Source organism: Thamnophis sirtalis, unplaced genomic scaffold (assembly GCF_051295495.1).
Source record: "Thamnophis sirtalis isolate CommonGarterSnake01/CBP01778 unplaced genomic scaffold, rThaSir2_p1.2 scaffold_1, whole genome shotgun sequence".
In the NCBI taxonomy this organism is placed as follows: Eukaryota; Metazoa; Chordata; class Lepidosauria; order Squamata; family Natricidae; genus Thamnophis; species Thamnophis sirtalis.
Genome location: NW_028261381.1, coordinates 114,764,012 through 114,908,190, shown reverse-complemented (window position 1 = coordinate 114,908,190; position 144,179 = coordinate 114,764,012). Strand labels below are relative to the sequence as shown.

Here is a 144,179-nt window from a genome sequence, read left to right as displayed (position 1 = left end):
TCAATTTTTACAAATTCCCAACTGCCTTCCATTAATACCCTTTAGGAAGAAAATTAATATATACAGTAGGATAATGCATTCCCTTAGTACCAGGAGACACATTAACAAGGGATCTAGATAAATTGAAATTAACCTTAGATTACAAAAGGAGGTAGTACTGTGTTTGTCAAACCATTATTTAATTTACAAACACACATACTAAAAGTCATTATATTGCTACATAAATGGCAGTGTCTGTCACCTATGAAGGATGGGCTGTTTAATTCAGCTTTTAGCAGGCTATTTATTATCATTAATGAGTTATTCATTTAGTAGTATTGTACTGGGCTTCAAGGGGATAATTTTAAATAGCCATTATCTCTCAGACATTTCAGTTTTTCTGTCAAGTATGTCTTGTACAAAAAAAGACCTGCATACCTTAAGCAATGATCTATTAACTTCCTAAAATGTGGTATCAAAAATTGGAGCAATGGTAACAGCAAACATACATGCTATCAGTTCGATGCCACAAACCCTACACCTTGGTTATCCAAAAAACTGATATTGATTACAAAGGTCATGGAATATACTAAACCAAAAGCCATATCTTGTAAAAATCTACATTAGTTGTTTGCTATTTTGTGTTGAAAGTAAGTTTGTATTGTTACGCATTATTGTTGGGAATGCTTATTTAACATGAACTGTGAATTCAAAAGTTTGGGATACTTTATTTAGTTTTGTGCTATAAACTGCTCAGTTTGCTCTATAATCCTTCATTGCATGTGCTCAATAGATCTGAAAATATTTATCTCAAAATTGTTACTTTAGTCAAGATAAGCTTTTTATACAATAGAAGCTTAATGAGCATCTCCATATTCAGTATGAATTATTACTGAAGAATATAGCGACTTAAGTTACAAGAAATCAATATCCAACAAAATCAATTAAATAATTTTCCCCCAACTGTTTCACAGTGCTAGAAAACTTGCAAGCTAAGCACTACAACTGAGTGTGCCCCGCTGTAGCGGAGCTTCAAAATAATCATCTGAATCAGTAGGGTTTTCTCAATGAGTTAAATTGTATGTGTGTGATGTATTCTAGATCAACATGCCTTCTCTTGAAAACTCTATCATCCATAAAACGTTCTTCTCTATATGGTATTATCCCTTGTTTCAATATTTTTTCATTTTAAAGTATGGCTTTTTTTTACATTTTTGCCATTTAATAATTATAGCCTCATCTCTTAATATTTAGCAGAGCTTCAATCAGACAAGTAATAGCTCTTCAATGATACTCTATTGTAGTATAGCCTTTATTGTCATTGTACATCATGTATACAACGAAACTGGTTGTATACTCACTCTCCCAATTCTTCATCATTCATTCATTCATTCATTCATTCATTCATTCATTCATTCATTCATTCATTCATACCATTAAAATGTATCACAATCCTTCTGCTTCCAGATTAATCTACTGGCATACTTTTGCAAACTTCAGAATTCCCCACCCCCATAAAGTATCCCAATAATTTCCTTTGATTTCACAGTAGCCAACTTTATTTACATGACTGTCTTACAGTTACAAATTAAAGTAAATGTTTGAAATGTATTTCATCTCTAGGCTTAGAGGTTTCTTAATCATTAATTAAAGTTACATTCTGCTCCTACCCTAACAGACAAATTATCAAACACTACTTTGAACAGAGTTTGAGACATTGATGTCTAATGAAGACCATATTGCAAGTATGAATATACATAATTGTTAGAAGAACTGTTTTCCCTGGACATATACATAAATGAAGACATTAGTCTTAAAACCTCTGCATAGCTCAATTGACATTTTGATTACAGCAGGGTTACACCCTGGCTTGTTGCTAGCATAAAGACAAAATGAGTTTATGAAGACCTAGATGAGGGTTTGGTTTTCACAAATTAAAAGTTGCCTGGTCAGCTAGGCCAGAAATAATTCTCCTTAATAGCCACCTCTTTAATAATTTTTCAGATGCAAAAGCACCTTGACTGCAGTAACTTGAATCTTCCTATCCCACTGGAAGGACACTGCAAGAGAAAGATCTAATGACAATGAGCACCTTTATATCTATTTTCCCTCTAAGTCAGGCTTCTCCAGCATTACGTCCTGTATACTGACTGGAAATCCTGGCAGTTATATATGTCTATGTATCTGGAAAGCACATGGCTAGGAAAGGTGGAACTAAGTCAGTTGCACGGAGATGTTCAATGATCTTGTTCTTCCTTACCCTCTTAATATGACAGATCCCTTTTGATATGGTGTAGCTCATTGTACAATACTGCTGCTTTGTAAATAATAGCTTTAAATGCTAAAAGGAACATGTATATATTTTAAGGGGAAAGAGACTTGAAGGAAATGTGTTATTTACTCTAATGGAATGGCCCACATTTTGACCCAGCTTTTAGATTTATATCCTGCTTTTTTCTCCAGAAGCCGAAGACGGCATTCATAGCATTCCTTCCTCCAGGACTTTTCCTCTTGCAGAATAAAAGTTTGTTTTTTTAAAAAAAATCAGTGATGAATAACAGCAGAGGAGGGAAGGCAGTTAATTATCAGGGCTCCACTTCTCTGCCCACAGCGAGCGCATGAAGAGGCGGCTCGGAGCAGCCTGAAAGCGCACCGGCATCCAGCCGCGCCGCGTAGGGAGGCCCTTTCCCCTGCAGGCCAATCCGCCCCTCCTGCTGGGCAGCCACCGCTGGGCGCCTTTGAGGAGCGGCCGTAGCTCGCGCGCCTTCCCAGCACTCGCGCTCTAATCCCTCCTCTGCCTGCCGCTCCTTCCCAGCGCTCCGGTTTATAATCTGCGTGGCGGCAGCAGAAGCCTGGAGGGCACCGCTGAAGTAATGCCGCCTCCTGGAGATTGCGAGGGAGGGGGTGGAATTGGCTGGCTCATTCGGCCTTGAGAAGGAGAAACTGCCTACCACACACACGAAAGCTGGACGCGACGGCGACAACAGGAGAAACAGCTAGACCTCAATTTCGGCCGGAGGCCAGTAAGCAACGGGTGTTGGCGTAACCTGGGAACGGCCTACAGCGGACTTCAAAGTGTCATACGGGCGGACGGCTCAACCTTGTTGGGGCGGGAGGATTCGAGGATGTGGGCAACACTCCGCCCCTAATAAACGAACGGAGGTTGTGTTTAGAGGTCACTTGCCTCGCCCTACGAATTGCAAACGTCCTCGACGGCTTCTGCAAGAATCTAGCTAGCCCCGGTTGTCATTGCATAAGACTCTGACCACGAGTATTGTGTGACGTCCAGGGTACCCACAGTGAGCAGCGATGCGTTTGATCCCAGCGTTCAACAGATTGGCTGGATCAATCGATTTAAAAACACTTTCTAGTCGACTCTGAATTTGCCCCCATTAATCAAGAAGCAGTTTTAAATGTTTATTGATTCATAAAAGGACCTTGAAAGGTAAGGTTTTTAAAAGGGAAAAAAAACGAATATTTTTTTTTCTCCCCTTACTTTGAAAGTAACATTCACAACATTTTATCATCAATAACATATGTAGGCATTCCTCATTTGCAATTTAGACCATGCTGGCACTCCAATTTTCCCATTAAACTCACAGCGCTTACACGCAATGTTATGAAATTAAGGAGGAATGTGGGTCTAGCAAGTGAGTTCTGAAAATATTCACTCCACTACCATTTAGGACAATACAATAAGGGGCAACAAAAATCAGGATTTAAGACATCATTACTCCATGAAAGAATAATATTGATCTGTACAGTGAAAAATAGACTACAAAACCCTAGTGAGGACAGACTCTTTAATATGGCTTCAGAAATGGTTTTATCCGTTTGCTATTTCGAGAAATGTTTGGGTGAAATTTAAATTTCGATCTAAAGACAGGGCCAGTTTGGTGTAATAGATATGCTACCAGAATGGAAACTGAGAGGCTGAGTTCCAAGCTGCCTTACACACAAAGCCAGCAGGGTGACCTTAGGCTACGCATTTTCTCTCAGCCCTAGGAAGGAGGCAATGACAAATCATTTCTGAATAACCTTGCCAAGAAAACTGCAGGAACTAGTCCAGACAGTTGCCAGGAGTCAAGACTAACTTGAAGGACACACACACACACACACACACACACACTTCTATTTAAACAGCTTGGAATAATATAATTAATACTGTAGAGCAGGGGTGTCAAACTCAAGGCCCGTGGGCCAGATCCAGCCTGCAGGGTGCCTAGATCTGGTCCACAGGGCTGCCCTGGAAACAGTGAAGGACTGGTTCGCAGCGTCTCTGCCAGCGAAAATGGAGCTTGGGAGGGCTGCATGCGGCCCTCGCGATCTCTGTTTTCGCAGGCAGAGGGTTGCAGGAGGCCATCGCAGCCAGAAACGGAACTCGGGAGCCTGTTTTTTCTGGCTGAGCACTCAGGCCACCACAGGCACCACCACCACCCCGACACAAGTGACATCAAGCTTGCCACGCCCGCCCACCCTGTTCAAAGCGTTAGTTACGACTTGTAAAGCCCTCCATGGCATACGTCCAGAGTACTTGAAGAACTGTCTTGTCCCACTAAGACAGGGGTGTCAAACTCAATTTCATTGAGGCCGTCTCAGTGTTGTGTTTGACTTCAGAAGGCAGGGTGGGGGTGGCTAGCTATATGTCACGTGTGTCCTGGGTGCCTGTGGTGGCCTGAGAGCTCTGCCAGCGAAAATGGGCTGTTTCCAGGGTGGCCCTTCGGGTCAAATCTAAGCACCCTGCAGGCCAGATCCAGCCCCCGGGCCTTGACACCCCTGCACTAAGACAAGCCCACTCTACTTATGGAGGCAGAGTAGGTCTCCTGAGGATCCCTAGTATTGTAAAGCACTATGAGGTAGTATATAAGCCTAAATGCTATTGCTAATCTTATCCCGTTGGTCAAGGAACTCCAACTGATTGATCCAGGAGAAGAGCGTCTCTGCTATAACACTGCTCTTTGGAACATCCTCCCCCTCTCCCAAGGTGAGTTCTGCCCCCACTCTATCCTCCTGCAAAAGCCTGAAGACCTGGCTTTGTCAGTTTGCCTGGGGAGTTGATAGGGGAATACATCACTGTGGTTGCTGGACTAGCTAGCTGACTCCACATCCTGCCTCCACACTTCCTGTTCCTCCTCCGGTCATCTTTTTAATTTCATATTATGATATTTCCATGTTTATTTGTATTGTTTCATTCATTTACTATTATTATCTTTATCATTTCCCCCAGTTTATTGCTGTAAGCTCCCAGAGTAGCCCCATAGTGAAATGGGCAGCCAATAAATTTAATAAATAAAGAAGTACTGAAGTAGAGGAATGCTCACCCTTTCAAATTGCATAGGATTTTCCAGGCTGCCCACCAAGCAGCTGCTCAGGAAGGCTGGGACAATTGCTGGGCTTTGCGCACATGATTAGCACCTTCAAAACTCTGCATATCTGGAAGCTTTGGGGCATCGGAATTTTTCAAAGAAAGCTAAATCTACAGTTAAAATAAGCCAGGTGAACAGTGGACATGTGGGGTTGATAACATGGCACAAGAACATTCTCCTGTTTTGAAGATACTCATAACAGAAAGCAGGAGTGATGGATCCAAATCTTTACTGCCCAACCTCCAGTCCTGCATCCCGGTCTTCATTTATGGACAACTTTCCCAAAGCTGGAAAACTTGTGCAGGAAATGGAAGCACCGGAAAGCCAGAGTGTTTGCACATGCACAATTACGACACCACCATTCTATGGCAAGATAAAAGAGAGGCAATAGATGAATCAGGAAAAGATAACAAATTATAGTGTGGTATAATTTTCTGTCAGCTCAAAAGCAGGATAGCATTTTAACTCAGCAGTAGGGATGGGTCCATAATCACCATTTATCACTCCCTGTGCTCTGTGATTGGCACTTTTAATCCTCAAATAACAATTGGGCAGACCTGTTCTACAATCTTATTAATTTCTGTAATACCAATCTCAGTTTTCTTAATTATAACTATGAAAACAACTCTCTTCCTTATTCCTGTCAACCACTTAGAGATTTGGGACATCTGTAGAGAACCTCAAGCTTCTGGCATTCCGGTTATGATCAGAATCAAAATTTTAATTCTTAGGGAAGAAATATTTAAAAGGCTTTTTAAATCTTTAATATAGAAGTAATTTAGAACCTCTCTTTGGAGAATATGAAGCAATGCAATGAACAAATGAGTCAAACAATATTTATTTTGTATTTCGCAAGTCTCAGAAGGGTAATAATTGCATGACAATCAGTTTCAGTGATTTTTTATAACAACACATTATTTATCCATTTTTCTCATTAGTGTTTTCTTGCTTGTTGCAAAATTTATGTCCATTAATTGATATCTTTGCCTGGTGTGTGTCAGAATAAAGGGAGAATACTACTTTAATATCCCTACAGCCCATAATTGAGACAAGGCAGCTGAGGATCAGATGAAGACAGTGTCATGGACAGTCAGCCAGAAAAAGATATTGTCAGGTCATATTGTGCCTCACTTTGTGGCAACTAGGGGAAGGCTCTTAAGACCCTATTTATTTGCCTAGAATTTCCTAAAACAACTCTCTGAAGTACACTTCCTCACACTGGTAATACAATTTCCAACAGATTTTGCAACATTTTAATCAGGGCTTCTCCATTTGCCCATTGCTACCTTTAAGGCAGTGGTAGGATTCAAATTTTTTACTACTGGTTCTGTGGGTGTGGCCTGGTGGGTGGGGCATGGCTTGGTGGGCAGGGCATGGCTTGGTGGGTGGGGCAGGGGAAGGATACTGTAAAATCTCCATTCCCTCTCCACTCCAGGAGAAAGTTACTGCAGAATTCCCACTTCCTCCTAATCAGCTAGGACTTGGGAGGCAGAGAATAGACGAGGCAAGGCCAGTCAGAGGTGGTATTTACCGGTCTATGAACTACTCAAAATTTCCACTACTGGTTCTCCAGAATTGTTCAGAACCGGCTGAATACCACCTCTGCTTTAAGGCCTAATTACATTATCTCTCCCGAGTGCACATACTCAATATCACATTTAACTCAATTCAAAATAGTATTGTACCGCTCTCAAAATACAGTTCCCAAGAAATATATTCTTTCCAGCATGATATGTTGCAAGTATAAAGACAAAAAGTTGCATCAACACTGATTATTCAAGCAGAAACATGCTTTGGCTCTATAACTGGAACAACGTGGTTTCAGTGTCCAAGCTCTCAGATTGCTATGCCAGGCCACATCTTCCTTTTTTTAACTTTTCCTGAAAGTAGCCCATTTGGGAAAGCAAAACAATATTAGAATTTTCATCAAATGTGCATCGTAAAGGTTTCTCGCTTTTCTCATGTGCATAATTTGAGTCAGCATGAAATCTGATCCTAACATGATTCTCTTCCATCCATTCTCTACTCAAAATGTGCTCTGTTAGGCAAACTACAAATCCCCCTTACACAACAGAAATGGTATTCTTCACTACCATGCCTTTCCTGGGCTAATTAAGCTTATCCAGCCTAGAGTTTTACAGGAGATGTAAAGGTCCCTAGGAAACTGGCTGTCAATCATTGACAGCTTTGGCTGTAAAATTGTGCCTATCAGGGTTGTGGTGGTCAAGCTAATGAAAACAGTCAGGTCCAAAATACTACCTACTGTGTTTTCTCAAAAATAAGACAGAGTCTTGTTTTCTTTTGACTCCTGAAATAAGTGCTTGGCCTTATTTTCAGTGAGGTCTTATTATTTTTGAGGTGCAGTGAGTGTGATCACCTCATGGCTGCTGCTGTGTAACAATATTTTGGAAGGGAGGGCTTATTTTCAGGGGAGGGCTTATTTTAGCACATGCACTCAAAAGCCCGATTGGGCTTATTATCTGGGGAGGTCTTATTTTCAGAGAAACGGGGTACTTATGCATGGGCTGCAAGAACAGACCAGAACATTGATCAAGCTGCAATGCTGTACTCCATGGGCAGTGGTGGGTTTCCATTTTTTTTACTACCAGTTTGCTTGTGCACGTGCATGCACTCGCGCACATGTGCAGAAGCGTCTGGGCCGGTGGACAGAGTCTCCTGCTGCTGCCACTATTGGTTCACCTGATCTGGGTCGAACCAGGAGCAACCCACCTCTGTCCATGGGGACATAACTAGTGAGATGCCTAAAATGTCTAATATATAGCTTGGTTGGAAAACTGAAATGCAATTCATCATTGCAAACCACAAAAAGTTTGTGTGGTAATATATTTAATAAATAAACAAATACCCTCTTTTATTTCTTGCCATGATTTGTTTCCCTGGCAGGGCATCTAATATATGGTATCATGAGTGTCTGGGCTATTTCACTAATTTATTTATTTTTTTCCTGTAGTATATGCATCTTGCAAGTTGCTTACATCTATTTCTGTTGCTTCATCTTTAATGAAGAAATTATGGCTCTGTTTTTTTTCTGATGCAAAGATATTTTAATGAGTTAGTTTTCTTTTTCATCAAAAAAGTGTTGTGCTGTTTTTTCTGTGTTCTTCGGTGCAGAGCAATGAAAGGCCCACATTTAAAATAAAGTACCATTCCCATTTCCAGTTATACACTCACCCTTCCAGCTATAATCATCTCAGAATATTATAGTGAGTTTGTTGAGAAGCTCTCCTAATATGCACTTCAATAAGTGTCTCATCAAACCAATTTTGCTTTGTGAGTAACCACCTGCATGATTTTTCAAAAACAGCTGATACAAACTTCTGAGGCAGTAATGGGAGGAGGGGAAAAGTGGTAAAAAGAATTGAGGTGAAAGGGAGCCAGAATAGAGTAAGAACAATGGGAAATAAGAATGAGATTAAACTACCCATTTAGGAAACAATAGAATTAGAATCATAGAGTCAGAAGGTACCTTGGATATCTTCTAGTTCAGGGGTCACCAACTTTTCAGACCTCAGAGACCACCCAATTCATAATTTTCAATCCCACAGACTACTAATATGATCTGCAGCTGGGTGGGCATGGCAAGGTGGTCATGTGACTGGGTGGGCGTGGCCAATTCGGTGTCACTCACGTCAAGGGGCTCCTTGCCAGCCTCTACTTGCCACTCCTCGCTTACTTGTCCAGGCTCCTTAGGGCCCCAACAGGAAGCAGTTGTTGGAGCTAAGCAGCCACCACAACAAAGAGTTGGCAAAACAGCTAGCTCAGTTCAAATTGGATCTGACCAAGAAGGCTCAGCAGAAGCACCTCACTGTGGATTACGAGCTTAGGCTTTCCAAGCAGAGGGAAGACCTGCAGGAGTGCAAGGCCAGGTCCCAGTGCCTGGAGGCTCAGCGAGCTGAGATGGTCAGCCAGTTCCAGACAATGACGCAGTTCCACTGGAACAAGGCCCTCCGGCTCTTCACCACCAGTGTTACTTCCCTCCAGCCTTTGCCCAAAGCCCCGCACCAGGAGGCTGAAGCAGACCCCAAGTCAGAATTTCTGCCCCCCTCTGACCCACAGAAAAAGACTCAGAATGGGGAGAGACTCTGCAGCAACACAACGTTCATTGCACATATCCAACTCAGGGGATGTAGTTTGAGGACCCCTGATTTAGTGCAATATAAAAAATGCAAATAATTTTTCTGCAGACCACCAACATTTTCTCACTGACCACCAGTTGATGACTGCTGTTCTACTTCAATTTCCTGCTCAAGGCAGGAGCCTGACACCATCCCTGTCAAATGGTTGTCCAGTCTGTTTTTGAAAACCTCCAGTGATGGAGCACCCACAAAGTATTCATCTTTCTGCCAATATATCATTAATGGCTTGATATCACGTACAATCAGGGTTCAGATCAGCAGTTTGTTGACTCCACTTTGAATAGATGAGAGAATGGGAAGGACTTTCAAAGGTGAGCTTACTACATGTTGACTGGGACAATCTGATCACTATGCTAATGTTGATTTGATTTTTTTATTGGATTTTTCTCTATACTGTTTTATGTTTTTATCATCGTAAACTGCCTGAATTTTTAGATTCTGGCAATATGTATATAAATATGAGAAATAAATAAATCACAAGTGAGAAAATAATAATAGGGTCTGCAATCAGTTCTCAACACATTTTCCTTAGTTTTTCTCAGTCTTTAAATTACTAGCAATTTGAACATTGCTATAGGCAAAGCTTCTGCTGTAAACAAACTTCAAAATTTATGAATGATCAGTAACACCAAAGTAAGTCTTCACCTACTCTTTTACCTTTTTTCTCCAGCTAAAGTCCTTGTATGTTGATACCCAAAAAAGTGGAAAGCGGGGGGGGGGGGGGCATAACTAAGGCAGAATATCAGCAAATAGCCCAAGCATGTAAAGATGAAGTGAGAAAAGCTAAGGCTCACAATGAAGAAAGGCTTCTTCCAACAAGAAAAAAGTTAAGGAAACAATTGGTCCATTGCTGGGAGAAAGTGGCAAGAAGGTGATAAGCAACAGGGAGAAAGCAGAACTATTTAACTCATTTTTTGCATCTGTCTTTACACAAAGGGATAAAACAGTCCAACCTATCAAAAACAGCACCACAAAAATCAGATTAGGAGCACAAGTTGAAATAGGGAAGAAAATGGTAAGTGAGCATTTTCTACCCTAGACAAGTTCAAATCACCAGGACTGGATGGATTACACCCCAGGGTTCTGAAGGAACTGGCAGATGAGATCTCAGAACCACTGAACTATATCTTTCAGAGATCCTGGAGCACCGGGGAACTGCCAGAGGACTGGAAAAAAGCTGATGTGGTTCCCATCTTCAAAAAAGGGAAAAAAACAGATCCAGGAAACTACAGACCTATCAGCCTGACCTCAATACCAGGAAAGATTCTGGAAAAGATAATCGAGCAATGAATTAGCAAACACCTAGAAGCAAACAGTAACAGCCAAAAGCCAACATGGGTTTGTCAAAAACAGATCATGCCAGACTAATCTTATTGCATTCTTTGATAATGTGCAAAATCCAGAGGAATGCCGTTGATATAGTTTACTTGGACTTCAGTAAGACATTTGATAAGGTAGACCATAACCTACTACTAGATAAAGTAGAAGAATGTGGGTTAGACAGCATCACCAGCAGATGGATTCATAACTGGCTGACCAACCACACTCAATGTGTACTCCTCAATGGAATAAATAGGGATAGAATCAAGATCACGTGAATTGTTAATACCACTTTATAATGCCTTGGTAAGGCCACACTTGGAATACTGCATTCCGTTTTGGTCACCACGATGTAGAAAAGATGTGGAGACTCTAGAAAGAGTGCAGGGAAGAGCAACAAAGATGATTAGGGGACTGGAGATTAAAACATATGAAGAATGGTTGCAGGAACTGGGTATGTCTAGTTTAATAGAAAGGACTAGGGGAGACATGATAGCAGTGTTCCAATATCTCAGGGTTGCCACAAAGAAGAGGAAGTCAAACTATTTTCCAAGGCACCTGAGGATAGAACAAGAAGCAATGGGTGGAAACTAATCAAAGAGAGAAGCAACTTAGAACTGAGGAGAAATTTCCTGACAGTTAGAACAATTAATCAGTAGAACCGCTCGCCTCCAGAAGTTGTGAATTTCCCAACACTGGAAGTCTTTAAGAAGATGTTGGAAAGCCATTTGCTTGAAATGGTATAGGGTTTCCTGCCTAGGCAGGGGGTTGAACTAGAAGACCTCCAAGGTCCCTTCCAACTCTGCTATTGTATTGTATTGTATTGTAAGGAAAATGCACGTCTTCTGGGAGGGGCCTGGGGAATCCTTGTAAGGCTACTGTGGAAATATTCTTAGCATTTTTGGATAAAGTCACTCAGGCACACTTGAAATTAGACCCCGGATGAGCAGGTCTTAAGAAGGAGGTCTTCTTGTCTAATCCCTCTGTCCATAGCAGGAGAAATGGTTGTCCAATCTTTTCTTGAAAATCTCCAGCGATCCTCACTACTGTGCTCTGCAACCTATGTTTTGGTTGCATGCCTTATTATTGGAGAAAAATAATACCCCCTACCTTGAAAGATTGAGTGGTATGCTCCCCTTTTAAGCGGCCATCCTTGGGTTTGACAGTGTTGGATAATGTTCATCCAGACTCCAACCTTCCTTTCCTTTTTAGGAAAGATTGTTGAGAAGATAGTAAACCCTCAGTTCCAGAGGGATGAAGCAAATTATCTGGACTTTTTCAAGTTAAAATTAAAGTTAAAGTTCAAGCTGGGTTACAATACTGAAACAGTACTGGTCGCTCCTGCAGATCACATCTGCAGAACCCCCTCAGATGGGGGTGATGCCTCTGTCCTGGCTTCCTGGTTTTCTTGGCAGTTTTGGATATGAACTATGGCATCTTCTTGAGGGGCAGCAGAAATTGAGAAGGGGGGGGGTGGCACTATTTGAAGTAGTTCTGTTCTTTCCTCTGTGGCCTGATCCAGTTAGTGTAGTGGAGGGTGAGAAATTTACCCATAGATGCCGGCAGTATTGGATGCCTCGTGTTTTGTGTATATCACCACTCCTATTAATATCTACATGAAACCAGGGACGAAATTCAGCAGGTTCTGACAGGTTCTGGAGAACTGGTAGCGGAAACTTTGAGTAGTTCAGAGAACCAGCAAATACTACCTCTGGCTGGCCCCAGAGTGGGGTGGGAACAGAGATTTTGTAATATCCCCCAGGAGTGGGGAGCGAATGGGGATTTTGCAGTATCCTTTCCCTGCCACGCCCACCAAGCCACACCCACAGAACCTGTAGTAAAAACATTTGAATTTCACTACTGCATGAAACCACTGGACAAAGTCATTTGACAATATGGAATGCAGTATAATAGTACACGGTTATAGATGTTCGTTTCTGTCTGGTCAGATTATTTCGTTCATATGCTGACCCGGTGTCTGGAAGCTATGAGAATATGGATGAGGAAGACTTAACCCAAGGAAAATGGAATGACTCTAAGTTTTTCTCTCCACCACACATGGATCTGTTTTGGTTTTTCATGCACACAAATGGAATACTGCAAATGCTGTCTATAAAAATGCATTGCACACTTCTTTTTTCCTTCATCAGACTTTACCTGGGCAGCATAACTAAATAATCATTTTACATACTGTAGCTTCCCAGCATCAACCCAAAGTCTCACAGAATCTCATTTCACATAGCAAATTGCTAATTTGGGTAGATATCAATAATACATCTAAACATTACAAGTTAGACAAACTTATATTTTGAACATTATACTATAGCCATGTCTCACAAAAATTACTGATTCTATACAAATAGTATTTAATTCTGCTGTAATATTGCTTTTCTGCTATAGACTGGGAGTAGAGTTCCAAGTAACCACTTCTACTGTAGTGTTCTACTGTATATTATTGCCTGCTCCCATGATCTTTATTCTTTCAGAAAAATTCCCCTGAAACTGTTTTTTTTCCGCCAGCTTCTGCCCCTCTAATTGCTTCTATTTCAGCCAGCATGCATCATTATGGAACTGTATTATATTAGCACGAAATCAGCCAGTTCTTCTACCTATATAGATGAGCGGGGATTTTAGTAATTTATTTCCTCTTATTATTTTTTTTAAAACTGTAATGAAATGTATTTTAATTAAAAATAGGAAAAAAATACATTTTGGGGATAAATAATAAGTGTCCCTGCTGAGAAGAAAGCAATTACAGGCAAAAGCTGCAACAAGAAAGTTTCCAATTAAAGGCATAGGAGCTCTGAAAAACTGTCATATACAGTATTCTACCAGTTGTACTATACAGGCAGTAACTAGATCTCAAGTTTTTTTTTCTTTTTAAAGCAGTAATATCTCTAAATAAGGCAACACCCATACAGATTGGATTTACATGTGACAGTAATGCATGACACGAAGGGGTGATATACACTTACCTTCCCTACCGGTTCGCAAATGTGAGTGTGCGCTTTTAACCAAAAAAAAAATGCCCCAAATGGGAATGCCATAGAGCCAGGCGTGGATGGGTGGAGCCACCCGCGATTTCTGCTACCAGTTCTAGAATACCACCTTTGATGATATGTTAAATAATTGTAACAGCTAGTTTTACCTCATTCTAATCTACCAACTATGGCTGAAAACAGATATTGTAAAATGATTCACACATATCAATTTAAGATTAAAATATACGGTAAATAGAAGTAACAAGACAAGAGAATCACACAGACAAGACAAACAGCAGTCTGACTAGTGCATACGTCAATCAGTTGATGCTTGCAGTTATACTTTTTTTTTTAAATCAGCAAGAAAAATTACTCCTCCCATCTTTGCAAAATTGTAAGGTCTGTATTTTTTAGATTTTAAATGAAAAGAATTATCATACTTCTTACAGCTTAAGAAAGTGTCAGAACAGAAACTGACATACAATACCTATTGTTGGTCTGGGAAATGTTATTTTGTTCTAAATGTATTTTGTTCGAAGCTATGGTAAAAAATATAGCACTAAAATTTAAAATATAAAAACACATTGGGAATACTGCCACACTTGGAATACTGCATTCAGTTTTGGTCGCCACGATGTAGAAAAAATGTGGAGACTCTAGAAAGAGTGCAGAGAAGAGCAACAAAGATGATTAGGGGACTAGAAGAGAAAACATTTGAAGAACGGTTGCAGGAACTGGGTATGTCTAGTTTAATAGAAAGAAGGACTAGAGGAGACATGATAGCAGTGTTCCAATATCTCAGGATTGCCACAAAGAAGAGGTTGTCAAACTATTCTCCAAGGCACCTGCGGGTAGCAAGAAGCAATGGGTGGAAACTAATCAAGGAGAGAAGCAACTGAGGAGAAATTTCCTGACAGTTAGAACAATTAATCAGTGGAACAACTTGCCTCCAGAAGTTCTAAGTGCCCCAACGCTGGAAGTTTTAAAGAAGAGATTGGATAACCATTTGTCTGAAGTGATGTAGGATTTCCTGACTGCAAATATTCCATTCCATTCCATTCCATTCTATTCTAAATAGCTTACCCACTTACAAAATGGCTTACTAAAACACATTTTCAGTTGCCTGGTAAACTCTCTAGTTCTCTCTCTCTTAGAATTATAACTCTACTAGTCTTTATATTTTTCCAGGACCCACATATATACCTCCAAGCATACTATAGGGTAGGGAACCTGGGCCAGTCTAAGGAAGATTGTTGTGCAGATCAATTAGCAACCCGAACCTTGTTGAAGACCCCAGGGAATAATTATATTTCTTATTAAGTATATTTATTTTACCTTATCTAGTCCACTTGTCTATTGTTTTATATTCTATAAATTAGCATGAAGACTTTCTAGTTAGAAGTTGAAAAAAATTAGAAGCTCTTATTGGAGCCTTGCTCCAATAGCCACTAATTAAATATTTTCAAAATATTTGGTACCTGTATTTATCATCATTCCCTCGCTATTAAATATGTTTATGGCTGTGAGTTATTTATAAAAAATAACAAAGGTCAGGTAAAAAAAATAAACATTTCTACAAATTGCAAAAGTGAAACCAGTATTGTAATTATGTCCTTTGTAATTTGAAGCATCCCTTGTTTTAAGTATGCAGTATTGTAACACCACAGCAAATAAAGACATCAGTTGCTATCTATAGCTACTATCACTGAACTCAGATCATCCTGGGCCAGATAAAAATAAATAGGAGATGGCTCATGCTGACTTGGGGAAAAGGATGACTTTTTGGTATACGGGTGCTGAAAGGATTGGCCATCTGTGTGGATTTCAGAAAAGAGTTATAGGAGGAAATAATTTCAGTTCCCTGGCTTACTGGACTGCTTTCAACCAATTTCGTTGTATTTAAGTACAATGACAATAAAGATTATACTTATACATTTGCAAAAGAAAAGGCTTTGTTGATTGGCTCAATCTTAAGTTCTTCATCTTTGACATTTTTTATTGCATCTTTAGTCTGTATTTAAAATACAGATTTGTAGATTCTGCATCGGACTCTGTTTTGCCTTTTCTCCTAATTCAGTCTGATTCTGCTCTTGATAGTTAAGACTCTTTTATCAAAAGCTAAGATTGCTTTGGGTCACTGAATTCAAACAACATGCTAAGCCAAAAGGTGCTTTAAGCTTGATGGCTTAACATGTTATATCAATCTGTGTGTATGATCTGTAAAATGTTTAATATGTTGAGTGAGATCAGCAAATTGCTTTATTCAGTACATAATAGTTAATATGTCATGCAAATGTAATCTACACTAAATGCACCAATCTTGGTTCCAGTCTTGAGCAATCTTGGAATCTATTCATGTATAATTTTCTATGAAGTCCATATCACGGTGACCTGGTTTATATATCGCATAAAACCATAATTTGCTTAGATACAGTTCATCAAATAAATTCCAATAGCTAGATTTATATTATGCACTAAACCAAAAGCAAATGAACTGCATTAAGGTTTAGTGCAATTTGTGAATCCAGCCTGTGACTTAAAACTGTCTTTGAAAATGTGACTTATAATAACCAATTTAAATAAATAACCCTCTGATCTTCTAGTTTTAATCCCTCTAGTTTGTTCATGTTTATTTAAACATAATATTGTCAAGCTAGGAAACTTCCGCTGAATCTAAACAACATGTGGACTAGCGTTGTCAGATTGTGCTTTGAACACGATAAAGCACCTTATCAACATTTAACAAATCAATGAATTACAGTTTGCTCCATATACTCAAGGGACTCAAAAGCTCTCTGCAATTTGTATTATTTTCCACTAGGCATAAATCTAGCAGATGGATGTTGAAATTCCTGCTTATTAGAGATGCAGACTATGTATAGTGATATGGCATATTGCTCTGCAAAATGTATTGCTGACTTTGAAAATCTTTTCCCAGCAGAAGGCTTGACCCAACATGGGGATAATTATTTTCAGCTAAAATAACTGAAGAACATAGTTCTTCGCTACACCCACCCATTCTCACACAGTAGCAACAATGTTTAAATTGTGCTATTGTGTGTCTGTGTGTGTGTGTGTGTGTGTGTATGTATGTATGTATGTATGTATGTATGTATGTATATATATATGTGTGTGTGTGTGTCTATATATATATGTATGTGTGTGTATATGTGAAGTAAGTAAATAGATCTATACTAGTCTCCCTTTATTTATTTATCAGCACAAATAAAAAAAACACAAATATAACAAAGGCAACAGTAAAAATATTGGGTTTCTGTCGTGATGGACTCTTGTGACGAGCCGATTGACAGATGATGGAAGCAGTTAGCTTCCTCCCATAATTGGGGCTTACCAGGGGTTGTGACACTAAATATATACCTTCTTCCCTGGCTTCAGCTGATAAGGAGGAGACCTGTGGCATAATGGCTAAGATGTTTGCCTAAGATGCAATACAGCACAGGTTTGAATCCCAGTAAGGGTATGGCTAGCTGATGAGAGCTAAATAGCTTGAAATAGATCTATACTAGTCCCCCTTTATTTATTTATCAGCACAAATAAAAAAACATATAGATAGATAGATAGATAGATAGATAGATAGATAGATAGATAGATAGATAGATAGATAGATAGATAGATAGATAGATATAGATATATATATAGTGTATATATATATCGGCTTGTCACAAGAGACCATCCAGACAGAAAGCCCAATATTTTTACTGTTGCCTTTGTTACATTTGTGTTGTATATATATGTTGCATTTGTGCTGATAAATAAATAAAGGGAGACTAGTATAGATCTATTTCAAGCTATTTAGCTCTCATCAGCTAGCCATACCCTTACTGGGATTCGAACCTGGGCTGTATTACATATTAGGCAGTTATATTAGCCACTAGGTCAAAGGCTCTCCTCCTTTATCAGCTATACATACATACATACATACATACATACATACATACATACATACATACATACATACACACACACACACACACACACACACACACACACCTCTGTTTGCAATTGATGAGTGGCAACTTAAATTAAGTAAAGGGCTTTTCAGACCAAGTACTTTTATTTAATATAAGCACTACCGAGGGTATTTCAGGAAAGCATTGTTAAAACATTGGTATTTTCTTATTGGAAACCATGCACAAAATCCCTTATGTTAGGAAAGTTCTCACAAGCTATTTCATTTGGATGGGAGCCTAAAATCAGATCTCTATCATATTTATTTATTTGTGTAGGCTTTTTTGCCTCTTCAATACTGTGACTCTAAGTGGATCACAAGCAGAAAAATACAATGCAGCCAGAGGTGGTATTCAAACAGGTTCTGACCAGTTCTGGAGAACCAGTAGCTGAAACTTTTAGTAGTTCGGAGAATCGGTAAATACCACCTCCGACTGGTCCCACCCCCACCTATTCTTTGCCTCCCGAGTCCCAGCTGATCAGGAGGAAATGGGGATTTTGCAGTAACTTTCCCCTGGAGTGGGGAGGGAATGGAGATTTTACAGTATCCTGCCCTGCCATGCCCACCAAGCCATGCCCACCAAGCCATGCCATGCCCACCAAGCCACACCCACAGAACCAGTAGGGGGGGGGAATTGAATCCCTCCACTGAATGCAGAATATAGGGGCTATAAAACTAGTAGTTTTTCTAAAGGTTATCTTCATATTCAACCTGATGCTCATTTCAAATATTACCCATGCCAAAGCAATATACAAATAACAAGGGAAAGGAAGAAAACGAGAAAGGGAACATGTTACCAATCTTTCTTTCTTATCAGTGCTATCTACTAACGGTGAGCAAGGGAAAATGCAAGGCTTTAAAGAACTTATATCAGGTATTTTACATATATTGTCTAATTTCTTTAAAAAACAAGAGACTCTTTATTCATAATTCATTACTTGTAATTAATCATTTTCCTTACTTACCACACACTTAGGAAGCTGACACAAAGCTGTAGTCCTTGCTAACAAAAAAAGTTGTGCCTACAGTAGTTTATGAGAACACAATAAGTATTTTGTTAGATAAGGATCCAGGTAGTTCAGCTCTCTATCTCCAGCAGCAGCTTACCAAATGCTCTGGGGGAAACCAGAACATAAAAGGTAATAAATTTGTTTTTGTCACATGAGGAATAAGCAGCAATAATTATAGTTCTATTATTTGCCTCCTACTTTTGTTATGTCAGACCAAGGCACTGTCAGAAGAAAAACCTGGAATAATATGCTATAGAATTCATCATCTCATGACTTTATTATAATAATTGAGAAAGGGGAACATCTGTCTCTGTTTGTATTTTTAGGGAGGAACTGCAGACATTCTTGGCAGGTACACTACAATAATAAGTTATTTTTTCCATTGTAATGTACGTCACTTTTAACATTGTAAGGGTGAACAGCTATGATGACAAATAAAAATAAGTAACCATAAATTCAGTCTGTAGATACAATGAATGATCACATATCAGCAAATAGCCCGAGCATATAAAGATGAAGTGAGGAAAGCTAAGGCTCACAATGAAGAAAGGCTTGCCACAAAAGTAAAAAAACAACAAACAAAAAAAAGCTTCTTCCAACATGTTAAAAACAAGAAAAAGGTTAAGAAAACAATTGGTCCATTGCTGGAAGAAAGTGGCAAGAAGGTGACAAGCAACAGGGAGAAAGCAGAACTATTTAACTCATTTTTTGCATCTGTCTTTACACAAAGGGATAAAACAGTCCAACCTATCAAAATCAGCACCACAAAAATCAGATTAGGAACACAAGTTGAAATAGGAAAGAAAATGGTAAATGAGCACCTGTCTACCCTAGACGAGTTCAAATCACCAGGACCAGATGGATTACACCCCAAGGTTCTGAAGGAACTGGCAGACGAGATCTCAGAGCCACTGAACTATATCTTTTTTTAAAAAAATATTTTTTTTAATTTTTTGTTCTCTATATACAATTATAGGTATACATTCACATAGTTATTATTCTTTTTTACATTCATTGTTCTTATACATTTGTCAATCCATTTATAGAATTATAATATTCCATTTGGTTGGCTTTGTTTACCATCCCTCGCCTGTTTTGACACCACCTTCTTCTCCCTTTCTTTTCTCCCTCCCTCCCTTCTCTACTTCCTTCCTTCTTCCTTTCCCTTCACATAGTTATTATTCTTTTTTTACATTCATGGTTCTTATACATTTGTCATTCCATTTATAGAATTATAATATTCCATTTGGGTTGCTTTGTTTACCATCCTTCACCTGTTTTGATACCACCTTCTTCTCCCTTTTTTTTCTCCTTCCCTCCCTTCTCTACTTCCTTCCTTCTTCCTTTCCCTTCCTTCTTCCCTTACCTCTCCCCTCCTCTCTTCCTCTTCTCCTTCCTACCCTCTCTCCTTCTCTCTTTCTTTCCTTCTTCCATCTTCCTCTCCTCCTCTCTATCTTCCTTCCCTTCTCTTCCTCTCATCTCTCCTCTCTTCCTTTCTCTCCCTCCCTTCTCTATTTTCTTCTTTCCTTGTCTCCTTACCCTTCCTTCTTCCCTTACCTCTCCCCTACTTCTCTCTACCCCTTCCCCTTCCTACCCTCTCTCCTTCTCTCCTTCTCCCTTCCATCTTCCTCTCCTCACCTCTCTCTTCCTTCCCTCCTTTTCCTCTCATTTCCTCTCCTCCTCTCTTCCTTTCTTTTTCTATTGTTGCAGGTGTCTCCTCCAGTTCTTAATTTATATTTTCTTGGGGTGGTATTTCCGCAAACCCAAAAATCGTTGAATATCATTTCTTGTTCCTTTTCTTTCTCTTTTTTTTTAAAAAAAGAATATTTTTGTTCTTTGGACAAAGACAGACAACACATAACACATAGAACCTTTCAATCACATACAGCATGTCGTTTGGTTGCAGAGTTTTTGTGCATCATTTCCATAGTCCTCACTTTCAATTTTATATAAAATCACAAATTATCAATTTAGTATATATGTATACATACATTATTCTTATATTATAAAAATTCTCCAACGTTTTTCATTTCCATGTTTTTTTATATAACCACTGGTAAAATAAATCCCATACCTTATAAAATTGTTCATCTTCTTGTTCTCTAATTTCAAATGTCAATTTACTCATTTCAGCATCTTCCATTATTTTCTGAATAATTTCCTCCTGTGTTGGTATTTTCTTATTTTTCCAATTTTTTGCAAATACAATTTTAGCTGCCGTTAACCCGTTTACAATCAAATATTTCAAGTCTCTATTGTATATTTCCGGTAATATTCCCAATAAAAAAAATCTCAGGTTTAAAGTCTATATGTTTCTGAGTCATTTTTTCCAACCAAGTGTGGATTTTAGTCCAATATCTTTTAGCTTCTATGCATGTCCACCACACATGGTAATATGAACCCGGTATCTGATGACATTTCCAACATTTTTTTGATTTGTCCTTGAACATTCTTGCTATTCTCACCGGGGGTAAGTGCCACCTGTAAAACATCTTAAACAAATTTTCTTTATATGCTGTTGACATTGTCATTATATAATTTTATGGCCATAATTTTTGCCATTTCTCTAAATCAATTTCATGACCAAAATTTTCCCCCAAGCAATCATAGATTAACTTGTTCCTCTTCTAGTTTAACCTCTAATAAGTATCCATATAATTTTTTAATCACCTTTTCATCAGTACCTGTCAGAATTTTACCCAAGTCAGTCATTTTATCATAAAAACCTTCTATTTTAAAATCTTTATCATATCTAGAATGTATTGAAAACCAGTTCATTCTTAAACCTTGTTCTTCTAATTCTTGCATAGATTTAAGTTCACCCTTAGCATTCAATATTTCACCATATCTAACTGTTTGTTCCTTTTTGTATATTATTGAATATGAAAATGCTTCAATAGTTGATAATCAGACTGGAATTTTTAAATAATGATGCCTTTTAATCTTCTCCCAGTTTAATAACAATGTAATGCCTTCTGAAATACCCCTGGGTTTTAGTTCCCTTATACCAGTGGTTCCCAAAGTGGACGGTACTGCCCCCTGGGGGGGATGACTTAGGGGGGCACTAACTAAGAGGCAAGGGGGGTTGCAGGGGGGTGTTAAGAGGCAAGGGGGGGCGGTAGGAGGAAGCTAAGAGGGCGAGGAAAAAAATATTGTGTATTGTGTTGGCTGCAGAGGGCGTCGCCCCTAGGTTGGTAGCTTCCCCTTAACTAATTCTCAGATGGAAAGGAGAAACTTGCCGAGCAGAAGATGGACTGTTTAAAGCCCATTGGCGTGGGCACAAGGACGAAATTACCCAAACAAACCTGGAAATACCTCCGGGTTTTCCTTTAAGCAACATCACCACCAATCACTGCCTTCTTCCCAGGAGAGGGGCACGTGCCACTTCAATCGCCCGCTCCCCAACACCACTGGCGTCTTAACCAACTGGCTTGGCTTGTGAAAAGGTTTTTTCTTTTAAAAGGTCGATAGGTGGGGAGATCGTGCACATTGTTAGGGGAAGAAAAAACCCACCAATCGAATTCTAGTTGAGCTTGCAAGAGAGCTCTTTGCCACTGGTTTAAAAAACGGTCACATATTTCCTGCCATTGTTTTCCTTTGCATGGAGACGCTGCTGGGTAAAAGTAACTGGAGGGAGGGGGTGATGAGAGTAAGTGCGGTTGCTCCCATTTGGTGGTGTGGATTTTGGTTAGGAAGGTTAGGATTACCAGCAGGAGGGAGCTCACATTGCAATCTTCTGTTTCTAGCCTTGGAAATACAGGTGTTGTTAAACTCATGAGAGCTTTCTTTGATATAGGTATAGCATGCTATATGTATATACTACTATAATATAGGTCAGGAGTCCCCAAACTTGGCAACTTCAAGACTTGTGGACTTCAACTCCCACAATTCTCCAGCCAGCATAACTGGGAGTTGAAGTCCATAGCTGTCTGGAAAATTCTGGGGTTTGAAGTCCACAAGTCTTAAAGTTGCCAGGTTTGAAGACCTCTGGTATAGGTTCTCCTGTTTGAGCAGGGGGCTGGACCAGAAGACCTCCAAGGTCCCTTTCAGCACATTTATTCTAAAGCGTATCAAAGCTCCACTCAATGCTGGTTGCAGGTGGATTTTCTTTTAGGATATGTGTTTCGTTTTTGAAATATCCCCATTCCCATCCTCTCTCCTTGTGGAATTACTGGTTTTGAATAGTTGTGTCAGGTGCTGCTTCATTTAATAATCAGGAAAGAAACCACTCAACTCCATTCTTGAAATTAAGTGTACTTTTACTAATTACAAATGATAAGTAGCAAAGCAAAGCTGAGTCTGGGTAAATTGGCGCGAAAGCAATGGATATCATGTATAATTCAATCCCCTCCCCTTGGCACCCTATTCCATAGTCCAATAATAATTCAACCAACTGTCAGGTGGGAGATATCTTCAAAAAACATCATCAGGCTGGAATGCTGGACAGTTAGCCTTGGCAGGAAACTCCACATGCATAGAGAGATGGTCAGGACAGCTTCTAGAACACTCCTCCAGCACATAATGATTCCCCTCCCAAATACCATGCCCCCCTCCCCGATTCAATGGCAGCCGAAGCAGCAGCGAAGCAGAGGCTGACACGTTGGTTCAGCGATCAGAAGTTTAGCCATTGAAACCACATAAGCATTTAAAGGCAGAATGTCTGTGTCGTGCAAAATAATTGGCAATCTGAAGGAGATAAGATTATATTGTATGCCTTTGTATGTGTGGATATGCGCACACAGAAATATTGCAGCAGGGTTAACAATGACCAGAGCACTATTTGGTTAGCATAGCCAATAAGAAATTTGGCCAATAATATTAAGGCAAGTATGAGCAATTATCTGTCCATGATTGCTTAAAAAAATGACACCAGATTTTCTTGCCATTTTTGGATGGGGACTGGATGAAAACAGTAATACAAATCCTAAAATTGAAATTATTTTTTTAATAAAAAGGAAAAATAGATTGTACTTCAGTTTGGCTTAGATGTGTGATGTGAGTCAACCATTTTTGATATTTAGATCACCAACTCTTAAAGACTATGCAGATGGTTTGGAAGGGGTTAGTAGCAAAGCTAGTGTTGATATTGTGGAAATTAATGAAACTGAAAATTACAATGATGTTATTGCAGAGATGTGACTATCCATCTAAAGTTGTTTCTCTGACATTCTAAGACTTAGATGTCTGAGTGATATCAGGATCTTTTTTTGATGGAAATTCCAGATTGAGTGATAAATCCATTTTCAGACACTGAGGAAGATGGGGTAGTGGAGGAACAACTCATAGAGCTGTAAAATGATGTTGAACTGAAGCCAAAGTTTAAGAAATGATACCAAGAGTTTTGGTTACAGTAAGAAATTTCTGATCACTATCCTGCACTATGGACAGTGGTTAAGAAGCTCCTTGTTGCATTTCCAACATTATATTTGGTGGAACATGGCTTCAGTGTGGTCATCCAACTTCTCTCCAAGCAAAGAAATCGAGTCCAGATTACTGAACATGGTGATTTAAGACTCCTCCTAAGTGACTTAAAACCAGACATTGGGAAACTAGTATCACTTCATCACATTAAGAATTTACTGAACAGTGAAGTAGTTACTAAATTTTACTGAGTTTACTAAGTTACTAGTTACTAAGGTTCTTGATAAATGACTATCAGACTTTGAAAGCCTGATATCACTGGACCATGTTCAACAATTTTGTTGAATTAACATTAACTAAAAAGGTTTTTAAATTGGATTTTGAATAAATGTGCAATTAATTGTTACAGTTTTGAATTTTACTGTTACTATCTTCCTTCTGTCGTGCAAACTGCCCAGTCACATGCCCACCAAGCCACGCCCACAGAACTGGTAGTAAAAAAATTGAATTCCATCACTGGGTGGGGGGCACTGAGAATCAGTTTATAGCACTAAGGGGGCAATGGACTGAAAAGGTTTGGGAATCACTGCCTTATACCATAAGAAAGCGTGCCAACCCAACAACAAATCATGACCTTCTAAAGTCAATAATCTAGAGTTTCTTAATGTTATCCATTCCTTAACCCACATCAAGCTTGTTGTCTGGTAATATAATTCCCAGTTAGGTAGGCCAAATCCTCCTCTTATTCTAGCATCTTGTACCAGTTTAAGTTTTATTCTCACTTTCTTTCCCTGCCAAATGTTCTTCAATACTATTTTGTTAAGGCCTTCAAAGAAATCTTTCGCTAATCTAATTGGAATTGTCTGGAACAAATATAAAATCCTGGGTAGTATATTCATCTTGATTGTTGATATTCTCCCTATTAGCGATAGTTGTAAGTTTTCCCATTTGTCCAGGTCTGTTGTAATTTGTTGTTTAAGTTTATAATAATTGTTCTCTTTAAGTGTACTACATATTGCTGTCAAATATATCCCCAAATATGTAACCTTGTTCATGACCTGAATCTTCAAAGCTTCCGCCAATACTTCCTTTTGTCTTGCTAGCATGTTCTTTGTCAAAATCTTCATTTTGTCTTTATTTATTTTCAAACCTGCTACTTTTCCATATTCCTCTATTTTTTCTATCAATTTAGGTGCGGTTTCCAATGGATCCTCTAAAATGAAAACTAGGTCATCTGCGAATGCTTGCAATTTATATTCTTCTTTTTAAATTTCCATTCCTTTTATGTCTTTATCTTTTCTAATGTTTCTATTTAAGACTTCTAACATTAACACAAACAACAGGGGTGATAGTGGGCAACCGTGTCTTGTCCCTTTCCCAATATCAATGGAATCTGTCAATTCTCCATTTATCATTATCTTTGCTGTTTGTTTGTGGTATATGGTTTGCATGGTTTGAATAAATTTCTTGCCAAAGCCCATCTGTTCCAACTGTAGCAACATAAATCGCCAATTCACATTATCAAAGGCCTTCTGAACGTCTAAGAATATGAACACCATTTGTTTTTCAGGATGTGCCTCATAATATTCCAGAGTGTCCAGGATTATTCTCATATTATCTTTAATTTGTCTCTTTGGCAGAAATCCATTTTGATCAGGATGAATAAAGTTATTTAAATATCCTTTGAGTCTTTCTGTCAGTATTGAGGCAAATATTTTATAATCTGAATTTAGCAGGAAAATTGGTCTATAATTCTTAATTTGCTGTGGATCGGTGTCCTCCTTTGGCACCAGTGTTATATAAGCTTCTGACTAAGATTTGGGTATCTTCATGTTTAACATGAATTTGTTCATAACTTCTAACAATGGGAGATACGATTCCTGTAAAGTCTTATAAAATTCCACTGGTAGTCCATCTGGACCTGGAGCTTTTCCATTGTTTTGTTTTGTTTTGTTTTGTTTTTAAAATTATTTTTATTTTTTATTACACAGACAACAATGGGAAAGGGAGAGGATGGGAAAAAAAGAAAAAGGAAAGGAAAAAGGGGGGGGAGGGAAACCCATCTTCACATATAATATGTCGTTTAATCACAGGTGCATCCCTACTAAGTTTATACATCCCGTATCTCTCTATTGTATATTTGATAAGCACCACAATAAGCTAGGGTTTAAGAAACAAAAAACAACAAAATAAAACAAGGGAGAGAGAGAAGAAAAAAAAAAGGAAAAAAGGGGTAGGGGGAGGAGGGGGAGGCCAAAAAGGGCAAAAAAAGAAGTCCAAAAAGGAATGGAAAGGAAAAGAGGAAAACAAAAAACAAAAAAAACAAAAAAAAAAAAACAAAAAAAACAAAAAAAAAAACAAAAAAAACCCCATCATCACATGCAACATGTCGTTTGTATTGTATTGTATTGTATTGTATTGTAAATATATCTAGTTTTGATAACCTGGAAAGTCACAGAGGGAAAGATTTTTGAGGTTTTTCTCTAGATAGAATTTCCATTAGAATATTTTTGAATGGGAAAAGTCTTATCTAATAAGTGCTGATTATGATGGACACAGAAATAATTGTTGGGGAGGTTATGTATTTATTCTACAGATTTGAGTTTATTTTTTTTTTAATGGGAGGCTTTCTACATAGCTTTTATTCCAGTCTTCTAATTGCACATTAATATTAATTGCCGATCTTTGAGCATGAAAGGGAAAATATGAAAAGTCACTAATAAAGGTCAGCTTATCTCAAATCATGGCATTTTGCTGCCATCAATCAAGCATATGCACATAAACTATACAGAGCAATTCCAAAATTTTATCTTACTGAATCTCATTAATCTTGATAATGCCAAGAATGTTTTTCCTGAGAGATTAAAAAATAAGTAAAACCTCAGAGACTGAAAGGCAAAATATTACCTAGGTATCCTCTTTTAAGTCCTGTAAAGGCTCTACTACAGAAAGAATCTATCAGTTTCAGAAACTACTAAAGACAAAAAAATCTTCAAGAATGGATTTGCAATGAACTTCTCTTGAGCCTCATACAGCCCTTTAAAATGTTTGGATGAAATACATTATCAGTAAATTACAATGACGTGCAGTCAGGGGAAGCAGAGCCTCACCACTGTCATCATGAAAGGGGAAAAAAATGTAAAAGGAAAAAGGCTGAGGTAGTTGCTGCCAGAGTCAGAGTGGATGACTCTGCTTAGTGCTTAAGTGTTTAAAAAAGCCTCTAAAAAAGTGCCCTTTACAGGAGGAGGCGGGAGAACCACGTGCCTCATTTAGTCTGACTTTATGATCACTGGAGCAGAGTTAAGCAAGGGTTAAAAGCCGAAAAAATCCTTATGTAGATGAGGCACGTGGTTCTCTTGCCTCCTCCTGCAGAGGGTGTTTTTTAAGAGGCTTTTAAAAACAGTTAAGCAGAGTCATCCATTGAGAACTCTGGCAGCAGCTACCCCAGCCTGACCTCAGCAGTTCTTGCCTTTTTCCTTTAACATTTTTACATTTTCATGATGGCAGGCAAGAGCAGAGTTGAAATCCTCTGTGAAACAGCTGGAAAAGGTATGTGGGTCGGAGGAAGGGGGAGGAATTCAAAATTAATGTAATTTGTAAGTAATTGTAAGTAATTAGTGTGTGTGTGTGTGCATGTGTGTGTGTGTTTGTTTCTTCACTCAAACAAACTCTCAATTTGAGACAGAGTTTGTTTGAGAGTGAAGAGAGGGAAGGGGGAGAGGCAGGGAGGGCAGATCTCCAGCTTTCTTTCTCTGTGTCCACGGCAGCCCACCAGCAGAAGCGGGTCTTTTCCCCGCCTCTGATGGCAGGCTGGCGCTTTCTTTCTTTTGCCCAGAAGCAAGCAGCTCAGGTGGGCTGCCACCTCTGGGCAAAAGAAAGAAAGGGGCAGCCTGTCACTGGCTTTCTTTTGCTCGCCACTATGTTCAACATAGAGGCGGGCAAAGAAAGCCAGTGGCGGGCTGCCGCTTTCTTTCGCCCCCCTGTCAGAATTCAGGCAGGCGAAAGAAAGAAAATGCTTTAGACAGTGGGATGTCGGGGGAGAAGACTGCCTCACCAGCCATAAATCTCACCACACGTCACTGTTAAATTAAGTTTTAATCAACAAAGGCTGATTTTAGTTCTTGTTTTATACTACAATATGTAATATTAGCAATACCTTATTTCTAACTTTGCTGCCTATTACATTTCCTCCAATAACTTTTTTATTTTTTATCTTTGGTAAGTTAGGTGATATTCAGAGTTAATTTGTATACTTTTTAAAGGGAAAATCAACAAAAAGGGTTTTTTGGGGAAATTACTGTTTAAAATGAAAAACCAAACAGAATGCTAAATTATGCTTGAATCAAGCTTTTTTTATTTTGAGCCTGGGACCACTGCAAATGAATTCACATCACTGGGATCTATGTAAGTCTGAACATGTTTATATTTCTTAATTATTCTCTCCTATCAGATAACAAGTCAGTTCTTTCTAGGCATTTCTAACATTTTGTGTGGAAAGTCATTTCAAAAATTTACCACCTGCATAAAAACCCTGGTCAGTAACCAAACACAATAAAACATAGTTAGCAAAGCCAACAAAAATACTAGCTAGAAACAGGGAAATATATAGAAGGATGAGTGATATAAGGAAGATATGTTAACTTGGTTAAAGAAATATTATTATCATCAACAACAACAACAACAATAACAACAATAATAATAATAATAATTTTAATATAATTGATATTAATTCAAGGAATATTCTTGTAAACACTTTGATTTATTATTTCCTAAAATGATTTGTACCCAGACAACACACTGTTCAATTGAAAATGGACTTTTTGTATGTTATAAAACAAAGTAAAAATCAAGTATGGGGAAAAAAACATAGTTAACAAAAGATTAAAAATTACCAAAAAAAATATTTAGCAGTCTATTTTCAATGACACTTGTCTAGACATTGTATCTGTATAACATATTTTGTTTATCTGGTAATTTATAGCCCAATCCATGAAAGGATAGGTGAGTCATTCTGTTTTCTATTAACTTCAATAGAATAAAATGTGATTAACACAAATAGGAAATATGTATGTGCCAGAAGCATTTCGCATCATGAGTTATCCTCGGCAAGATAACAATATACTGAAAGGTTGATAAGATTAAAGAGCAACCAAAGAAGTTCATTAAAAATGTTGAAAATAAACTTAATTGCTGGAGTATATACAAAAATAAGAGCTAAACTACCAAGCAGAAAAGTTTTTTTTTAAACAAACAAACACAGACAAACATAAAACATAAAACCATCTTCCAGTTACATACAGTGTGTCAATTGGTTACAAAACTTTTGTGCTTCCAAACCATAGTCTTCACTTACAATTTATATAGAATCTTATATTATCAATCTGATATATATGGATACAATTATTATCATTGTTAAACATTTATTTGATTATAACTATTATTACTTCCTTTTATGTGAGATATTCTAAATTTAGAATAAATTTATATTATGGCATTTCATTACATCATCCTAAAACCATCCAGTAGTAGTACATCTTTATATTATATTCTGTATAAAATTGTTTATCTTTGGTTACAAAACTTTTGTGCATCCTCTCCATAGTCCTCACTTATAATTTATATAAAATCTCATATTATCAATCTAGTATATATGTATGCATTATTATCATTGTTAATCATTTATTTGACTATAACTATTATTACTTCATTTTATGCGAAATATTCTAAATTTAAATAAATTTAAATTAATTTTTATTATAGCATTTCATTACATCATCCTGTATCCATCCAATAGTAGTACAATCTTTTATCTCTTGCCATTTGTAGTATTTGTATTCTAATTGCTTTCTTGGTAGGTCTTATATTGACTTCTCTTGGCAACTTGTTTTTCACTGCACATTTTGTAAAGACTCGAAACCCCTCATCTGTTCCTTCCATCATTTTCCCTTTGATTATCACCAATGCTTCTGCCAGAATTTCTATCATTACTTCTACCAAATTTTCTCCCTTTTCTTCTTCTATATTCTGGAATCAGAGGTAAAATTCTGATCTGTCAATCTCACAATCCAATATTCTACTCTTGTCTTGTTCAACCACGCTCAATCTGCAATTATCTCCAATTTTCTTATCCCTTTGTTCATCTTTTTCTTCAATTTTTTAAAATCTGTCCTCATATTTCATCATCATTTGGTGGATATTCTCAATTTTTTCATCTGTTTTTCCTGTTCTTTGTTCAATATTCACTGTTCTCTTTTCAATGATCTCTGTTCTTACTTGTATTTTTTGAATTTCTTGCATAATCATCTGCAATGTCACTTCCTTTTCTTTTTCCCCAATCAGAAAAGTTTTGTAGTAACTTTCTTAGATTCTTGAAGAAAATATTGATGTAAGCCTCAAGTTATATCTCATTTAAACATCTGCTTCATAAGAATCCATTCTGTTAGAATGAGATTCCAGCTCATAAATTCCAGATTGTTTTATTTTTATTCATTCATTCATTCATTTATTTTTACTAATGTATATCTCACTACTAAAGCATTATTAATGTAAATGCAACAAAACAAGTAAAATAAAATTAGTAGCAAAGATCATCCAGTGCTTAAGAAAGACAATATTTTATGAACTAACTTGATAATATCAACATTTTAGCATGATTAAAAAGCCAATGGCAATGAGGAACAGGTGGCACATTTGCACTGAAATGTGGAAAGTGTTAATCTTTTTCCTATCAATTATTGCTTATGAGTTAACTCAACAACTCCATTCAAGTATTATTCCTCCTATTATAATTTAAATGTGGAGAGAGCAAAATGGTTTTTAGAAGGCACAAGGAATATGAACAATGTGGAATAAGAAAAAGTTTGACAGATTAAGAATTATTTTCATCCTCTCCCTGCTTCATCCAAAATATCACTTCAATATATGCCTTTTCCTGGTTCAAAGAAATACCTGTGTGATATTGCAACATATTCACTCCAGGCTTTAAATACAAATTCAATGTATTGTATACATTATGCAAAGCACAGCATACAATCCCTGTATTTTAGGCCATAAAACATATCTTTCTATTAAAAAAAAGAAAGGGCAGAGATGACAGTGCCATTCATCTTAGAAATCAATATCCATGTTTTAATCTTCACCTTTTTCTCATTTCTTCTACTTTGTTTTTCAAAATATCTTGCCCTATTAAGCATTTGGGAAAATTTAAAAGGTTGAACTTTTATCCTATGTTTATTGATCTTTATAAAGATAATACCAACAAAGGTTTTTGGAATTCTTTCAAGCAGCCTGTAAATGACAATTTTTTTTTCTAAAAAAACCCAACCCCCAAATCATTTCACTAGCAGCCTTGAGCAAGAAAACTATGAAGATTTTATAAAGGTGCTCTAATGAACTGCCAGGAACACATGATAAGAGGTATCTATGTGTCTGATTTACACCTTAACTATAGACCTATAGTTGGGCTGGTCACATAGCAGGAACTGATGCAGGTGGATCAAGGCAGAACGGCTCTCAGTTGATAAAAAGCATCCACGAAAAAGACCAAAAACAAGATGGATCAATGACATCAGCAGTATTGCAGGCCCAATTGGCAAAAGAAAGCTCAGGACCATATTGGTTGGAAACATATGGAAGAGGCCTTCACCCTGCAGTGGATAGACAATGGCTAAAATGATGATAATGAGGATATAATATAACACAGGATTACAAATGAACACAAATAATCCATATATTAAGTTGGTTCTATGTTGAATGCGGAGGTAAATGCAGATAATAGTATATTAAATGGAATGACTTACAACTAAAAATTGTGCTCTAGGGCAGAGATCACCAATCTTTTGGACTTCAAGAGAAATTCATAATTTTAAATCCAGTGGACCACTAATATGAATATGGGATGGGATGGGTTCCTTCAGGCACTTAGCTTGGCTGCCTGTTAGCAGAGAGAAGCACCCAGGGTCAACCCTTGGTTTGCTGTCCATTGCAGCTAGGAATCTCAAATACGGCCCAGAATGGATGTTTGTCTTGTAGCCAGTCCGGGCGCTAGATCGGCCCCCTGCAAACTCTGTCTTTTGAGGAGCCCAGCCGAAGTTTCGTGCACCACTCACTGAAGTGCCTGGACTCCAGGGAGGGAGGGAAGGGCTGGAGCTATTAAACAGGCAGCCAAGATGAAGTGCCCCATCCTGTCAACGAGCAGGAGTAACTGCTTTAGCAAGCCATATCTGGCCCAGGGGCTGTAGTTTGAGGATCCCTGATTTAGTTAGTGCAATATAAGAAATGCAAAAATGCAAAGATTTTTCTGTGGACCACCAAAATTTTCTCACGAACCACCAGTGGTCCATGGACCACTAGTTGGTGACCAATACTCTAGGGTGTATCATCTAGCCATAGCAACATTGGCAAGGGAATTTCTTCAACTTACAAAGAGCTCCACAGCAGCTTTAGAAAAAGCGGAACATCTGCTATTTACAACAGATAGTAAGTAAAAGTTAAACAATGTTTCCTCAATTTGTTCAATCAAGATACAGACCAGATAATTTACATTAGTTAGAGAGACATTGTCTGAATCAAAATAAAAACCTGGCACACCTCATCGTGATCCTGCATTGTCCATTTTCATTTAAAACACATACAGTGAAACTGAGAAACAAAGTCACTGTCCAAAAATCAAAATTATCACACAATGTTTGAAGACTACTTAAATACATAATATAAAGTTGCAAATTCTGATTGAGTGGTTCAGCCAGCAATCATGAGAAACTTTGCCATGGCTCTCTAGTACAAGGCCAGTGTGGGAATGCTCTATTCATACAAAAAAAAATTGATCTATTATTGAGTAGCTGGTGAATTATTACAAGTTGTTTGAAGCTCATCAAGAGAAATGCATTTTATATTCTCACTGCAGCAGCTACTCTAGACATATGAACAACAGCAGCCATCCAAAATAGGTGGGGAATACTGAAAGATGCTACATCCCACCATCCACCACCCCTTATAACTGCATCATAAGGAAGAAATGTTTGAAATTCAGCAAAAGGTTTCTTTGACAACAAAAGCATCAGAGAGATCACAGGCTGAGGAAGGGCAAAATCTACAAGTAGAGCTGTTGTTTGTTAATAAGAGCCAGGCAGCCAAATTAACACCAGTCCCTGTTGTTACTCTCAACTAGATCACAGTCCTTTTCCCAGAAGACGTGGTTCATTTTGTGGGAGTCCTCCTGGCCTCTTGGTTCCTGATAAAGCAGGAGGCAACAGGCAACTGTGACTGGGAGAAACGTTTGACTAGCTTGGGAGTGTGCCAGTTATAATTCTATTTGGGCCAATATGTCCTGGCAATAATAACTCACACCACGTGGTTGGATTACTAGAACATATTTTAAGTGACACTGCTTTTGAAGGCAACCCAGCAGCTACAGGTGGTGCAAATTTAGCAGCTAGATTACTGGAAACAGTTCCAGCCAGCACAATATAACTCTAAATCTCACAGCTTTTAGGTGCAACTCAGCTTTTATTCTCTTTAAAGCACTGTATGATGCAGGACTGGAAACGTTTTGCCAGAAAATAATCTGTCCAGTCAAGACAATTAATAAGGGCCTGTTGAGGGTCTCTTCTCTTGTGAGTTTCATGGAGTGTGGATTGGATGACAGCCTTCTCCGTGGTGGCTCCCGCCCTTTAAAATACTTTCTCTCTGGATATATATAGTACAGTATATGTAGTATTTTATATAGTAATTTGTTTATATGTATTTTCTTCCATTTCACAAACATCTTGTTTAAGTGTATTTTCAGCCCTTAGTTGCTTCTTAGTGCCTTGGCATCTGTTATTTTATTCACTCGGCTTTTGTATCTTATGTTTTGAATAACAATAGTTACTTACCCAGAATCTGTCAGAATTGGGGTAGGATATAAAAAGATGATGGGGGGAAGATAAGTATATTTATAAAAGGGACAGGGTTTTGCCCTGTGAATCAATATCCAAAATTCAGTACAAGAGAAATTAGCCAGCAAAAATATCAACTTGTTTTAATTCATATCCTCATTTAGCCAGCCAGCCATCTGTTTCACACATTTGAAGTGATGTTTTTATAGCATCTTTTTTTTTTAACAGCTATGCCATAAACCCCAGTTTACAAAATACATTGTCAGTGGGCATGTTTCAAGTGATGGTCTGCTTAACCACACTTAATTAATCAACTACAGTAGGCTGAATTCATGCATGAGAAACCTTAAGTTATAGTTTGCAAAGCGCATTCATTGAGTTTACAGATCATGGGACACAGTGGTGGGATTCAAATTTTTTTACTACCAGTTCTATGGGCGTGGCTTTGTTGGCGTGGCATTGCTCTGTGGGCATGGCTTTATGGGCATAGCAGGGGAAGAATACTGGAAAATCCCCATTTCCCACCCAATCCCACTAACCTGCTTTCCAGTTCCGTTCTCCTGTTCAGGGCAACAAAAGAAGATCGTCAGGGAGGCAGCGGGGGCAGTGGCCAGCTTATTTGCCAGTACTCTGAACTACTCAAAATTTCCAGCACTGCGTCTCCAGAACCTGTCATAACTGGCTGAATACCACATATGATGCTACATATATCATACTTCGCTCATGACTAGGTTCAGACAATAGGGTAAGCTGGAATTCTCAAACATTGCAATACGTAACCCCCTAAAATAGTTAACTGCTATATCACAGAGGTTCTCAAACTTGGCAGTGTTACAACTGTACTGAGGCTTCTGCAGAAGCATACCTTGAGGAAGGTTTACAAATCACAGCCCCGGGTTGCTCATGTCCCTAGGGGTGCCCCAACCCATGTACAAAGCTTAAGGCTGACCAGGGTCCACCATTTCAATAGTTTTATACATAGAAGATTATAAGCATGCAGGAGCAGTTTTCCCTCTATAACTGATACTTATGTTAGACAGCCATATGAATCTTGGGTCTTCTTCTTTCATGTTTAGATCAAACTTTTAACTGCCAAAATTACTCTCCAGTAACAAAAAAAGGATACTGGTAGTTTTTCCAACTATTTTTTTTAAGCATACGCTTTTGTGAGCTACACCTTATGCTTATGACATTTAATATAATTTATTAATCAGAAAAGGTGCTGCAAGATTTCCATGTAATAGTATCTCTAAAGTAGCTTATTAAGAGAAGCAAAATATACAGCAGAGCCAGCTTTCAAGTTCCAGGGGAGTATAAGGCACAAAGTCTCCTTTTTCTTAACTGCATGGCTATAAACCAAGACAAACTGCACAGGCTTAAAAGACACAAACCAAAATTGCAGTACAATTAGTCCTCGACTTATGACCAAATTTCTATTACTAAGCAACATAGTTATTGAATTCTGCTGCATTTTAAGATGTTTCTTGTCACAATGGTTAAGTGAACCACTGCAGTTAAATTAGTAACTTGGTTTTAAGTGAATGTGGCTTCCAGACTGACTTTGGCTTGTCAGAAGGTTGGGAAAGGTCACATAACCCTAAGACACTGCAACCATCCTAAATGCATGCCGGTTGCATCTAAATGTGCATCACGTGATCACAGGGAAGCTGCAACAGTCGTTAAGTCACATTTTGCAGTGCCCTTGTATCTTCAGATGACCACTAAACGGCTGTTGAGTTGATGATCATCTGTATGCATTTAAAGGATGGACTTTTAGTGTGTTATAAATGCACAAAAATTAAGCCCTGCTTTTGAGTTATGTTTTCTCTTAAGGCAGCTTCCTCCAATCTTCTAAGGATGTCACTTGGATTCCAAGCCAACTTCAAATTTATCGTTTATAGTTAAAGTTTATTGCTAAAGTTCAACACATCAGAAGGTGCCACGCTGGATTTGCTGCCTTCCTTTTTCGTATATAATGTGCCTCTGGGACACCACTAATAGTGAGGGGTCCTTGGTGCTCTCTGAGCTTGTTTATTTTCTCTTTCATTTGGTACAGAGGTGGGTTCCTGCCAGTTCTAACCTCTTCTATAGACGAGGCTCCACAAATCTACCGTGCTGTTTAGAACCGGTTCCAGCTCCCTCCCCCCGCCCGTCCGCACCATACTTGCTCCGCCCACCGCTCACTGATTGACTGGCTCACCAATCGCCTCGCCCACCTCTAAGAGTCCTATCTAAACCTTAAAGTCTTAAAGCTGTCAAGTTTGAACACCCCTGGGGTTTTTTTTCCCCCCTAAAGGGTTAGGAGTGCAAGGGTCTTGTAACTTGACAGCTTTAAGACTTGTGTGCTTCAAAGGCCAGAGTTTCTGAGCCAACATTTTGGTTGCTAAGCAAGAGCGGTGTTAAGTGAGTTTCACCACATTTTATGTTGGCCACGCCCACTGTCACATGGCTGGGAAGCCACTCCCACCTGGTCATATGGCCAGCAAGCCACTTCCACAAAGCAGGCCACACCTACAGAAGAGGTTCTAAAATTTTTTAACCCACCACTGATTTAGTAACATCATCAGTGCTACTAGCATTTCAACTGTGAGCTACAAATATTCTCCTTTATCGATACCACTACCAGTCCTCTTATGATATATGGCTTTGGGCAAGCAATTTGCCATCCATTTCTTTTCCCTCCGTTTGCGCATGTGAATTGATCCTAAGAATGGTGGGGCAAACGTGAGAGTGAGGCCAGATACAGGTCAGCAGTGGCGGATTAAGGCTCACTGGTGTCCTAAGCACTAACAAATCTTGGTGCCCCCCCCCCCCTCCTTTGTACATGCTGTACAAATCTTCATTGGGTTGTTTTTTCTTTCTCAACTTTGTGGTGTCCTCTTTGGACCTGGTGCCCTAAGCACGTGCTTAGCCTGCTTAATGGTTAATACAGCACTGTCGGTCAGGATCCCTGCGGGCTGGGCGATTGCTCAAGCTCCAGGGGCAGTTTGGCTCTTAAGCCGAGACGGAAGGCCGTCGTCCGCGTTTGTCTCTTCCCCATTCGACCCACAAAAGGAGTCCTGAAGGGAGGGCGGTGGGGGAAGCAATAGGAAATGTTGCACACTAAAACCCCAGTACAGACCCCCACCCCCAAAGGAGCGGGTGGTCGCCCGAAGGTTGCCGAACCGAGCCCGCTGCAGCGAAGCGGGGCCGAGGAAGTCACGAAGCGGGCGTCACGCGTTGTTTCTCGGCCGAGCTGGCGGGCGTCTTGTTTACTAAGCCGCCCTCCAGCGTCAGGCATTCCGAGGGAGGTTTGCGCGGGCGGGTCGCTCCGAGGTTGGCAAAGCCCAGTTTAGGGTGACGTCTGACAGCTCGGTCGGACCGCCACAGTGCCGTCCCTCGGGAAGGGCGGGAAGGCCCCGCGGTTCTGGCCCGCCTCCTCCGGATGCGCTTACTCTAACGTTACTATTCAGAGCCTCCCGCCGTTTCCCGAGCGATTGTGGGTTTCGATTGTTCTCGAAAACGGAACGGGAACTTGCTCCAAAAGCCGCGCTCGGGCTTCGACTTATGAGCTTGCTCCCGTTGCCTAAGCCGGTTTGTGGGGGTCTGCAATCGTTTTGGCCTCAGGATGCGCTACTGTGGCTGGCGGGGAAAAAAAGGGCTGGGTCCGGTTCGTTGATGTCTGGGTGGGTTGTTCAGGACCCGGCTAGTTTGTTTTTGGAACGTAATGCAAATTTAAGCAACTGGGTTAACTCAGGAAATCGTGGTTCGGTTTTAAAAGGAGAGTGCGCGGTACGAATACCGTCACTTCGTACGAAGGTCAATTCACCGACAGTGAAAATCGGGCTGAGGAAAATAAATGGCTAGATCAGTCAAATTCTGCTTGCTATTGATTATTAGAAAGGTGCCGTTCTTGCCTTTCTTAGAGGTTATTGGGACAGTTTATAAGAAAATGTCATAAAATAAATTTAATACACTGAAATTCTCCTTCATCTACATTGTTGTACATCTTTTTTTTAATGGAGGGGTGAGGGAAGAGAAGAGACTCATCCTTTTCTTGATGTCAGAAAAAATACTGTAAGTAACAAGCAGATCTGCAGTAGACTATCTTAGATGCTGACTGAAAAGTTTCCTTGATTACAAACCACCCACACTACACCCTCAGGTGGTAAGAAAGCCACATAGAAGGTCTGCTAAATGTTTCTAGATTTGGATTTGGTATATATGATGTCAGAGATACATTCATACTCTATTAAGATACAATGGGTATTGGATAAACCAAACTGGGTGCAGTCGTATTACCCTCAACGCCCAAATATATATACATTTAATCACATTAGGGACTACTAGGGTGTTGTGTGAACTCGGTAGTTACGCTGGTTGTGACATTTCAAGTGAAGAACAGCATTTTGCACTAGATTTGGGGGTAGCTCCAGAGTCAATGCCGGAATTACCATACTAGATGAAACAATAACATGGTTTCTTTAATTTAGGCTCAACATCCTACATGACTTCAGCCATTGCTTATGAATTGTACGGAAAAGATTTTGGTGAGAGTCCGATTGTTTCCGAATGGTTCCTTAGGGAAGCTCGGTTGAATTTTGTGAGTAGATTGACCTTTTTCACTGTGAAAGGCTTGTAGTTTCACCCAAGAGAACAGACTGACTGTCTTACCTAGTAAAAACTCACAAGATGTGTATACTCAGGAGACCATCACTTCAAAACATGTAGTTTTCTGAGTGGCCTTGTCTTACTTACCTTCATGCAAACAGCAATTCATTTTTATATACTGTGCTTAGAAGAGGAACACAATGTATTATTTAAAACAGTTCATTTAAGAATACTGATTATTGTGACAGGTGTCTGTAACAACCTTCTTTCTTTTTGTTGTTGGTTTTGTTTTGCAAATATATTATGACTTTGATCTGCTCTGCCAGACAAGATTGTGCCTGTTGGCAGTCACTGAAACTGAAGTGAAAATAATAAAGGGAAGCATTGAACTATACATCTTTAGGCAAATATAACTAAAAGCACTGATGAACAGGTGTGTAGTAGAATAATTTAATTCATTAAATGTGGGAATTTAATTGGGTTTTAATGAGTTAACTCATGGGAAAGGATGTAAGTTTATTTAAAATGAAACAAACAAACAAGCCCCAAAACCTGGCATCCCAAATTGTTATACAATAACTACAGAATACCAGTACAATTGGGTTTTGGAGCAACAATGTTTTATTAACATCATAATCAAACCAGTGTGTCTTGACTGTAAAAACATTTTAAATTTGGTTCAAATGCCCTGTTAACATATATTTGAGAAATATAGATGGGTATGTGTATATATAATTAAGCCTCTACCCTGGATACCAATTTCTGCCTGTTGTGACTACGGCAAAAAAAATCTCTTCAGAAAGGTGTCAGACTTGTTTCAAAGCTATTGTTATCTGCTTGATTGTTTGTCTGGAGTTTATCCCTGCTTATCTGAGTGTAGGCTGCTGGAAAGGACGTGTTCTGGTCTTTTTATTTCCTTCTTAGCTTTTTTAGTGTCTTTTGACTGGTTTGTAAAGGTAGTTTATCTCTATGTATCTGTTGATGGCTAATTTGTCTGAATGCCAAGTTTCCAGGAATTCCCTAGTGTTAGTGAATTTAGTTTGATTTAGAATGATCTCAGTTCTAGGATGCTGTAATGTGTTAAGTTATCAGATGTTTTTTGATAAAGATGTATGGGCATCCATTTTGTTTGTTCCTTTTTCTGGTGTTTTGGATTGCTGCAGTGCCTTTGTACTCATCTGAATAATATTCTTATATTCTTAACTGGTTGGGATGTTATTTTCATAATGGAGTACTTGGTTAGTATGTGTTGTTTAGGCAGGAACATTATGTCTTCAAGGTGATATAACATTTTGGACTCAAGCATGCATATATTCATTTCCCATTTGTTTATACTTAATTAACAATTCCAGTAGAACTAACTTCCATATAGATCTTAGGATCTCTGCTTCTAAAACTTGAAATTGATATCAGTTCAAGAAAGGACTAAGCTTTCATAAAATAATTACAAAACTTGTCTTTGTATTTTGGGGCATTCTGGATTCATATCTTCCCATTTTGGTTGTATTCTTTGAATTCTGTAAACTGAAAACAATCATGAGTTCTGAAGCTGAATACAACAGACAACATATTATTTATGTTGTCTTCAAATAGTTAAAATAAGCATTTTTCTGAGAAATATGTTATTGGTGGATTAGGCCAGATTGCACAAAGCACTTTCAAAAAAAATATTCTTTAGTTTATTGTTAAAGAATTGACAATTGCATTTCAAAATCATTTACAGGAACTGACATCTATTTGGAAGTTTTTTGTCTGCTACTCTCTTGTCTTTTCTCTCTGGCTAATATTTAGCCTTTGTCCATTGTATTTATCACCTAAAGTTGACAGGTTATTAGATTTTTTTTCCTGCAAGTCATCTATTAACTGTTTGGGGAAATTGTACATCTAGGAAAAAGCGAGAGTAAAGCTATTTCTAATTTCAGTCAAGAAAAAATTGAGACACAATAGATCTTTCAACTTAAAAAGCCATCAAATTTAATTACTCTTTCTTGTTTATGGATCAGTGAACGGCATCTGGGTATATATTCTTATATACAACAGGAAATAGACATGCTGCGTTTAAAAGACTTCAGTGACCTGAAGTAATACTGTAACTCATAATTTAAAATTTGTATTTAAAAATTATTGTTAAGGATATTGGAAAAAGGCTGGGAAAATGGGACTAAGATCAGTCTTCCTCAACTTAGTGCCCTCCCGATGGCTTTTTCTTTTGAGTCAGTGCTGCTGGAGACTGGGACACTACAGCATTATAGCAATAACTCCTACTGCTTTTGAAAATGCCTTTTCCTCCCAATAGGAAAAATATACTTAATGCTTTCTCATGTAAGTATAGCTCTTTGTGGGAATAATGGAATGAATCCCTGATTCCTCTTAGATCATGTATTAAGGAGGGAGCATGTCTTAAACATCGGCTTCTGTGAAGCAACAGTAGTCTAATTGTAAGCTTCCCACATGCATGCAATTAATCATTGTGTGACATAGAAGTAGGGCTGGTCCCATGCAGGAGGGCTCCTTTTCCATTAACCAATTTTCTGCCTCAACAAATATAGTTCATGTTGGCTTAACACTGGCTAACTTCGCACACACTTCAAATAAGCAGATCTTATCACTCACTAAAATACTTTGAAGTATGCAAAGCACTCTTTATTTTGACAGTCACATTTCACTTGCGAAATAGACAATAGTTTCATTTCTGCCAAATATTTTCACCCCTTGCCTGCCGATAGAGATGAATGGAGCCTGTGGATTTCTATGCAAAAATTAGCATTGGGTAAGGAAGATCAAAATCCAAAATCTTCCCTCACTCATAGTATGGTTTGTTGATTATTAGTGTGATGTATTATTCCAGCCAACTGTAGATAATGTATAAATCATGGTTGAACAATATGTGAATCCAGACATTAACAGAATACTGTCCAGGACTGTCCAGACAGGCACCAAACTCCATTTTAACTATTACTCCTAGTTACAATTCCTTCAATTTCTCATTTTCTCACTTTCCATTGGAAACAAAGGTACTCATGAGAGGGGGGGGGGGAAGATCTGTATCTTTTTCCTGGTTAAAGTGAGACATAGGAACAAACTATATCAGGGGTCTCCAACCTTGGCAACTTTTAAGACTTCCCAGCCAGGAATTCTGGGAATTGAAAGTCTTAAAGTTGCCAAGATTGGAGACCCCTGAAGTACCATATCTTTCAGATTATAAGACGCACCGGAGTATAAGACGTACAAAGGTTTTGAAGAGGCAATTTTTTTAAAAAGTAGGTAGGTAGAGGGATAGAGAGGGAGAGAAAGAGAGAGAAATACAGTAGGTGATAGGGAGAGGGAGTAATTAAGTAGGTAGGTAAATAAAGGGATGTATAGAGAGAGAAATAGAGAGAGATAGAGAGTGTGTAGGTAGGTAGGTGGGTGGAGGGATAGAGAGAGAGATTAAGATTAAGATAGAGAGAAATACAGTAGATAGGGAGAAAGAGAGAGAGTAGGTAGGTTCGTAGGTAGAGGTATCGAGAGAGAAATAGAGAGAAATACAGTAGATAGGTAGGGAGAAAAAGAGAGTAGGTAGGTAGGTAGAGAAAGGGAAAAAGAGAGAAACAGGGAGAGAGAAATACAGTAGGTAGATAGGGAGAGAGTGTGTGTAGGTTAGGTAGGTAGGTAGGTAGGTAGGTAGGTAGGTAGGTAGGTAGAGGGAGAGAGAAATACAGTAGATGGGGAGGGAGGGAGAGTAGTTAGGTAGGTAGATAAAGGGATAGAGAGAGAGAAATAGTGAGAGGGAAATACAGTGGGTAGGTAGGGAGAGTGTGTGTGTGTGTGTGTAGAGTGTGTAGGTAGGTAGCTAGAGGGATAGAGAGAGAGAAATAGAGAGAAATACAGTAGGTAGGTATGTGTTTCTGCTGGCACAGCACTTGATCAATGTAATTCTCATCAATCAGTTAAAGAGCTATCCAAAAAGGAAAAAAAAGTTTTTGCATTCTGCAAACCTCCCAAAATTGGCCCATTTTTCATGAAAATGGGCCCGTTTCCCCCCCCCAAAAGCATAAATAGCCTTGTGGGGGCTTGCAGAGTGCTCCGGGGGGGGGGCAAAAACGAGCAAAATATGACCTGTTTTTGTGAAAATGGGCCCATTTTTTGTCAAAAAAATTGCATTCATAGCCTTATGGAGGCTTATAGAGTGCTGCTGGGAGCTGGGGGGGGGAATGGCCCATTTTCCACTTGTTTCTGCCCTCCCCAGCCCCCAGGAGCTCTCTGAAACCCTCCATAAGCGTATGCGTGGCCATTTTGGTGAAGGGGCGGGGCTTCAGGAGGCAAAAAATGATGTATTTGGTGTATAAGATGCACCCAGATTTTCAGCCTCTTTTTTGAGGAAAAAAGGTGCGTCATACTCCGAAAAATACAGTATAGAACAAATGGCTAATCCTTTATCTGTATGGTAAGTATCAGAGATGACTAAATTAATCAGATTACAGTGCCTATATTTTATAAGCTATACTCATTTAAATTGCTGAAAAGTCCTATAGTGAGCAAACTTCAGATCCCTGAAGCAAAAGCTGAGACAAGCCAAGAATCTCATTTAGTAAGTCACAGGTCTCTCCTTCAGTCACAAGGTAACAGTGCAGTGGTACTTTTAAAATGGCATTTCCTTTCCAAAGATAGAGCTTCTGATGCAGAGATAGATTTCCTTCGTCTTATCAATGCCAAATTCAAAAGACTGGGTAGTTTAAGCTTTATGTGCTGCAATTTTTTTAGTCTTTTGTTACTTTCAAGCATTGAAAACCTACCTCATATAACTATGTTACAAGCTGTCCTCACCCACTGCTCTCCGCAAGGTGATGTACTAGCATCTGATTTCCCCAGTCAATTGCTTGGAATGGAAATATTGAATGAATTTGGCTAGGAAACAAAACAGCATTTCTATCATAGTACAGAATCTTACTTATTCATCCTCCCTAGTTTCATGGCTGCCTGATTTGAATGCTACTCTTTTGAACTCTGTCCATTGCAGTTATAATAATTGCATAATTAATAATAAAACCCTCAAAATGCAACACAGTTTAACCAAGGAAAGTATTTACAAATCTAGTAAAAAATCCATATTTATTGGTTTAATTAGGATAAAAATGTGGTATATTTGTAATTATAATCCTGTCCTACTGAATGAAAACACAGAAGAAAGCTATCAGCCAGAGTGTATGAAGAAAATCAATTTATGGCTGAGCAGCTAACCCTTATCTTCTGTATTACTCTGAGTTGGTTACCTTTGAAAGTTTACAAGCCAGTGCAGTGTTATATATGTTGTAATTTATGAATTACACCATGCAACTCTCTGTGCAAGTAGCCTTTCTGTTGCATGAAAATATAATTCAAATTATTGCTGTTTCAGGTCTGTAAAGTTCATTTATTTGTTTACTTTGTTTTACCTACATCCCTGTCAACAGTTCTCCAGCTGAGATGATGGAAAGTTCTGAAAAATCAAATGTAGAATAGTATTTTTCAGAAAACCTTAATTTTTATTTGCAAAAATATTGTGAATTAATTCAAGAAAAAATGCTAGGAAGCATGTTGTTTGAGGATCAACAGATGCTCTTTTCTAACAATTGCAAATGTCAGTAGCTGTGATATTTTCTGTGGGGTACAAAAGCACCTTCAAAAACCAGTTGTCTTTATAAACGCCTTTAGCTTTAAAGCTTTAGAACCAAAAGTAACATGAAGTGTTTAAGAACCTCATTAGTTGTGAAGTGTTTAAAGCAGCTTAACTGGAATTGCACTAAAAGAGCCCACTTTGAGAAGGAGTATGGTATTTAAGAAATGGGTAAGGCAGAGGGTATGTCTTGGTGATTATATTTAATTGTATTTCACAGAGTCCAGAATTACTCTTTAACCATACCTCACAAGGGATTACCAACTTGAGGCAGTGGGGGGGCTCAATAGTTTTAATAGAAAGATCCTGCTAGGAGCGCTGGGTAAGGGATTTCCTTGGAGATCAGGTTAAAAGGGGAAGAGTGAATCTGTTCAAAAGAAAACCTGAAGTACTGAAGCAGCTGCTTATGAAGACCGTTTAGTCATGAGGAAGTAAGGACCAGATTTCTCTTTTCCTTTAAAATAGCACAAAGTCCAATGGTGATTTATATTCATTTCTTCGACAGATAGATGTAATCGAATCATAATCACAAAAGGGGTGAGCCAACCAGAAAATGAAACAAGTGAGTCATGAAGACATTTCTATAACAGGTAAAAGAGCTTGATTGGCATGAATAGGATGCCTTCTCCTTTTGCAGCAGAGGTGCACTGGAAGCAGTCAGGCATAGGTCAAGCCAAGTTTAGGCAAAATTTAAAAGCAGGAGAAATTAGGCTTTTTAGGAAAAGGTAGCATTTATTTAAAAAATTCCCACACAAAGCTAAGAGCAATATAGAATAGGGAGGTAGTGCTAGTTACTGGGAAAGAAAGTGGCATTTGGCAAGGCAATTGTGTCCTTTTTTAAGTGATGTTAAGAGTAGACATGGACCAAGGCAGGAGGGTCAAACTCATGTTGTCACGTGATGTGTTGGAGCTTTCCCCCACCTCTTTGCTAAACTGGGAGTGGGCGTAGTCAGCATGTGACGTATTTGGCCCCGGGGGCCGTGGGTTTGACCCCTTCCAGACAAAGGAGAGGTTAAAGTCTCCTCTTTACAGAGTTCCCTGGGAGACACTACTTAAAAATTGCAATTGTGGAGATAAAATTAAGAGGAACCACCACATACACCATCTTGAACTTATACATATGTATTCAATAAAGAAGTATTTTATGACTTGATATGATAAATGGCTAATGAGTACTGATCCTAATTTTTACCTTGTAATAATTATGAAGGAGTGGTAGGAGCATGCAGGCAGAAGGAAAATACTGGTCCCCTTCTCCATTCCTAAGATTTTGTACTGTAAACGCCACTCTGATTATTTTAAATCCTTTATTTCCCCTAAAATTCTCAAGCCCAACTTAAATACTTGGAGAAAATTATTGGGAGTGGGGAGAATCTATTGAGAAAAATGGTATGGTAGAACATAGGGGTTGTCCACCTCATTTGGTAAAACCTTTAAATCTTTTCTGTTTACAGTTTTTAAAGAATGGATGAGAGATAAAATTGCTACGCTCTGCACCGATAAATCTATCAGTGAAAAAGTCAGAGTTGCTTCCCTCCATCAATCACCTTCCTTACTGCATATCTACGTGAATATGTTTATTCAGCATATCAAAGCTAATTTTGTACAAACCATGAGTAAAGAGGTCATCCATTGGTCTGCTTATCCAAGGCCCACCATCTTAGTTAATAATCCTATCCATCCCTACATGGCTGAAACGTAGTTTTTGTTGTTTAATTAAATGATATACTATCTAGGGACAGAAGTAAATAAATATATTTTTCAATGGCTCATTAAAAGTGGGAGTCACAATAGATGGCAGAGATTTTCAAATGTGTGGAAGAAATAGTGTGATTGGTTGCAAGGGCTTACTTGGGAGCCGTTTTAGCCTCCGGATGTTATGTTTTAATATTAATTCCAGAATATTCTTCCCTATCAAGTCTAGTATCATAAGAAGCCCAAATAATATGAATTGTTTATCTAACTGAATGTTAGATAAAAAAAGCTTCTGGTCTGAATGACACACAAACTGTATTTCTAGTTTAGCATGTTCTGGCAATGCATCCATTGAAGCTGGCCTGCAATTTTGGGAGGAAAAATACCTTGTATGAGAAAAAAATACCAGATAATATGTGAGTACGTGACTCTTTACCATGCTTTTATCTCAGTTTCATTGCAGATACAGTTGATTTTCATATCACAAAAGCAGAGTTGCTTTTTGGTACCTTTAAAAAACATGTATCCATACAGTTTCCTTGCTATAGCACAAGGAGAGTCCATGCTAAGTGTTTCTAGAGGATTGTGTATACCACAGCTTGCACTTAATTGTCCACCCAAAGCTGATGCACCCTGAGGAGAACTTGTTTTTCCCCCCCTCTTAGATGTTGGATAGGTTATAGCACAGTCACCCTAGAGTTGGGAACTATGTGGTTGGAGATCTTGTGGTCCCTTGCATATTGTTTCTTTTTGTATGTTTTTATATATCTGGTGAAGCTGCCTAGAATCTCTTTGGAATTGGGTGACCTAGAAGCTCAACATATAAATAACAGTTTTAGCACCTACCCCACAGATACCATAAATCCCTTTCTCAAATTTCAGCTCTAAAAAGGGTTGTCCAGCAACTTTATAAATTCATAGGACCACTAGATGGCAGCCTAAAAGTCCTGCTAACTTTTGGTGGGCACCTACAGAAAGATGAACAGTTGACCAACCAACTGAAAAATTGCAATGTGTGGAATAACGAGTGTTGTGTGACCCAGTTGGAAGCTCAATTCTCATGAAAAGTATCCCTGGAATTTCAGCTGAAAGAATCACAGCCCTTAGCCTGTTGTGTGTTAAACACACAACCTAGATCTGTTCCAGGTAAACAACGGCACAAATGCAGGAGCAGAAGCTTTATGGCATTGTGGTTCCTCCTGGCTTTAGGAAACAAAGTGGTTGTGTGGATGAAGCAGAACTCGGCAATGGGCATTAATAGGGCTTGAGTATTCACTATAACTGCTCTAGAATAATGCTCCTTAAGTCACAATAAGATTCAAATTTGCACCTCATATAATATGAGACCTGAAATATCTAAAGCTAAAAGCAAGAATGTAATAATCAACAAAGTATTTCAGAGTTCAGAATTTAACTAAAAATCTCCAGACTGATTTTCTGATTCCATTTTGGATTTAAGAGCTAATGGAAAAATAAGTAATAACATGGTTCTCAGAGAATTGTCTTATATTGTACCATGTTATACAATCACAGCTAATTATTAAGTTCATACACTAGACAAGCAAAAAGGTAGGTTAGCTTTAGCTTAGCATACTATGTTAACTCAGCCTGTAACTAGAGCAAGTCTCCAAGTTAAGAATGTCCAGGTTTAAAGATAACCCATAGTTAAGAATAGAGCTTATTACAGAAAAATTCAAGTTAAAAACATAATTATACAGTTTAAGTGCACAACGATTCAAGTCTATTACACAATAGTACTTATACAGTATTATATAATAGTATTCATTTTTAAATTAGAGACTGAATCACTGTGCTTTTCAGAGGGATGTACTGTATATCTTACATAGATTTTGGGATGAAAAAGAAAAAAATTATTGTAGAAAGTCAAGTTTATTTCATGCTAAAACAAACATTGTTGAATTTCAGAACGTAGTTCATAATGACACAGAATTCACTTAACCAACTATACTCATATTAAACTTGTGCTATCAGATGGTGCAAGTTACTTCTGGTCAAAACAGGCAGGTCATTTACTTTTTACAAGTTGTAAAAAGCTCCAATTAAATATAGTTGCTACATCCAGTAAATCCAGAAAGCTATAAGTAGATCTGTACACTAAAAGAGGAAACAGCTCTCTCTGAATGTGCTCATTTTTTTCTGAAAAAAAAAGAAGTTTCATTGAGAGTAGAAAACACTCATTTTTCCCATTACATTTGAACCTGGGCAGTTTTTGAAATAAATCTGAAGGAAAAAAGTCATAACAACATGTTTCCTTTCCATTTCATAAAGAACTCTATTTAATGAATACTTCAAGTGACTACATCATATTACTTTTTCTCACCCTGATTTTCAGATCTCACTCCCTGGGGAATCACCTACTATCTATTGTAAGCATCCAGCTCTCTATGAAGTGTGTGACTGAGCTGAAGCAATAGTCTGTTAAAATAATCATGTGCTTGCAATCCCCCAATCACATAGCTAAAAATAAGCCACAAGCTGGCTTAAAACATTGTGTGTGTCTATGTGGGTATTTTGGGTAATTTCTGTTCTGTTATGGCAAAGCATTTCCATCTCAAAGCACATTTTAAGCTTATAGGAGTCCCTGACTTAGGACTGGTCACTTAGCAATGTACAATCCTGTGAAGGTTGACTTAGTTCCAAACTCCTGAGAACTGTCTCCTCCCCCTGCGCTCTGTCTCCACAGTCATGGGACTGCATGTTAGGTGCTTAACAACCAGCCTGCATTTATGGCAGTTTGCATTGTCCCAGAGTCATGTGATCATGTTTTGTAACAGTTTTGCTGAAAACCAACATTTACTTCCTATTTTTGGCAAAACTGGCCCATAGCAAACCATTGTTCATTTAATGACCACAGCAACCACTTTATGACTACGTGTTCTTTATGACTGCTACCTTTGCTTAATGACCACAATACAGAGTTGTAAAATCAAATGGGTGACCTGTCCTACAACCATCACAATCCATTATGGTGGTAAGTCAAGGACTACCTGAATTCCTTTTTTTGGCAATAACATCCATCATCCCTCTCTGTAGAACTTAAAAGAAAAATAACTTTAAACATCTCACGCACGTATGCCCGCCACCTGTGCAAATGGAGCTTCACATGCTTGCCTGCCACTTACAGTGCCCAGTTCCCAACAGGCTGCGGACCGGGGTTCCACCACAAAACCGCGAAGCCCTTATCCACGCCGACATAAGTGCGGAGGGCAAATCCGCGCCTTCCGAAGCAGTCAGCACCCTAAACCTAACCCTAAACCTAACCCTAAAGCAAACCCCTAAACCTAATCCTAACCCTTACCTTAATTTAAATCGGCTTTCTGCCGCCGCGCTGTTTTAAAGCGCCCTTCTGCCGCCGCGCTGTTGTTGCAGCGGTGATGACACGCAGTGATGACATCACGGCTTTAGCGACGTGGTTTTATCACCGCTATTTTGATGAGCGCGGTTTTGTCGTGCCACAGCAGACCGGCACCAGGCCACGGACTCACATATCATACTAAGAAACTACAGTTCATCCGAACATGGCTTTAACATTGATTATAAGCTTCAACAAATTTGATTCAGCACTTTACAAGGAATTGCCCAAAACAAAGCTACTTTATGTAAGTGTAACAAAATTACATATCTTTGAAGTTTATAATTTATCTTTGCCAGGAAAAGGTCCTTCCATAGTCACAACTTCTATTACCAGTTCTTCCCAAACAGTTTGAACTGATTTTGGAAACGCAAAGATCAGTGCTTTTGGGATCAGAAACTGAAAAGGCAGGATTTCATGTTGGTGCAAATTCCAAATAATAGGAAAGGGAAAGCCATCAAGACACCATCTCTGTTTTTTGAGAACACATATCAAATAATAGCATCTTAGGAAGACATGTCAGCTTAACATCTGTGATGTTGGAGGTCAGGCTAACAGAAGTTGCATGCTGGTAATATGCTAGTTTCTCCTAATGAGGAACCAACACACCTGCATAGTCTTATCTTTCAGAAGGGAAAATGGTTAAAGTTCATTTTGAGATGAAACCACAGCTGACATAGAAAAAAATAAGCTCTATTAAGACACAGATGCATGGCAAAGAAATGGAGAAGCATCCTTAGGTCCAAATAAATGGACCTGAGTTAAAGGGGGGGGGGGCTTCTGAGAACTCAAGGAAGTTTCCTATCTTTCTAGTTCAGATGCAAATCAGGCTGAACTAGTAGTTTCTTCTTTCTGGTCAGCTGTTTGCACATCATAGAAGGCCTGGTTTTCTTATTCCTTGGAAGAGGTTGAGCAACTGATCTAAGAGAAAAAGTCTTTCCTGAGAAATAAAAGTTGTATAACTAATACTTTTACATTCAGTTTATTTATGTTTGAATAAAAACAGATCCCCCCTTGTCCCTCAGCTCCATAGTCATTGTTCTTTTTTATTTTTTCAAAATTATGAAAAATAAGTTCCTCATTGTATCACAGTCTGAAATATTTGATCTATTGGTATTTGGAATATCCTGGAAATAGGTTGTAGATAAACATATGTTAGCAATAGCAATAGCAATAGCAGTTAGACTTACATACCGCTTCATAGGGCTTTCAGCCCTCTCTAAGCGGTTTACAGAGTCAGCATATCGCCCCACAGTCTGGGTCCTCATTTCACCCACCTCGGAAGGATGGAAGGCTGAGTTAACCTTGAGCCGGTGAGATTAGAACCGCTGAACTGCAGATAACAGTCAGCTGAAGTGGCCCGCAGTACTGCACCCTAACCACTGCGCCACCTCGGCTCTTATTGCAAAAAAAGGAACACAAATAACTAGATTTCTATCCTCCATGACCCATCATTACCTACATGAGTATCCTCCAGATCTGTCGGGACTATTTCCAGAAACATGCTGGGATTGATAGTCTCCACACATGTAAAAGGCCAAATTTCAGGAAATGTTGCTTTATCCAGGTGTTGGGACATCTCATATTATTTAAGAATTGTTTGTTTTGTGTTCTATCCATCTTTCATTTCAGGAGCTCAAGATAATGTACATAGGGCTCTCTCCTGGCTTTCCCCCCCCCCATGCTTTCCTTCAATTTTTTCACTTGTTTATAAGATAGGTTAGGGTGAAAGAAAATGTATGATTTCTTAATAATTTAATAAATTAATATGATAAATTATTTATAATTTGTGACATGGCCGGCTCATCATTAAGAAGGACTACGTATTTGGGGCTATTGCACAAGTGACTGGAATAGATCATCAGTCTGATAACACACATCCAATCATATATTCATTTGTATAATTTAAATTGTGATGGAACAATAGGCCATTCTCCCCCAAAAGCAATACTTTGTACAGCTGCCAATGGCCTTTGCCAGCTGAGAAGCCTGGATTACTTTCTCCCTAGAGTCCACTCAAGAAGCCTAAATGAGTGGCTTCTATTGAGTTCTTAATTACATTTAGGGCTCATATTCAAGCGTGCTTAATACAAATTAATTACCTCCTAGCTCTCTATAGCTGCTCTTTTGAGTGAATTAGCAAGGTGGTCAAAAGTTGGTTTCCTTGCTCATTCTATAAAATATTACTACATATGGAACAGGAACTTTACTTCCTTTCAATGTTTGTGAATCTTTACTTAGGAGAATTGTACATATCTGTATTATCCTGCCCTATTATTGTTAGATTTTGTATCCTGCCTTCTTTATATATTTTGGTAAGGAGCATGGTGGGCTGGGGTGGTTAGGACACTAGGATGGAGATTAGCAAGCCCATGTTTGAGACCTGGGTGCTCCCATGCAGTGGGGTTGAATTTCCATCCAGCTGCTGCAGGAGACATGAAAGGAGCTCCCAACTGGGTGTGCCCTGGGCAAGGGTGATGTGATGTCATCAGATAATCCTTCCAAACCAGAAGTACCTCCGTGCTTCTGGCACAAGTGCAAGCAATATGTTTTGATTTACTCAAGGCAGGTAGATGATGGAGATAGATAGATAGATAGATAGATAGATAGATAGATAGATAGATAGATAGATAGATAACGAGAGACAGAGAGAGATGATAGAGATAGATAAGAGAGAGAGAGAGAGATGATATAGATAAATGAGATAGAGGTAGAGGGAGATGATAGATAGATGATAGATAGATAGATAGATAGATAGATAGATAGATAGATAGATAGATAGATAGATAGATAGATAACGAGAGACAGAGAAAGATGATAGAGATAGATAAGAGAGAGAGAGATGATATAGATAAATGAGATAGAGGTAGAGAGAGATGATAGATAGATGATAGATAGATAGATGATAGGTAGGTAGGTAGGTAGGTAGGTAGGTAAATAGGTAGATAGGTAGATAGGTAGATAGATGCAGGCAGGCAGGCAGGCAGGCAGTCTCCCATAATTCCCCAGCCAATACTGAAGTCCATACATTTTAAAGTTATCAAGTGTGAAAAGTGCAGAATACGTCTCTCCAGGTGTTACAAAATATGTGTCTTTTTTATATGGGGAGAACTAGAAATGTCAAAAAGGCAGGCTTGTAGAAATTGCTTTCTGTTTGGTGGAAAAAGTAATCATCTCAATGGAAGCTTATCCGCCAGAGTTTGTCCTTTAAAAAAAAGAAGGCAAAGTCATTGTATATTGGGGAAAAGGAGATAAAGATGCTATGTCATTTCTGGAAAATGTTTTTATTTTCCCTCTGAGGGAAATTGATCAATTGTGCTGGCTAGGCATTTTGACAATTATAACCCCACACATATCTGGAAGTCACCAGGTTTGGAGCTGTGCTAGAGAGTTTATTAGCAGCTTCTTTCATGAAGCTGAATGTTTTTTTCTTGGAAAGGAAACATTATTAGTGTTGATGAGATTCATTATTTCAACTTAATTCACTTCATTGGTTGTTATGGGAAAAAAAGGAGAAAGGACCAAGAAGTGGGATATAAATTAGGAAATAAATAAATAAATAAATAAATAAATAAATAAATAAATAAATAAATAAATATTAAATACTACTTTGGTTATGCAGAGGTTTACTAGGCAAGGTACTGTGTGACTACAGAGGAAATAGCTTTCTCATTGATTACACTTAGACTTTTAAATTTGATCACTGCTTTTGTTTTATGAGCTAGATGTATATGCCACTTTTCCCCTAGAGTTTCACAGACCAAAGCAGCAGCTTTCCTGAGATTTGTTTTTTAGTATTTTATGTTAAAACACCTAGTTAAGAAAAAAAGTGGCTTCATGTTAAATTTAATTTTTAAAATGTATTTTGTTCCAAAACTTTTGAAAATTTTTACATGTCTGCCACATATGGTAAAAATTCTCCCTCTGTCTTATGGCAGTTCCAACATTTATTACTATATAAATTGTCTATCTTGGCAATTAATGATAGGATTGTATAGCACCTTATAAAACTTTATATACCAGTTTTCTTTTAAGTTGCAATTTGGAGTAAATTTTACAGATTTGTTCCATAATTCTTCCCTCTGGAGAGGGTAGCTAAATAATATAACAAAATAAAATAAATAATATCTAAATAACATTTTACATATACATCCTAATATATGGTCTTGATTCTGTAGAACATTTTAAATTTTCTCATTTTTTTAAAGAAGCACTTTCTCATTATCGAGGTCTGTTTTTATTGTTGATATATCAATCATGATGATATATTCCAACCTTCAACAAAAGCCTGGTAAAGATAGATTCCCCTTTCTTTAGATTGTTTGGGCTCACAAAAATAATTTACTGATTTTAGTTTGGCCCACTGGGATTGGGAAATCATGATTAATACCTACCATACCTAGTTTAACATTCAGAAATATACAGCTAAGGGTTGTTGTTGGCAAATAACAGTTATTTGGGGTAATATTTTTAATAAATTAAGTTCTTTTATCACTCTCCTTAAAATAAAATTTTAAACGTAGCCTGGAAATTTGGATACAATCCACTCACTGTCATTATGTAAAGGGAGGCCTGATATTGTCTGGGACACTGAAGATAATAATCTAACATTGTGCAGTCCCTTCCTCCCTCCCTCCTTCCCTTTATAGTATCCTTCCTCTGGAGTACTGAGGGAATGAAGATTTTACAGTATCTTTCCCCTGCCACGCCCACCAAGCCATGCCCACAGAACCGGTAGTAAAAAAAACTGAATCCCACCACTGCCTCCTTCCCTCAAAAACTTACAATAATTAAAACCACATATAAAAATGTTAACTAACAATTGATCTACACACACACAAACACACACACACAAACACAGTGAAATACTATTAATTAAAATAAACAAACAATGAAGACAAAGAAGTTCCTTTAAGTTCCTTAAAATCAACATACAAATATATTAAAAGGCCTGAGAAAATCAAAACATCTTTCCCTAATGCTGACAAGATAGTAAAGTTCCAGGACCACATCTGAACCATAACATAGGAGGACGCCTGGAGCAGGTTTATGGTTTATAGGTAAGCACATTGTATGTGGTTTTATGTAATAAACCATAATTTAAGTCATAGTATAATGTGACATGGAAACCTAATCATATGCATATTAACGAGAAACAAATTTAAGTAGCAATATAATATTTAACACACACACACACACACACACACACACACACAGACTCCATTAGTTTGTTTTGTTGCTAAAAGTAAAAATAGCCTTTTGGCTTATACAAAAAGAAGAAGATTTATACCTATTATAAAACATAAATAAAACAAAAGTGTAAAATCTGTTCAATTAAAATCCTTATTTATGCTGTATTCTTAAAGTATTATTACTATACAGTATTTTAAATGAACAGTTTTGCAATTGAGATATATTCTTTGTCATTTGTGGAGGGGTCAAATACCTTTTCTTGGGGAAAATCTTTTATTATTTTGGCAGCTATGCTAAGTTCTGCTTACCAGATTAAGGATGGCAGTAGGGTATGTTACAACTGGGCCTCAACAAACTTGCTCTGCAGTCCCCAGTTTCCTTGGGGTTTAGCCCTGTAGACTTTCTTAAGTGAAATTGCATTTTATAGTAAGGCACAATTTCAAATTAATGTGTATAGAGTTTGACTGCACACAGTTCCATTGTGAATTTACTGTACACAAACTGTTATTAATATAAACATCTTTATTTTTTTTAGTAATTCAATAATATAATATAAAAAACCTAGTTTCATTTTGATAGCATCCTAGTTTTCACTAATGTCTCAAAAACTAAGAAGATTGTAAAAACAAGACCATAATCTTCTATGCTGTCCCACAAAAGCCATAAATATTATTCAACTTGTTAGATCAGTATAAGTTGAAGGGTTAGAGGGGCTGCTGCTACACAACTATTTTGCATATGTCTTCCATGTCAACTTTTGGTTAGAAAGGAAGCTGAACTAGGCAATGTGGTCCCTCAAAATTCCACCTACTATAGTAATTGTGCAGGCAGAAATTGGATTCATAATTTATCCACAATAACAACCTGCAGATACATGGGATAGATTCCTGCCCAAAACTATGCAGCCAGAGACTCTTTACAACTTTTGTGAAATAACATGCAGGTTCTTTTCTTTTCTTATTTCCTGAGAGTGTGAAGAATTGAAATGATTTTACATTCTCCCCTGAAGCTGGAAATACTATTCTCTGCATCCTGGTAGAGAGAGGTTCCTTGAGGATGGGCTTCACATGAGTCCAGAAGCTTGGAAGACTAACCTCTAGTCCTGTTGACTGATCAAGATTGGATTCAGTTTACAATTGATTCCTGTATCACATACATTCTCCCCACCCCCACTGCCGCTCTAGTACACAAGGAGAATAAATACTGGGAAATGTCAGATCAAGTAAGCAATGATGCAATTAGGTAAACAGAGGTTGGATGTAACTGGGGAAACTGTATGAGTGGAGACTAGCAAAGGCATGAGTGAAGGAACCATAGCAAATTCCAGGTGTTTGCCATAGTCAACCTGAGAATAGGGAAGGAGGAGAGAGAAAAAACCCCAATGCCAACACTAATTGCAACATTTACCAATCCATTTATTCATACCACATCTAACAGGTGGTTCTCTGTTAGATGTGGAACTGAAAGATATTTGAATAAAAATGACATAGCAACAACATATGTTATAGGAAATGAGTACTATATATCTAATGAGCAATATGCAAAAGTAAACTTTTTCCTCTTGCAAGAAGTTTCAAAAACAATGATGTTATTATAAGTTAAATAACCACTGAGCTCACCATTTCTGTGGTGTTCTCTAGTTGTTTCTCATCTTGGTTTATGGCATATAATATTAGCGTTTTTATTGAATGCTGCCTCTATATAAATAGGAATGGAATTTTCAAGCAAAGAGAATTGGAGACAAAATCCCATTTGCAAAAAAGAAAAAAAAGTGACCTCTACTTTGGTATTGATCTCCTTAAGCCCGAAGAGTCCCAACTAAAAGGTGTTAATATTATATCCAATTTATTTTCAGAACTTGTGCACAAATTGTAAGATTGTTTCTAAATAAAGAAATACTGTTCCCAGATAAACAAATCTCAGTATGACAAAATATATGAAGTTTTATTATTCCAGGAGAAACATTCCAGAAAGAGGCTAAAATCATATAGTTGTTAAGTTATTTTGTTACCCCCACCAATTGTGGCTTAGTTAATGTTGTTGTTAGTCATGAAGTCGTATCCAACCCATTGAGACCCCATGGACAACGTTCCCCCAGGCCTTCCTGTCCTCTACCTCTGGAGTCCATTTAAGCTCATACTTACTGCTTCAGTGATTCCATCCAGCCACATCGTTCTCTATCGTCCCTTTCTTCTTTTGCCCTCAATCTTTCCCACATTAGGCTCTTCTCCAATGAGTCCCTCCTTCTCATTATGTGGCCAAAGTGTTTAAGTTTCATCTTCAGGATCTGGCCTAAAGAGCAGTCAGGGTTAAGGCTTAGATAATAAGCTGGAATTACTGTATTTTTTAGACTATAAGACACACCAGAGTATAAGAAGCACCAAGATTTTGAAGAGGTATTTTTTAAAAAGTTTTTGCCCTTCCTGACCCCCAAGACCACCCTGCAGGCCTCCCAAACCCTCTGCACATCCTGTTTTTTGTGAAAAGGAAGAATGCAGAGAGTTTGAGAAGCCTACAAAGTGCTCCTGGCGGGAAGGGAAGGGCAAAAATGCAATGCATGGGGGATTTCTGAAGCAAAAAAAAGGCCCATTTTTAGCAAAAATTGGGAGTGCAGAGAGTTTGGGAGGCCTGTAGAGTGCTCCTGGGGACTGGGGAGGGCAGAAATGGTGCGTTTTTCACGAAAATGGGCTCACTTTTTGCAAAAATACAGGGCGTGTAGAGAGTTTGGAAGGGCTGCACAGTGTTCGTGGGGACTTGGGAAGGCAAAAACTGCCCTGTTTTTGTGAAAAACAGGCCCATTTGCATTCGTTTTTGCCCTCCCCAGTCCCAAGAGCACCCTACAGGCCTCCTAAACTCTTTGCATACCTTGGGGTGTTTTTTTTTAATGGGCCTGTTTTCACAAAAAACAAGTCCATTTTTTGCTCGTTTTTGCCCGTTCCCAACCCCCAGGAGCACTTTGCAGGCCTCCTAAACTCTCTGTGCATCCATTTTTGCGAAAAATTGGATGTGCAGGGCTGGTTTTGGGAGGCCACAAATGCTGTATTCAGTGTATAGGTGGCACCCAGATCTTTACCCTCTTTTTTGAGGGAAAAAGGTGCATCTTATACTCCAAAAAATACAGTAAGTTAGTGTTGGTACAAGAAATTTGGTTTCTTAGACCTTAGTTAGATGAGTTCATCTTATGCCAGCAATCCATGAGCTAACTAACATGAGCTAGTTAGATCATGGATTTCTGGCACAAGATGAACTGGAAAAATTGTATCTGGCTGAAGAATGGCAAGTTTGATTATGAAGGTTGATTACTATCTATAGTCTTTCATTTGTAGATGTTTCTTATATCTGTCATAAACAAGGGCATAAAGTTATACATTACTGGTAATCCTCGACTTAAAGTCAGTCACTTAGCAACTGTTAGTTACAATGGACTCTAGAAAAGGGACAAAATTCTGATGGCTGTACCCCGTCACATGGTTACATTTTGGATGCTTGGCAACCAGCCTGCATTAACATCCATTTGCTGTGATCACGTGGTTTGCTGTGATTTACAACATTTTTGGCAGAAAGTGGCATTTCTTTCAGGTTTCTGACAAAAACTGACCTATGGCAAACTGGATTTCAGGACCTCTATGTTCACTTTATTCCTACTGTATTCATTTTATGACTGCCACAGAAAAGCTTGTAAAAATGGCTGCAGTCATTGGTGACCAGCTTAACAACTGCCATGAATTATGACCAAAATTGCAGGTTCAACTATGGCCATAAGTCAAGGACTACCTGCATGTCAAGCTCTGAATAGTTCTTTCCTTAGGCTGGGAAGAGTCAATGGACTCAGATAATTCACAGGTATTTATGGTAATGGTGAGCATTCTGGAGTTACCAGTTATGGAGCTAATTTCAGTTTGTAATTCTATGTCTTCTTTTCTTTGATATATACTATTTTGGCTTTATCATGGCCCACAGAGATTAACTGTTCTTTAGATAAATCAGGGATGGCTTATTTATTTTTAAAGATAAAAACCTGGGCGCTGTAGAAAGTGGGAGTATTGCTCAAATGAGGCACCTTGAACCACCTAAAAAGAAATAAGCATGGGAAATAAGCAAACTGAGCTTGAGTCCCTTGTACAGAAAATACAATTTAATACAAATAGAAGAGAGATACTGTAAAGAAGTTTGAGAGCTATGACTAGAAGATGGACATTTTCAAAAGAAACACAAGAGAAAGGGAAGACTGTATGTTAACTGTTTCCATTCCTGCTTGGAAATCCCGAGAATGAATCTGGCAGTGCTACCGAGAACATCTGGATTAAAATAAATAGAAGAACAAATAACAGCAATGGCTGTTATGGCTGTCGATTGTTGCCAATCTACTAAGAAAAAAAAATGCAGTTCTTTTTAAAAGACATGAAGTTATAATGATGGGAAACTTTACCCCAAGTATCTGGAAAAAAAACTAAAGCAGGATTGTGCCAGGACATTCCTGGCTTTTATGCTGATCCTTTTCATTGTCAAAGAAGAGTGGAAGACGCTTGAGGATCAAGTGACAAGTAATTGTGAAAGTGAAAATAGCAGGGACTTTATAGGGGAAAATGAAATGCTGGAATTCTTGATTTTAAGGAAACGTAAATAAATGCATGACTTGGACTTCGAAATAGAGGTTTTAAGAAACTCTGAAATAAATATAATCAAAGCAAAAAAAGGAGTCAGAGTTCCTAAAGAAAGAAAATACATACTGTATACTAAAAGCACACAGTAATTGCAACCAATTTCAGTAACAGAAAAATAAAGACAGTTGAAGGAATTTGTGGTTGCATGAAAAGCTTAGTTAAAATCTAAAAACAAACAAACAGGCATACATAGGAAATGGAAAGAGGGCTAAATTAAAAGGAAAATGAAGGTAGCCTGAAAATCTAGGATAAGTGTCAGAAAAATAAAAATTCAAAATAAGCTGAAATTAATGAAGGATGCTAGGAATAGCATAGCAACACCTTATTTAGTTATGAAAATGAAATGACAATCTGTATATTATTGTTCAGTGAAGACAGCAAATGGTTTAATAGATAACTAAAGGGAGAGTTTATTGACTTCTGTTTTATTCAGTTTTTCCAATAGAAATATGTTCCATCAGGTAACTGTGCAAAGTGAGGTGAAGGAGAAGAAATGAAGCTTGAACATTATTTATGAATGAGTTTAAATCTGCAGATTCAGATGAACTGTATCCTAAGGTACTAGACAACTGATGGTCTGGCTCTACCTTTCTGTATTATCTGTGACTGCATGCCAGGAAGAAATGGTTGTTTAAAAGAAGGGGGGTGGGGATGCAGCAAACTACAGGCCACTCTGACATGGATATCTGGAAAGATTCTAAAGTAGATCAGAAAGAGATCAATCTGTGTCTCTTTAATTCATCGCAGTACAGTAATTAGCAGAGGGCAGCATGGATTTGTCAAGAACAAATCTTATCAATTAATGTTATCTTATTTTTGCTTGGGTATCTGCTTTAATAAATTGTGAGAACATTGAAGACATAATATAATTTGGGTTCATCAAAGCATTTGAGAAAGTGATTCATGACATGCCTATTAGCAAGCAAAGTGTGATTTAGATGGCATGACAATTAAGTGGCTATACAGCTGGCTCAAAAGAAATCACAATTCAAGAGAGTTTTTCAATGAATTCTCCTCAAACTGGAGAGAGGTCCAGAATACATTAAGTCCCTTACTTTGCAATATTTATATTACATAATTATTCATTGAATAGCTGGAATGAATGTTTATCAGATTTGTAGATCATAGAAAACAGGGTCAAATATCTACTAACTCAGAATTGAAAACAAGCATGATAGGTTGGCAAACTGGACTGAAAGAAATTGAAATAAATGCAACACTCAAGAGATAGGGACAAATCAAGAGCCCAGATATAGAATGAGGAGTATCTGACTTGGTAATCTTGCTTGTGGAAAATATTTTGGAATAGTCATTGATTGCAAACTGAATAAGAGCCAAATGTGTGATCTGAGTGCATAAAAGATAAATGCAGTTTTAGACTGCATCAATAGAAGTATAATTTCCAAATCATGGAAGGTAATCATTCCACTTTATTTGCTTTCGTTAGAATAATATCTTGTGCAGCACCTGCAAACATCTAACACAGGTGCCTTATTGTATGAAGCTTTGGGGATAAAAGAGAAGAGGGGTTCTACTTGGTCTTCATCATTCAGCAGAGGTTTCCCCTTTGTATAGGGTATCAGAAAGGTTTGGGTTGGGCTGAGGATAGAGACAAGACTGCACATATCTGTTTCCCCAACACCAAGGATACAGAATAATGTGCAGGAATAAGGACTCTGAAACAAAAGGCAGCAAGAGGTAATAGCCAGATGGACCACCAAATCCACCAACCCTTCCTCAGCAAAACTGTCAGGTTCTTAATGGACTTCCAAAGCACCATAAATGTGGAAAAAGGCCTGTATTGTGCTATTGCACAATGGTTAGTTATCACGCAGATTTCCTACTGCCACTTCTCCCACTTTGGTAATCATTCTACATACATGGAGACTGCTTGGGTAGGAAGGTTACATACACTACACACAAAAGGCAGCATTCTATACGAATAGCCAAAACTTATGTAAATTGGAAGCTTAAATATTAAGCTCTTACAAGTATCTGTTAGGGCAGAAAAAGCTGCGTTTTATCCATGCACTACAGTAGATTTTACATTCTCGGTCTAGAGCTGTAACTATACATTCTCCTAAACTAACTAAGAAACTGTCAAAGCTGTTGGTAAAATTCAGGTATCATAAATAGTTATACAGAGGTGAAATGTAGGAAGAATGCCTCCAGGTATAAATTTATACAAGAGGGAGACAGATCACTGCTTGAATTTTTAGTGAGGTGGAGGCATCTGGCAAAAATCCCCTTTTCACTGTTTTTCAGTGTCATCCAACTAAGCCCCTCCTCCTTATCAAGGTCTATTTTCTAATCTCCAGGAAATCATAACCCAGTTCCAGGAAGACAAAACTGTTCTCCTACACTGAGTGGGTAGGAAGAGATTCCATAACAACTTATTGAGGTAATTGTTATTCCTTATTACTTGTTTTCAGGCTATCCTGCAGATCTCTGATGCAGTGATGGGATACATTTTTTTTTACTACCGGTTCTGTGGGCGTGCCTTGATGGGCGAGGCATGGCTTGGTGGCCATGGCAGGGGAAGGTTACTGCAAAATCCACATTCCTCCTGATCATCTGGGACTCGGGAGGCAGAGAATAGATGGGGACAGGGCCAGTCAGAGGTGGTATTTACCGGTTCTCCGAACTACTCAAAATTTCCTCTAGTGGTTCTTCAGAACTGGTCAGAACCTGCTGAATACTACCTCTGCTCTAATAGTACAATGCCATTTTGGGGGGGAAAGAGTCCACCCTCACCATTGAAAACCAGCATTTGGAGGACAGTTCCATACTCCATGACTAAAATTAACCACGCTTTGAATAAATCAGAAATGGCCAAATTGATATATCACTCTATTAACACCACTGGTTAGACTCACAAGTCACACCAATACATTTATCAATTGTAGTATACTGAATAATCATAATGGCTAGAATCACAAATTATACTAATATCTACCAGATCGTAGTATGACTTAGTATGCTTTTTAAATCTGAGTTCATATGCTTCACCAAAATGCAATTTTTTTGGTTTTGGCTTAACACGATGTGTGGAACAACCATTTGTGATCTGCAGGCATGGTTTACAATTTAGCAGAATGTGAGCACAACTATCATGGCTTATTCAGAGGTGGGTTGCATAAAAACTTAAGGAGAAATGCCATTTCCATATTCTAGGGGAAATTGTGGTTTTTAATAGACATTAGAGAATTAGAGAATAAAATACTTTAAAAAAATCATGTTAATTAAGTTTAAAGAAATTTGGCCTTCACTGTAGAATTTTCAAATGAAAAATTCTAACTAAAGGTATTTTCCAAGCTTCTTAATATCACAAATTCAACAAAATAGGCACTTTGGTTTTCCAATTTTTCACTTCCAACTAGCAGGTGATAAATCATTCAAAATGTTTCAGAAATAAGCATAAGAATGTTCAATTTACATTATTTTGTAAAGTTACATTGACTTATATGAATTCAATTTTTTATATTAATGTTTGATTTTCTCTTAACTTCAAACCATAGGAGCCAACCTATGTCAGCGGCAACCTGATAACCTGTTGACCAACTGAAAGTATCTTTTTGAAAATCAATTGATTCATAGCCATTTTTTAATATTTAGTACTTCTGAATTATTTTTGGCTGGTTAGATTTTCACATTGCAGTAATACATTTACTCAGATTTTGCTTAGTATTATGTGTGAACCAGGAGATATTTTGATCAGAAATTAAAATAACTGTTTGATCGATCAATAAGCAATGTTTAGCCACCAAATTCAGCTCTGGCGCCCAGCAGGGTATACAGGCAATGACAGTCCCTGCCATCTCTATTTGCAGCCCATCCTCTAGATAAAGCAGTTCTTCACTTCCCCAATCCAACCTGTGGATGATATAATTATCACCGACAGACAGTTTAAGGGTTATGGCTCACTTATCAAAGCTTTAGGCTGCAATAAAGCCCCGTATCTTAAGTTGCTTGAGTCTCTGGAGATCATCTGCCCCTCAGGGCTCTTCCTCCCCCTCTTTAAATCTCCCCCACTTTCCCCCTTTAAATCTTCATTTTGTTGGTATTCTTTTTGGTTGTTGTCACCCACTTCTTTCGAAGCTTAGCTAAAAATATGTAAAATGTTTAAAATAGCCACTTAGATTAAATCTTGGTCAGTGAAAATTGATATGTCAATAAAATGTAAAAATAAACATAATAAAATACAAAATGGAATAAAAGCTACCGACCTTCTTTTACAAGATCAACATTCTAGAGGGAGAGAGAAATTAAAAATAAAAACATGATACATTTTTAGGAATATTCAGTTTTTTCCTCCTCAGATTAGATATTATTTTTACCTATTATTTGATTTTCATTCCTTTATTATTTTAAGTAACTCAAGGTGGAAAACATACACATTAGTCATCCCTCTTCCTATTTTTCCTACAGCAACAACCCTGTGAAGTGGGTTGGATTGAGGGAGAATGACTGGCCCAAAGACGCCCAGCTGCCTTTCATGCCTAAAATGGGGCTAAAACTCACAATCTCCTGATTTCTAGTCTGATGCCTTTACTTCTAGACTAGATCAAACTGGCTTAGTGCAGTATAGCATTTCCCGTCAACTGTGGTTTTATCAAAAATCCATGGTTAAGATACAGCATGGTTTAATGTGAAATATGGATCTACTAATTTCTCTTTTTGTTGTTCAAAGTTCTTGTATGCTTATAGTTGAACAGATTACAATTTCAAAAAGCTATTTTGGCAGGCAAATGGGAGAATGACAGAAGAAGGGAAATGATGTATCTAAGTGAAGGTGCCCTGCAAATTATTTTTATCATTTGCCAAGAATCCAGCAGCAATAGCTGCTTCATTTTAAGATGTCAGAGATTGTGCTGCAATTTAAGAATAATTTTTCCAGAAAGAAAATAATAGTACAGAGGAAGTACTCTAACTTTTCATATCAAGACTTACATCACTTTTTATGCAGGACAATTGGAAGCCAAATTGCCTTCGGTGTGGGTTCAAGATCATTCACTTTAGATGAATTATTATCTTCATGAACAAATGATCTATCATGCTTTAAAACACCTTTGATTAGAATAATTTATAAAAGAAGTAAAGGAACAGAAATCTCTGCAGAGCCCTGTGAAGTACTGTTTTCTAATTGGGAACAGATCACTTAGTGAAAATTAAACTGAATTTGAATTATTCAAACAAACTTTACATAGCTAGTTTTTCTATCATCTAAGAGGTGGTAGTGATAACGTTACTCTATGTATGACATCTGACAAGCTAAAAACAACAACCTGTCCTGCATGAACAACTTAGGCTGTGAGGCATCATGAGACAGTTCACTAGGGCAAGGAAGTGGTCCAGATCCAAAGATATGTCATGAGTGCACCTGCCAGAAACACCTTAAAACACCTGCATCTTTTCCTGGGCCCACCCAGCTATCTTCTCCAACTGCTGCATGATCCCAGGAAAAGTTGCTTGGATTTAGGGTGTTCTGGGCAAATGCTACATGCATGGTCACAATCACATTTTGTCTTAGATTGTTGTGATGTTTTATATAACCTATTCATGACTTTGCAAAGCCAAACAGAAGATGTACTGTTTTTCTGGACTGAGAGTTATATTTGACTTTTGAGTGGAATGCCAAGGACATTTAAAAAAATAGTGGGTCAGGCCAGGACAAAAACTAAATTTTATTTCAGTTATAGTAAGTTAAATGTAAACATAGTTAAAATGATTCATCACCAGGGTACCTCAGAATTAGGCCTGGTTGCAAATAAATAGTATAGTATAAACAATATACTGTTATGTTACATATTATATTTTGATAACAATTTTTAGAAATTCCTAGGATGTAAAAGTGGAAGATTTATTTTGTATTGGAAGGAAATATTTCTCGTCCTAAAGAACCACCATGGGAAATGCTTTCTATTAAATCAAGTGCTGAACAAGTGTGTAATGATGTATGGGTAACAGAAAAAAAGTGAATATATTTATTCTTTTAGCATCGGTACCATGGTTATCATTGAAATTGTTACTTAGTTGAGTAAAGTTGTATAATGAAATATCTGTAAGAAAATAACTATGCTCTCAGATAACATTAAGGACCCAACAATTCAATCCTCATCTACAAATATTCTTTTCTATTAGTCATGGTTTATTTAACTGTGGTTTATTAAATTACAGCAATAGCATTAGCACTTAGACTGCTTCACAGTGCTTTACAGCCCTCTCTAAGCGGTTACAGAGTCAGCATATTACCCCCAATAATCTGGGTCGTCATTTTACCGACCTCAGAAGGATGGAAGGCTGAGTCAACATTGAGCTGGTGAGAATCGAACTGCCGAACCGCTACAATCGGCTGGCTTCACAAAATATACTAAGCCTCAAACAAGCAAACTAAATGACTTACTATTATAATACATGAACCTAGTAACTATAATAAAAAAGATTCCTAACATAATGAAATTAGTATGTAATTGTAAATAATGCAAAATTATTATAGATGGGAAACAAATGTATATATTCATTAATTTAATTCTGATTCTTCCCAACTCCAACTGACTCAAATATTATCTGAGTCCCCTTCGGGGGGAAAGGGCGGCATATAAATGTAATAAATTGAATAAATTGAATTGAATCTTGTATGTTGTGCCAGAACTAATACAGATAATAGTTCCTAACTTCCTATCAATGATGGCAAAATTGTGATTTTCCAATACTTTGTGATGTATTGAAATCAAACTATATTATTTATGTTAATGTTATTAATGATAACATTATCATTGCATCATTGTATCATAATGTGTGTGCTGTTAGAGCTATTGATATCCCAAAGGTACTTTTTCAAAAGGCAACTGGACTTTTTTTTTCCTTGAAGACATTTTGCTTCTCATCCAAGAAGCTTCTTCAGTTCACTTCTTGGATGAGAAGCAAAACGTGTTCGAGGAAAAACAAAGTCCAGTTGCCTTTTGAAAGAACACCTTTGGGACAACCATTACCTGGCTACCTAAGAATCTCCATAGACATAGCTATTGATATCTACATTGGCACTCCCCATCAAGAACACCTCTCACAGATTTATTTCCTATAAATACCAGACAGACCAACCTAAGTCTTTTACAGGACACTGAGCTACAATGGGCAACAAGGGTTTGTGATAGTTCACAGAAAAATAGTCACAGCATTTTTTTACTGCAATTCCCATCTTCTCTGCTAGTGTTGGTTTTGGCAGGCAGGGAGTGAAGATGTACCTGACACAGCTGGAGAACACCAGGCAGTGGGGATAAACTTCACTGGGTGTTGTGTCTGTTATTTTTCTAACTATTCCCAGCAGGAATATCATATCTATTTTGCTATTCATCAGATCACCCCATTGGGCATGAGAACTTCAGATTACTTATGGCAAAACACTTTTAAAACTACATAGGCTGAGTGCATGGAGGCTAAGAGTCATACCACAATGCAGATTTGCAACATCACATTTGCAGCTTGATTTGGCTGACCTAATATATTAAGATTGAAGTAGAGGACTTGCAAGAATGTAAGGGAATGGTGTGATCTGAATGAAATTTCAACAAACACATTACAAATAAGATTATGATTTGCACACCATTTACAGTATCCCACAGCCTGTAAGAGATGATTCTATAGTACAGTATGACACTACAAGGAACCTCAATGCCCCAAACTGAATCATGCAGCCATGAGCACATAATTCTAGTGTCCCATCACCAGAAATTGAAGGAACAAGAATAAACATGGATAGAAGAAAGCAGTACATGACCAGTAAAATGTAAGAAGAAACATTTTGTCACATGGAAGTCATGTTATCTTGTGGGGTGGGGAGTGTGTGTGTGTGAAATCCGGGATTTGTCCAGGACTACGCTTCACATTTTACAATAAGGTTTAATCTTGCAATGTTAAGTAGCAACGAATTACAGTTGCACGGTGTTTTAGAGAAGGAATAAAGTCGTCAAAGAAAAACTGCCTGGAAAGAGAGCCCCCCACTCCCCACCCCTTCAAACAAGACCAACGTTTTGGGAGACGATGGTGATGCCTAAATGGTTTTGTGGCCTGGAAAAACGGAGTAACAGAAGTAACTACATTCTCAAAACGTGAAAGTCGGGTTCACCTGCCGACACTTCCACCTGTAGCAAGGGGTGCCAGCTTAGCTAGCCATCCCAAAGATTCGCACCCCAAGGGCGCAAATGGAGGGCGATGGGAACTGGAGCCGATGCCCTGAGGTAGTGGACGCTGCGTGGAAAGCGAACTCTCACTGAAGAAAGGGAACTATCCGGGGGGGGTGGAAACACCCCTAAACCCGTCGCGCAATCGAAGGACGGCAGAAGCAAGGAAGGCCATAGGGGACCGAAGGCGGGAGGGGGACAGAAGGAGCTGCCAAAAACCAGAGCCGAAAAAACTTCCTCGGAGCAGATGCCGAACGCGGGGTTGGAGCTGGGGTCGGGGGGGGGGGTAAAAGAGGCGGCACAAGAGCTCCAATTTGGAAGAGGGGGGCCGAAGGCAGCGTCTCCCCCCACTCAGGTCCAAGGGAGGGCGGGAGAAGCAGATGGGGACTGACTGGGGGGGGGGGCGCACAGCGGGGCTGCGGAAAGACAGGTTAGGCGGGGGGCGGGGCCGGCGCAGAGGCGGCTGCAGCTGCGGCTGCTTCTGCTTCTGCTGCCGCTACCACCACTCGCGTGGGGACGCCCCTCCCCCCGCGCTGGGCGGCCGTGTCCGTGTCCGCAGGGAGCCGTCTGCCTGTGCTGGGACCTGGTGGCTGGTGCGGAGATTGGTTAGCGGGGGCGGGCAAGGTGCCGTTTGATTGGCGGGCGCCGCAGAGCGGACAGCCGAGGAGAGCGCCATGATTGGCCGCCGACGAGGAAGCAGGAAGGGAGGACGGAGCGGAGCTGGAGCTCGATGCTGCCGCTGCCGCTTTCGGGGGAGTTAGAGCAGAGCGGCGGCGTTGGAGGCAGCGGCGGCGAGGACGGCGGAGAAGGAGAGGTGAGAGCACAGCGGCGCAGGAGCCTTTCCCCGCGGCCGAGCGGCCGCCACCGCCCCCCTCCGGCCTTGCGCGCGCGGGCCCCAGAAGGGGGCGCGCCTCCTGTCCCCATCCTGTAGCCGGGCGGCGACGCGGAGGAGGAGGAGGAGGAGGCAGCGGCGCTGCTGTTGCTGCTGCTGCTGCTGCTGACGCAGCAGCGTGGAGCCCGGGACTCGGGCGCCCCGGGGCGTTCCAGCCGCCGGATCTTAGCCCGGCTGGGGCCTTCGCGTACCCTGGGTGGGCCCCACGAAAGTCAAACGGCGGTGGCGGTGGAAGCCACGACGACGGAGCAACCCGCGAGCGCCCCGGTGAGTGAGCCAGGGACTTGGCCAGCCCGTCAGTCAGTCGGTCCGCACCGGCCGGCAGCGCGATGGGGCTCCGCCCGCCGCCAGCCTTGAAGGCTCGCGTGGTGGGGCGGAGAGGGCGCCGCCACGGGGGAACTTGCGGGGCGCGGGCGGGTAATGGGAACAGGTGCCGCCGCCGCCGCCGTGGGTGGGTGGCCGGCCGGGGGGAAAGGAAGCGGAGGGGGCGCGGCTTTTACGGGACGCCCCCTCCTACGAGCCGGCGCGCTGGCTTCAACGGGCGGCCCCCGGGAAGTTTCTGCCAGGATCCGGTCGGTGCTGGTCCCTGGGCCGCCGTGGACGGAGTGTGTCGAGGTCTTAACGCGTGGAGCCCTCCAGCTCCGGGGGGCGCCCCCGCCGTCTCCTGGCTCTGCCTCATGTCGGTCCGCCTCTCCTCGTGTCATGGTGGGTGGGTAAGCGGTTGGACTGGCTGCGTCTCTGTTTCCTTCCCCTCCCTTCCCTTCCCCTCCGGGTATTGGTGTTCGGCGCTGAGGAACCCCGGTTCCCGAAGGGTGCCGTGGCCCGTCGGGTCGTCCCAAGCCTGATCGGAAGGGCCCTCGGGCTGCTCCCATCTCCCTCTCCCTACCATCACCCGGGCGCTAGGGAGCACCGAGGAAATGGCCCCCGGTGGCAGGTGGGCTGAGCCTTGACTCCGACTCCCCGGGGTCTCCTTGGATCATATTAAGGCTCCTGCCCTTCTCCCTGGGATTACCTTTGGGTCTAAAGTTATGTAACAAACCCATTAACTTTTACAATAGCGCGGGAGGGAAAAAATTCCCCCACCCTAACAATCCGGGCCGAGGCAGGAACCGAATCTATGGGAAGCTCAGCTATTTAGGGTTTGAGCTTCTTTCTTGGTGGTGTTTCTGTTTTCCTTTCTTGATGGCTCTCCTGTCTTTGAAAGATATAGCCAGATCGGATGCTTTCCCAGTTGCGGGTCAGCTCTATCTTGGGGATTTGGGGAAGGAATAAACGAGGCAGAGAGTCAAGGTATCTTTAAAATAATATATATATAGAATGCAGAGAAACCAGTCTTGATACCTAGTTAAACGTTTTGTTGGAAGAGGGACTTGGAGCCAGCCCCAGAAAGAAATGATGAAGCTTTAAACTGTTCTTCAAAAGGGGTGTGTGTATATTTCTGTATTTATATATGATAGGAGCTCTAGAAATACAATTCTGAGGTATTTTCTCTAGAAATAGCCAAATACTTAATAACTTGACCCTGCTCTAAAAGAAATGTATCTGTGGAGTAAAGTAATGCAGTATAAGCATTTGGAAATATTGAAGGAAGCTTTAGGGGTCATGACAACAATATTAAATCCAAAATGATGCCAGAAAATATTTTTATTTTTTTATGTAGAGAATGATTTTGCCAATGATTCAAGAGGGGAAAAACATATTTAGTATTCTCCGCTGTACCATGGTTATGACATCAGCCAGAATCTCATCTTTTAAACTGCTTTAGCTGCAGATTTAGGTATACTAACCTGGAAAAGAGTGCTTTCTGAGTAGACATGTATAGGAATAGTTGTTTAGTTCTCTGAAGTATTCTTCCTTTCCATTAACAGTGCTTTATCACTATTTACAAATGTGTATTCATCCTGCTTTGAATGCCACTGCATTCTTTCAAGTAGTGGTGGTTTGCTCACTATTGTTAATATACAATCAGTTGTTTTGAAGGAAAAGGCAACCCTTACCTTTCAGTAGCAAGCAAAAATTATGAACTAATCAAATTCCCTCCCAATAGGCCACTTGGAAATATGCCATAGGAAAATATGGCTAAATTTTAATTTGGTGGCAATGAGGATGCTTTCGTATACATTCTATATATATATAGATATAGATAGTACAGGCAGGCAAGTACAGGCAAGTACAAGCAAGCTCTTCCAAAAAATATAAGAACTGCTGGGAGAGCTGAGCAAGTTACACTGCGCTTCGTGTGGACCATGTCTCTGAAAGTGACATGAGGACATCAAAGAAAGTTTGAAATTAAATTGGTTATATGCAGATAAAATGTATAATGAGTTTCAAAATCTGATACCAGATCAGTTTCATGTCAGTGGTGTGAAGGAGGGTCAGTTAAAATATGTGAAATACATTTGGGGATTTCTTCTAATGTTTCATGAGGGTTTTAGACTAATGTTTAGTAAGAAAAAGTTCAGGGTATTTTAATTTCAGTGTTGAGAAATTATAGTTGGAGATTTACTAGCTTTCGGAGGAAAAGGCATGTGGAAAACTCTAGGAAGAAAAATATATTTGGTATACATGTATGTCAGTCATGGGGTTAAAGCAAGAAATTTCAGTAACTGCAAAGTGGCATGTCAAACCTTCTGTTCCAGCTGCTTGCCTTGAGTTGACAAAATCTTGAAGCTTCTTGCCTAAGAGGGGAAAAAAACATAGGAAAGAAAAGTTTTTCCCTCACTGCTGTATTTTGCCCTAACTGTGGAAGGATAATATTGAGAGTCAGTAAAAAAAAAACAAAGATTGGCATTGTATTTGCTTCTGATTTCCATGTCTCTCTGCCTGTAGATCACATGGATCTACAGGCAGAGAGCAGGTTGTTGTTTTCTATAGCAAGGAAGTTATTTCTAGGAGTTCCTCTTTGGTGATGCTGTTAAAGGGAGCAGGCAGCAGAATTTATGAGATGAAGACATTGATAGTTGCTTTTTATTTATCCACAGTATTTACATTTGCTTCCTGAATAATCCCAATGCATAGGATATTTCCTTATGTTGTTTTCCCATGATTGTTTAAGAATATTTCTTTATATTATGATTATTGGAACTAAGAGACATCTGAATAAGTTTGCTTAAGGAATGAAGATCTAAGTTTGTATTTGAAACGTGGGCTTACTTATTGCCCATCCCTAATTTCTCCAGGTCTTTTTACTTATGGGATGCCATATAAGTCCTGTGAATTGAATAGCAGAATCCTGAGGATCATAGACAATGCAATCTAAAAGTATGTATTGTTTGGGTATTTCTACTATGTATTGTTTCTAACTTGATCTCACAAAAGCTTCTGTGGAAACATTTATGTTTTTATGTATTAAAAATGAATCTGCGGACATTTAATACAGCACTTTGTGGCTGATGAACCTCTTGTCATCAAATGTGTGTGTTCTATATTATAAAAGATTCTTGGAATTTCTTTTAGTGCTTAGAACTTGGCTTGTGAATGGGAAAAAGAGGGGTAGTATTAGAAGTATAATAATTTGTCAGTTGGGTGCTAAAGTGGCAGTGGTTTTACTTGCATACAGCCTAGCAGAAGAGCTAGACACAGACGGAAGCAGCAGATAGGACTAGTAAAAGATGGAAATTGAGGGAAAATTAACTTTAAAGCTACAGAATGAAGAATATGGAGAAAGTTTTGGTGAGATTATAATGTTCTTCAGGTAGCTATCAAGTGGCAGTTTCTTGTAATATCTGAGTTTGTCATAATGAATTGAATATAATGATTTCATCAAGCAGACAAAGAATGTTGTACATGATTGTTATTACTATGCTAAATTGAGATGAAGTGAAGTATTCTAATTTGTATAGGAAGCTGTGTAGCATCTTAACTCGCATGCCAGTTTTGAGGAAATGAAGAATTAATTTACTGCTGTTTATGTCTGTCTTTTTAACATATATAATAATTTTGTGTATATTTTCCCTGATTTGATAATCTGTGGATAATTTGCTTATGTCTAATTCCATCTTGATCCACAGTCCATTTGCTAGGCACAGGATACGTGCTTGGGTATTCATGACCGTCAAGTGTGTAAATCATGAATAAAACTCAAAAGAAGATTCAAAGGATGTTGTCTTATGGGTAACTTTTTAGGTTGTCTGCACCATCTTCCCAAATAAGTACTTGAAAAAGACCACCAGAAATTGGACTTTAAATTACTTAGGAAGTTAAACAATTCCTATAAGAAGACAGTGGTAAATGTCTTCTGTGCAGCTGGCAATAAAACCACCATGTATCAAACTCCCTAGAAGTCAAGTTGAAATCAAAGGTTTTGAGCTCTATTCTTTTTTAACAGCATTTGGTTATTCTAAATAAAAATGCAATGCATCCATCCTGAAAGAAGTCTCAATGCAGGATAGTATGATGTCCTAAGGAGAGCAAGACTTGGCCAGTATCTATTATTTTCTCCCACAGCAGAACAAAATTATTTCCCCCAGAAAATGAAGTATGTGGAAAGGGGGAATTTAAGGCCTTTTCTAGCAATAGGTAGGATGTGAAACAATGCTATCCACTGAATGTTAGGAACAATTTGAAGTGAATAAATAAAGTGATGCATCAGAATTTATTTTGCTTTCTTTGTAACTGCCCTGCATAGTTAGTCAAGAAAATCCCAGGGTTCCATAGGGATTTGCATGTTTTGAGGATGAGATTTCTTCTTGAAAATGTTTTCTGTGTTCTTTTAGCACCTTGAATCATGTATTTTATTATGTTTTCCCTAACCTTGGAAATTGCCTTAAGGAAGTTCTGCCTTGAAAGTTGTTACAAGAATATTTCAGATAAATAAACCCACTAATGAGCTCATGGCTGAGTGAAGATTAGGACTAGAATTCGGCTGCTGAGTTGATATCAGTAAGTTATGATAAACTGAAGAGAGTTGAAGTGGCACATTTGTGCCACATTCAGAGACTTTCTTAACATACCAATTTTTCTCAGGCTGATTTCAAACAAAAATTTTCAAAAGAAGTTGATAATTTGTCATAGATGAGTTACTGCAAGGTCTGGAGGAGTTGGCCTCCCCTCCTCCCAATTATCCATCAGCAGAGGTCATTTATTTTCTTTGGATTCTTTGATCTAGTCAAGTACCTGGCAGTAGCCTTGTAAAGCAAAGAGAAAACTAATATGTTTACCAAAATTTCCTGGCTTGTTGAATAGATTTACTTAAATATAGATAAAACTTTGCCCAGCATTCTGATTCAAGAGATGCATTAATCTCTCTGAGCAAGGTCTGCAATATTATTTATTTTGGCACTTTTTAAGAGACCTTCATGGAGGCAAACATTATGCCTGATGAATTTGACTATTGAGACAGCTAAATGAACATTTTAAGCAGATTTTTGTATAGTCTGTTTAAAAATATAATTTAATTAACTTGAGACAAAAATTTAAGTTTGATTCCTTGACCTAACAACACACTGTTAAACGTTCTAGATACCAAAAGGAGTGCAAGCTCTATATTTTCTTCATCTAAGATGGACATTTCTGACACTTATTTCTATTATAAATTTCCCTTTTCCTTCTCATATTTTCTTGGCAAAAATACCCTCATTTAATAGGGCTTTATGGCTTGTGTTTGTAGGTTATTGGCTGTAAATCCCCATTGCCCTTTAGCTTATGCAGCTGTACTGCTTGTATTCCTGCACAGTGACATGCCAGAATTTATTTAACTATGAATGGTTGACCAAGCTCTGGTGGACTGGATTGCACATAGTGCTAACCCATAATGGGTGAATTTGCACAACAGGCTAATCCAAATACATTATGGCTCAGCTTTAAAAGTAAACTAGGCCCACACTAATTAAATCGAGGTAACTTTTAGGGAGATCTACTTTGCTACAGGAAACCTATTACTAGATTTTCAGGTCTCTACAATGTACCTTAAAGATGCTGCCCTACACGGAAGCAGACTTCTTAATCTGTCTGGTCTAGTTCTTTCCATGTTGAGTGACAGCTGTTTCCAACAGGATCTTTCCTAGCCTTTGTTATATATACACCAGATCTTGATTTGTAGAAAACATTTTTCTGAGCTGCAGCACTAAAATTGCAAATGTTTTTCCTCATTTAATAGACTTCAGCAAAACATTTTTTTAAAAATGCTTCACAAATGTTCCAAAGGAGTTCTGTCCTATGCAAGACTTACATGATTCTTTGAAAGTTGTCCTTGTCTGTTTCCACCTGTATATACATGATTGCTTCATTGGCAGTCCCAATGGAAGTGTAGATTGTTTGCATAGATGTGTGCATGCACCATCGGGACAGGCGTTGAAGTAGCAGCACAAGCTTTATAGGAATGCAGCTGTTTTATCATTTCAAAGAATACCTTGCATAACCATATTATTTACTTCATCCGATGCCTTCCCTATATTGTAGGCAGATTCAGATTGTATGTAATCTGAATAGGAAGATATATCTATTCTATGCAAAAAATTGGATACATGCACAGGTTCAAGTTTACTCTGAATCATTATTGCTTCTCCCTTATGACATTGACTGGTTGTTATCTGCTGGCCCTTTTCCAGAGGTAAGAGTTATCCTGTTGATTTACCATCAGGCCACTGTGACCAATTTGCTTGACATTTATTTATTTACCTTTTGGGCTGCCTAACTCCAGTGGATTTCACTGTAAAAATGCTCAAATTCACCATTGTCTGGATTCTGTGGCCCCATCTTGTTTGGTTACTTGGTTTTCTCTTTGGTCTGTTATCTCTAAGGAAATGGATAAGGTGCTCTCTATGATATTTGCAACCACTTGAGGGCTGAGTCTTGTCCCATTGACTCTTTTGGGCTGCTGGGGAGGTAATAGGTCTGTGATCCAGGAGATTCTGAACACTTCCCTTGCACTTGAAGCTGCCATCCAAATAATGTCCTGATAGCTGGAAGCTGTGCATTGGAGAAAGCAGATTCATACTGTTCTACAGCTAGTTTTACCCCAAGGTTTCTTTATACATCCCTGTTTTATCTGTAGACGGGGTGGCCCTGACTTTGAAAAAGTCCGTGACTTGGGAATCTGCTTAGACTCACGAGTCCTGCTGGACCAGCAGGTTGAGGCCACGTCCTGGGAGGCCCTTATGCAGCTTTACATGTCCATGATGCATCAGATGCAGTTTTATTTGGAACGAGAAGACCTGACTTCAGTGGCTCATCACCACCCAACTAGTATACTGCAACATTCATTTGGGGCTGCTTCTAATTTGGGACTGCAAATTACCACCAACCAGTTGATGCTGGATTTTTACACAAAAAGCCCTTTATGGGTTGGTTATCTTTTCAGTCATGCCAGGAAAAACAGATGGTTGATCCATTATTTTCTACAGATCAGTGGGGCAAAATAAGTCTTTTTCAGTTATGGGGCTGGTCTATCAGTTGGAGATTCACCCCAATCTTGTCTGTCTTCTAGTAAAAGCTGTAAGCAGAGCTTTTCTGGCAAGCTTTTGGGGATCTGATGCTATGCACTATGTTTGGGGTTTTAGTTGTTACACCTTTATCTTTTATATTTTATTCAATCTTCTCATTTTGTGAGCCACAAAAATGCTGTGATTTCATAAATAAATGATTTTATCTAAGATAGGCTACTAACTGGTTAGTGCTGCTGATAAAATTTTTGAACAGGGCAGATGTCTTTAGACTTGTTTTCTCCTTGTGGATGGTATTAAGATACGAATTGATTTATATAAGATGTTGATGTAAATTAATATGTGGTAGAGACAGCCTTGAATAAGGCCCCTAGCTTCTAAACCTAGTCCCTTGCAGGCTTATTATTCTTTAGTGTTCATTATTTGATGCTGCTCATATATAAATTTAAATATGTATTAAAGCAAATGAATGATTAAGAACATGCATTCCCCAAATATGAGTGAGATGTATTTAAGTACTAATTTCCTATTCCTAACAATAATTAGAAGCAAAACAAATAACCGAAATAACTGGTTACATTGGACATGCATTGTAAGTTATCGATTGATATTGCACATAATACACAACTAATATTGGTTAATGAAAAAGAATGAGCTTCATCAGTTTTGTTCATCAAGTGGAGCACACTGAGATGGCCACTTTGGATTTTACTTCTGCATAGCATATTTGTCATTCCCCCTCTTCCCAGCACTTTGCTGTAAAGATCCAGATAAAGAAATATTGCAGCAAGGCTACCATGGGAACAAATTCCAGTTTCAGCTGATCAATTGAGCTAATTGAAACTCACAACATAGACATGTGTAGAACTATAATTCAAGTATACTATATTAAACTAAAAAGGAAAAGGATAAGCATTCCACTTAACATTTACTTCTCAGACATAAGTTTTTAGTCAGAGCAGGATAGTCCTGTGTTGTTAGATTCTTCGCTCTGAAGTGCTGTGGCTGCCGCTTTTGTTTTTTAAAATACGTTTTGGTGGCTTGGATAATTTCTGCATAAATTAGTTCAACTATTGATTGATGATAAATGGGTAGGTTGTTTAACTGGATCAAATTCTGTACTCTTTGGAAAAAGCAATTTACTTTTTGAAAATGTGAAAAGGTCAAATTTTTACTAAAAAAATTTGTCCACCACATAAGTTGCTTTGTTGCAGAACACCAAATTAATTGTTTCTGTGTACCATCAGTATATAATTTGACATCTGGTTGGTCAAGACAATGTTGGCAGTAGAACTGGTCATAAGAGAAATAAAAATGTTAAGTATGATAGATTCATGACTGACAACAAGACAAATAATATCTTGATGAAGTATTTAACAACATACAGTATATGTTTCAAGTTATTTAAAACTCATTTTTAGAGTACATTTAAAACACACTGATGAGAAATGGAAATATTTTTGCTTCTTTGTTCAATAAAGGGTCACTTGAAGGTAGAGAAGAGACGTGTAAGCATCTTGCAGTTACATTGTGCTTCAGAAGGCTTACCTTAGAAATGAGGAAGATCTTTTCCAGCTCAAAGATAAAAAGAATGCATCAGCTTGAATTGTCTGAATTGCAAAATGCCAAAGCCAACTCCATCCTTTCTCTTTTAGCCCGAGGAAGGAAACACGCTACTGGTTATCTAGGCAATGCACTGCCAAAAACTTCCATGTGCTTTAACTAGGACTCTTGCTTCTAATCATCTTCTCCTGGTTCTGAAACCAAAGCTGGAGGTTGTCACTCGGTGGACTTGCAGCATGAAGTTTGGAATTAAGGTCATAGTCCAATGTACACTTTGCAAAATAATCTGCACTGAGTGCAGTAGGGCTTGTTTCCTATTAACCGTACAAGAGATTTCATTGGAAGGCTATTATTCTGGCATCCAAAATATAAAGCAAGCAAGGTCAGCTAAAATGTTTAGGCCTATGATTGGTAGGAAAGAATAAATGCAATTATCCATTGAGCAAAGAATACAAATAATATTTTTTTTGTCGAATGTCATGTTTGAAACTAGAAAAAACTGTGAGATGTTAACTATTTCCAAAGAACGTTCTCCTTAGGGAGAACTTCTTGTTAAACCTAATGCCTAATTATATACTTATGTGAAAGATTGAAAAAGATTAATTGATAAATTAAGTATGGATCCAATGTTTATATAAGTTTCCACCTAATGCCAAGCCTAGAACTATTACAAATTATGTCAAGATAGGTTATTTGGCAAAAAAGAATATTAGTACATGAACCCCCCCCTCCCCCAGCAGTTAAAAATAAGAAATTGGTTGTATAAACAGCTTTGGACTAACCTCAAATTATATATGCATATGAAAAATCCCCCTGTGTTCAGCACATATAAAGTTAATCAAAAAATCAAAAGGGATGTATTAAACCTTGGTGAGTCAATGCACCCATTTTGACTTCTAAAAACTCCCCCAAATTTGTTTGACCTCACATTGCCTCCTAACATCGCACTTGCGGCCCTAAGAAGTCAAAATAATAAAGTTTCCCCTTCCATAATGCTACATGTTGTCTCTCTCGGACGGCTCAGGAGTAGTTTTTAAAGTTCCTAAAGCAGTATAGTTTTAGAGAATTGAATAGAGCCATTACTATTGATTGTACAAAGTCCTGTACATCTCGCTTTTGAATTGAAATCAAATTGCTCAATATGGTTAACAATCAAGTATTAGATTACACCGAGCCATGGCAGTCAGAAATGTAAAATTTATCCTGCTCTATCATTCTAAGCCAAGATTCTAAAGACTCATTTCTACTTCCAGTAGGTGCTGGAGAGTGCTGGGCTGCCTGAGAAGCAGTACCTGCCATGGAGCGCAAGAGCAGGTGGGTGGGTAGGTGCCTGAGAGTAACCGTGCTCTGCAAAGGTGACCCCAAGGCAGTTGTTGTGTATCCCAGTTAATAAAGCCTTGCTTTTTACTGGGAAAACTGCTTACTCAGGCCTAGTTGTTGCTTTCAGACTTTTTGTTTTTTGGAGCACATTCAGTGCTATAGCTTCGCTTGGCAGTATCCCTAGCTTCACAAAGTATTTTTTGCTGGTTGTAGAAAATTATTCGGACAGCGATATGTGGCATGTAGGTTTGAGACTCCTGCATTACAGACACGGACAAGCAACCATATCTTCCTGAAGGCTTGACTTCCATGGCATTCTCAACAGAAGCTACCTGTCCAAATGTTTTAGTAACATGTTGAAAATCTACCTGAGCATCAAACAACGGATTTGGGATTATTTATACAGCCCTAGCATCTTCTACTAATACAGTGCATTTGCTGGGAGACAAACTGCCAAGTGTCATCCTTTAAAAAAAAAACTGATCTTTTTTGCTGAGAGATTTTTTTTTAATAAGAGGGTTGATCCCATCCAATAGAAAAGATTTGTTAGAAAAAGTGCAAGGAGCAGGGTTTTAAATGTCCATCTGATATTGAAGTTCTTGTTTTTGAACATGGACTCAATTCATTATTTGGACTTCAAGGCATCACATTTAATAAACTCAGAACAATGGTCAATACATGGGAAAAAGAGCCCATTGACTAAACTTCCTAAAAAGTATATACTGTGCTAAAAGCATAACTGCAAACAGTTCCAAAAAGGAAAGAAAATGGGAAATAGCAAAAGAACCCAATATAGCTGCACATAAAGCTCAGTGAAGTTCTGGGAAGGGGGGTAGTCATAAAGGAGACGGAAAGAGGGACACGTAATCAAGTAGGCATACACAAAAATAGCCTGAGATGATGTCAGAAAGGCTAAAACTCACAATGAACTGAAGTTGACCGAGGAGGCAAAGAACAACAAAATAGACCTTCTCCTAGGCGCTGCTTGGAGTGTCCAAGCATGGTTAACTTCAGCTTGCTACCCAAGGACTGAGTTCAGATCTTTGTGTAGCCACGCCTCCTGTTCCCCACAGAGGCTCAGTTTTAAAAACTCAGTCGCCCTAAAAGGATGCAGTTGGGAAGTTCCAGTCCTTGAACAGCAAATTGGACTCTCCAAGTAGTTAGTGTATGTTTATGTTTATGTTTATTCAATTTGTATACCGCCCTATTCCCGAGGGACTCAGGGTGGCTAACAAACAGAGGGGAAGGGGGGTACACACAGAAAAACAAAAAGACAAACAAATTAAAACACAACAACAGTCGCAATAATTCAAGTGGTGCTGGGAACTAGTGTAGCTTTTTTTTCTTATTTTTATGTTTAGCATATTGTGTTAGGATTCTTTAAAAATTCACTGAATAAAGATTCACGCCTAGTTAAAGCGCGGAACAGGTGCAAGGAGTGCGGCTGCCTTCCGTGACCACCGCGGTTGAGGCACCACCGGGAGGCTCGTCAGCGGCTACTGGCGAGCTCTGAGGGCAGGTAGGCAGGTATGGACCCCTCTTAAGTTCGCTGCCGGCGCTCAAAATTTTAAACGGAGGCTCTACTGAGTTCTCCGAACTGCTGGCAGCTCCCCGGTGCACTCCGTAGCTTGCAGTGGCCATTTTGGACAGAAAAAAAGTGGCACACTTTATTCTCAAGCCGTTTGCTTTGCCTCAACCTGGTTTCCACAGCAGATCCCGCTGGGAGGGCTTCTTAATTTGGGATCTCGCTCTGGGTCTCCAGGCAGGTCTCCCTCTCCCCAGGAAGACTATTGTAAGTGGCTGCAAGGAGTTTGGCTTCCTTGTGCCATTCCTTGCTTTACCACTGTGCAGATCTGCAGCACCTTGGGACTTCCATTTTGGTGCCAAAATATTGCTGACTGTTACTGATCCTGGCAAGGCCTCGTTTTTCTCAGAACTTGGACTGAATTAAAGGGGCGTACTTCCAGAACTATTGCATTACTGGGATTTTCACATCTATAGTTCTGCCTGAGAAAGAAGTGTACCATGGCCAGCAAGAATGTGTCTGAAGCCAGGGATCAAACTGAACCTCCTGCTAACAAACGCGGTAGGCCCAACCCTGCTGCTAAGGGGGACAGTGCAGGTTGCCCTGCAAAAGGCCCAAGCCAAGAAAGTCTCGAAAACTGCAGAAAGGTTGGCTGAAAGGAGACAGAAGGCCCTGGAGAGACAGTTTCAAAAGGCAGTTAGTGCCCAGGCACAAACTGTGCAAGCCAGGGAACCACCTCTACCATCAGTTTCTACAGACATTCCCTTGGTGGAGACTCCACGGGAGGGCTCCCCATCTCTGGCAGACATGAGGATTTTGGATTCTCTCCCAACCCTTCCAGGCTTCCCCCAGATCTCTTATTTCCTCTCTGGAGGAGGTAGACATGGAAGAGGCCTGTTCTCTAATGGGGGAAGAGGCTCCTTCCACTGGCCCTTATGCTGGGGAGGCTCCTGAGTTATCCCAAGCAATGCAGGAGGTGGTTCAACGGGCAATATCACAGGGGATTGCTAATGATATCCAACAACTGGGTTTATCATTGCCCCTCTTGAGCAAAGCCAAAGCCAGAGGGCAGAACACTTCTCTCTCAACCCTCCGGGGCCTCCCCTCCTCCTTCCTCAGTGGTCAGCAAGGTGTCTGATGAGGAGGAGGGTGGTCAGGATGCCCCTGATCTCTCGGAGGATGAGAATCCGGCCCCCGATGCCCCTGCATTCTCTGGCTTATTTAAGCCTACAATGTTCAAGGCCATTCTGACCAAGGCTATGGCTTCGTCCATTCAAATGGGGCTTCCCGCCCAATCTGATAAGAATACCACTGATCAGGGTAACAAGGAGACTATAGGACCAGGGGATCCAGGCGCAGGCCTCTTTAAGGAAATCACTCCTCCTCAGGAGTTGGTTCCAGCGCCACAGCTGTTCCTGGATATCATCCAGCGACAATGGTTTTAACCTGGGTCATTGCCCAATCCTAGTGGGGTGGATAAGAAGCTCTACTCAGTAGAGACCACCATGGAGGAGCTCTTGAAGCTTCTGCAAGTGGATGATCCCATAGTGGCACTGACCTCCAACTCTGCCCTCCCAGCCGACCTACTGTAAGGTCTGAAAGTGGAAGACAAAAAGGTGGAGAAGGCCTGTCATAAAACTCACATGGCCACTGAGTGGGCCACGAAGGCCTCCTCTTCCTACTTCAGCAGGGCAGCACTATTTTGGCTTCACAAGCTGCTAGCCAACCTCCCTGCTGGGGATACTAGGTCACGCCAAGACGTGAACAAGATCATTGCAGCGGTCGAGTACTCGGCTGACGCTTCACTTAATGCCACCAAATTTTCATCAAGGGCTATGGCTTCAAATGTGACCACAAGCCGCTTGCTGTGGCTATGCCACTGGCAGGCAGACATGAAGGCTAAGTGGAAGTTGGCCTCGGCACCCTTCAAGAGTGACAAGCTATTTGGAGAGGCCTTGGACTCTGTCCTGGTTGAGTCCAAGGACAAACGGAAGATTTTACTGGCGGTCACCAAGAAACCAGACCGCAAAGGTCAGCCCTATTTTTGTAGGCAGTCCTTTCAGAACAATGACTCCCCTTCCACCTCGGGGAGCTTTGCCAGATCCTATTCCCAATCAGAGAACCGCACCCAGGATAGAGCGTCCTTCAGGGACAGACCCAGGCAGCAGGGAAACCGCAGGTCCTTCGCAGATCCAAGTGACCGTCACCGGTCCCCTCCCATTGGGGGTCCGCTACAGCTTTATGCCGACCAGTGGGAGGAGACAACGATGGACACTTGGGTGCTGAACACCATTCATCACGGTCCCACCTTAGACTTCCTATCCCTTCCTCCTCAGTCCTTCATTCATTGCCCCATCCCAAAGTCGCCCCACAAGTGACAAATGATGCAGGCGGAGATCCAGCATCTACTGGACATAGCGGCCATAGAGCAGGTGCCCCAGTATCAGGAAGGCAGGGGATTCTACTTGATCCTCTTTCTGGTTCCCAAAGCTTCAGGAGGCGTGAGAGCCATTCTGGACCTCAAGAAACTCAACATCCACATAGCATACAAGTGCTTCAAGTTGCAGTCCCTCCAGACCATCTTGGGTTGCATCAGGCAGGGCGACTTCCTGACTTCAATCGACCTGAAGGAAGCATACCTGCATTTTCCCATTCATCCAGCGCATCGCAAGTTCCTGAGGTTTGCAAACCAACATTATCAATACAAGGATCTCCTCTTCAGCCTGTCATCAGCCCCCAGGACTTTCACCAAGCTCCTGGCTACTGTCACTGCACACCTCAGGACTCGTCCGGTGAGGATCGTCTGCTACCTGGACAACATCCTGTTAATGTCGGCGTCCAGACAGAGGCCGCGCCAGGATCTCGATGCCACCATCCATGCACTACAGCAACACAGGTTCTCCGTCAATCTGGAGAAGAGCCATTTGGAACCTACCTCCAGGATTCAACACCTGGGCACTGTGATCCAGAACCTGCAGGGTCTTCCTCATGCAGGAGCGAAGGGACAGCATCATGTCTTAGCTGCTGGGGAAGCTGATCTCGTGCATCGCTGTTGTTCTATGGGTGCAGCTGCACACACGAGAACTTCAGTGGTTCCTTCTCCCCATACAGCAAGGCCAGCAACTCCAAGAGGGTGGTCACTGTTCCCCCAAGAGTGGCTCGGTCGCTCGGGTGGTGGCAATCCTCAGCACTAGCAAGGGGATCCCTCTGCAAGGAACCAGAGCGCCTGGTCATAACAACAGACTCCAGCTTATGCGGCTGGGGCGCTCACCTACAGATTCACGTGACGCAGGGCAGGTGGTCGCAGGCGGAGCTTGCCCACAACATAAACTGGCTGGAGCTCAGAGTCGCCAGACTTGACCTGCGCCACTTCCGTTGATTCATCGAGGGCCGTCATGTCCTTATTCTGACGGACAACATTGCCACCAAAGCTTACGTCAATCATCAGGGCGGCACTCGATCGACGGCCCTGATGTTGGAGGCAGAAGTGTTGGGGCGTTGGGCAGAATGCCACCTCGAGTCCTTGAGGGCAGACCACATCTCCGGGGAGAACAATGTGATGGTGGACTGGCTGAGCAGAACGACCATCAACAACTCGGAGTGGCAGCTTCCTCCATCTCTGTTCCACCAGCTGATACAGAGGTTTGGTCTCCCAGTTCTAGACCTATTTACCAGTCTTGAGAATGCTCAGCTCCCCCAGTTTATTTCAAAGTTCCACTGCCCCGACGCAGATGGACGGATGCTCTTCGGTGCCGCTGGCCCCCGGGACTGCTATATGCGTTTCCGCCCCTCCCACTGATACCTCAGGTGATCAAGAAGATCCTACAGGATGGGGCCGAGGTACTGCTTGTGGCTCCGCAATGGCCACGGAGGTCCTGGTTCACCGACCTTGTCAGTCTGTCAGTGACCGAGCATTGGCTCATTCCTCAGAAGCAGATTTCCCTCTACCAGGGGACCATTCCTCACCTCGATGTATGTAACAACACAGCCAGCCAACCCACTTACAGCAACAAAGCCAGCACTCCACACAACCCCACCAATATTTATAGAAAGACAGCAACTCCTATCCCGCTTTGCTCACACAAGCATGAAGCGGAAGGCACCAGCCTGAAGATGGCGAGTGAACCTCATCGAAATGTCGCCAAGATACTCTCAATCTTACACAGGAAAAGACCCGAATATGCCAAGACCTGCATATACCTACACCCGTGAAAATCTACAAAAACAAATATATATATAAAATAAATTACGTGATTTTTAAGCGCTTAGAAAACATGCAATGATTATGAGATGACAACATGTATTTGTCACGAACAAATCTTGGCAATTTAACTATGCAGTACTTTTTTTTTCAGTGGATAGCGCCTCCTTTGCAGATTGTGCAAATTTTGTGTATATAATATAAATCTTGATTCTATCAAGAATCCTATAATATCTGATTAGTAGGGTTGTTTAGTGTGGCATATCTATTCCGTGGATTCACAACTGTCTTAATCATATGCAAAAGAATGCTGATCAGCAGATCCTACTTAAAATGGAATAAGATGTTAAGCGGGGTTGTAATCTTGGGATTGGATCTCCTCAGCATTTTGCTTTATGACTTACATGAAATAATGCAGGGAGGGCCTATCAAATGTGCAGAATTGAATGAGATAAATTTCTTAAAGAGGAGTAAAATATATTAAAGTACCAAAATAAATTCTAAATGTGCTATTGAGATTTCTTTATATGATAGGACTTCAGCATAAAAGTTTTTAAAAGGTCTGGGTTACTAAATTTAGAAATAATAAGCTATGTGTTTAAAACATCAGATATTGATGGTCTAAAAATTATTATAATGTAACAAACACAGTATATTTGTTTATTGTAACATTTATAAAGTCAATCCCATGCAAACTTGTAGCAGTTGACACACCATCTAACAAAATCATACAGTCAATACCCTGTCTAATTAAAATCGCAGCATGTGGACATTACAAAAACTCAGTGATGTCAAAGGAACTAGATGGTTTCTAAAAAAAATTGGTAGCCATTCTAAAATAGGTGCCACAAAATTTCATTGTGTCTCAAGGTATTCCATAGGGATGGTATATATGTTTCCTTCCTTCACATCTGAGATCTGCGAACTATCTGATCTTATCTGAGATCTGAAATCTGAGAACTAAAAGATGAAACATGTTGATGAAGATTCTCAGGTGGAGTTGTTTGTAAACTGAGTCATGGCAACTGGACTTGTTGGTTTGAAACATTTTGCTAGTTACCTAGTTCAGTTCCTTCTTATGGTGACTAACTAATATGGTCAAATTATGTAATATTTTCAGGAACATTTTAGGTTGCTCATGGTATATTTTAAGCATTAGTGCCCTGTGATACTGTATTCCCCAAGAATTTGAATTATTTGAATAGAATAGGCAATAATTAAGAGACATAAGAACTGCTGGATAGTGATATGAGACATACAAGGAAAGACATGGACAAGATAATGGAGATACCTAGTTTCTGGCAAGCAATACAAATTCTTTATCATTCAAAGTCCCAACCCACATTGATAAAGAATTTGTACAACAAATGAAGGTACTGAACTTTGCAGTACTTTGAATTCAAAAACATCAAATGCTTGTGTGTATAAGCAGTAATTCAGCCTTGGATATTTTATATAAATCACCATCAAGCAAAAAGATTAAAAATAAAAGAAGAAATCATTTGAAAGATGAATTGAAACACCAGTGGGCATAGATTGTTAGATTTCAATCTACTACTTCGTACAGAAATATACAGGAGTAGAAATATGAATTAAATATATTTAGCAAGCAATAAACATTAAACAGGCAAATCTTGATTGAGAAAAAGGAAGCGGATTGTTTTATACCTGTTTATAATGGAGAAAGCTGTCAGAAAAGTCTGTGAGCTGATTTGGACAATGATTGTTTTTAAAGAACATGGATTATCACATTGCTAAAGAGGAGTTGGTATTAGATTCTGTTCCAGCAAATTGTAACACTTGAAGCTGTCCATAGGGATATTGAGAGATAATGTGTATATTCTCTTGGGTCACAAACTTGGTTATCATTCTTGCCAAGTAACAATAGCAGAAGCATTCTAAGTTTGGAAAATGCTATAGTTGAGCTGCTGTTAAGTCTACATAGTGAACAAAGCAGGGTGTTCCATAACTTTCTGCATTTCTATTTTCCATCAGCATTTGGAAGCATCAATATCTAATGAGACTTTTCCTTCTGTTACGGGCAGAGTATATGCCTGTATAATAAAGCCTTAAGATTCTATACAATCCTCTATGCTTGCACTTAATCTCCGGCATTAATTTTAATTATTATTGTTTCAGCAGACGTCTAATGCTTTCATGACACTATTCAAGGCTAGTGCTTGATTAGATGTGTCAGTGCAGCATGAGAGAGCCTTTTGGTCATGGAAAATAATTGCTCTAGTGCTTAGTGGCATAAGCATAACCAGCAAAAGCTGGTCTCACTACTGGTATACCAAAGCTGTGCTGCTATGATGAAAACATGGCTAGGTATTTGAGGCATTACTAATAATTGCTGTGCCTCAAAAATGTGACACAACTTGAATCAGGTCCATTGTTGTAAACTTTTTTAGGGAATGTGGCTTAGGTGTGCTTAAAACCAAGGGCTTGAAATGAACCATTAAACTGAACCTTCCTAGCTCAATTTAATGCCTTTTAATGTTTTTTTGAAAATGAGTTGTCTGGACTGTCAGAAGCAAGGAGGAGCTTCATATATGGTTGCAGTGTTCCAATCTTGCACTTCCTTCAGAGTAATAATACCTTGCTGAACTTGATCTGTGGCTGGGCGGGAGCACCTGGCCAGCTCGGGCAGGTCTGAGAAAGCTAAGCAGTATTGGACCTGCTTGGTCTTTGGATGAGAAGACATCAAGACAGCTTTTTCTAGGGAGTGGGGGGGGGGAATCCTATGGGGATATGGAAAATCACTTTGATATTTTTGCCAAGAAAACTACCTGGACATTTTTGTTAGGTCACCAGGTACTGAGCTCAACTTGAAAACATTTAACATTGTAGGTATATCCCACCTTCAGTAGAATAAATTAAGTTAATATAGATATAATTTTTTCACTCTATTGACACATTTTTATGCTGAAACCTGGATTGCCAGTTTGCCTTATTTAGTATAATAGAACTTTCAAATGTTAATATGCTGTTGTTTGATGGTTGAAGATTGCACATGAACTAATTGCATAAATGTAAATTTTGATACAGAACATTTTTGAAGGCTTACTCATTACCTGAATTTCCTCTTTAATTTAATGTAGCCCACAGACCCTGCCTCTCAGTCCTTCCTGTTTAATATTTAGTCAGCTATTAAAAGGCAGTTGTTAAGGGAATAGTGCCCCACTTTATGACCTTTTTAACCTCAGGTGTTAAGAAAATCACTGCATTTGTTAAGTGAATCATACAGTCATTAAGCGAATCTGGCTTCGCCCATTGACTTTGCTTATTAGAAGTTGGTTGGGGAAGTCGCAAGTGGTGATCATATAATCCTGGGACAGTGCAACTGTCATACGTACAGGGTAGTTCTTGATTTACAACGGTTCAGTTAGGACCCCTCAAAGTTACCTTGGCAGTGAAGAAAGTGACTCATCATTTTTCACAGTTACAATCTTTGTAACATGATCCCCATGATCATGTGATCACAATTTAGATGCTTGGCAATTGGTTCATGCTTATGACCCTTGTTCCAAGGTCACGAGATCCCCTTTTGTGACCTTCTGACAAGCAATGGGGAAGCCAGATTCATTCAACAAGCAGGTTGCTAACTTAACAATCACAATGATTCACTTAACAACTGCGGCAAGCAAAGTCATAAAATGGGGAAAAGTGATTTTCCCCATTTTAAGTGATTCACTTAACAAAAGTCTCACTTAACAACAGGAATTTGGGGCTTAATTGTGATTGTAGTTGAGGACTGCCTGTATGTGCCAGTTGCATAGTGCCTGAATTTTGCTCATGTGATCATGGGATGTCATAACAGTTGCAAGTTTAAAATCCCGTCATAAGTCACTTTTTGCAGTGCCATTATGGTTTCAAACAGTCACTAAACAAATGATTGTAAGTCAAGGACTACGTATAGGTACAATGAGCCTCCAATAAAAGTAGCATATATGTGCTTAATAGCAATATAGCAATAGCAGTAGACTTATATACCGCTTCATAGGCCTATCAGGCCTCTCTAAGCGGTTTACAGAGAGTCAGCATATTGCCCCCAACAATCTGGGTCCTCATTTTACCCACCTCGGAAGGATGGAAGGCTGAGTCAACCCTGAGGTTGACTCTAGGTCTGCAAAGGAAAATCAGGGGGCTGAAAAATTCCACATTGGTGGCATCTTCATGTCATCCATTGCCTTCCCTACTCCATGTGTTCTACAGAATTTCTATGCAAGTGTTCTGTTTATGTGATAACTTTTAGAATACTGTAGCTCAGTAGCGGCAATTTCCAGATTGTGAACTTCAACTCCCAAAATTGTCAGCAGTGACCATACTAAACACCTAAAGAAGTTAAAATCCATGCATCTTAAATTTGGCAACATACTGTATTTTTCAGAGTATAAGACTCACTTCCCCACCCCCCAAAAAAGAGGGTGAAAATTTGGGTGCATCTTATACACTGAATACAGCATTTATGGCCTCCTGAAACCCTGACCCCTTCACAGAAATGGACAAGCAGAGAGTTTGGGAAAAAAGTGCTCCTGGAGGCTGGGGAAGGCAAAAACAAGTGAAAACGGGCCATTTTTTGCTCATTTTTGCCTCCCCCACTCTCCAGGAGCACTCTACAAGCCTCCTAAAGGCTATACATGCCCTTTTATTGGCAAAAAAGGGCCATTTTTGCTTGTTTCTGGGGGGGGGGCACTCAGGAGCACTTTTCAGGCTTCAAACTCCCTGCATTTCCCCCTTTTTCACAAAAAATGAGGCATGCAGAGGGTTTGGGAGGTCTGCAGAGTGGAAAAACTTTTTAAAAAAATTTACCTCTTCAAAATCCTGGTGCATCTTATACTCTGAAAAATATGGTAGTTGCATAGAAAAATGATGTCCATGTTTTATATACAGAGACGTTTTAATATGACAATCTGCTTCCAAATTATATGGCACTGTTCTTGAATGATCCAGTATGTGATATTTGGCATTCTCCATATCCTGCAAATCAGAAAGATATATTTATAAATATATATACAATGCCACAATGAGTATTTCCACTTTTATTATTTTAAAGTCTTTATATCTATTAGGGTCATATTTCAGGCCCTCCAAAGAATAATGCTCTTATTATACATTATAATGCATTTATTTTTGACAGAATTTAATTTTGAAATTTAGAATAGCTCTGATTATTACATACCTTATTTAGGTCATATCACAAATTATATAGACACAAAACCGAAATTGCCCTTTGTCAAGTATAGAAGATTGATTTGCCTTCCAGATTTAAGTGCAGATGAAACATGGTTTGCAGCAATTTCCTGTGCAATTAAAATAATTCCTATCATATAAGTTGCTGAGAGTCAAATTGATTGCAGCAAGATAGAAATATAATAAATAAATGACATACAGTAATTTGCATTTAAAAATGTCTCAGTCAGGGGCATTCATATTTATCTTATATACTCCATATTAACGAACACCTAGAAACATTAATTACTAAGAAAGAAGAAAAGCTCATAAAAACATTGCGGGTAAATATTTAGTTTCTAACTTCCCTCTTGTATTCTTACTGAGATTGATTGATTATATACCATAAAGTTGTTTTTGATTCCTAGCAACCACATTTCTCCAGGACTGACTGATATACTGTACAATATTTATAAACATTTAAATTTTTCATATCTTTATGATTTCAGTTCTTTGGTTAGTTCTTTCCCCCCTTAAAACCATATTCTAAATGCTTAAATTTTCCTTATTGCATAATATATGCAGAAGTGATTCTTGCTTAAGTTTGGTTAAACTTACTACATCTATATGCTATTGATTTTGCCTTCCTCCAATTTTTAACTTCCAATCTGATATAATCAAGAATATATATCTTTTCCAGAGATTGCTTTGAAATGACTACATTTGGAGTTGGCACCTATTGATTATTATTAATATACTTTGGAAGCAGAAAATGTTCCATGGACGATTACACACTAGAAACTTCCCACACTAAATTTTCTAGATTTTGGCTCGTGGTCTCTTAAGCTTTTAAAATTGTGTGAAGTCCCTTTAGTGTTAGATTACAGGTTTGTGTATTTATCTTTTCCAATCAATAAGAAAGTGAAATTTGAGGGGTGGAATTGAAAGGGGGCCATAGATTACTCACCCCTGCATTATTCATTGGTGTTCCTTTTCCACAGCACAACTGGAGATTTTGTCATGACAGCTGAACCTCTCAGATAATAAATGTGCCCTATTAGAACTTTTCTTATGCCTGGTCTCATGTAAGAAATTTTGCATAGTTGACATGGTTTTCCCATGTAACATGAATCATTGCTAAACAAATGGGTACTATCCCCTCTCTTGAGCAGCTGTGAAATCCAGCAGAGTGCTTAGTATTTGAACTCTCAAGTGTGAATTTTATGGGGAAATAAATTCCCCATAAAATTCTACTTATTGTGAAATGAAATGATGGGATTTTACCCATTTGGGTGTGGACACTAAATTAAAATCAGCTTCTAAGTTGTTCTTGTTGCTTAGTCTAAGTGAAAGCAAAACTAAATCAAATCCTTTGAAGTAATAATACTTTCACTTTCACTATAGAGAAGAGTGTTGCATTTCTTTTCTCAAGCTGTGGAAAGTGTGCATAACATCCGGTGTTTCGGGTTAGTGCAAAGATATCATTTGACAGGCAGAAGAGTTCCAGGGCTCTGCAGAAGAATTACGTGCCATTTTTCCTAGTTTGTCAGCTCCTCCCACTGGACGGTGTGGATTGCAAGCCGTACTTCTGTGGTTTGTTTACAGTTAAAACATATTGCCTGAGTTAACCAGGGAGTTTAGCCAAGGATTGCTTTGGGTTTGTTTTGTGACAAGGTCCCCTGTTGAATTCCATGTAAAAGCATTCCTCATACTAAATTTGGCTGAGATGTTTATTTATCATCTTTAGCAGGGAAGAAGTGGTTTACAAAGCCATGCTACCCAAAGGCTTTGACTCCGTATACTCACATTATGTCTTCCTCTCTGCTACCATCAACAACTTCTTGTAATTAAATAGGCTAATGAATCAGTTCCCTGCAAAGCTGCTTTCTTTTTCTGGATGTCTTGTAAAAATCTCCTTTAGCAAAACAATATGTGGGTCAGATCATTTTGAGTCATCTTTGCATTTTCCCCAAAGAAAGGCATGCATTTCTACCCCTAATTGCTTTAGCAGTGGGCTAGCTATTGTTCACAGAATAGAGGTGGATCTCATTTAAAAGGCAACAGACTTTAGAAAGGAAGAGGATGTAACTGCAATGAGTGAGAACTCTAGAAAAAAATGTATGTAGAATTCCTAGGTGGAAAGTCATGAACTCCATATACATTGTTTAGACACCTCAGTCTCAAAGACGCAGAAGAAATGCCCCTTCTCCCCCTTTGTGCCAGAATCTCTTCTCTCCAGTCATGTGTTTGTTTGTTTGTGTGTGTGTGTGTGTGTGTGTGTGTGTGTGTGTGTATGTCTGTGTATTATGCATATGTACCAGTGTATGTATGTATATGTATGTATTCTGGGTATCCATGTGAAAGAGAATGGTTTGAGTATATACACGTAGATAGGAGCAATTAATTTTATCAATGAGATGCTTCATTTTAAGATAATTAGTAGTTATTGATTTAGTTGTTTTGCTTTGCTTTTTGTCCAGAGACATGTCATTTTTGGCCAATTTGCACACAAGATACATGGTATACACTTAAGCAAATGTCAGAGATACACATTTATAAGACTGGATCTCTGGGTTTGGTTTCAGCTGGGAGTTGGCAAATTAGATTGACTTAGGAGATGCCTTTGCCTATAATTCTTTGGCGGGGGGGCGGTGTGTGTCTTAATTAAGGGTGATTTTCTTTGCAGTGATTTTCTTAGATTAGACTGAAACATTTATTTAGCCTGGATCGTTATAAGTGACTTTTTCAGAGCCAGTTGTAATTTTGAACTGTTCTTAAGCGAACAATCTATGCCTGTATAGCAAACCTTTTTTCCCTCAGGTGCCAAAAGCATGCCCATACCCATAATTAAATGCCCACCTGTGCATGTGTGCACACACACCCCTGACCGCGTGCATGCGCACATGGCTTTCTTGGAGCCTAGGGAGGCCCCCTGGAGGCAGAAAATAGCATGATTCCAGTGAGCCTGTTTTTTGTCCTCCCAAGGCTTCAGGAGGCTTTCCTGGAGAGGGCAAAAACGCCCCCCTCACTCCACTGGAGGACCTCTGGAGGCTGGAAATGGCCCCTTTTCTGACTTATGATGGGCCCGGTAGGTCCGTTTTTCACCCTACCCAGGCTTCAGGAGGCTTTCCTGGAGCCTGGGGAGGGTAAAAATGGCCTCCCCCCCCAGGGGCCTTCCAGAGGCCGGAACATCTGAACTTCTGGTGGGCCTCCTGAAACCTGGGGAGGATGAAAAACTGCCCAATGGGCCTAACGGAAGTTCATTTCTGAACTTGGACCCTGGGGAGAGTGAAAACACCCTCCCCACACCCTCCAGAAGGCCGAAAATCAGCTGGCCAGCGCATGCTGGAGCTGACGTAGGGCAACGCCTCGCCTGCCCTCCGATATGGCTCCACATGCCACCTGTGGCACGTGTGCCATAGGTTCGCCATCATGGGTCTATCCCGAGGACTACCTGCAATTAAAACATCTCTAGAATATGTAAATAATAAAAACCTCTACAATAACAATAAATTCAGTATCAATTCAGTTTAAAGCAGAAGCTTACAGGAATCATGATAGCACCTGGAGGAACTCTCTCTTTAACAGCTTCCAAAACCTCATTGATGTAAGGTAATTATGTTCTGAAATGAAAGGCTCTGTTCCATAGCATAGTGGAAGTATAATTAACATATTACCAAAATTGAGAATCCAGAAACCAAAACTGACATCAGTCCTTATTTACATGATTTTATCTACTCTGAAAAGATAACTCTGCCTGGGAGGATTAGAAAATAAAAGTCTGGAAATCTAAATCAATCTTTCCCAGCCTGGAAGATCTCCAGTGCAGAAATTAACATCTGCCATTCTCAACCAACATGACCATCCTTGAGACGTTGATGTTTATTGTATTTCTTTACTCATTCTGTTATTTTCAATTAATCATCTGAAATGTTACGTGGAAATTATTCCCTGCCAATGTCAGAAAATAGAATATGCTAAAGAGGTTAAATTGCATTAGAACTTGAAGTGGCCATGAAATACTAAGTTTTGCAAAAGAAACAAAAACAGGAAAAATAATAATTAATGGGTTATAGTTGGTCCAAGATGCCTGCTAACAGCTTTCAAATACATTGGGATTAAGGACAACGGATGCCTAAATTCAAAGGCAATGAAAAGGTTCACAGATAATTATTTAAAAAGCATAAATGAGGCTGCACTCAGAAGGTGAGAGAAGAAAAAGAGTAGCATATTGAGGGAGGGGTGGTGATTAAAGAAGATTCTTGTGTAGATTCTTGACTACTTGAGTGATTTAAATATCAGATACCTAAATCTTTCAGGATTGGTATGTAAGGTGTCCAATGCTTATTTTGTTTTGCAGGTTGGAATGCTTCCCTAACAAAGCACTAAATTGGTCAATTTGGAGTCAGTGGCTAAATGAGAACTTGATAATCCATTCAGCAGATGTGCATTTTAATACTTTTTCTGAGCAACTTCTTTTAATCTAATTAATGGAAGAAACAGATACCTCTCTTTAATCTAATTAGTGAATGTGCAGCATAATTAGTGAGGTTCTAACCTTTCTGTGGGCTTCTTGTTCCCACCATCTACTAAGCTTCTGATTTTGCTGCCATTTCTGGATCAGAACAAATTCTTGAATTAAGGGCAAACTCAATGAGGGGACAGAACTGCTTGGTAAAATGAAAAAGCTTTTTCTCTTTTTCAAAATTTTTATTATTTAGTTTAGTTTTTTTTTTTAGTTTTATTAGAATTTGTAGGCCGCCCTTTTCCCTGAGGGGACTCAGGGCGGCTCACATAAAACTGGGAAGGGGGGAACACAAACATCAAGATAGAAGACATATAATAAAATAGTAGGCAACATACATTCATCATTCGGGAGGGGTAACTATCCTTATCCCCAGGCCTGACGGGCGAGCCAGTTCTTCAAGGCTATGCGGAAGGCTTGGACGGTGGAGAGGGTACGAATCTCCACGGGGAGCTCGTTCCAAATTTATTCAAGCAGTGTGTTGGCCACCTTAATGACTAAAGCAAATCCACATGGCATTTAACAATATGAAGAAACAGGTCAACAGCAACAGCAATAACTCAACAGTCAGAGAGAAAAAGAATAAATAACTAATAACAGAGAGACAGCAAGTAGAGTCAGACAATATCCTACCTCAGTGACTGCTGAAAAAGTAATATCTTCGAGGCTTTGCTAAATGACAACAGTGTTGGGACCATGAAAATTTCAGAAGAAGCTTGGGGTCTCATAAGAGGGCACTCTGTCATTGATGAGATCTAGAACATGCTCATATTGTCAAATCCATCATGTGGGTAGAGACAGTCGGAGAATTGCCAGTATTTAGAATCATACATTTGGAACTGGCCTTAAAATCATCAAGTCAAACCATCCATATGTGTACAGTACAGTACAATTTGGTTGCCATGATATAAAAAAGCACCTTGAGATTCTAGAAAGTGTGCCGAGAAGAGCAACAAAGATGATGAAGGGACTAGAGGCTAAAACATGAATAGTGGTTATAGGAATTGGATACGTCTGTTTTAATTAAAAAGACTAGGGGTGATATGATAGCAGTGTTCTAATATCTAAGGGGCTGCACAAAGAGGTGGGTCGATCTATTTTTCAAAATACCTGAAGGCTGAACAAGAAGCAGTGTATGGGAACTGATCAAGAGGAGAATCACCCTAGAACTAAGAATATTCCTGACTTTTAGAACAATTAATCAGTGGAATGACTTGCCTCTAGAAGCTGTGGGTGCTCCAACTCTGGAGGTTTTTAAGAAGAGGACAATCATTTATCTGAAATGATAAAGGGTTTTCTGCTTCAGCAGGAGACCCTCCAAGGTCCCTTCCAACTCTGTTATTCTGTAATGATTTTCCATAGGGTCTCTAGATAGGACTGATTTTCTAATCACCAATAACATTCTTGCTACTTTCTGAATTGATTTCATTTTATATTCATCCTTATAAGAATGATGCCTAGGCACAATATTCAAAATGGGGTCAGACCAACAAAAATACAAATTGGAATTATTAGTTCTCATAAGTTACTAGTTGATTGAGCTTGGTTTTTTTGCTTATAAAGTTGTATGACTCAGCACCAAGGTACTTTGCAGAACTACCTGCTCCAGTGGCAGCCTGTCTGAGTGGGTTTTCTGGGAAGGACATGATGATGATAGACCATTTTTGGGAACAGAACTAAGGCTAGAAAGCTTTATTTAATCCTTTGGACCATTCTTCCTATAGAATTAGAAGGATTGTGGATTATATGACAACCCTCCTCTTAATCTCCTTGTACATGAAATTTCAGTTTCCTAAAGTAAGAATTTTGAAGTTGTCTCTTTTAAATATCCTTATGTTACGCTCAGCTCACTTGTCAATCAGAATAATTTTGAATTTTATTTCTGCCTTCTAGCATATTAGGTTTGCCACCCAATTTGTATTATGTGCAAATTCGATAAGCTTTCCTTCCATTCCTTCATCCAAATCATAAATTAAAAAATTGTGGAGAACTTAACCTCCAGCAATGATTCTTACACCACCTCATTTAATATTTCATTCCAGCTGGTGAGAAAGAATCATTGATAAGCATTCAGTGGGTAAGATTTCTGAGCCAGTTACTTATGCATTTATTTATTTAATTTAAAAAAGAAAGATATTTACAATTACAATCTAAATTTTATATATTCATATGGGTCTGTTGCGTACATATGAGATCATTAATGATACAATATTTCATTGTTCTTACCTGAAATATCATCAGGAATTTTGAATGGGTATGCCATAACTTTCTGAGATTTGAGGCTAAAATACCAGCGTAGGGCAAGATCCTGAAATATCTAATCTGGTGCACAAACAGAATGGAGAATGATGTATTGTAAGCATCCATTTTTTCTGGCTTTGGAACAGAACTTGGTTTCTTTGAACACCATTGTTGTGGCCATTTCAGTCATACAAAACTATGTAAACTGCAGGCTATTTGTGTTCTGAGCTAGGTTTCCTTTATTTGAAAACGCTACCAAAGACTTAATTAGCAATTAGCTTGGCAAGGCCACATGGAGCAAAGAGTCCAAATGGAGTTTCAGAAGGTAAACTGACCAGCATGAACCAAGTTGCTTCCTGCAAAGGCTCAAGTGCCTTTGCTCCTCCTTTATGTCCTATGGGAGGGGCCAATCACTTCCAAACTTTACTCCCGAGTAGTCCCTTCTGTCTTAACTGTTCTTGCCTTCTGGCAGCTCTGTGCATGCGCACACTGGGAACAGGGGGAGCCTGTTCCTCTGCCTCGCTGCTTTCCGATCCTGGAGGCTTTGGAGGCAGCACATAACTCCCAGATGGCCCTGGCCTCCTCTCTAGAGCCTTCCCCAGACTCCAGGACTGGCTCATGTTCCTCCCCAAGCTCCTCGCTGTCTGACTCGGCTGTGAGCACCACAGGCCGCTGGCAGACACAATTTGGACCATTACAAGCTTAAAATAAAATGCCTATATTTCAAGAAATTTTTTGAAGGTCAGAGCAAAAAATTTGAGTTGTTTCAAGTTTACTTCCAGTGGAACGCAGCCAATTTGACCATTCCAATTAAAATTTATGTGCAGATTTTTTTTCCTTTTTGTTACACACTCCAAGCAAAATAGGTATCCCGTTTTTCACATCCTTATCTCTCCATTCTGTAACCTTGCTATCTTCCATTCATATTTCTTTGACTGTGGAATAACCATGCCTTAAGAGATACATCTGGCAGGACACCAAAAAAAGAGCCTTCTCCATGGTGTCTCCCTCTCTCTGGAACAACACACACACACACACACACAGACGCACATACGATATTAGACTGCCCCCTACTCTTTCAGAAGGCCCTGAAGATGTGGTTCTGCCAGCAGGCCTGGGGAACACATAGTGGGATGGAGCCCATTAAATGGTTAATATGAATGTGTGTTGTTGCCAGAGTAGGGAGTGAGAGTTATTTTATTATTTTATTATATTTCTTTTTATTATTTTTATTTCTTCTTTATGGTGTTTTTATATCCTTCTAAGCTGCCTTGAGTTGCTATGTGTGGGTAGGCAGCAATATATAATATTTTTCGGAGTATAAGATGCACCCTTTTCCCTCAAAAGAGAGGCGGAACATCTAGGTACGTTTTATACACTGAATACAGCATTTTTGGCATCCCTAAACACCGCCCCTTCACCAAAATGGCGGTTCATAGCCTTTAGGAGGCTTCCAGAGTGCTCCTGGGAGCTGGGGAGGGCAGAAATGAATGAAAAACAGGCTGTTTTTTGCTCATTTCCCACCCCCACCCCCCATGCCTAGGAACACTTTCTAAGCCTCCTAAAAGCTATTCACGCCTTTTGTTTTGTTTTTTTTGACAAAAAACGAGCCTATTTTTGTGAAAAACGAGCTGTTTTGGGGAGGTCTAGAGAGTGCAAAAACTTTTTTTTTTAATTTGCCTCTTCAAAATCTTGGTGCATCTTATACTCCAGTGCATCTTAAAGTCCAAAAAACATGGTAAATTTTCTAAATAAATAAATAAAGCATACATACTATGGGGAGTTATTTTTTATCAAAATCTTGCAAAAAGTAAAGAAGTTAAGGAAAATTCGTGTTCAAACTTTGGGAAAAATGCTGTTTCCGATGACCACCTGAGGAAGAAGAATAATGTATTGAGAAGGTATTTTTGCAGGCTATAAAGATGAAAGAAATGTATCCGGCTTCACTTAACCATTGAGAGAAAAGCATTGAGGTATCCAACGGCACAGGGGAAATTGGGTGTCAGTTCCACAATTTCCCTGAGGCAACTTCCCTGCTGCTTAATTTTATAGAATAAATTAGCACCTCAGGATAAATTTTTACGGTAGTGAGAAGAGATAATCTCAAGCTTGCTTTTTGTCACAAAGGTCTTTTTTCTTCCTCAGATGGTGGCATTCTGATTTACAGGCATTGTGGCTGCCCTTAAGAACTCTGGCCATCTCTTGTGCATTTAAATTATTTCACGTGATCACACCCCCAATCCCACAAAATATTATAGGGCTGCTCTTGACTTAGGGTAGTGATGGCTAATCTTTTCCGGACCGAGTGCCCAAAGTGCCCGTTTTGAATCCCAAAATGCAATTCGCGCACTGCCCCAACGTATGCACCCCCACGCATGTGTCCATGGCCACCGCACATGTGCCTGCGGTCCCCTGTATGTGCCCCTCGCACTTGTGTGTATGCCTCCATATGCACCTCACCCCCTGTGGATGCGTGCCCCTGCATGCACCCTCCCTGCACATGCGCAGCAGATGCCCCAAGGCCAGCTGACTGGCGTGTGGGGCGCGAGCATGTGTGGCAGAGCTGAGCTGAGCCGATGGCTTATGTGCCCATAGAGAGGGCTCTGCATGCCACCTCTGCTATGCATGTCATAGGTTCACCATCACAGACTTAGGGAGTCAAATCAGTAAAGTAACTCTAACTTATGTCCCAGTGTTGTATAGAACATTGGGCAGGAAATACTGAGGGATTGTCTTTGTTATCAATGTCGTCGTCATCATCATCATCGTTACTATCATCCATCATCCATAAATAGCACCTGTGTTAGAACTTTACTATTTAAATGCCTTTAACTTGACCTTCCTTCTTTGCTTTTCCATTCCTTTACCTAGCTTTTTGAGGTCTGCCAAGTTTGCTTGGGTGCTGTCAACAAGCTAGGTTAACAAACATGTATAATCTATATTCCAGATATTTATGATAGTATTATGGAACCTGCTAATTGGATTGGTTGAGCCCAAATACTCACTTCAGCAATTCCTATGCATTCCTTGATTCCTCCTCTTTGTGATATTTTCCCTAGATTTTTTTCTATTTCTGCAATGCCTTTGGATTTACCCAAGCATGCTGATACCTTTTTCCATTTTCAGATAGCACTTTCATTGCCAAAATGTCACAATTGTGTGTATATAATAAACTTTTGTTAAAAAAATATTGTGAGCAAATCAGTCATATAACCAATCCTGAAAGTTAGATAGTTTGTATTAAAAATGTCTGCCTGTAAAAATAAGTAACTAATAAAGAAGTGTGAGATGTTCCAATTGAGTCTTGGGCAGACCTGTCTGGTGAGAACATCTGATCCTAAAATCCCATGTAGGCAGAGAACACATCAATCCAAGAATCTTCTGTTTTTGCAATTCTATCTCCCTTTTAAGTGGCTTTTGAGTATTAACTGGAGATTTTATCATATGCCTGTAGAGAATCGGATGCTGTTTTTCCAGTAATCAGGTGGAAGAAAGGTTGTATGTTCTAAATACATCTTCTTCATGATTAGTAGTGGAAATAAACGAATTGCAGAACAATCTATATAGATTTCATAAGCTACAAGCCAAGTTAGTTGCACTTGGTTCTGCTAAAATTAATGAGGCTTACTATAAGTAGATGCCACTTTCTGTAGGATAGGGAATTTGGTTTTAAATTTGACTTCTGTTTTAAAAATGAGAGCCTGTTTGGTGCCATGGTTATGCTACCAAGCTAGAAACTGGGAGATTGTGAGGTTTTTAATTGTTTGTTTGTAAAATGTATTAGTTGCCCATCTTACCACAAGATAAAGCTGGGTGACTTTTTACTTACTTACTTACTATATATTTTAGATGCTTTTGAATATAATTTACATATTTTTATAAGCATGACATATATTAAAATGTAGCTGATAGACATATGACAATTTATTTTAAAATAAATGTGGTATCATAGAGTCTGAACAATGTTGAATCAGCTGTTAGATCTTTCCTTTTGAAACAATTTAAAATGCCTTTACCAAGGAAATTGTTGTTTCCCATCCTATCACATCCTGGTATACTGATTTCTTTCTCACAATCTAAGTCTGATCCTTATAAATATTTATTTTAATTAAGATAATATGGCTGCAATATTGAGAAATGAAACTTAATAACTCAGGGGAGGGAGATAGAAAACTGGCTATGAGCAATACCCCATTACTGCTCCCAATTCCATATTCCTGCTAAAATTTTAAACATCTTAACTTTGTGTATACTTTTAGTTGGAGCAGAAAATCCAGTCCATCCAAAATAATGGAGCAATTTGAATATTCAATAGTGTAGCATTTTATAAGAAATGTAATATACCAGTGGTCTCCAACCTTGGCTACTTTAAGACTTGTGGACTTCAACACCCAGACTCTGGGAGTTGAAGTCCATAGGTCTTAAAGTTGCCAAGGTTGGAGACCACTAGTATATAATATATATGTTGAAATAAAAGATCACTGCCAATCCTGAACACCCTCTGGATATCATCTTCCTCAAAGCACTCCCAAAATAAGTCCCGGGAGCCTGATGGGGCGCACAGACACAAGCATCTCCCTGTGTGGTTCCCACAGCCCACAAATAGGTGGGGGCGATTGGTTCTTACATGGAGGGCAGCAGGTGGAAAGAAGAATATTACCTTACCATACCTATCTTCTGACCTTTTTTTCTATGTTTAAGAGAAAGTGGGGTTGCAGTTGAGGTTGTTTGTGTGTCTTAATGTCACAAGATTGCTACCACTGATAGACCTTCCATTGCTTCTGGATGTTAGAAGGAGAGGGGGAGGAGAAGGAAAAGCTTGATAGTTCTTGATTTGAGAAGAGTTTAAATATTTGAAAAGTGTCAGTTAAAGTGATTGAGAGAATTATATTTTGCATGGAAGACATCAGAATTTTCATTTGGAACAAGGTCTCTCTTCTAGAAATTTAAAAGAAGAATCAATTAGTAAAATAATGAGCTAATTATGAAACCTTTTCTAATGTAAATTATTCCAATGTTTTTCTCTAATTAATTTATATCACATATTATATTAATACTGAAAATAACTTCTTCTGGGCATAGTTTTATAACAGGTGTACTCTAAAATTAAGCCGGGATTTCTCCCCAAGAAAGCAAAATTTGTGCTTATTCAGCATCACAAAAATCTAGTTATATTCATAGACATGCCTCAGGTGCTTCAATACAATTGTAGTTGAATAGTGTTAAGCCTTTGGGACAGTTTTCTTCTAGTTGGAATAATTATTTCATTGTGTCTCTGAACATATGCTATTGTTCTTCTCTATGACATGCTCCTACCTCACAATTCATAGTGTTGCTTACATGGTCAAAAATTAAGACTTGCAAGCAAAGTAATACTCCGCGGAATTTCAGTGCATGCAATTAAAAAAAAATGTCATGAGGGAAAGTGCAAGCCTATCGCCGGAGGCTTCTCTGCATGTTGTGCCTGTAACTGCTGGCTCATTTTTTTCAGTGCCTCATAGTCTGGAAATCAAACATTCCAGCTAAGGCAATTATTGGTTTTGATAACAGTATAGCATGTCCTGTAATTTACTGTGGAGTGGGATTGCTTGACAGCAATATAATTGCTAGGATGGGGCATACATCCACAGAGATTCAAGATATCCGTATATTTGCAGCTATAGTTTTCAACAGGGACCAGGATTTAAAGTGTTGGTGGGGGAAGCTACTGCTTACTTTGGATAGTCTTGCAGTTTTGGTTTGACTGAAAAAGTTTACCGGCAGTTACTCCAGCGATTATGAGATAGCTACAGAGATCATCAGATCCTCCCAGCACTTTTCTTTTACTTTTTTTTTTAAAAAAGAGCTGAGCAGCTCTGTCTTTTGCATATTTTGTCAGTGCCGGATTAAGACATGGCACTTTTTCACAGCAATGCTTGAAAATGAGGCAGACATGCTGCTTACTCAGTGCTTTGTGCACTTAAAATGGTTATAGGAACAGTCTTTGGGAGAAAGGGTATCCATCTTTGACACTGCTTCCATAACTTAATTTTCCAAAGAAAATTTTAATTAAATGGAGAGAGGAATTCAAATATTGGTCTGGACTAAGAGTCAAAACGAAACTTCAGATCCGTTGTTGATAAATTTCTGTAAGGTGATTGTGCTGCATTGGTTGTCCTTGGATTCTGCTGTGACTAGAGGTCCCCAATTCTTCAAATGAACTTTGATCCTTTGTAAAATGAAGGTGCTCAATCTGAAGTTAAGAACTGTATGCAGTTCCCAGAGTCTTGGATGTAACTCATAGAGCTTCTCGAAAAACCAAATTATGTCTTAAAAGGCAGTCGCTGTATTTAAGTCTGAGTCGCCATGTGTGAGTAGGTAGCAATATAAATTTCCTAAATAAATAAAAATAAATAAAATAAATAATGTATCTCATTATTTAAATGTCAATCTTTGTTTTAGTCCTGCCTAGACACTAAAATAGTTGGCCATCCCTACTTGGGGTTTCAAGAAATCAGTTGGCCATGTTGTTTCATTTTTAGCACTCGCACATGACTGGGTACTAGAATTGCCTAATTCAGAACTAGACAGATAGTTTATGAAAGTAGAACCTTGATAGGTACAGTCAAAATATTGGAATAGTATGTGAGTGAAGGAGAGGTTTTTTTGGAGTCTTTAGTTTGTAAAGAATAAATAAAACATATTGAAGTTATTAAATCATTAAAAGGTGATACACTAGGTAATTAATTTTCACTGACATACTTAGGGTAGAGATTCAGGTTGTAAGTAGCTTTTGGGGATCCATCATAAGCATAAACCGTATAAATATTCTAACTCCCTCAACAGTTTTCCTTATTGCAGCTAGATTTAAAAGACTGGATTTAAAGGCACTAAAAATGGGTGATGCATTGACATTAGCCAAATAAAATTAGCAAAAATAGTTGTCTTTGTTCTTTATACAACCTGTCCTGTTGAAAGGCAGCCCAATCCTTTCACAGGTAAATATTGGTAATGATCTTGTTGCTTCGCTAGTCTTAGAGTTTCTTCTAGAACTCCTGCAAAAGGGAAGGGGAAAAAGAACAGATAACGTTTCTCAGTTGCGGTTTACTCCCTCAGGGCACTCTAAATATGGTATTGATTCTCCTGGCCACAGTTTGGATTGTTTCCTCCCACACAGAGGCTTTTCTTTTTACAGGGCTTGAAAACTTTTTGGATAATAAATGCTGACACTTTGTGGCCCCTGCATGCTTCCAGCGAAAGGAAAAATAAAAATTTGGACATTTTCCTTGATGCAATAGAGGGCTCAGTTGATAAATGTGGATGTTTCCGTTGCTGACGGAAGACTTAACTGCACTTTAGATGCAGTTTGAGACCTGTTCGTTTCTGTTTCTGGAAAAAATGAAAGCAGAGTGAGCTGCCCACCCAAGGAGAAAAAAGCACTTACAGTTCCTGCATTCTTTCCTGTTGTAGGTGGTAGGGGAAAGGACTAAAACATTTCCATATATTTTAAAATTTAAAAACAGGCAGATCTATCTATAAGTGCTCCTGCAATGTGGCAGAGATACTGATATAGTATGGAATATTCCTGAATGAAACTTGTATTCCTTTCATGCTGCTGTTGGAAGAAATGCCCATCTGGGCTCAGTTCCAAGTGGGGAGAAAGACACTGGAAACATGGAAGCTGCTTGGAAAGATGGTTTAATGGTGGACAGGATCACTTGATTTGAGATCTTGGGCAAAAGAAAACACATGGGTGGGAAAGAGAGATTTATACCCTCTCTTGGGTCCCACCTTGGACCTTCCTGTTCCTTTGTAAGAAATGTATTCTGATTAGTTGTCAGACCCCCATGGGGCCATGCAGGGGGTAACTTTGTAGTCTTGAGCCCCAAGCTTGGTTGAATCTTGCTGGGTGATATAATCTCCCCAGATGCTATGTGGTGAGTTCTGTTGCTAGATGGGTAGAGGGCTATTCCTACCTTTATTGGATCTTGTGTGAGGGCATTTGCTTATGAATAGACTTAGCTATCTCTTATCTCTTAAGTGCTGACATCTGCTGTGGGCTATTGAGGAGGGTGGGGGCTATTAAGAGTGAGTCTGCTTCCTGCCTAAAAAAACATGTTTCTCCATTTCTCTTCCAGGGAAATATGATATTCTGCCTTTTCAATATTTCCTAGAATATTTCATTCTTCTAGGAGGGGTGGGTGCTAACTTCTTACACTGCCTAATTAACAGAATTTTGCAAAGACTCTAAATGGGTAGGATCCACTGCTCATGAGCCATGCATTTTTACTGCCTTATTGATATTTTATGACTGCACAAATGGAGGAAAAATAGAAACAATAGAAGAAGCAGAGCATCAGTATTTATTTTTAGCAGGTCTAGATGGAATTGAAGTGGAGGGTGCCCTCATTTATCATTTTTTAATAATATATGATTGCATAGGTATGTTGTGTCTACAAAACAAAACCTTTCTCTTCTGCCACAAGTTTATTTGCACTGTGAAAAATCAGAGACGGGGAAGAAACAAATGTGGAATTTTTCTGAGCTGGTATGAAATGGACTAGAAAAAAGTTGAAACCAAATTAATTTGGAAATGAATCCACATTACATTATCCTGAAACAATAATAACTCTAACACTGAAATAATAACAGTTCTTAAATATAGAGAACTATAATGGATACTTCAAAATATCTAGAAGGATGGAGGGTTTTTTTATGAATGAGTAGCATTTTTAGTTTTTAGAAGCAGAGCCATAACTAGGAAATCCTGAGTGGTAGTTTGGAATTGGGATTGAGGGAATCTGATGTATGGTAAGCAGAAAGTATAAAATTATGCTATCTTGATATGGATGTTTTAAGAGAAGAAGGACACAGCTGCTTACCTTTTTTGGCGGGGGGGGTGTTTTTAGATGACAAAATACACTATTCTGGATTTATCTGCATTAACTGAAATCAAATTATTATAGAGTATGTAGGGGAAAGTAAATGTAGCTAGAATGAATTCTAACTCTTACACCTAAAACTGTAAAATTATAATTGTCCAATGCATCTCTGATAACCTGATCAATCAGTTCCATCTGCGTGTGGGGAGGGTGTTTTCTTTTTCTTCCTAATTTGTTCTTAAAGGTATATGCTGGTTCCACATATGTGTATTACTAATATGTGATCCAAAAGCAGTGTAAAGGAAAATCAGCATTTCTGAATGTTGCTCATCCTGGTTTCTAAGCCTGCCCTTATAGCTCTGTGTGGCCATTCTCAGTTGGCTAAGAGATGCCACCCTCTGCTGATCGGTTCCTCACCCTGGTCAGGATGTGTTGTTCTGAATGCAGGGATTTCAGAGACATTTCTCATAATTTCTCTAGTCCTGGTCATGAGTTCTCTCTTTCTTTTGAATGCATTCTATGTAGATGAAGATCAGATATATTGCAAACACATTTTAGAGGTTTTTAACAGGATTTTATTTAAAACAAATATTCAAAGATAACACTTTTCAAATACCAGATTTAAAAAAAAGCTAAAGTAGATACTTCCCCTTTTTTAAAAAAAAATGTGTTTCCCTAGTTATGTGAGAGAATTTCTACAAGTGGCTAATCCCTGATGGAAATCATCCCTAAAGATGATGGTGAGATGGATCAGTGTTGGTTGAAATTAACAAAAGAGTAGCACGCTTCTGAATAAAGAAGGAAGGCTTCGGGGTTAGTCTTAGGCGGTGTTCAAAATGGTGTCCTGTTCTTTTCCCACAAAAATGGGGTTTCCTGGTTATGCGAGAGAAATCCTGGAACTGGATAATCCTGATGGGAATCATCTCTCAGACGTTGGTGAGATAAATCAGTATTTGTTGGAATTAGTGTAGAGTAGTTACTAGTGTACAGTAGCATACTTCTGAGTAAGGAATGAAGTTTTAGGTGTTTGGGCTTTAGCCAACTGTAATTGTCAAGTTCTGGTTTGAAATGAAGACATGTTTTTAGGATAGCTGAAATCCTGATTTGGTTAAACTCCCTATCCCTTGCCCCCAAAGATCCATATTAGAGCACATACGTTCTAAGTATCAGTTGGTGCATTGTGTGAGGAAGCATTTATCTACTGCTGATATTAAGACTTTTTCCTTTGTGTTCTCAGGGGTGGACATTGATCCTATGACGCATGCCCGTAAGAAACAGCTCTTGCTTCTGAAATACTCAGCTGCTGGCCAAGCTTTGTCACCGATTGACGGTGAGAGAATGGATAGGACTGAGGTGGAGGGCAGCAAGCAAGGAAATGGTACTGAAGGGCAGAAAGTCCAGACTAGACTTGCCAGTACGACTAAAAGCAGGAATTTGCAAGAACTCCGAAAGACATATCCCTTAAGGAAACGGCTCAGCTCCTCTGTGGACAAAAAAACCTGCTCCGTGCTACTTACTAGACTAGAGGATGTAGCTGGATCACTGTCAGAGGAGACTCCAATGGTGGTGAAAAGAGGTCTTGCCAGTTGCATAGATGACTTCAGACCTTCCTGCCTTCCAGAGCAAGTTCAAGTAGCAGGAGCAGGGAAACAGGACTCTTCTATAGGCAAATGCCAGCTATCATGCCTTGGGACTGAGGAGGAAGGACATAATGTCTGCCTCTCGGAGCCCAGAAAACGGAGACTAGCCTCCTTGAATGCTGAGGCAGTGAACAACCTGCTCTTTGAACGGAATGACAACTTGTTATCTGGCAGGCGTTTTCGAAAAGATTCCCCGCAGATTAGTGGGATTTGTTGCACTAATAGCATATGTTGCAAAGCTCAGGGCTCATGGCCCTTGACAGAAAAACGAGGCACTAAAACAGCGAAGGGAAAGAACCAAACTAAATCAAGTCAGAAGTGTGCTCCTTATAACCAGTCCCCGGGTGGTGACTTTGAAGGGAAAAGACGGGAGGAGAAAGGAATTCCTTACCATCCTGCCCCAAAGAGATTGGCCAGTCTGAATGCTGCAGCTTTTCTGAAACTGACTCATGAGAAAGACCAACCATTAAAGCCCAGAAGTAAATCAACTGGAGAAAGCAAGATGGAAGGACACAGTTCCAAATCAAAACTCAAGTGGGCCAAAGCCAATGGAAAAAATTGTGTTAAATCCAAAAAGGAAATATCCTCTGTCAAAATAGAGGGTCAACGCAGCTGGCAAGGTGTCTCTGAGGGTGCATTTAGACAAGCAGCTCATCAGGACTCTCCTAGAATCTATGGCAAAACAGAATCTATCAGTTACACACCATCACCTAACTCTTCTGAAGGCACAGACGGTTTCTTCCACAGACTGCCTTTGCTAATGGGTGGGCAAGCTTCCATGAAGCCTGAATATGGAAGACCTGGAGAGAAATCTCCTACCCCCAAGCAGGAATTTCATCAGCCTTCCTTCCCAGTACCTCAGTTCCATCCTTTGCCTGTTCCAGGCAATCATCCAGATTGTGGCTGTCTCTTTGAATCGTCTGACTTGAATGCATTGTATGTTTATTATGGCCAAAGTGGATATAATAGTTACACTCATTGCTCGATGTACCCGAAGGATGAGTTGTCGCAAGCAACGAGTTGTGAGGCACTTTTGGTATCTCCTGGTTCCTTGCCGTCTGACCCCTCCTTTCAGCCATTTCATTGGTGTAGCTCTCCATATTGTTGTGGAGAGGGACCAGCAATTAACAGCTTCAGCCTTTGTGGAGTTATGCATGTACCAGAAAGCAGAATTGGTAGTGGGCATACAGGGCGGAATGGCTACCCTTATAAGATGCCTTTTGCAGCAGGTAAGTCTGCAACCATTTCCTTTCGTTAACAGTGCTAATATTTACGGGCAATTGAGTTGTTGAATAAAGTTGTATCCTTGTTGCCAGTAGATGATATGCTTGCATTGCCTGGATGATTGGATGCTGGGATACTGTGCTGGCCTTCAGCATCTAGGAAGTCCATGTAGGTTAGGTCATTTTTTATTCACAGGCAAAGTTATAGGTTGGAATCAGAAGAGCTCCCCCATGAAATCTCATGCTAAAAGGAGATACCCGTTGTGTCTTCTTGAGCCGTGGTGGTTCAATGGTTAGAATGCAGTACTGCAGGCTAATTCTGGTGACTTCCAATTGCCAGCAGTTCAGCAGTTTGAATCTCACCAGCTTAGTGTTGATTCATCCTTCATCTTTCCGAGGTTGGTAAAATGAGGAGCCAAATTGTTGGGGGCAATAGGTTGACTCTGAACTGCTTAGAGAGGGTTGTAAAGCACTGGGAAGTGGTATATAAGTCTAATTACTATTGCTTGTAGCAGTTGCTCCTTTCAGAGCTCTTGGGCTCAATCCTCTTCTGGGTTACATCAAATTTGCACATGGGACATTTCTTACAAACATGTCTCCAATTGTTGCTTATATTTATCCCATCAACTAAAAGGCTGGCAAAACTTGCCGGCTGCTAATATAGAGATTCCGCCTCATGTTTGGATAATTCAGTTGTAATTTGAGTAGTCTAAAATATAAAACAGTTCACTTAATGGAACTGGTCTACTCAAACAAATCAGTTGATTTAAATCCAGAGGAGCAATCTTTTTGACTATTCACTTCTTCCAGTTTTTTTAATTTGTGGGAGAGTCAAATTATTTAAATGTACTTAAGCCTCTCTGAGGGCTTATCACAATTTTCGTGTGTGTGTGTGTGTGTGTGTGTGTGTGTGTGTGTGTTTTTGTATCTCTTATCAAATATTGCACCACCAATTTTGGGTGAATTGCGCCAGATTTCTTCAATTAATGCTGGGGATTCTGAGAGTTATGGGCCATGATATAGCTCACAAGTTTTCTCTCCCTGAGCTAAATCGTTCTGCAAATATAAATATCTCATTCTTCAACAGTAGCACCCACAGTGTAGACACTTTGAAGGAACACTTGCTGCCCATCAGCCCTAGACACGATCAGTTTAAACATGACTGCTTAGTTTTCCTTTCAACACTCATTCAACTCCCTTAACTCTACCAAAAAAAGTCTTTTATTTCTACATATCTCATGTCATGGTTCAGATGCCTGCACAAGCTAATTGATGTCATCCTCTTTAAAGTACTGTAGAAAAAAGATTGTTGTTCCCTTTTTGTGCACAGCTCCGCAGAGGCGAATTGCTTAATATACAGGTAATCTCAATTTACAGCCACAATTGAGACCAGAGTTTCCATTGTTAAGTAAGGCAGTTGTTAAATGAGTCACATCCAATTTCACGACCTTTTCTGCCAGTGAAGTGAATCACAATCACATTTGTTAAGTTTATAAGGGAAGCCAGATTCGTTAGCAGATTCAGACAGCTTTCCTTATAAACTTTGCTTGTTGGAAGCTGCCTGGAAAATTGCAAATGGTGATCATATGACCCCAATCCAACAGAGTTGGAAGGGCTTTAGTGCATCTTCTTTATTGTTCATCAGATATTTTTCTGATGCCCCCCCTTCCCCCCCCATTTGATATATTTGCAACAATGATAAATAGACTGTCAATATCTCTGTGTATATGACAGGAATGATTCATTGTAATTATTTTTCTTGTCTTCCTTCCGGGTTTTTAGTTTAGCTTAAATCCAGTCCACCTTTCCAGTTATATTTCTAATACCTGGAATTGCCCATTGCTTTGTGGTATTTGGCCACTGAACTTGACCATAAGAACTTATTCACCCTTCTGATGTATTCATTACTGATCATCGTGACTTCAGTGTGCTTGATGATGTCAGTCTGAAGGATGCGCAAATATTTGTAGGGATCTTCACCCAGGCTTTTGATGTTACTTCCGTGCGGTATCTTGAATCCTTCAATTGTCACTATTTTTCCCTGTTGATGGTAAGGGTGGCACATTTGTCTAGTTCAAATTCCATTATAATATTTTGGCTGTATATTTGGGCAGCAGTTGCTGAGCACCATTTCAGATAGTGTTTTTCCATGAAGTTTCAGATTGCCCATGTAAAGAGGTGGGATGGCCTGGCAGATGTTTTTGATGTGTGATAGCCATGACCTGGCTTGTTCAGTGTTATTGACAGAGGAATCGATGCAGACACTATCAGTGGTGATGATAGTGAGTCTTCTTGAAAGATTCTTCTCTTAATATTAATCTCTCCCAGACTGTTAACATTTACCAGCAACCGTTTCTTTCATTCTGCCATTGATCTTTGCACAAAGCTTCTGATGTCTCCACTGACTCCTGTTATTTCTAGGCACTTGGTTATCCAATCATGTGTCAGGGAGTTGAATGCATTCTTGTAATCCATCTCAGCTACATTCAAGTTGGTCTTACTTCTCTTGCAGTTTCCCAAAATCATCTTGTCAATTAGGAGCTGAACTTTTGTCCCTCGGATGTTCAAGCAGTTTTCTTTCTGCTCAGATGGAAAAAGCTTGTTTTCAATTAAGGTGCTGTTTGGACTCCATCAGCTACCGTACCAGTTAGCAATTTGAAAATAATCAGTAAGCAGGTAAATGCCCTGCAGTTTGCCTGGTGCTGGCTGTTTGTTGGATCTTTATCAGGTAGTTTTAGTCAGATGTTGACCAATCTTCAATTTATCTCATTGCAGTATGTTGTTAAATTGTTTGGCAATGAGTGGGTGGCAAACCAGTTAAATGTTTCAACCCCAAACTATGCAGTTTATCTTCACCTGGCGCTGACCAATTCTTGATTTTTCTTGCTCTTTCCCCACCATTTCTGGTGTTGTATATCAGTTGTGTGCTTTTCTGGACCATGAGGCCCCTGTGCTCAGTCATTCATGCCTTGGTCATTTCTTGTCTGGATTACTGCAATGCTCCCTAAATGGGGCTACCCACCGCTGTGTTCTGAACCAATTGAAGTTCTGGAGGCCCCTGGGATGGCACATGGAACATCACTGTTACATGAACTTCACTCCCTGCTTCTGGGTCCACTTCAAAGCCTTATCAGTTTTAAAGTCCTTTATAGCATTGGTCCAGGATATCTGAGGAACCATATAGCAATAGCAATAGCAGTAGACTTATATACCGCTTCATAGGCCTTTCAGGCCTCTCTAAGCAGTTTACAGAGAGTCAGCATATTGCCCCCAACAATCTGGGTCCTCATTTTACCCACCTCGGAAGGATGGAAGGCTGAGTCAACCCTGAGCCGGTGAGATTTGAACCGCTGAACTGCTGATCTAGCAGTAGCCTGCAGTGCTGCATTTAACCACTGCGCCACCTTGCCTCAATGGGACTGTCTTGCCCATTCGTTGTAGCAGAAAGGGTCAGGAGAAGAGTCTTTTCTGCTATGGCCTCTGCCTTTTGGTACCTTTTGCTGCTGGAGGTTGGTCCACCTTATCCACCTGGCTTTCTCAAGGGATCTTAAGAATTGGCTCTGCCAGTTGGCATTCGGCCCTGGTGGAGATACTTTAGGTTGGTGGGAAGGTATCTCGTTCTGCTTGAGCCTAAACCTTTTAAAAGCTGCATTTAATTCACTGTAATTTTAATTGTTCATATATTTATAATTGCTTTTATATATTTATTTTATTGCTTTGGCTAGAGAGGCGGGCAGCATATAAATGTAATAAAATAAATTGCTGCTTTTACAAGATCTGATTTTCTTGCCTATGGCTATTATGTTGCTTTATTACCTTACAATGCTTCCTTGATCTTTTTTGTTTCTTTTGTTATTTCTTGCTCAGGTATTATTTGGTTTTGTTCTTCAACTTCTTTTCCTTCATCTATTTTTGCTTATTTGCATATGTTCTTAACTTGTTATTTTCTAGCCCGATCTTCTGTTTTGGTGATACACTGTTTGGCTTTTTCTCCCCTTATTGATTTTGCATCTAAAGTCTTATAACTGCAGCTCTGCTGTACATCAGTTAGTTTGTGTTTTGCAGTGAACTGATGCTTATATCTGATACTACAGTATTGACATATTTTAATAGTTGTGCTAGCTATTTTGTAACAGGTTTTAATGCTGACAAGCTTATTCTATTATTTTTGTGCTGTTCTAGATGCTTAGTTATTCTTCATTTAAGTTCTTTTTGTTTTCCAGTTGAGGATTTTGTTCTTTCTGAGGAAGAGATAGAACAGAGGATGGCTGGTTTGGGAATGTAAATGGTTCAGTAGTGATGCTGGCTTTATTATTATGGTTGGTCACACTGTCAACCAGACGTTTAAGCTGGATTTGATTTGTGTATGTGTGTCTACCTATCAAATCCTTCCTAAGGACCTAGGATTTTTATAATGCAAATCATGATTTAAGATTATCCATGTGAACATAGTAGCCCATATTCTCTTTTTTCTTGTTCTAAAAAGCAAATTGCTTGTTTACAAAAGAGGAGAAACAGGAAAGAATGATGAAGAAACCTTAAAAATAAATACACAGCTGTTACTAGCCCATCTACCCACACATATTTAATGTAAATGAAAAAGAAGAAAACTTATTTAAACACTTCTCTTTCTGGTGCTCCTGTTCACAGTTTGCTAGGCAAGTAATCATTTTCAAATCTTACTGACAGATTGGCTGGGATCTAAGGATCCTTGCTTAAAGAACCTAACCCAGCTATGCCAAATTGCTGTCCTCCAAGGAGCTTATTCTTCAAATTTCAGAATTCACATGGGTCACTGAAGTTGAAGTCCAGCAGACCAAGAGGACATTAGGTTGGAGAAAGTTGTACATGCTTCTTCAGATGTATAGATTATATCATTTTTAGATTGCATAGATATCCCTAAATACTGGGCATCTTGGTCCCTTTAATTTAAAAGCAGAATTTGAGGCATCTCTTAGCACTGTAGTGAGGCAACCTCAGGACTCTTTGGAGTAGAATTCAACATTGTATATTGATAACTAGAGCAGATGGCCATATCTTGGCAGATTCTAAGAAAATGAACCAGGCTCTGATCTTGTTAGTTCTTGGATAAAAGATCACTAGTCTCTAATCTCAGTATATTAGACATTTAAAGTTTAAGAAGACAAAGGCAAGCCAGCTCCATATGTTACCATAAAATGAGCATAAATGCCTTCATGTAGTCACTGAGAGAGTTGAGTTCAACACGAGGAAGGTTTTATCTTCAGTATCAAATAAAGTAAAGGGCTCCAGTGCTGTTGTATCCATTTGTTCCTCTTGGCTCCCTGTACTGTGGTCTTCTCAGCAGGCCTGCTCTGCCTTCAGCTGGAATTGCTGTTGGTTGAGCAATTAAATTCCTCTTACACACACCTTTTACAGAATGTCCTTTTATACATTTCTGAAATCAATTCCTTCCACTTCTTGCTCAGTACTATTTTTTAATCTATCTGAAAACATTGGTTTATAATAAATATAAGTGCCAGTTTTGTGTAATGGTCAAGGCACCAAGCTAGAAGCTGGGTAATTTAGTCCTGCTTGAGGCATAAAGCCAGCTGAAGGGTGACTCGCAGCCCCACAAAGACAACAGTGGCAAATCATTTCCAAAACTCTTGCAAAAAAAAAAAAACCTGCAGGCACTCATCTAGGCAGTCACTAGGATTGATTGAAAAAAAAATCCCCTTCCCAAACTTGAATATAACTTAGCTAGAACTTTCAAAAACTTCTAAGTATATTACTTTCAGCATTGGGATGCTTCCGATTTTACTCCCCCACCCCTCAAAAAAAAAAGTTCATAACCCTCTCAAACGACATTAGATTTGTTTTCTTTCATATCATTAAAAAAACCCTTTAAAAATAAAAATAATCTAACTTCTCTGCCCTATCATTCTTCCCCACCAAGAAAGTAAATTTCAACCAAATACAAGACTGGTTGTGATGGGTAAAATCATCGTCAAAAGCCCTTGTTTTTCAATTGCTTGGAAGAATCATAAACATTTATATTCCCAGCTTTAAACTAAGGTAAATAAATTATCTTATCCTTAGCCAAACTATTAATCTTATCTAGCTATGGATTCTACCTGACTAGTAGTGAGTCTCCAGAGGTTCGGATAGGAGTCTGTCAACTCTAAGTAGAAACACTGGAACTAGTGTCCTTTCCTATGCAAAGCAAGTTGTCTATGATTTATTATATCAGTGATGACAATCCTTTTAGACACTGGGTGCCCAAACTGTGCACATGCACCTACCCAAACGGAAAGGTGCGTATGCACAAACATGCACACGTGGTGACGTGCGCGTGTGCATGGGCTGACATGCACACATGGGCCAACATGCATGCATGTGCAGACATGCACACGTGTGGATATCCGCACATGCACAGCAAAGATGCAAAGACCAGCTGGCTGGTGGGGGGCAGGACATCCCAACACCGGCAGCACAGCAAGTGGTGAGATCTTTTTCTTTCATCAGCTTCTGTTTCGTCATTGGCAGGGAAACAGAAGCTCATGAAAGAAACTCCACAGAGATCTGACCTAGGGTGACGGCACACATGACAGCTGAGGGCTCTGCATGCCACCTCTGGCACATGGGCCATTGGTTCACCATCATGGCACTATATACCCCAGAGATCCAAAAAGTAACTATTAAAGTCTGCCAGGTGGATCACTTAATTGCTGACCATTGAATCACTCTAGAAGCCATAAATGACAACTAAATGATACCATTTTCCCCAAAGGCAATTTTTCAAATATTTATAAAATCTTAAAAACTGTTTTAATTATTACTTTATACTTCATTGATTTATATTCACTCTTTATACAGAGGATAAAAAAGTCTGCACACCACTGTTAGAATGCCAGGTTTTGAAGTTGTAAAAGAAATAAAAAATCGAGCAAGGTAAATCACTTCAGAATTTGTTTCTGCCTATAACATATAAGCTGTACAATTCAATTAGAAAACTGAAATCTTTTAAGGGGAAAAAGTAACAACAAAAATGTACAATAACATGGTTGCATAAGTGTGCCCTTAAAGTAAAATTTTGTTGAAGCAGCTTGATTTTATGACAGTATTCAGTCTTTTGGGGTTGGAGCCTATCAGCATGGCATATCCTGCCTTGGGAATCTTTGCCCCCTCTTCCTTGCAAAAGCGCTCCAAATCTGTCAGGTTGTGAGGATTTATCCTGTGCACAGGTCTCTTCAGATCACCCATCTGATTAAGGTCCAGGATTTGGCTGGTCCATTCCAAAACTTTGATCTTCTAATGAAGCCATTCTTGTTGATTTGGAGGCATGCTTTGGGCCATTATTATGTTAAAAGATGAAATTCCTCTTCATCGTCTTCAGTTTAGAAAAAAATTCTTCCAAAGTTGACTGATATTTGGAATTGTTCATAATTTCCTCCACCTTGACTTGACAAAAGTCCAATTTCAGCTGAAGAAATGCAGCCCCAGGCCAAGTTTCACCATGCTTCACCTTGGTCTCATCAGAGCATAACACATTTTCCCACATGCTTTTGTTAGATTTGGTGTAGGTTTTTGCAAAATGTAGCCAGTCTTGGATATTTCTCTTAGAAAAGGCTTCCATCCTGCCATTCTGCCCCAGACATATGAAGAATACAAGAAATTGTTGACACGTATGGTATACAACCAGTACTTGCCAGAAATTCCTGCAGTTCCTTTAATATTTCTGTAGGCTTTTTTTGGCAGCCTATCGGACCAGTTTTCTTCATGTTATTTTCATCTGTCTTCTCTGTATTCCATGATAGCCAATACCTTGGACATTGTTTTGTAGCCTTTCCTGACTGATACCTTCCAACCTTTGATGTTTTGTAAGCTCTTTGCTGACCATGACTGTTGTTGTAAGAGGCAACTGAGTATCAGAAAAATCCTACTAGAACAGCTGAATTTTATATGGAGTCATCAGAATCACTTTCATTGATGGCAAATGTGTACTGACTACTATTTCACATCAGTTTGAATGTGATTGGTTGATTTTGAGCACAGCCACATCCCTACTTATAAAAGGACATGAACACAGGCAAGCACATTATTCTAGGTTTTTATTTTTATTTTTTCGCCTAAAAGATTTCAGTTTATTTTTCAATTTACTTGTACAGCTTATATGTTTTATATTGACTCAATATACGTGCGTCCTTCCTTCCTTCCTTCCTCCCTGTTCCGTGTGACGAGAGACATAGTTTGATAGGTAAGCATGTAATTTGCATGTGCAATTCACAGCCAAGTATCATTTTCAGCATCTCCAATTAAAACAGGGACTTAGCAGCTGTAGTTCTAGGGCTGCATATTGCACTCCTTGTCAGCTTCTTTGAGAGCTGCCTAAACCGAAAGTAATTTCAACCCCCAGACAGTTCTCCCAGAGCAGTGGCCCCCAACCTTTTGGGCACCAGAGACTGGTTCCGTGGAGAGAGGTTTTTCCCGCAGACCATGGGGGCGTGGTTTTGCATGCTGCCTGCATCCCGTGAATGAGGCGTCACTTGTTTGTGCAATCCGGTTTCTGTCATGGCACAGAGCAGTGCCAGTCCATGGACTAGGGATTGGAGACCCCTGTCCTAGAGTCCTCTTTAGCAAAAATCATTGAAGTGAAAGGGATAGAATTACAAACATTTCAGCAACTGAACTGTTTCCCATTTAGAACCTAATTATCCCCAATTTATTAGGCTAGTGACCTTTTATTTATTTTAGTTTATTTTGTATAGCCTTCCTGTGATCCCACGGGGAGGCAGATTTTCTCACTGATAACAGAAAAACCTGTGAGTTGGTGGTTTGAATAACCATCTTCTAAATCTCAGTCTTGGAATAAACTATTAAAATCCCTATAGTCCATCCAAAAGTTATTGCCAAATCATAGGTTTTAAGGGGGAGAGACTTAATAAAGGCATGTTGAGTAATTGTATTTGTGCATTTAACTAATTTAAAGTTAAATTCAACTGTGCCTTAGCTCAAACGTGTCTGAAAAGATGCTATGCATTTGTAGAGTAAAGGCATTTAAGTAGAAAGGCTAAGGAAGGAGTTAGAGAAGAGCCTACTGTGCCATAGAGAACAATAGACTGGCTTCTGTAGAACCAATTTAATATGTAATCTGATTCAAAGAGAACACTTCTGGTGTTTGCATAAGTGGGTTCCAGTGATGTGTATTTTACTTCTTTTGTTGCGTGTGTATAGAATTCTAATTCAGACTATTTAAAACACTTCCCTTATTTGCTGTGTTGGAAAATTCCATACCAGTATCTCTAGTACAAAAGCTACGGGGACTATAGAATTCTAATAATGGTTATTTAGACAATTAGTTGATAAAAGAGGTATAATTTCTTCTCCTCGGAATGGCAGGTGCCTCTATGGACATCATTTTCTGGCTGTGTGCAACCATGCTGTGAGAACAATTTTAAGATTACAGGAAGGGATAACTAATTCAATTAAACTGCTGGAGGATTTTAGGTAGATCAAAGCAATATTTAAACTAGGACTGTGGGAAAAATGGGTATGATGACTTACTCGTTTTGCAGAAGGATACTGCCATTCAAAGAGAAGCATATGGATAAAGACTGTGTGACTAAACATTTTTTTTAATCTGTGGAATTATGGTTTTCCCAAAATCCTGTATTGCACTGAAGAGTTAATAGCAATATAATTCATTTGTAAAATTAAAACAGTGTTAACTCCACAGATTAAGATGTCTGTTATGCGTTTCAGAGTTTTACTTGGTTTGCTATAGCTAAGTATTCAGAACTGAGACCATATTTAATGTTTTGAATAATGCGGAAGCATGTTTGTAGCCTAATCAGTGAATGCTTTCCCTGGAAAAAAGATGAACTTGCAACATGAAGGGTTGTGTCATTCTTTGAACACAAAAGGTTCAAGTGGTAGTAGAGTGATTTGTGCACTTTTTCCAGCTTTCTGTGACTAGTAAACAGTCGCCTTATAGGGAAGATGGAGGACATAAAGGTAAAGTGAAGGTAAAATAACATTTAAAAAATAAAATAATGGCTAGAGAAATCTTATCGTTGTTGGAAAATTATTTCTTCACTTTCTCTCCCTGAGTTCCTTCAAGCAACAAATCAGTTTGAAGTTACAACATTTGTATTTTTTTTGCAAACACCTTTTCCCTCTTATTACACCTTGTCCCAAATACAGGCATTTGACTTACAACCATTTGTTTAGTGACTGTTCAAAGCTACAGTGGCACTGGAAAAAGTGATTTAGTTTTCACACATGACCATCGTAGCATCCCCATAGTCACACGATCAAAATTCAGGTGCTTGGCAACTGGCATGTATTTATGACAGTTTCTCTATCCCAGGGTCATGTGATCACCATTTGTAATCTCCCCAGTTGGCTTCTGAATCAGCAAAGTCAATGGAGGAAGCCAGATTTGCTTATGTACCACATGATTCACTTAATATCTGCAGTGATTTACTTAACTCTGGCAAAAAAGATCGTACAGTGGGGTGCAACTAAGTTAACCACTGCCTTATTCAGCAGTGGAAAAGTTGGGCTCAGCTGTGGCAATAACAGGAGGACTACCTGTACTGTTTCCTACTTTTTTGCAAAGGTATAGAGCAGTGGTTCCCAACATGGGGCCCATGCCCACAGGGAGGCAATTTGAACCTTGTTTTAGGCTTCCTCCACATGGATAGAGTTTACTTTTTGAGTAAAATAAGAATTACATGTCACAAGGGGGGAGGTGTCAGGATTTTAGAGATACTATGGTGGGGCATGGCCAAAAAAAGGTTGGGAACCACTGGTATAGAGTTTCCTGCTTGAGCAGGGGGTTGTAGTAGAAGGATCTCCAAGGTCCTTTCCAACTCTGTTATTCTGGTATTTTTTTCGTAGTGAGTTTTGCTCTGTAGACAAATTCAAATTCACTTGAAAGTTTGAGAAGTGCAGATTGGGGGCAGGTTCATCTAAAAAATACAGACTGAAGCTATTTTCCTTCAATCCTTATTTGAGATATATGAAACATCCTTTTTCAGAAAGAAATAGTATCTCTCAGTTCTCTGCAGACCATTCCATGCTTGAGATATTACTGTATTTTTCGGAGTATAACACACACCTTTTTCCCTCAAAAAAGAGGCTGAAAATCTGAGTGCATCTTATACACTGAATACAGCATTTTTTGCTTCCCTGCCCCTTTCACAAAAACGGACCTGCATAGCTATTAGGAGCTCCTGGGGGCTGGGGAAGGCAGAAATGAGCAAAAAACAGGCTGTTTTGGTGTTTTTTTGCTCAATTTTGCCCCCAGGAGCACTCTATAAGCCTCCTAAATGCTATGCACGTTCATTTTGACCAAAAAATTGGCCGTTTTTTACTCGTTTTTGCCCCCTACCCGGAGCACTCTACAAGCCTCCTAAAGGCTATTCATGCCCTTTTTGGGGGGAAAACAGTCCACGTTTTCGCAAAAAATGGGGCGCTTTTGGGAGGTTTGCAGAGTGCAAAACCTTTTTTTTTAAATTTGTCTCTTCAAAATCTTGGTGCGTCTTATACTCTGATGCATCTTATACTCCGAAAAATACGGTATGTATTCTTTGAGAATTACAATTTTTAATATAAGAAGGGAGAACCTGCTCAGTCCAGGGTTTTCAGAGTTCCAGAATAGTCTTTGCATCTCTAACATTTGGATCATTAAATGTTTTGTAATATTTATTAACTGTTCTTAATTGTGAAACTGTGGTATTATTATTATTATTGTTGTTGTTGTTGTTATTGTTATTATTTGTTAATGCTGCTCCTCCTATGGTCAGATAGCTTCATGGCTTTTTCTCTCAATAAAACATCTCAGTCATGCTACGTTCTTTAGATCAAAATCAATGGCAATATTCTTTTTTTAAAATAGTTGTCAGGATTTCAAGGATTTCAGCAGAGACTTGGTTTTATCACAGCTTGCATGTCAATGAACTTTCTTGCTTTCTAGAGGTTACACGAGGCATTATTGATTTTTATGGGTAGTAATATCTCTGTTCATGTAAAAATGTTTCACTCTTCAGGGTGAAGAATGCTTCTTGTGGAATTGGTCAGGCGTAAGCCACATCTGTACTGATTCTTGCCATTCAGAATCTTTACATTAAGATGATGACTCTTATTCTAAACATATTTTATAAAGTTTGCAGACTTCAGGCCACATTCTGTGTTCTTGAAAATCATGACCAATGTCAAGCATGTTTTACTTTAACTATTTATATGAAGATATCCTTTATATTAGCACTGCATCAGGAGCTACTTCCACAAAGAGCTGTGCAGTGATCTAGATTTGAAAAAAAGAGGTGACTTGAGAGCACACATGGAGATGCATGTCTCACTTGTTGGCATTTCCTTAAGATAATATGTCTCTTCCTGATTTGCATGAGCCCAGGAAAAAGAAGTGTTTTAATTGTAAGCACGCACAATATGTAGGCATGTGTCCTCATGGGCATCTAAGTCACCTTTTACCCATTTAAATCCAGATCTCTGCACAGCTGTATTGAACTATTTTGATTCCCAGTTCCATCATTCCCCTGCTCTATCTTTTCTTGAGATACTGAAAATATTTGATAATTATTCTTGCATTCATGCATATTGTCAGGAGAAAAATTAAAAGACTTATCCCACTGTTGATTAAGTAGAAATGTGGTCCATCCATTTTGCTAGTATGGCAGGAATTGATGGCATGATTTATAGTGGTGTGTAAAATATTTCCATTTGAAACATTCCATTTTGAATTCAAAACAGTTCTTTCAAGTTAAAAATCATTTATTTTGCTTTTGAAACAAGGTATTTTAATCCTTTTGGAGGTGTTTTGAAAAACCTTGTTTTGATGCTTGGAATTTAAGAGCGAATATTTCAAAATGATTTGAGTATAGAACATTCTACACATCCCTAGTGATTTGTATTTCAAAAACATGGATTTTATGAATGATTGAAAATCTGAAGAAGATATTTTCAAACAAACTTATTTGCTCCAAGTTCCAAACTTTTTGTGGAGAGGGAAGATATGGAAATGGAAAGCATTTTTTCCTCAGATACTGAAATATGGGCTAATAACTCCCTCTGAGACTCATGAAACATGGGTAGAAACTGTATAAGTATTAGGGAGGCGAGCACCAGATACTTTTGATAAGTATAATACATAGGAAGTTTAAATGAAACTGCTTCTGCATTTTTTTCTTTCTCCTATTCATCAGGTGTAGCACTAGAACTGCAGATTTTTATTTTGTGGAGGAGATATTCAAGGAAAGTGATGTCTTGATTCTCAAGACCGAAAATAAGATTTTATAATTTTGTATAGAGATAGATGTCATACATTTTGTATACTAAGAGTGCTAAGTTAGTTATGATGGAAGCCGACTGACAAAAATACCACATATTCATATGGCCAGTAGATTACTTTGATGTCTGTTCTGGTAATTCTGAGACTTGCATTCTGGTTATAATATAGTTGTGGTTAAATGGTGCTTTTCAACGTTCCTCTTGGGAATTAGTCCAGAAATTGTGAAAGGTTGAATCTTGGTCTGAAAAGCAAAACTTGTATTAGTTGTTCACCTCTTGCTTATCTTGTAGATAGCTGCAAGTCCCTGGACCAGCTGAGCCTCACAATCCCAGTGGCAGGACATCCCGTTTCACCTGCCCATCCTCTCTCAGGATGTCCGGTACCCAGTGTGCCACCAGCTGCAGAACCTGTTCCTCACTTACAAACGCCAAACTCAGAGCCCCAGACTATGGCCCGTGAATGCCCACAGAGCTCCAAACCACCCAGCGGCTCTAAATCTGGCCTCCGGAATACCACTAGCTGCTTGCACGTATCTGACAGCAAAACAGTCGGAAGTCACCTGCATCCAAAGCAGCAACGCATCAACCGGAGGAGAGCCACAAATGGTTGGATACCCATTGGAGCGGCATCTGAGAAGGCTGTCTATGTGGTGGTAAGCATTCTGCAAATGACTTTTCTTGTTACCAGGCAGAGCTTAGAATGAGTGAGTGTGTGTGTGTGTGTGTGTGTGTATAAATGTGTGTGTGTATGTATATATATATGTGTATGTATGTATGTATGTATGTATGTATGTATACGTATATGTATTTAGTGTCACAACCCCTGGTATGCCCAAATATTTATTTATTTATTTTTATTTATTTATCAGCACAAATACAACATGTATGTATGTATGTATGTATGTATGTATATGTATATGTGTGTGTATGTATGTATGTATGTATGTATGTATGTATGTATACGTATATGTATTTAGTGTCACAACCCCTGGTATGCCCAAATATTTATTTATTTATTTTTATTTATTTATCAGCACAAATACAACATGTATGTATGTATGTATGTATGTATGTATGTATGTATATGTATATGTGTGTGTATGTATGTGTATGTGTATGTACGTATGTATGTATATGTATTTAGTGTCACAACCCCTAGTATGCCCAAATATTTATTTATTTTTATTTATCAGCACAAATACAACATTATATATATATATATGAAGCAGTGTATAGTGAAGAAGCAAAACAATTTTGGTTACCTCAGGATTGTTTGTGACAGAATGTTTTATTGCCTTTTGGTGTAGGAAGAAAAGAATCTTACCTTTACTGTAATCATTGCAATCTAAATCTTAGCTATTTGGGACAGGAGCAGAATGCCTTGTAGCAATTTCCCAGCAAAGATAGCAAGGCAAAGGGGCTAGTCATAGCTTGTCTTTGACTTAACAATCTTGCTCTGATCATTTTTGAAATATACTTTATTTGAGAAATATATTGGAAGATTTTCCTAGAAGATATTTAAATGACCTTTTTTTAAAAAATCAGAAAAATGATAGATTTCTTAAAAACTAAGTTAAAGTGGATTATACTTATTATACATAAATGCATTTGTATAGGAGAAATAAATATTAGGTGCTGGAATAAAGTATACTATACTTGTCATTAAGGAAGCACTGTATCTCTTTCAGTGTGCTGTTCACAACAAAATCTTCAAACATCAGCCATCTTTCTCTAGGCCTGCAATGGCAAACTTATGGCACACATGCGAGCTGTTGCCCCAGCTCAGCTCCACTGTGCATGCACACGTGCCTCCTGCTGACCAACTGATTTTTGGGTCTCTGCTGCGTGGGGGCCGGGCCGCATGTGGGAGACATGTGGAGGGTCGTTCGTGGGGAGCACGTGTTTGGTTCTAGGAGGCTTTAGGGAGGTCTGCTAGGCTCAAAACTGGCCGCAGGAGTGCTTCATTTCCTCCCGCACCCCATTTTTGGTCCCAGGAGGCTTCAGGGAGGCCTGCTAGGCCCAAAACAGGGGGGGCAAGCATGCATGGGGGGAATGCGGGGTGTCACGTCCACATTGCACTGCTACGCGCGTGCTTGCACTTTCGGCACACGACAACAAAAAGGCTAGCCATCACTGTTCTAGGCGATAAAACAACAGTCCTAATATTGGAAGCCAGTTTGGTCGAGTGGTTAAGACATCAGGCTACAAACAGCAGACTGAATTCTATTCCCATTTTAGGCATGAAAGCCAGCTGGGTGACTTAAGGCGAATCATTCTCTCTCAGGCCAACTCACCTAACTGGGTTGTTGTAACAAAATTAAGAAGAGAAAGGAGTATTAGGCATGATAGTTGCCTTATTTATAAAAAATAATCTGGTCTCTCATGTCAAAAATGAAAGGGAGAAATTATTAATTTAAATTTAAAAAGATTAAAATCTTTAATAGAAAAAAGTTATAAGTTCTAGCCCAATATTGGGCCTCATTGATGGCAGGGATATTTCCGAACAGCAAGTCATTCTGTATGCATGTTGGTTCCATGGTTATTATAAATTCCTAATATTATAAATTTATAGTCATTTATAAATATAATTATAGAATATAGAAATATGCTATACAAATATAAATATTTTTAAATTATAAATAATTTATAAATGTATATTATTGTAAAAATAATAAAGGCGGGATTAAAAAATGTTTTTAAAAAGCTGAACCCTAAGAGGGTGGAATTCCTGTTTAAAAATTTACTAAGGTTTGGTGATTGTCCACAACTACATCTTTACCAAAAAATAAAAATTGCTGCAAGACAGATTCTAAAACTGCACCACTAGCATTTACCCATTTTGCCACCAAGTGTGACATTGGAGGTACTGTATATTCAGATTCTGTAAACACTTCAAAATGGCTTATGAGACAATTAGTTGCAATCCCCTAAATAATTGATCATTTGATGGACTTTAATGGAGTTCTCTAATCTGCAATTGGAGGCAAGTGCTTCTCTACTGTAAAACCCTGCAGCAGCAGCCCCCCCCCCCTTCAACCTTTTGGGTAACAGGGACCGGTTCCGTGGAGAGGGGTATTTCCATTGATCGGAGGGGACGTGGTTTCGCACACCGTCAGCATCCTACAGATGGGGCTTCACTTGTTTGCACGACCCAGCTTCTGGCATGCCACGGCCCAGTGCTGGTCCATGGAGCGGGGATTGTGAACCCCTGCCCTACAGAACAAGGTATTCTATAAAATCACGTAGAGGTAGTCCTTGACTCTCGACAGCAATTAGGACTGAAATTTCCATTGTTAAGCAATGTGATTGTAAAGTGCAACCACATTATGTGGCAATGGCATTCCCTGCAGTCCTGGTTGCAATCATTAACTAATTCCCATAGTCATTAGGCAGTTATGGTCCGCATAACCATCTCACCCCCTGGGACTGACCTGCCCACCTGTGTTAGCAGAGGAGGCATGTTGCAGACCCCCTTAGTCAAGGAATTCAAGCATCCAGGAGAGCTGGGCCTTCTCTGCCATGGCTCCTGCCCTTTGGAACATCTTACTCTGAGGTGAGATCAATTCTCACCCTTCTGACCACCTGCAAGAACCTGAAGACCTGACTGCCAGATGGCTTGGAGCCCCAAAATGGGGGTATCACACTGGAGGTGGTTAATAGATTAAGAGTCCTACCCACACACACACAGACACACACACCTGCCACTGGGTATCCTGTTCCTTCGCTCTCCATCTTTTAATTTTATTTTGGCTATGATTTCCATTTTTATTGTTTTAGAAATATTTATCTGTCAGGATTTTAATGTTTTAGTACTGTAAGCCATCCAAAGACATTTCAATACGAGATGGGGAGCAAATAAATACATTGAATAAATAAATAAATGTCAATGCACTGGGGCCGGCGGGGGGGAGGGTGTGTGGGTGTGGGAGACAGCCCACTCCAGAGGCCAACAACCTTTCCAGCTGGAATCCGCATTGCCTTTCTTGGGAAGCAGCAAGGGAGGTTACAAATGGTGATCATGAGGTTCTGCAACTGATTGTAAGTGCAAATCGGTTGCCAAGTGACCAAATCTCAGTCGCATGACCATGGCGGTGCTGGGAAAGCCAGAACTCCAAGGCCCATTTGTTGTTTCAGATGTAGGTGGAAGACTACTTGTACTTAATGTGCTTTCTACTTGTGCTTCTTTCTTCTGAAACTCAGCCCTTGCCATCTTTTCTCAGTTCAGATTTTCTCGTTTATATTTGCATTCGGCACTCATGGCCACATTTTACAAATTATAATCCTGTAGATATATGTCTGGCTTCTTGGCCAACTTGGTATCCAACTTCTATCAGTAAACGCTAGATCTGTGCAGAATAAGACTACACCCATTCATGACATAGTAGATAAATGCCCAGATCTAGCCAGAATAATACATGAGGCTATCCCCATGGAACTTTTGTCCAGTTACTGTTCCAGGCAGTTTCTTGGTTTTCTAAAGAATTGAGTGAAGTGAAATGAAATTACTGGAAAAAATTGATTGATTGATTGATTGATTACATTTATATGCCGCCCTTTTCCCCAAAGGGGACTCAGGGCGGCTCACAATTCAATCAGGGAAGGGGGTACAGACAGAGGGATAAAAAAGACGAGACATAACAATACAAAATTTAAAAACACACAACAACCATACCATTCGAGAAGGGGGGCAAAAACTCTTTAGCCCCAGGCCTGTCGGAATAGCCAGGTTTTAAGGGCTTTGCGGAAGGCCTGGAGGGTGGTGAGGGTTTGAATCTCCACGGGGAGCTCCTTCCAGAGGGTCGGAGCAGCCACAGAGAAGGCTCTCCTCCGGGTAGTCGCCAGTCTGCATTGGCCGGCGGATGGAATTCGGAGGAGGCCTAATCTGTGGGATCTGATCGGTCTATTGGAGGTAATTGGCAGCAGGCGGTCTCTCAAATGTTTGATTGTGGCCAAAAACCAGAAACCACAACCAAACTTTGGTAAGAGCTCATGTTTTGAGACCCCTTCAGTGTCAATACAAACGACAAAGTTCTCGTCTGCAGTTATTGTGTCCATTGATTCAGAGTGACCCAGAATCTTTTAGGAGAGGATGAGTAGAACAAACTCCCTGCAGACACACCGCATAAATTAGAGAATTTCCTTGCAGGTAAAGTAACCCCTGTCTGCTGTGGTTTAGATGCCGAATGGGGAGAGTCCATTTCAGAGAGTAAGGCATTGCTTGGCGTTGCTACTTAGAATACATTTGATCTTGTGGAGTCCAATCAAGGAAATAGATTGAATCCTCTGAAATACTAAATCTGCCTCCTCCATGTCCTTTCTGGCTTGTTTGGGTGGCATGGGGAGACGTAAGCAACTAGCTCCAAGAGATCATCTTGGGGCAGACATAATTCCACCTGCCTTTTTGAAAAAGGGTGTTAATACGCTGTCTCCCATTTGGACAATTCTTTCCTAGTTTCTAATCTCTTTCCTTCTTCAAACATGTGGCGGGAAATTAGCAACAAGAAATTCCTACCTGAAATCTTTCCATCAGGATTCATACTTAATCGTGGGGCAGAAATGGCATTGGTTGTTGGAACTTCAGTGGTGGTGGTGGGGAACGCATCTCACATCACTGTTTCATACCAGTGCCTGTCCGGAAACTGTATGGGAGTGATTTTGAAAAAAAATGTCATTGACCTAAATCTTAAGACAAAAGTCTTTACCGGGTTATTTTCACCAGTTTGAGAGTGAACACCCCCCCACCCCCCAAATTTGATTTTTTTTTCTTTGAGCATCATTTTTATTCCATATCTTATTACTTTGAATATCAAGATTGGTAACTTATTTCTCACAGATTTCTTTCGGCAATTCCATTTTATTTTGTGACCACACTATTGTAAACATTCTAAAAACTTATTTTCAGAGGAATTCTAAAAGTGCAGGAAATATGGTGTAACATACTTTTTCTGGTAACACATGGAACATATTAGAAATGTACAATAGCAGTGAGAGAGGGAGAACTGTTATCTATGGACAAATCTATATAAAAGGGTGCATTTAAGTGCATACTGTAGCTAGAGTTGGTATCAACTTTTCCATTTTGAAACTTCTAACTATAACACACATTTTGTATAGATCTTTATTATGTGTGTGGGCAAAGAAATATAATAGCACAAAAAGATTTCATCATGTAGGATTATCCACATATGTCCACACATAGATGTTTGGTTACAGTGCTTATAGCAGACTATTTTTTATTTTATTTCCCCGACTTCTGCTCAATTCTTGGAGACTGCCTGGACCAGTCCCTGCATTTTCTTGGCAAGATTTTTCAGAAGTGATTTAGCCTCCTTCCTTAAGACTGAGAGAAAGTGACTCACCCAAAGTCACCCAGCTGGCTTTGTGCCCATGGTGGAATTTCTATCCTTGTACCTTAACCACTGGTTCTAGCAGAACAAATATCTGGCAGCCATTCTCACATGGCAAAACATATTTTCAATGCATACCTTAGAAACCAGCAGATTTAAAAGTGTAGCAGGCATGGTCCTTCAATCATTTAACTCTTTGCAACCAAAAGCAGTTTAGTATCAGTGGTCACACAACACCAGACATGGATTAATGGGGTATTAGCCCTAGTCTCCCACGGAGTCAGGGATGAAAAAACTCCCGTTTTGTCCGGACTTGGTCTTTAAAATGAATCTGACCTAAGTGAAGTGACTTGAATATTTCTTCTTCTCGGCTTTAGTAATCGTTACCTTTCATTTGAGCAGCATGTTTTGCTTCTGAAATTAACCCACTGGGAAGAGAGAGAAGCATCCTGCTGTTTTGTATGATCCGTCTTCTCCACGGGCTCTTTAGCAATAAAGACACCCTTTTTTGGCAGGAAGCTGTCTACTTGGCATAGGTGGATTAGTGGAGGCTGCTGGTGTCTGTTTCTCAGTATTGTTTTTGCAGACTCACTCCTTTTCTTGGCTCTCTCTCTTGTCAATATTTGTAGAATGAGCCAGAACCAGCTGTTCGTAAGAGCTACCAGGCCGTGGAAAGAGATGGAGAAATCATTCGGGTCCGGGATACAGTCCTTTTGAAATCAGGGCCACGGAAGAAATCAATGCCTTATGTGGCTAAGATATCTGCCCTGTGGGAAGACCCCAAAACAGGTATTGAGCACAAAACTTAATGGCCAATTGTATGATGAATGTTAACTGTATAATAATAATGTATTTGTTTACAAAAGATTTGTGGAATTGGGAGGGGGTAGGGGTGGGGTGCCTGACAATTGTTCTGCATATCATTCCCTGTGTAACTGTCTACCAAATGCCTAGTGTGACAGAAATGTAAAAGGCATATAAATGATTCAGACAATCTATCTGTACACATGATGGTAATACTTGCAAGCTTGGGTCAGGTCAGGAAGATCCAAGATAGGAAATTAAATTAACCTGGAAGTCCAGTTGGTAACCTGTGGAGCTTTCTTTCATTTACATCATCACTTTAGTAAGACAATTGATGCCTGTAGACATTCTCAGCCACCCAGGTCATGATTGTCCCAAAGGTGCATTTTCAAAAGGCAACTTGGACTTTGTTTTTTTTTTCCCTCTGATGATGTTTTACTTCTCATCTGAGAAGCCTCTTCAGTTCTGACTGACTGAATTGAAAAAGCTTCTTGGATGAGAAGTAAAATGTCTTTAAGGAAAAACTGTCCACTTGCTTTTTAAAAAAGCATCTTTGGGACAATATAATTGATGGTGATCCTTAATCATTAGCCCAATGGGAAAGGAACAGCGTATATCTCCAAATTATCTTTATTATTTTCATTTCTATGGCAGCATGGCCTTTGTTTAGTACTACTGTATGGCAATCAAGCAAAAAGGAATCACGTTATCTTCTGTTTCCCAGATGACAGGCTACGGAGGATGTTAGCCTAATTAGAGTTTCAAGACATTCCTGCTGTGGAAATATTTTGTGGGAGCTGCTGCTCCTGATGTCAACTTGGCAAAATCAGTGCAGCTCTTTTTTTAAATTGGCAAATAGGTGCCTTACTACTAAAATTAAAGGCATTTAGAGGCTTCTGCTCTGAAATGAAGGCAAGAATAATCAACTCTGTCCATGAATTAGATTTTGTATGGACAAAACTGCCTACTCCAATTGGTCAGTAGTCACCCATACATCACCCCCCAACCCCTCCAAAATACTCCAAAGTGGAATCTTTCTGAAGCTTTTAAATTTACATTATTTCCTAAGAAACTTTAGATATTGGTTCTGATAATTGGAGATGTACACCCTGGAAACTGTAAACTTGATTTTGCCAAGTTAATATCAACTCCCACAAAATATTTCCACAGCCAGAATGTCTTGAACCTCTAATTAGGCTAATATTCTCTATAGATAGCACACAGAGCCATCTCTTTGCAGGCACGCCAGCCATTGCCTCAGCCCAGCTTCATCGCACCTGAGCACAAGCCTCCCACCAGCCAGCTGATCTATGGGTCTCTGCCACACATGCATGGGGGGTGCTGCATGCGGGGGACGCACAGATGCATTCACCATGGAATGGGATGCATGCGCTGGGCTGTGTGTTCACATTGCATTTGGGGGCCTCCCCACACCCCATTTTTGGCTGAAAGGCCTGCACCAACCTGGAAGTCAAAATGGGATGTGGGGCTATGCGAGGCCCACACAAACACCATTTTGGGCCTAGAAAGGCGCCTGCACCAACCTGGAAGCCAAAAAGGGGTGAGAGGACTGGGCTCATGTGGGGGGGGGGGTCGCTTGCACATGCACCCATGGGATGCATGGAGGTCATGCACGTATTGCATGGGGCGCCATGCACATGCTTTTAACACATAATGACAAAAAGGTTAGCCATCACTGTTCTATAGTTTGTCATCTGTGAAATGGAAGATAACTTGATTTCTGTTTGTTTGATTGCCATACAGTTGTACTAAACAAAGGCCATGCTGCCAGAGAATTGGAAATAAGAAATAAAAATATTTGGGAGATATAGGTTGTTCTTTCCTCATTGGTTTAGTGGTTAGGGATCTCCATCAATTTATATTATTGATTAAAGTAGATGGGCCATTTTCAAAATGCTTTCATTGAAGCCAGTTAGACTATACTTGCATCTCTCCATAACTGAGGATGTGGGAGAAGGGAGTGTACTGTTAAAATGCAACACAAGCAGGCAGTTTGTGGTGCTGAATTTGAATCAGTTCATGATGTTTACAGATTCTCAGCATTATTTCCACATATTTTAAAAATGCAAACAAGCCGAGTAAAGCTAGGGGCAAAAAGAAAATTAGAAGGTTTGCAACGGGCACTCAGTTCACATTAACATCTCTTTCAATTGCAAAGCAAGCTGACATTTCTATGGATTGAGGTGGCATGATTTCTCTTCTTTGTGCATCTCACACGTTGGGTGATGACTCTTCAGAGAGTCAGTAATGGAAATTTCTAGAGCTGCAGATGGTTTCTTTGGAAGCTTAACATCCAGTCCACATCTGAGAATGTTCTCCATTAGTTTCCTTCTGGCACTTTAGCATCATCTGGATTCTTCCCTTCTCAAAATTGTGCTTAGTGATTCAGATGTTGTTTTACTATTTTTGTTTGCTCCCCTGAATCTTTCACTGAGGTAAGGTTTTGAAGGAGTCCTCTGCAGATGTGGAGCAAAGGCACCCTTCAAAAACGATGCTAGCAAATTGCTCCCCACCAACAACCATTCTTTCTGTCTGCTAAGACTAAGAGAGGCTCATGTCATAGAAAGCTGTCTTGATTGTTAAATAAGCTTGAAAACACAATTTGCTCAAGTGTCAGGCTCTGTTTACAGGAGAAGGTCATTCTCATATCTGGGCTTCAGAGATAATGACATTGGAAACTATGCCAGTCATTTCAGAATCAATAGCTCCAATTTGATCTTCAGTGCTAACCACTCTTATGGGTTTCAGACTCAAACTGTGTGCTGATCTTATACCTTTTTTTTACTATTTCAAGCAAGTTACTGAACTTCCCATTCCAGTCATTTGTCCGGTGATCTTCCTGATTAAAAAAAGTCTTCAGTACAAAGTCCCTCTTTGATACTCTATGTTTTGGGCCTCATTCAACTGCATCACTTGAGAGGATTCATTTGCCATAGCCATCTCCTTGCCTTCAGCTTTGATAGAACTTGAATGATTTTCTAGCACAGAGATTCAACAGACAAGTTGCCAAGAAAGCATGTTCTTCTCCATCCAGGTCATCCTGTTCTCACTAAGAGTTGCTAGGAACTTCCTCAACTCTTCCTACTATGGCTCCTCTAATGAAGGATTTATATATAGATATCTTGTTAGAAATGTATACATGCATTCTCTATTTTTCTTCCTGGAATTGTTATCTTCCCATGCAATGTGACCAGTGGTATCATTTAAGGACCAGATTTCAATGTGAATTCTACCAATCTGCCCCATTGGACCCCACCACTGATACCTTCAAACTTTGCCTGCATATGTTCACTCAAATTCTGAAGATTATCACTTTGACGGTTTTTCCACTTAATCAGACCACCTATTTCACACTTTCATTTATCTCCTGACTCAATAGCATCTGTTTCCTGAATTACAAATTACCTTGAGAACATGCATGAAATTTAAGGGTATTAATACTATCTTCTCTTTTAACACTTGATGCCAAATTCTATTATTGTAGATGCTTCTCAAATCTCAGGCTTACTAAATCTAGTGTGTTGAAGGAGAGGCTGTTACATCAGATTCCTGTGTTCTTATTATAATTTGAATATGTAGCACAATCTTTTCAAGGATTTGTTTGTCATTCTCCCTTATTCTTCATGTTAAGGTTCCAGAAGTTTACAGTAAAGCCAGCCACATATATTCTAGTCTTCAAATCTTTTAATTCAATGATGTCTTTAGAGATGATAAAAGAGATGGATTTAAGAAACTGAAACACTTCAATGTGATAGAAAAATCTAAATGATGATTCTTCAAAACCTCCTTCCTTACTAAAATTGGTTTGTATTAATTGGTTTACAACATGCCTGTTCTCCCATTACAAAAGTTACAAAATACCGTTTAGTAGATGTTCTTTTCTTTAGTTTCTAAAGTGTACCATGATTATCATCTCTGTCTTCTCATTATCCAAATATACCTGTCAGAGACATTTGTTGCTCTTTTTAATCCATCTTTGAAAACAGATCCATAGAATCCTTCATCTTCTCCATCTCTCAGGCTTTGAGATGTCTTAGTTGCATTTTTGCTGTATTGTTCCCCTTCATAGGGGCAATTCTAGATTCACACTGACCAGACTACTCTGGAAAAATGCTGTAAGCGTTCCCCAGCTGGCTCAATAAATACCGTGACTAGTGGATTATGGCAGTTTCTATTTCAGGATTTAGTCCATAAAGCTTTCTGTATTTAACTATTCTCAGTTATAACTCCCACAATCATCATCGGAAAAGCTGACTTTGTCACCTGTACAGCTTACACTTCATTCTTGTGTAGGGTTGAATCTTCTTGGAGGATTCACAACTGACATCCCCATCATAGTTGAATTACCCACTGTAAAAGCTTCCTAATTAATGAATATGGGTATCACCTGTTTGTTTCTATTATGTTAATCATCTAGAATTCTAGGCATTCTTCAACAATGTACAAAGTTCAGTCCTGTGTTTTGGAATCAGGTGGACCAGCTGTTTTTGTATATCAACAAAAATGCGGAACTCGCTCCTCATTCATGTTGCAACTAATCTAGGATATCAGTGTTTAATCCACAAGACATTCCCTAACTGTCCCACAATAAATAGTTCTCCTAACACAGGACAAGGAAGGGAATTAACCCAACAACCCTTCAGATAACAGCATGGGTTTTTTGCAGTTCTCTTTCCAAGTAAGGATTATGTCTCACAACTTGACCGAAGAGTGCTTATACTAATAAAGAGGCTTCTTTTTCCACTTGTATTTTGGCGATTGGAGCATTTCAGTGTTCATCACAGCGTATATTTAAATTCTACTTTTTTGTGAAGTCAGCAAAACTTTCCTTATATTTTGTACGTATGTATTTAGCAACCGTAGAAGTGATCGTTTCTTCCTTGGTGTTCTCTCCTTTTATCAATGATCTCATTGCCTCTTTCTCTGTTAACCCACCATTTCATCATTTGTCTCTTGTCTTTTCCTGTTGGATTGCAAAACTCAAACAACTGTTCTATAGCTTCTTAACTTTAAAGTTGTTATCAGTTACGTCAGCTTGCCCTCCTCATTCCTTGAGTATTGATCAATTCTGTTTCTGATTTAACAAAGAATTTCGTTAAAAAAATATGCAAAACTCACATCAGCCTCCCCCCCCCCCCGCCCCAAAGCTAATTTCTTTTGCTGTCCAAGCAAACACAATCCCTTTGAGCAACCCCTTTGCTTGCAAACATCATTCAGACTTCGGCCAACTATGCTGGTTGTGCTGCTTCCTTTCACCCTTCCTCTCAACTGCTATTGTGATATGAGGAGCCCATGAAGAGTTTCCCAGCCAACTGAGTGACAGTTATAACTCTGCTACATTTGATCAGGGGTGGGGGGAGCCTCTTTGCTATCCCATGGTCCAGCAAGTCTTCTTCTACAGCCTTTGCCTCCCAGGCAATCAATGGTATATTAAGTCGTGTTCTGGAACCTTTCTTATTCTCTCATTTTCTGTGTTTTGCAAAAACTGCCCTCACCATCCTACTTGCAGCTTCAAGGGCTGTTCCTTCAGTGGAGGTGGGAGGATGGGCATCTATTTTGAACCTTTTTCTCATGCTATGAACTTCGGGAGTTAGATTTCATATAAAGCCAGCAGGAGGTTGTAGACTGTGTGGCCTTCATTAAACATCATTACCTTGATATCAGAATTGGAACTTCATTGAGGGCAATGATCCAACTTTTGTTCAATTACTCATATCTGTGTTGCACAAGGAAGTATGAGAATAATATTTTGCTTACACAACCCACACACCACCTTTGCTCAAGTAGACTGCACTTTTTTCCTATTTTGTTCTTCAATCTGGGGAAACTGAGATAGGTAAGAACTTCCCACTGAAAAAAAACCCTGCAGCTCTCACTAGCTTTTGGTGTTGGTTATGCACGGAGGCATTTCCTATATGTATGAATGAATTAGTGAGCATTATAAGAGGTAAGCAGACTGTCTTTATGTTCTACTTTATGCTGGTGTGTTAAGAGTATTTAAAAACTACTTTATTTTTTTCTAGGGGAATTGATGATGAGCCTCCTGTGGTATTATAGACCAGAGCACACTCAGGGAGGCCGTAATTCTAGCATGCATCAGGTGAGCATTTGGCCATGATGATCAGGAATGGAAATCCAGGACAAACGAGCCAGCAAAGGCTGCTTGATGTGATGGTGCTGATGTTTCTAATCCTCCTTCAACCACTTATTTGCAAAGAAAAGGAGGATCATTTTATGTTCCTGCTTTAACAAATGCTTAGTGTTTATTTTACAGTTGGGCCGCTTGTTTCTAGACATGGGAACATTTCCATTGTTCCATAAGTGAAATTCAGCGGGTTCTGACTGGTTCTGAAGAACTGGTAGTGGAAATTTTGAGTAGTTCAGAGAACCGGCAAATACCACCTCTGGCTGGCCCCAGAGTGGGGAGGGAATGGGGATTTTGCAGTATCCTTCCCCTGGAGTAGAGTGGGAATGGAGATTTTCCAATATCCTTTCCCAGGAATGGGGAGGGAATAGGGATTTTGTAATATCCTTCCCCTGCCATGCCCACCAAGCCACGCCCACAGAACCTGTAGTAAAAAAAATGGAATTTCACCACTGCATTAAAGGCTAACACATTTATTGCTTTGGGTATTTCTGCTGTACCAAACTAACATAGCTGCCCTCTGGAATAAGTTGAGAAGTAATTTGAGTGGCAAGGCATTTAAAGACTTTCCATTACCTCACCCCAAACATTCATAATTTTATAAACAATCCTAAATTATGCTGAAAGTGTCCTTTTATCTCTGAATTTGTTACAGAATAGTTCTTGTTCATATTTTAAAGTTGGCTTTCCTTCACTTTAAGACACGAAAGCTATGGAAGCTTTCGCTTTCAAAACTGCAAGGTTATCTTTAAAGGCTGGATTTTTTTCCCTTGCTAAGACCTACAGTATATTGTTACAATGCTATTTTCCCAGATTAGTGTTTGATAGTACAATAAATGTAGAGGTTCTCTATCATTGTGGTAATTTTAGCACATCTACATGTTCTTTTTCTCTGTTAAGACTTTGGATGTAGGAAAAATTGCTTTTTTCAGTAGCAACATTCTCTCATCTCTTCCCCTCTCCCCAACTAAGCTATTCCTATTATTAAAGGTAATTTTATCTACAATGAGCTGATAGGATGATGCAACCAGCTTTGATGCCTCCAGATCCAAAATTTCTAGACCAACCCGGCAAAAACATGAGTGCCGTTGCCTTAGTTTAAAATTGAGCTTTGAGGGAGTGAGAACTTTGAAGAAAAGGCCATAATTGATTTGAAGTGTTGTCAGGTTGATCCCAGAAATTAAAATATAAGAGTTACTTGAAAATGAAGTCATCTTCTGGTCAAATTATATAAGCAAATGAAAAGGCAGTTGAGGGCTGTAAAATGTCTGTGCATATTTTGGCAGACCTCCATTTTAGCTAGATACTTTACATTTCATATAAAATATAAATACTAATATGTAATCTATTTCAATTAAATTTCTTTCTTGGCTCCCTCAAAGAAGTGCTGTTTTTTCATGCACACATGAAATGCCTGGTATAACAGTTATATAACTTAATGTATTGATAGGTTATTGTAAACTCTCTCATAAATGAATGTGAATAAATACTGACATCCACCTCTTTTTCCCTACATCCAAGGAACTAAGGTGAGGTGGAAATTATTAGCCCTTAATGTATGCATTTAGACTTCAAAAAAACTGATGTGCTATTAAGTGCTGGGATAGGACCAGACAGATCCAGGTTCAGGGTTCGAATCTACCCTGGATGTGAAAGTTCACTGGGTAGCTTTGGGCCAATTGTTATTTCTCAGATCAACTTACCTCAGGATAGTTCTTGTGAGAAGAAAATTAGAAGAAGGAATGCTTTGATGCCGCCTATAGCTCCTGAAGTAAAAGCAGGATATGCATTTACTAAACAAACAAATAGGTTCATTATTGCTATGTTACAACATAGAAGCCAGCTAGTTGGACACTTAGTGCAATATCTCATTTTAAAAAAGCAGAGACTAATATTGCCTTCAGTAGCCTTGACGTATCTTTTTTGCTTTTAAACCACCCCTGTTAATAAAACATTAGATTTAGATCCCACACTAGTATCCTAATCCCTGGGGCCTTCAGAGAGTAAATATATTCTTTGATTGAAGTGTGCATCTCGGCGATGAAAAGTTTGTCTCACTCAGTATATGGGCTCAGAAGATTATACTCCAGAAGGTAAACGAAAAACCCGCACTCTGAATGCTTTATATATGACTTGAAAATGGAACCATTAATGTTTAAATCATCACATGTTGGTCTCCTCATACAGTCAACCTACTTCTTGGTAGAACTGGGCTTAAAGATGTAACCCGAAGAGCATGTAAAAAATACGATATATACTTTAACACACCACAGACAAAAAGCATGCGATAGAAGAATGTTCTTGCAGTCTCTGATTCCCCCTGTACACTTTCTTGCAGAATGAGATCTTTGCATCCCGACACCAGGACGAGAACAGTGTGGCCTGCATAGAGGAGAAGTGCTATGTTCTGACCTTTGCAGAGTACTGCAGGTAGGTGGTGCTCTTTCCATGCTTGTTTTACGGTCTCTGTGCTCCATCAGAACAGTTCCAGAAGACGGTTATTGTCACTGGTAGGGTGCTCCTTCCTTCCCTCCCTCCCTCCCTCCCTCCTTCCCTCCCTCCCTCTGTCTTTGTGGTTTGTGGGGCATCACAGATAGTTTCAGTACACAAATTGAATTTTCCTCTTATTTACGGGGTCAAAATGGCACAAACAGACAGCAGACGATCTATAGACTGACACATTCTAAGCAAGCTATTGTGGCATTTTTACAGATATCCCAATGAAATCACCTTGGCTTTTTCTCCCCAGACACTTTTTTTAAATGTGCCTACTAGTATAGCCATACTTAGATCACTAAAAGGGTTGATCTATGTTTTGCACCATCCTCAGCATGGGTTGCACATTTAGTAGTTCAGCATATATGGGAGGTCCCAGATTGCCTGTTCCTACTGAAGGCATAGCAGTAAAAAAAAAAAAAACATACAGAAGCACAATTGACCCTTCCAGTCCAATTATTTGCCCTTTCAGCCGGATGTATTGATTTTGCTGTATTTTTATGAGTTTTGATATTATGTATTCGTTATGCACCATCCACTGTCATTTGACAGTGTATAGGAACTACGAGATAAATAAGTGAATGAATAAAACGTACCAGATCCAAATGTCTTAATAAACATGTTTGCGCTTTTGATCTTGGAGTAGGAATGCATAGGAAGGAACAATGGGACCGTGCAGTTATTTTTCCTCATTTTTTTTTCCTCAAATGTTTTGCCAATACATCTTGAGATAACTTTTGTAGATCTGGAACCCACAGCTCCAAATCTACAAGGAAAAGAGCAATGTAATCTATTGTTGGTTTTCTTTGTCATTTATAATACTGTAAGATTGTGGCACTATGGTGACACAGTTGTTAGAATGCAGTATTGCAGCTTAACTCTGCCCACTGCCAAGAGTTCAATCCTAACCAAGGTTGACTCAGCCTTCTATCCTTCCAAGGTCAGTAAAATGAGGACCCAGATTATTGGAGCAACATGCTATCACTGTAAATTTCCCAGGGAGAGCTGTTAAGCACTATGGATGGGTATATAAGTCTAAGTGCTATTGCTATTACTAAGGGGTGAAATGCTCTGAAGTCAGCTACCAGTTCACTTCGCACATGCAGGCACATCGCAGGCACTAAGAAGCCTTTTCTGAGTCTGCAAAGGTAAATAGAACAGTGAGGGGTGTGTGAACAGCTGTGTTGTGCGATTTAGATTCGCTAGCAAGCAGGATTTCCTGCTTTCTAGCAAATATAAATTGCGCACCACAGCTGGTTGCCACACAGCTGATCATCGGAACCTTTTTAAAAAACTTTTAGTAAACAAAATGCTAAGAAAAACTTTTTTTAAAAAAAAAGTTCCGATGACAATCAGCCATTCAATTGTCGGAATTTCTTTTACTGTTTTTTAGCATTTTTTACTACCATTTCTCGCTGAAAAATTTTTTTTAAAAGTTCCGACAAGCAGCTGTGTAACAATCAATTGTGCCTATTTCTAGTGAATATAAACCGTGCGGCACAGCTGATTGTCGCACAGCTGACTACGATTCGCCTGAACCGGGAGCATTTTTTTTAACTGGCAGCACTTTTTACTACTGGTTCGGGCAAACCGGCCGAACCAGTAGCATTTCACCCCTGCTATTACTATTGTTATCATATAGTTGTTTGTAGACCATATATAGTCCCTGGAAATCTTCTGGGTGGCCCACCAAGGCTCCAGTAGCCTGTCAATCAGCTGGTTGATTGCAAACAGCAAAAGATTGCTGAAATCCCACTGTCAAGTGATTTGAAAGTGTATCACTAAGTGAAAGAAAGGAAGGAGGAAGGAAGACTGATGGCTCCCCTTTTCATCATATAGCTTGCTTGGGATGCTATAGTTTTTGGCTTGGGCCAGGGAAAGGATTTTTCACTATGTGCACATATGTATGTGTGAGAGAGAGCACGGCCTCTAACTTGCCACTAGGCAACCATAATGGCTAAAACAGAGTCTTCGCATTGGAAAAACTAACTAAATAAATAAAAGTAAAATTTGATAAATCCCTGAGTGAATGAATTATGGCCAACTGCTGTGAGAGGAACCAAGAATGCATGAGCATCATTTACCTGACTGTCTTGCAGATTTTGTGCCTTGGCAAAGCGTCGCGTGGAAGGGATTCCAGGCAAGAAAACGGTGATGGTTCCTCCTTCTGAAGAGTATTCCACCCCTGCCCATCGCAAGGTGCCAGAGGACACTGATCCGGAGTTGGTTTTTCTCTGCCGTCACGTCTATGATTTCAGGCATGGACGCATCTTGAAGAATCCACAGTAACACCCCTGTGGCGTTAAGTGAGCAACGATAGCAGGCCATTAGGCAGGCTAAGCTCTTTGTCCGTGTAGGGGCCTCCTTCGGCGGAGTGCTGCCCACAGGCACTACATAACAACCCCGAAGCACTCAGTCCTCTACATCTGGGAGCAGACTTCCTGTTAAGGCAGATCTTCAAAGCACAGCACTTCATATAAAAAGCATAAGTGGAAATATATATCTATAAAGAAATGTGTGTCTGTATATAGATATAGGTGCTTGCTTCTGTAAATCTATATCTATATATCTGTACAATGAGCTTCATATACTGGAGGGAGGGGGGAAGGGAGGATAAAAGTGGATAAAAGCCAGTAAACTGACTCTAGAGCCAATCTTGTTGGGGATGAGTAGAACATACTGAAGGAAAACTTCAGTGTAGAAGTGAATCAAACTATAAGAAGGTTCCTGGTGTCGTGTCCGTCTAAAAAGAAGAAGGACATACATTCTTCTGTTTAGTATAATACTAAAAAGGGAGATGAGACCTTGTTTTGGGAGCCATCAATATACTGAAAATCCTTCACATATTCTGCATACATACTACTTGAGAAGGACTACACTCAAGTATTGTGCATTGCAATTTGTCAAATCGTTGCTTTAAAGCAGAAAGTGGGAAAGATGTAATAGATCACCTCACACCATTATGAAAAGCTGCATATCCTTCTAAGATTGAAGCTCTAAGCCAATTGCTTAGCATTAACTTACATTGACATCTATAGGACCTATTTCCGAATAAATGCCATAAAAATCAGGATATCGGGAAACAGGCCCAGCCTTAAAGATCATGCTTATTGGGCACAGCAATGGTGGGGGTGAGAAGGTGGCACTTGAAAAGTTCTCAAGAGTTTGAGACATAAATAACAGCTGCTACAATACTGATCTCTTCTCTCCACAAACTTAGAGAGGCCTGCCTATTTTGGGCAGAGGTAATTTATATATTTTTTTCCTTTCCACATCCCATTTTCTTTACTCTCATGTACAGTCCTCATAGAACCTGGATTTGCACACTCATCTAACTTGGGAGGGCTAGAAGCCAGAGTTAAGAAACGCTAGCATAGTGCGTAGTGCTTGAGTGTCAGTCTTTGAAACAGGCATTGTAACCCCAACTGAGTCTGTTTTTGCCTGTCTACCTCTCTTCTCTCCCATCCACCCCCGAATATCTTAACACTGACATATGAACATGCCCGTGATGGTAAGACTCTGGCTTCCAAAAGGGACTGGCCAATGAGAGGTTTGCGTTTTGAGAAACTGCTTCTTGATTCTCACAAGATATTTCTGCCTCTTGCCTTACATGTATAGCTCTTAGAATACTTTAGTTTAGCTTTAACACAAAGCTGTTTCAGTTAATTCTAAAGCAAACCAAAGGACAGCATAAGAAGAGTCCACCCAATCAGTCAACACCCAGCTGGGATTCCATTTGTAGATTGCACTAATTTGAAAGGAGAATCAACACTGTATTAGTCCGTGTACCTGCTGACAGCCAGAGTTGCTCACCTGAACTAGGGACCTATGTAGTTGCTTCCCCCCCCACACACACACCTTTTGTAAGGGGTGAGGGAGATTTAATTAGTGTTCAGTTATTATCAAAGCGTTCTACGGCTTTAATATTGTTATCTTTTCAAGTAGAGTTAGCACTATATCTTCTGACCCTCAGGCTAGAAGCAAGAGTTTGGCCACCAGTGCTCTATATCTGTTCTGGAGAAAGTAGCCCTACCATATTCAGCTTTTTGTGCGTTGACACAAATGGTACCTGCAGACTTGCTCTACATACCAAAGAAGGGAAATGATGGGGGGAAAACTGTGAAAAAAAAGTCTAACCAATGGTGGATAGCAGAGATCAGGTGACGATTGCATTCCATCCGGAATGGGTATATTCCTGCTTGGAGGAGGAATCTTCCACCCTAAGGCTGAGCATGAATTTTCCAAGCTTGCTAGTGTCCGAGTAGTGGCTTCCTTTTATTAAAACCGCTACTTGGGCACATAGAAGGGTTCTTTGCTAACTAGGGCTACAAAGCATATCTTGTGGCAGCACAGGTATGCAACTGAAGATTCCGTACAACTTTTCTTCATGCAGGGGAAAGCAACCCCTGAGGAGGAACTGTTTAGATAGAAGGGGTAATTTACGCATTGGGGGTTGGGGCAGTATTATATGCTCTGCAGCCATGGCCTGTTCTTCCATTTGCCAAGTCAAGGAGGGAAAGATAGAGATGAAGGGACAGTTCTTCAACGATCTGGGTTGGAGTGTATATGAAGAGTTGGCTAGTCTGATCTATGCGGAATCAGATTCGGATTCTTTTCTTTCTTTCTTAACTAGAAATGGGAGAGAAACTAGTGCCAGAGAGCCTCTTCCCGAAAAGATATTTTAGAATTCATGGTGTGGTGGCTGGAATCCTCAGCATGGTGACATGAGACCCAGATTTAGGGCAGTCTTCCTGCCCTCATGGAAAGAAGATGAAATTTAGCTTCAGAAACAGAGCAAGTTCGTAAAGTCCTGATTTCTGTTGCTACTTCCTCCCTCCTCCTTTCTCTGGCTTCTCCAGGCAGGAAAGCAACAGTAGTCTAAAAACAAATAAAATGAAATAAAAATAAGTTACCTACCCAATTCTGAAATAGGGTTGGAGCCCCTTTTCTGGAGAACAGAAACCCAAAACCTTCCCTGCTTCTGATAATTGTCAGAATCTACTTCAGGCCAAGAATATTGTTTTAAAGATTTGTGTAGTTGTTTTATGCTGTTTGCAGACAGCATGTAAATGATTTGAAATGTCTTATCTTCAATGAAAATATTTCATGCTTTTTTAATCTATTAGATATGGAAATATTTTTGAAACTGAAAATGCAGTCAGTAGAATTTAAATTGAAATGTAATACATGTAAAATATATTTTAGTTGATAATTTTGTAAAATGCACTTTTTGTGTCTCTTCCCTTGTTTCCCAGATCTGTATTTCAGTGTTTACAGATGGAATGAGAACATTCCCTATACTCTCCTTCTGTGAAAAAGATATATTAGAAGTAATTCTTAAAAATAAATTTGAGAAATTGTATTGACTTAGAAAACAAAACCAAAGCCGTTGTCCAGTTTTTATTACGGGTGCTGTATTATTAGTGAGACTGCACAGTAACAGGAAAAGACATTGCGTTTATTTTGTTAATTAAATGGCTAATTCTGCCATACACTTGTAGTGGCTCGCAAATAATGGTATATAAAATACATTTATTCTTTAAAGTTGGATGAAATCCACTGTGCACATTTTCATCACACACTATTTCCTGTTAGGAGGGAGACTCTTTGCTTGATGTCAGCACATCTCTTATCATCTTCTCTCTGGTCCTTGGAAGAAAAACGCATAATAAATGTCAAGCCCAAAAGCTTCCCTGTTCTTGACTTCCCACATAGGGGAGTGGCAGAGTAGCTGCAGTAATCCTGAGCCGGAGGCTGAAATTAAGAATCTTGTTCCCTGAAGGATTCTTTTAAGCTGCAAGCAACACTCCAAACTCGGAGATCAGAAGGTTACATTTTGAAGATTGAGCTTGGAGAGAAGCAACTCTTAGTTTTCATTCTGTTCCCCTGCAGTGTCCGATCTCTTGGTGATGGGTCCTTTTAGGTCTCTTCATCACAAGCACTTGAAGCAAAACAAACAGCAAGCGCATTCCTGTAAGGGTTAGTGTGAAAGCAGACGAAGAAGTGAGGCCCTTGAATAAAACATTGAATGGGGCCTTGGCTCTCCTAGAGACTTCGGAAGCACTTCCAGAGGCTTGCTAGTGAATGAGAGCAATACGTTACGGGCTTTCTTTTAGAACAAAGGAGCAGTGCAAAGCAAGAAGGGATGGCGAAATACATATGTTAGAGCACTATTTTATTGCAGAAGGCTACTAATGCAGCTTTCCTCCCATTTGCTACTGCAAAAAAACATCAGCTGCATGTCTACGTTTAATTCTGTTATCCCGGACAGTTAAAACAAGAGTTTCAGAGATAGGCAATTAAATAGTAAAGAAGTGCCATCTGGTGGCAGAATTGCAATTTGAAGAAACATCTTCAGTCTTAGCCGCTTAAGGAACCGATAAATTGAGCAATCATTGCTTGACATGCAACATGTGCTTCATTTTTAAAGGCATGAGCCTTCCTTTGGCTTGGAATGGTGGGGGCAGGATCTGCACATCAAAGAAGGGAGGTGGAACCAGGTCCAGAACTAAATTTATTTTTCATTTAATTAATTCAATGTAGTTGAGACAGGTGTTATGTAGTGTAAGCAACATTGATGAATGTCCATCAGTCAATTTTAAAATTACTAAGTGCCATCAACTTTGCAAGAGAGGGGGCAGTTCTGCAGTCCACATCCCAGGATTTCTAGAGGGGACCTGCTACTCTTACACCTCCGATTGGACAGACCTGTTGTGTGAGGAATTCTAATCAGAAGTGTGAGAATTCAACGCATGCACAAAATCCCTTTAAGTTGTACTCAGGATAAATAATGCCCCAACTGATGGGCAGAAATATTTTTGCTGCAATTATTTTATTACTGAATGGAATGCCACTGGCGATTCATGGATGGTGAGCCAGCAGGAACATAAATATATCCCTTGCCTTTACTTGAAAGAAATGATGCTACCCTCCAATTCAATGCCCCTCGTATGCTTAATCGTATTCTTTCCTTAATCTGGAAAAGGCAGAAGGAAGAAATATCACCTTGCTGCTCAGTAACGTCCAAACAGGCTTGAAGCCTGCCAGATTTTTACTTTTGTCTTGAGAAATCCACTAATCATTGCCAGTATCATGCGATAGGGGGAAGAGAGAGATCCTTTGCTCTGGGAGAAAAGGGATGTGGACATAAAATTTTAAAGTGTGTGTTGTTGTTTTTTACTGAAGCTCAAAACAAAA

General features: G+C 39.4%; 1 protein-coding gene and 2 long non-coding RNA genes across 5 annotated transcripts; all 3 read left to right on the top strand.

Annotated features, from left to right (window-relative positions):
* Window positions 1–38,240: 38,240 nt before the first annotated feature.
* Window positions 38,241–46,019, top strand: LOC148049705 (uncharacterized). The gene is made up of 4 exons (XR_015697984.1): window positions 38,241–38,604; window positions 38,939–39,045; window positions 44,753–44,809; window positions 45,702–46,019. It is a non-coding gene; the product is annotated as an uncharacterized LOC148049705 (long non-coding RNA).
* Window positions 46,020–58,863: 12,844 nt separating this feature from the next.
* Window positions 58,864–63,351, top strand: LOC148049704 (uncharacterized). The gene is made up of 3 exons (XR_015697974.1): window positions 58,864–59,730; window positions 61,491–61,573; window positions 62,691–63,351. It is a non-coding gene; the product is annotated as an uncharacterized LOC148049704 (long non-coding RNA).
* Window positions 63,352–68,053: 4,702 nt separating this feature from the next.
* BAHD1 (bromo adjacent homology domain containing 1) lies at window positions 68,054–142,367 on the top strand. 3 transcript variants are annotated; one of them, XM_087722720.1, is made up of 7 exons: window positions 68,054–68,166; window positions 106,272–107,903; window positions 121,461–121,822; window positions 128,146–128,305; window positions 134,365–134,441; window positions 136,825–136,916; window positions 139,082–142,367. In XM_087722720.1, the coding sequence occupies exons 2-7, from the start codon at window positions 106,289–106,291 to the stop codon at window positions 139,269–139,271; spliced, it is 2,496 nt and encodes an 831-aa protein (XP_087578846.1). In that variant the 5' UTR covers window positions 68,054–68,166; window positions 106,272–106,288; the 3' UTR covers window positions 139,272–142,367. The 3 variants fall into 3 exon arrangements, with proteins under 3 accessions (XP_087578846.1, XP_087578838.1, XP_087578830.1); XM_087722712.1 differs by lacking the exon at window positions 68,054–68,166 and adding an exon at window positions 68,392–68,511; XM_087722704.1 differs by lacking the exon at window positions 68,054–68,166 and adding an exon at window positions 71,360–71,505.
* The last annotated feature ends 1,812 nt before the right edge of the window (window positions 142,368–144,179 follow it).

What these genes read in the sequence shown, in the direction of transcription:
- BAHD1 (XM_087722704.1), top strand. An exon ending in AGAAGGCTGTCTATGTGGTG is followed by an intron (nt 121,823 to 128,145) that starts GTAAGCATTCTG and finishes CAATATTTGTAG; the next exon opens with AATGAGCCAGAACCAGCTGT. An exon ending in ACCTTTGCAGAGTACTGCAG is followed by an intron (nt 136,917 to 139,081) that starts GTAGGTGGTGCT and finishes ACTGTCTTGCAG; the next exon opens with ATTTTGTGCCTTGGCAAAGC.